General features: G+C 34.1%; 5 protein-coding genes and 2 pseudogenes across 7 annotated transcripts in view; 5 read left to right on the forward strand and 2 right to left on the reverse strand.

Annotated features, from left to right (window-relative positions):
- Positions 1 to 22,718: 22,718 nt before the first annotated feature.
- On the forward strand, positions 22,719 to 95,887 carry LOC126720827 (F-box/LRR-repeat protein 25-like). 2 transcript variants are annotated; one of them, XM_050423639.1, is made up of 5 exons: positions 22,719 to 22,857; positions 91,683 to 91,726; positions 92,133 to 93,002; positions 93,094 to 93,237; positions 95,383 to 95,887. In XM_050423639.1, exons 2-5 carry the CDS (start codon positions 91,697 to 91,699, stop codon positions 95,680 to 95,682), a joined length of 1,344 nt encoding a protein of 447 aa, XP_050279596.1. In that variant the 5' UTR covers positions 22,719 to 22,857; positions 91,683 to 91,696; the 3' UTR covers positions 95,683 to 95,887. The 2 variants fall into 2 exon arrangements, with proteins under 2 accessions (XP_050279596.1, XP_050279597.1); XM_050423640.1 differs by lacking the exons at positions 22,719 to 22,857; positions 93,094 to 93,237 and having other exon boundaries at positions 91,562 to 91,726.
- LOC126720825 (FBD-associated F-box protein At4g10400-like) lies at positions 22,765 to 26,893 on the forward strand. Its single transcript, XM_050423638.1, has 4 exons — positions 22,765 to 22,912; positions 23,228 to 24,097; positions 24,189 to 24,332; positions 26,407 to 26,893. Exons 1-4 carry the CDS (start codon positions 22,883 to 22,885, stop codon positions 26,704 to 26,706), a joined length of 1,344 nt encoding a protein of 447 aa, XP_050279595.1. The 5' UTR covers positions 22,765 to 22,882; the 3' UTR covers positions 26,707 to 26,893.
- Positions 29,083 to 98,740, reverse strand: LOC126720833 (uncharacterized). Of its 2 annotated transcripts, none has more exons than XM_050423648.1 (2): positions 98,364 to 98,740; positions 29,083 to 29,471 (listed from the first exon to the last, which is right to left on the reverse strand). In XM_050423648.1, exon 1 carries the CDS (start codon positions 98,706 to 98,708, stop codon positions 98,376 to 98,378), a length of 333 nt encoding a protein of 110 aa, XP_050279605.1. In that variant the 5' UTR covers positions 98,709 to 98,740; the 3' UTR covers positions 29,083 to 29,471; positions 98,364 to 98,375. The 2 variants fall into 2 exon arrangements, with proteins under 2 accessions (XP_050279605.1, XP_050279604.1); XM_050423647.1 differs by lacking the exon at positions 98,364 to 98,740 and adding an exon at positions 30,246 to 30,640 and having other exon boundaries at positions 29,294 to 29,471.
- LOC126720832 (glutathione S-transferase U19-like) lies at positions 63,395 to 65,765 on the forward strand (annotated as a pseudogene).
- LOC126720831 (glutathione S-transferase U19-like) lies at positions 86,541 to 89,134 on the forward strand (annotated as a pseudogene).
- Positions 98,741 to 123,485: 24,745 nt separating the features above from the next.
- Positions 123,486 to 126,572, forward strand: LOC126720830 (probable glutathione S-transferase parC). Its single transcript, XM_050423646.1, has 2 exons — positions 123,486 to 123,952; positions 126,000 to 126,572. The coding sequence occupies exons 1-2, from the start codon at positions 123,638 to 123,640 to the stop codon at positions 126,342 to 126,344; spliced, it is 660 nt and encodes a 219-aa protein (XP_050279603.1). The 5' UTR covers positions 123,486 to 123,637; the 3' UTR covers positions 126,345 to 126,572.
- Positions 126,573 to 142,012: 15,440 nt separating this feature from the next.
- Positions 142,013 to 144,179, reverse strand: part of LOC126720836 (ubiquitin carboxyl-terminal hydrolase 25) — a 16,513-nt gene continuing 14,346 nt past the window's right edge. The window contains exons 8-9 of the mRNA XM_050423649.1: positions 142,541 to 142,678; positions 142,013 to 142,441 (exon numbers count right to left, since the gene is read on the reverse strand). Of these exons, the coding sequence (XP_050279606.1) occupies positions 142,546 to 142,678 (133 nt within the window). The 3' untranslated portion in view covers positions 142,013 to 142,441; positions 142,541 to 142,545. The remainder of the gene's footprint in view (positions 142,442 to 142,540; positions 142,679 to 144,179) is intronic.

Genomic DNA, 144,179 nt, shown 5'->3' on the forward strand with positions numbered 1-144,179 from the left:
GGAACAATTATGCCTATTGGAAAGTAAGGATGAAAGCATTCTTGAAATCTATTGATGAGAGAGTTTGGAATTCTATTGAATACGGATGGGAGAAGCCCACTACTCCTGTTAGTGAGTGGCAAACTTCTCAGAAAGAAGCAACCGCTTTTTATAGCAAAGCCATGAATGCTATTTTTAATGCTGTTTCTATAAAGGAATTCAAAAGAATCTCTAATGTTGAGATTGCTCATACTGCTTGGAATATTCTCCAAACTGTGCATGAAGGCACAAAGACAGTTAAGATAAATAAGTTGCAGCAGTTAACAACTAGATTTGAAAGCATTAGGATGTTTGATGATGAAAGTTTTAATGAATTCTATACTAAGCTTAATGATATTGTTAATTCTACTTATAATTTGGGTGAAATCTATGATCAACCTAAGATTGTTAAGAAGATTCTTAGATCCTTGACTGAGGATTTTAGACCCAAAGTAACTGCCATCACTGAAAACGAGGATGTGGACTTTATCCCTATTGATGAACCTGTAGGATCTCTTCAGTCCTATGAGTTGGACCTACCTAAGACAAGCAAATCCAAATCAATGGCTCTTAAGTCTGTTGATAATGTTGATGTGAATGGATTTGATGATGAGCTCTTTGCTACAAATATTGCATATCTTGCCAAGAACTTTAGAAACTTTCTTAGGAACAATAACAGAAGGGCAAGAGGTAAAAACAATGTTGAACCTAGAAATTTTAGGAGGAATGACTCCACTAAGGTGAATAATACTGAAAAACCTAAAGAGAAAGTAGGTCACACTTCTAATAATTCTATGGTTCAACAATGTTTTGGTTGTCAAGGACATGATCATGTGAAATCAGAATGTCATACATTCTTGAGGTCAAAAGATAAGGCTATGGTTGTAACCCTTAGTGATGATGAAATTTCTGATAATGAGTTTGATATCGATGAGAATGGAAACTTCATTGCTTTCTTAGTTACTGCTGTAGTTGATGAAAGTGTTGCTGTTAATGAGAACCCTTCTGATGGGGAACTCTCTGAGGATGCTGATTTGCAAGAAGCATATAATAAGCTTTGCAAGGTTGCTGCAAAGGATGCCATGAACGTTGATTTAGGCTTATAGAAAATTGCTTTTCTTGAACTTGATAAGAAAATTTTGCTCTTGAAATTGTTTGATGCTAATGAATTGCTTGATAAGGTGAAGACTGAGAACATGTTGTTGCTTGATAAAGTTAAAAATTTGGAACTTGAATTATTTGTTGCTAGAGAACAAACAAATAGGACTGCTAGTTCCAAACTTAAACACATGCCGAGTATTCAGAAGTCTCCCTTAGACAAAATTGGTCTAGGTTTTAAAGATAGCATCGCTGTTTCTATGACTTATTCCACAAACTTTGTTTCTTCTTTTGAGCCTTTCGTGAGTGAGATTGTCAAACCAATAGAAGTTACAACTCCTAGGAAGATTAGGGTTGATCTCAAAGAGTCTAAACCTAAGACTTCTAACCCTCCTAAGGACAAGGTGCATGATAGACCTGCATAAGTTTGTCATTTTTGTGGAAAGTTTGGGTATATTCGTCCAAACTGTTTCAAGTTACAAGCTATTAAGCGAGCAAATAAGCAAAAAGTACTTATGCCTCAAGCACAAGATCCTATGGTACTTATTGGTGAATTGGTAAAGGTTTTAAACTTTTATTCCAATCCTGGAGTTGCTCAGCATTCTAATATAAATAATAACTCCAATGCAAGAGTTGCATCTAAAAAGTTTTAGATGCAAAAGGATCGATCTAATTGCGTCTTTCTGACATGGTCTTTGGGCTTCATCGTTCTACTCTTTGTGACCATTCTTCTTTGTTATTTTGTTTTCTTTGTTTTTCTAGGATTTGCATTGCATAACATTCATGCATTTCATTCTAGGTTGTTTTTGTTATTCTTTTCAAAAATTAAAAACAAAAAAAGGAGAAAAAGGGAAGAAAAATGTGTTTTGCATTCTTTTTTCTTGAATTTGAAATCAAGGTTGGCCATATTATCTTTACATAACATGTTTATGTACCTTGTTTACCTTAGATGAGCTTATTTTATTGCACTTTACTAGTTTGAGTTTTGTAGTGCATATTGTGTGGGAGATGTTTATAGTTTTTGATCACTTGTTCTTGATCTTGAAGTTACATGCCTTTGATTGTTGGACTTGAACTTATTGAGAAATGCATAAATAACCATCTCACCACTGTTTACTAGTCAATCATGAACACCTTAGTGCATATCATAAGATTTTGTGCTCGAGAAAGTGTAGCACATGCACAAAAAGAACATAAGGTGTAGCCTCCGTTTAATACTAAAATTGGTGTGTACATTATTGGACTATAATTAATTCAATCAAATAAAATTGATATTTACATTATCTTGACTATTTTAATAAGTTTCTAATCAAATAAAATTGGTGTGTACATTATGAGGCAAATCAAGAAACTTACATGATTGCAAGCTTGTTTTCTAGGAGATGTGAGAGTTATATGATGTAATTCTTTGGGTGATAGTCTCTTTCAAATTTATGTGATGAATTTTGTAGAAATTGTGATTGATTACTATTCACATATCACCTTACATGTATCTCAAGCTTTTGCTAGTTGCACACACTACACAAATTACTCTTTGCTAAACTTTGTACATTTTATTGTGTGTGATCTTGCTGTGGCCATCCAAGATTAAAAATTATTTGATTTTAATGCAACATGTGTTTAATGTTTGAGATTTGGGGACAATATGATTGAAAATCTTGTTTTGGAAGGTCTAGGTTAAGTTCAAGTGTTTTTGAAAAACCTTTTATCTCATACTCATGCATTTCATTCATAAAATACCATGCTTTGAGGAGTTTCTGCATAAATTTGCTTTGTTTTTCAAAAATTTGATTTTTCCAGATTTTTGATTGATCGAACCTGTTGCTCGATCAATGAAAATTGCGATTAAAATTTTGGTTTGAATCTACCTGGCTCGATCTATGCTTGATTGATGCTGGATCGATCAAATGTAATTTTCGATTGATTGAATTTGTTTTTCAATCAATCGAAAATCGTTCAAAGAGTTTTTTTAAAAATATGAGATTTTCACATGTTCTTCACTATTCAAAATTTTTCAAAAAGTTCTATCTCTCTCTCTTCAACCGATCCAGATTCATAGCCAATTTTTTCTCGTTTTCCCTCAAATCTTTCTCAAGGTTTTTGTCGTCTAGCACCAATAAGACCCTTTTACCCTTTCTTTTTTGGTTTAATCTCATTTTTCATGCATTTAAGGGACAATTTCAAACCTATGGGATTTTGGGGTTTTTGGTGTTTTCAATGATTTCTTTCAAAATTGATCAATGGGTTTTTATTGTTGGATGATATTAACATGATCTTCGTGGTTTAATTTGATCGATTTGATGAATTGGGAATAATTGGAATTTCTAGGGCTTGAAACTACTCGATTTGGGGATTTTGTTCAATTAAGCAAAAATTGATGAAAATGGCTTATGTTATTGATTAATTTTATCATTATATATTGTTATCTAACTTGTGTAATGATATTTTGGTCAATTTGTTGGGATTTTTGAGAGTGGGTTTTCAAAATTTGGGGTTTTTGATATAAACCCTATGTTCAAGCCAATTCTGTGATTTTTAAATTGTAATTGAACTATTTTCACTGCATTAGAGCATGCATCATGTGTTAATACTGTTCATGCATCATATAGATTGTTATTTTCTATATTGTTTTTTCTCTAACTGTGCCTGATGCAGTCTGCCCTTGGGTTTTCTTGTTTTTTCTTTGGTTCTTCTCTGTCTGTCCTATTCCAACCTTAGCATCATGACTAGGAAGATTAGAGCCAATAGGAAAACCACCTCCTCTTCTGCCCCTACCTTTGATAGTGAGAGGTTTTGGTTTGAGAAAAACCAAAAGGCCTATAAGAAGTTGAACATATATAGGTCTGTTTGGGTTGAGAGGAAAGTTGTTTTAGATGAGCTTGATGGGGAGATTCGGAGAAACTTTGAGTGTAGGGGTTGGCTTCCTTTGATGGATATTTCTCATCCCCCTTCGATTGCCTTGATCAGAGAGTTCTACTCGAACCTCTCGGTCCACTCTGATGATTCCAACACACAGTATGTGATGAGTTGGATAAGGGGTGAAGAGTACACCATTACTCCTTTAGTAGTGGCCTCTACTCTTGGGGTACCTTTGGTACATCATCCTGTCTATCCTTATGATGAGACCCCTCCACTTGATGACATTATATCATATCTTATTGGGTCTTCTATCTAGTGGGGTTCTGATCCTTGGATCACCTCTCACGAGTTGACCGAGATTTATTATCTCTTTTTTCAGATTTCTTGCCATTCTATTTAGCCCATCTCTCACTTGCACACCATTCCTATAGAGAGATGTGCATTTTTGTATGCCCTTGTGATGGATGCTCCATGAGTTTTCCTCATCTTTTCATTTGATCCTTGGTAGAGGTTCATAGGAGTAGTTTTACTGAGCATGGTTTGTTTTCCCCTGTTTTTATTCATAGGATTTTGTTGCATCTAGGTTTAGATGAGTTTCCTACTTCTGAGCCTGTACACATTATAGCTCCCATAGGTGCCACCTTCCTTCGACAAAGAGTTGCTCAGATGAGAGCTAGCTTTAAATGCTCTAGAGTAGAGTCTTCCTCTGGTGCACCTCCTCCTCCTCCTCCTTCTTCAGGCGATCCTACAGCTGAGTATGTCAATCCCACAGCCGCAGTTGATCCTCCACCGACTTCTTCTTTCGATGATGCTTCTTTGCGGAGTATGCTGGAGACTGTCATGATCGTTTAGGCAGCTTTGGGACAGATTTTGGTGGATGTGCTCACTGAGCTTCAGGCGTTGCGTGCTGATTTGGCGAGTTCTAGATGTTCTCCATCACCTCCTTTTGATGATGAGTCTTGATTGCCCTTTGGCAATTCGTCACAAAAAGGGGGAGTACATATGGATGGGGATATGGGGAGATTTTGTTTTCTTTGGAGCTTTGGAGCTTTAGATTGTATCTAGGTGCTTCATGATGTACTTATGTTTTTGGCTAATGTTGTATTCCTTTATTTTTATGAGATGTATATGTTAGGGGGAGACATTATGTTTATGTTTTTATTTCTGTTTCTTGTTTTACATTGTGCTACATTGATTATTGATTTATATTCATGAGGTTATTCATGATATATATCTTTTATTTTATGTTATGTAAAATCAAGAATTTTTATTTTGTTTTTACTTGTATTTTCCACACATACGTTTATGTGTTTGTTAAGTGTTACAGGAATATACAAGTTGATTCAGTCGTGCTGTTGTCTACACTTTCAATTGATGGATAGTAGTTAGGTTGAATTGTTGTTGGTTGGGCTGTTTTGTAACTTTGAGCATTTTTGTTTTGGTATGTGTTTTGTCACGGATTGTAAAAGGGGGAGTTTGTTAGGTTCTAAGGAATTAGAAACTAATGTATTAGAACTTTAATGTGTAATGTTGGCAAACCATGATCAAAACATTTAATATAGATTTAGGCTGCTCAAAGTGTGTTTTTGTGTAAAGTTGGAATCGAGTGTATTGCGGGATTTATTATGTAAATTTGTAAAGCTCGATCGATCGAAAATTAGACTCAATCGATCGAAGGTTGTGTAGATTTTTTTTTTTTTTGTGCAGAATTTTCCAACTCAAGTCCAAGCTCATATGACGTGTAGGGTTTTATGTTTTGCCTTAAGTATAAAAGGAAAAACCCTAGCCACGTTTTATAGTTGTTGTTTATGTTGTGTGTATGAATCTCTTGTGAGATCTAGAGGTGTTTGTCTTCATACATACTTAGGGTTATCAAGAATCAAGATTCATGTCAAGAGCTTGATGATCATTTAGTTGTTGTAAAAAGAGCTTAAAGAAACACAAGTGGGAGTACTTGTGGTTGTTGTGGATTCAGGAAAGAAGTAGTCCGTGGACTTGGAGCTGTCATGTGGTCGTGGTAGTAAGTTTCCTATACGAGATAGCAATAGGATGTTAGTGGTCTACGTCGCTACTGTGTAAACTTCAATTCTTTCATAGTGGATCTATTTTACCTTGAGGATAGCTAGGTTAAATCTTCCCCAAGTTTTTTACCGGTTTGGTTTTCCTGGGTTATCATATCGTTGTGTTATTTATTTTCCGCATTATTTCAATGATATGATTTACTTGTGTTAACCTAGATCTGAATAATTTGACTAAGTAATCACTTGACTAAATAACTAGGTTAAACAACTTATGTTTTAAGGGGTCTAAAAACGTATAGACTAGAATAGGCTTGGCCAAAGTGTAATAGTGGTAGCAATATTAGCATAGTTTTGGAATTGTGTTGGTTTACAGTTCCTAGAATTTGAATTTGGGCTTGTGTCATCAATGTACGTGAATAGCTTGTTAGAGACATTTTGGTGTGACTACTAACTTCAGATTAAAATGACATGCATTGTATCACATTTATGGTAATAAAATAAGACAAGACACTTTGATGTGTATGCTAAATGTTGGAATTTTCTAGATCATAGGTCATGTCAAAGAAATGATATTTGATAGATTTAATTAGACAAGATGTCCACAGGTCGAGTCGGATCAGGTTTAGAGCTGACCCATACTCAATCCAATTGAGTAGGGGTGATTGAGAATTGGATCCGTACTTGATCGAAAATACGAGTCAAACCCGACATTTCGGGTCATAGTTTGGGTGGGTCATAATCATCGGTTTGGCGAGTCGGGGCTACAAATTAGGCAACAAAATGAATCAAACAAGTGATCAATAGAACACAAATCAGATAAACAAAATAAAAATGTGTTAGGGTTTCATTTTTTAAAGTTTGGGTTTTAATTTTTTAAGTTCAAGATTGATGAGTGATAAATCAAATCTATGATCAAACAAATTAAACCAATAACTATAAATCTTTGAGTTTTAAGTGATTTGAATAAATGATAAACTCATATCTCAAAATAGAGAAAAAGAAATATGAAAAATGAAGAAAATATACTGAAACTCAACTCAATTTGACCGCTTGTGGAAAGAAAGTGAGGTAGCAATATGGTGATGACAGAGGCTGTTGGAGACTGGAGAGAGCTTGAAAAGTGAAAAGTAAAAAATAAAGAGAGGAAGAGAGAGAGATTCAGATTTTTTATATTTAGTTTTGAGTTGATGTTTTTATTTTGTGTGCAAGTCTCATACTAATTGCAAGACAATTGTATACAACTTGCCTAGAAACTAATGAGAGATAAAATATATATTGAATATATATTGAAGATAGGTGGTAGATTTTCTACCAATGAGAAGAAGACATGTGAGGGGATAGAGAAATTTAAAACACATTTAAATATACTTCGGTCGGGTCAATTTATGCTAGTCCCTAATCCTTTAACCCACCACCTAAACCCTAGTTTCAGTTTTCAAAGAAAGAAGATTCGTATCCAACCAACTAGGCCAATTGGATCCGCCCATTGGGCTTTGATTCGGTCAGATTCGACCAGTTTGGTCGGGTCTCAGGCCCATTGGACAACCCTAACCCTAGTAAATATTTGACCAACTTTTAATTGAATTTTTGAATTCTAAAAAAACCATAAAAAAATGTTGAGATTAAAAAAAATTCCTATTTGATGAGTAATGTATGATATACTGAGTCTTCTTGCAAAAATACAAAAAATACAAAAAATAATAAGATTTTTTTTTCACAATCAATTAGCAAAATTTGGACTAAAGGGCTAATGATTAATAGCATATCACGTTAATTAGGTAAAAACATCCAAATTTTGAAAGAGGAGGTTCTTTTTCAAAATACCCCCATACTTCAGGGGTGTGCTTGCACTTTATCAAAAAAAAAATTGAAAAAAATAAAAGACTTTACTTTTGTCCTATTTTTTAGGGGGTACATGACCAAATTTTGCCCACTTAACCCTGAAAAACACATCCTATGCAAACTATTACGTAAAATGCATTTTTTAAATCTTATTTGGGCAAATATGTATTAGTGTTGCTGATGTGTATTTCAGTTTTTTTTTTTTTTTTTTTTTTTTTTTTTTTTTTTTTTTTTTTTTTTTTTTAGTATTTTTCAAGTGGATAGTGGTTGTTGTTTGTGAAAAAAGAGAAATATTTTTAAAATTTGATATTTTAATGAAATAAAGTTTACAATTAATAAAAGTCAAAGTAGGCTAACCCAATGAAATTTGAGTCCAATTGGAGCAAGGATTCAAAGGAAATTTGAGTCCACTTGGGATTTTCTCCAAATGGGAATTCAACTTGTAATAGGATTCCTTGACCTATTTAAAGGCTCTTTAGGGAAAAATTCAAAGGGGAGCTACCGTAGAATGTAATTTAGGTTTTCTTAAAATTTCTTTACAATTTTTAAAGTTTTATTTGTATTATGGCTTGCTAAGGTAAGAGGTGAAACCCAACTGTTTATTAGTATATTCTTAACAATTATTTATTGGTTTTAATGCTTATATTATTATGTTTTTGATTGATTTATTCATCTAGAAAAGTATTTAGTTCTGTATAATTCTTTGATTTATTGCAGTGGATAAGAATGATCAAAACAATAAATGAGGGACCATTTTATTATATTAAGAGCATTTCCAACGATGTAGCCAAAACCAAAATACTCTTTACAATAGAGAGTGAAACCAAAAATCAATGCTCCAATAGTCTCTCTAAACCTTAAAAAGTTTTTTGCTAATGAACAATACCTCTCCAAACCTTATGGGTTACTATTCATTAGCAATAGAATTTTTCTCATTAAAAAAATTCTAGAACTGATTATTATATTAGTTTTTTTTTTTTTTTCTCTTTCTTCTTCATTTCTTTTTGCTCACTCTCTCAAACGTCTCCAAACTTAAGGAGACACAATCAAAACAAAGAGAAAAATACAATCTTTCATATAAAATAAAACTAATCAAACTAGAATCACTTTTAGAAAAGTTTTGACACAACTTTTATAGGAAATGGAAAAAGTTGTCAAAATATTAATTGTTTTTTTTTTTTCTTTTTCCATAAAAAATTTCTTTAAATGGATTATTAACCATTACCTTAAGGGCATTCATTAGTATTTCCCTATATATATATATATATATATATATATATAGATTTGTTCCACATATCTATTGAATCCAAACTCATTTCAAACTCATCTATTTATTTATTTTATTTACTTAAAAAAAGAACTTAACATTATTTAGAGAACATCAAGATTTATATATAATAATAAAAATTTACTTTGATACATCAAAAGTTATTTTATCTATTTTAACACGTCATTTTACAATACACCCTACATTAGATCTTCTATTCTTTTACCACTTTATTTAAATATTCATTTTAATTCTTTTTATTCTTTCTTTTTTGTTTAGAGAGAGAGAGAGAGAGAGTGTGTGTGTTTGGGTAATGTACTAGTGCAACCTGACAAAAGAGAGAGAAACGTGTGAATAAAAAATTGCTAAAATAAAAATTGCACATTTGGCCTTACAGTGCTATTGTTAGAATTGTACAGTAGCAAATGTCAAATTTATTTGGAATTTGACACATTTCATGAGGTATGGTTTTTGGTGTTTTGTGTGACAAATGCTAAAAATTTGGTATTTGGTTTAAATACTACTAATGCTCAAAGTACTATTACATCACATTCAAACCTTAGAGCCACTGTATTTAGTCCTTAGGCATGGCAAATATCGAGTAATATTAATCTATAAATATTTGTTGAACATTCTATGATTATGTCTACCATTTATATTAGCATTTGTAATATTTAATCCATCTAATAATAATAAGGAAAAAAAAAAGCAAAATTCAATACCTAAGTTTCACCGAAATTCATTTTAGGGTTCTAACTTTACTTTTATTCAATTAAGTCCTCTAAGTTTGAAATCTATTCAATTTACGTCTTCCATCAGTTGCTGTTGGATGATTGCCGATAGTGAACATTTTTTTTTTGTTGGTCCTTTTAATTAAAAAAATATGATAATATGATAAAAATATTTTTCTAAAAAAACAAAACACATATAAGAAAAAATAAAAAATAAAAAATTACCTTTAGCTGTTACACAGATTCAAGAACATTGGTTCACAATTTTCAATTCAATTCAATGGGCTCCAATATCACTGTTTTAAGGTCAGTTTGAGTCAAGCCAAACTGTTGAAGGATTATCCAAGGCTCAAACCCCTACCCCAACACAAATACTTCAAGCTTAAACATCTTAGCCCAATCCGGTTAGATCTCAATTACCCCCACAAACAATTGAGTCAACAACCAATATTCTAACCATTTGTTTACCTAGAGACATCCCTAGCTAGATCATTATCAAGCCCACCATTTAACTTGACACATAGCCTATTCCCTCATCCTCGTAACAGTTTGGATCCAAACCCATTTCCTAGTCCACCATATAATCCATACCTAAATACATGAGATATCCACTCTTAAAGTCTACCAAGCATGAACCCATGATCGAACTACATTATGGAAACTATGGTTACCATCCAAATCCAACTGAGGAAGACATCCATTTCATAATCCAACCTTGATGACTTGCATAATTGAGTGTAATTTATCACTTCTTAACTTTAAACTTTAGTCTAATTTTATTTATTTTGTTGATTTTAGACTTGATTTTTGTTATTTAAATTTTATTCCAGATTTGAAGAAAATAAAGATTTACTCAAATAAAAGAGATGTGAAGCAGCTAGAGAGAATATTTTTGGCCTTGGAAGTTGGCAAGAAAAAGAGAATGAGGCGCTTAAAAAAAAAAGAAGGGCTGAAAAGAAGGAGGCGCTGAACCACAAATAAAAAGAAGAGGGCTGAAAAACGTTTTGGGCTGAAAAAGTATTTGGGCTGAAAAAGTGTTTTGGGCTGAAAAAATAGGGCAACACCTCAAAAAGAAAAGAAAAAAACGTAGGGCTACAAGAAGACAACAAAAAGGAGGCGCTAAATGAAGCAGAAAGGAGGCGCTTAGCAAGAAAAGGAGGGCTGAACAGAAACCAAAAAAGTGGGGCTGAACAGAAACAAGAAAGAGGGCTGAAACAGAAGAAAAGAAAAAAAGAGGGCTGAACAGAGAACAAAAGAAAAGAGTGTTGAAGCAGAAAGGAGGGCTGAAGCAGAAAAGACACTGAAAAAGATTTTTTTGCGTTCATTTTTTCCTTCAAATCTTCTCAAAAAAATTATGGTGAATTCGTTTATGTTGAATTTAATTTTTAGCATGAACTAAACTTTCTTTATTCTAGGAAAACGATGTAATCTAGTTTCGAACTATGCTTACTTTTCTATGTTAATTTGAACAAATTCTCTTCATGTTTGTCTGATTTATTCTAAGCTTATTGCTTCTAATTAACTGGCCATTAATTAGATGAATTTAATCTTGTGATTTGCTGTCGAAAGAGGGAATTATAAGATAGATCTTGCATATTTCAGCATAGGTAAATATAGAGATCGAAAGACTTGTATGAACATATGTAGTGTTAAAATCGTTGGTCTTAATGCTTTCTTACTTTATTAAATTGCATACTCTTGTGTAAATTGATGAACAAGAATGTTTCCAATTGATTGTCGAAAGAGGCTTTTGGAAGAGTTTGGAGATTGCTAACAAACAGAGAGAATTAAATTCAATTAGCTAGATGAGTAAAGCATAGTGAGGTATTAGGTGAAATCAATTTCCTAGAAGTTTCTTTCTCATTAAGTTGATTTTCAAGAAACATCTTTCTTTTCCTCTGCGTATCTTTTATTTAAATTGATTTTATTTTGAATTCCAATTACAAAAAACCTTAGTGACTTCTCTAGATAAAATCGAGATTAGCATAATTTTGGAATTTGTCAAAAGTAAGTTACCAATCCCTGAGGATGATACTCTTCTCATCACTTTACTATAAAAGTACGATACTGTGCACTTGCAGTTTTGCACCATTCAAACCTCCCAACAACAAAGACCCACAAATCATGGTTATTGCTCTCATGCTATTTCTAAAAAGCATGAGGAGGAAGTCAACCCTATTCCTTGAATATTTCTGGTACCTTTGTAAAGGGCAGAGTGAAGAAAGAAAGAAAACCCTTAAAAGTTCTTGTAGGATTATCAGTCCTTGTAAGATGTTCATCAGTGTCTCTTATGTCTAATGTAAAAAAGCTGTTGAATATTTCTAGTGCCTTTGTAAAGGGCAGAGTGAAGAAAGAAAGAAAACCCTTAAAAGTTCTTGTAGGATTATCAGTCCTTGTAAGATGTTTATCAGTGTCTCTTATGTCTAATGTAAAAAAGCTGTTGAATCTAATAATATCTCTTAGCTTGTTGTATCTTGTGTTGTGCTCTATCCCATATTTTCATGTTATCTTTTTATATCTTCTTAGTAATCTATGTTATTAACCAGTTTCCATAATCTTCTTACATCCTCTTTCTCTCGTTTCTTGGTCTTTCCTCTCAATAGTAATAGTAATAGTTGGTATCAGAGCCAGTGATTTGTTTCTCCCTTCTTTGATTAGTATACTTTGATTATTTTCTTAATTAGTATGCTTTGTGATTTACAGTTGCCACAATACGTGGATCCTCTGTATTAATCACATCAAAATACTGGATTTGATAATCAAGTAGAACACTAAGGAGTTTGCTTTTAAAATCCTTAAAGAACCTTGTTTTCCATAGTTACCTTGTGGACGTTTTAGCCTGGAGTTGGCGTTTTAGTCCTATTAGGTCTTTGGTAAATAAGTCTTTCTAGAAGAAACTATCATGGCAAGTTCATCTTCAGAAGTTACTGATACCACTAAACCTGCCTTTGATCTTTCCCTTCGTAAATCCACTGCAAACAAGTTAGATTATTTGTATGAAATCTCCCATGTACCTGAAGATAGTAAGATCCCTATTACTAACTTTCCTATTGTAAATCCTCATACTGTGTTTGATAAACCCCAAGCTTCTTTCAAAAAATGCATAAAAAAGTTTTTAGGTCCTTCCCAACCTTCTACTATAAAAGAATATGTCCAAGCTTCTAAGTTTGACCAGTATAATATTCCAGCAAGTGAAACAGAAAATTTCATTACCCTTGCCCTTCCCAGAGAATTTGTAATTCCATGGCAGAAACAAGGATAAACACACCTTCATTTTGGTGCTGTAAGGTTGGCACTAACTTTCCATGGAAGAAAGGGACTCCCTGTAGTATCTAAAATTTCACTCCTTGATTCTAGATTCTTGGAATATCAAAATGCTGTCATAGGAACAGTCTAGACCACTTTAAATGCGGGAACAATTTTTGTCACACTTTTTCCTAACTTCAATATGTCTCTCAAAGATCCTCACCTCTGTGATACTCTCAAAGTACAAGTCCAGATTACAGGAGCCTCTCAAGTGCAAGACACATTTGCTGCTACACTTCACTACCAGCTTGCTTATGGACTTCAGAATCATGCTTTTCACATGGCAATTCCAAAAATAGCCCAATCCAATGATGCTTTATATTCAAGTTGATCCAGAAATGACACCTATGTGTACGTTTGTTCCAAGACAACTCAACAAAGACTAGATGACTTCTCTCTTTCCAAAATCATGGATTACGAAATATGAGATGCTTCATCAAGTGACTAAACCGATCCAGTCAAATGATCCTCTTTTTATCAGAAAAGAAAATGGTGAAGTTGAGACATGATTCTTGACAGCTTCACCAAAAAAGAAAGATGTAATGGTCTTTCCAACTCAAATTTCTATGCTCCAATCGGTGTCCTATGTTTGTGAAGATCGTCTTAAAATTAAGGCATTTCGAGAAGATGGAAAGCCCTGTTACGAAGGAAAATCACCTTCCAGTCACATATGGTGGGATATTTGTGATTGTGCTGATTGCCAAGAAGAAGGAGTTTTTGAAGAAGATTATTCTAGAAGAAGGAAAAAATCTTCTCAGCAAATACTCAAAGAAAGATATGAAGCAGGAGATCCAGAAGTTGACCTCCTTGGAAAACCCTTTGGAAAGTTGACCTCCTTGGAAAACCCTCTAGAACCAGAAAGCAAAAAACCCTTCCTTCCCCACCATGTGCAGAAAATCATGATCAAAATCTGAAACCTCCATTGATTCCATACTACCAGAAAATCCTTCCCCAAATATCAAAATACCAATCTTTTTCTACCAACCAAACTTAAACACAGAACCCTTTACCTTGTTATACGTTTGATCATACTTCAACTTCCTACTCACAGAATTTTCCTCCTGTTGAAAGTTTTGATCATCCCCAAACCAACACAAAACATGTTTGGAAAAATCAAAAATCATGTTGGAAGCAATCCAGATGGAACCAAGAAATAGGTCTTTTCGGCAGAAGTAGCTTTAAACTGGCAAGCAGAAAATGATGTGGCACAAAACCAAGTCCTTTCAAAGATTCTTGATAATCAACAAAAGATGGCTGAGGTTGTTACTCATACCTTCTCATCCTCAAATTCTCTTATTGAAGATTTGAAGAAGAAAATCAAGATGGTTGAATAGGAGTTAGCAACAATTGCTTCCTCAATTAAAGACTTGTCTGTCTCTTTTCCTTTTATTGGACAAAAAGAAAAAGAAAGAAAACAGTTGTTACTACAACTTCAATCCATGGAAGGTTCACAGAAGGAAGCCACTCAGATTCTTCTGATGCATGTTCTTAAGCCTTACCAACCTCGACAATCACTATATAAAGACCTATCCATGCCCTTGACCTCACCATTTTCACCAACTTCTCCTTACCAAAACCTACAACCACTAGTCATGACACATCCTAATCATAACCCTTTTAAACCAAGTGGAATTTTCCCTAGCATAACATATTCAGTTCCACCTCAACCAGAACCACAGGTTAACCCACAAAATGAATCTTCTCCTATGAAAAAGGACAAAGAACCAGTATACCAACCCCCATATCCAACTGTACCAGATATGAATATGTTGGCTGTGGATCCTGACCCCCCAAACCCAATTTCATCATTTCTCAAAACCCTCACCCTTGAAGATTCAAGAGAACCTTTTATGCTCCCAATAATTGAGGATTCTGATCTAGACTTATCTAACCTTGGTCTAGAAGAAGTGTTTATGAAAAATAATAAGCCAAAGGTAGAAGAAGAAGATCTTGAGGAAGAGGATGGATCTGTAATCTTTTTTGCTAATTTTTTCAATTGCTGGACTACTTTTGTGTGAACAAAAATGTTACATAAATAATTTACATTCAGAGTACAATGAGCTCCAAATGCCACTGTTTCTCAAATTATAGCCAAATTTGTTGCAAGGATCACAAGGAAGGGCCTAGAGACTACTAAACCACATACAAGGAGACCTTTTCAGCTTTCATTAGTAGATGGAGAGCAAAGGCTACCAAATGACTATAAAACCTAATGAAGAAGAACAAATTCTTATGATTGTAAATAATCTTCTACCCAATTATCAGGCATATATTTGCCCATTACTTTGCCTCACTCTAAAGCATTACTTGCAGTTAACACACAAGTGGAGGATGTCATTAGTAGTGATATACTAAATAATGAAGAAGCTCTTAAATTCTAAAGGTTCCGCAACTACTAAACCACATTCAAGCTCCTGAAGTATTCAACATCAACAAATTACCACAACTATACAAGATCATTTTATCTAGTTCACTGAGGATTTCCATGAGCTTTATATGCCTCAAAGAAAGGTCTTTCAAAAACTTAAGGATTAAGACTTGAAAATGTGGACTGAATTGACTGAAGTAGACTGAATGGACAAAATGAGATATAATTGGGTTGATTTGGACCGAATGAATCAAAGTAGACTATAATGGACTGAATGGACCAAATTGGACCCAAATGGATCGAAATGCTACCTTGATATGGCTCAACAAGAGCATAACAACAATAAATTTTACATTTCAACTTTTAGATATTGTATATAGATAACTCTAAAAAGTCTGCCTCTTAGTTGTATGAAGTCTAGTATAACAAGCCTTTATATGTGACCCAAATAGTGTTTAGTAAAACACAACCAACTTCAAATAAAACGCTGAAGAAAAATCTAATTTCCCAATTGATCAAGAGTCAATCAAGATTATAGAATCTTCTTCTATCTTATTATTTTGTGATGCTATTCTCAATCAATCGAGAGTGTTTTGAGCCTTGATCAAAGGTTAGTTAAGATTACAAAAATTGTCTTCTCTTAAGCTGAATCTTGAACACTTAATCTTGTACTTGTTATTCAACATGACAACGCAAACAGTACTTTCACATCATGGAATTTACCACTACTAAAACCTAACATTAACTTTGGAAGATATGAGGACAAGAAATTCGGAATACATCTACATAGAGCTTGCTAAGCAATATTGGTACAATACTATGGTTACAATATTACTCAAAGGGACCTAAAGACTACGAACATGATACACATGAGACATTTTTAGCTTTCATTGGTAGATGGAGGGCAGACTATCCAAATGACTGTAAGAACTGGTGAAAAAGAACAAATTCAGATGATTATAAAGAATCTTCTGCCCAGTTATCACAATCATCTATTTTCCCATTATTGTCCAAAAAAAATTAAAAAAAAAAAAAATTTAATAGCAATGGGCATGCAAGTGGAGGATTCCATCAACAGTGGTATGCTTAAAAATTAAGAAGCTCCTAAATCCAAAAGGATGCAAACTAGTGGTTCCAATAGCAAGTTCCTTGAAGTTTCCAATATCAACAAACCGCCACCATATAAGAGCAATTATAATCTAGCTCACGGAGAAGATCCTAGTTTTCTGTGTTTCTCTCTTTAGCTATTGAGCATCATGTACATATTAAAGTTGTCAAAATTCATAAGTTGGGGTTGGTAGGTTTGTGTTCTTTTGATGCAGGACCATGGTTTTGTACGATTTATTTCCTAGTTTCGAAAAATGCCCAAGAGCTTTCCTGCTCCATGCGACTCAATTCTTGGTTTTGTACATTTTGATCTTCAGTCAATCAGTCAACTTCCAATTAACTTTTTGGCAGCCTTTTAGATCTTCGTTTTGTGCATTGTTGGTACTGTTGGAATTTTACTGAAGACTTCTTTCCAATGAAATCAAGTTTGCATGATTTGAACTTCTGTGCAGATGCTTTTAGAAGCAGGCAATCTTCCCACTTTCAGCCATTTGGATTGTGACCTTCCCAATCCCGGTTTTGCTCAAATTAGGTGTCTATGGAAAGCTTGCAATGTCAATTTTTTTGACCTTATGTATTTTGTTTCTTTTGGCTTCCTATTTGATTAGTTACAGGCACATGGAAGTGGTACCTAAAACCATTTTCAAGAAAAAATCCCGCATTCCACTTCTTTGTGAGTTCAAGCATATATTGTGAAATTTCATAACCGACCCCTCAAATCAAAGCTTGTGCAATACTCTTCCCAACATCTTCTCATTTGCCCATCTGTGCATAGCCATCAGCCTCTTGCTAGCATAGGGTACAAGGTCTCGAACAAATTCTTTTGAGACCGACTGTTTCTTTGGGGCCGACAGCTCCTTTGAGGCCATTGGCCTTTATTGTCAGTACAATTCCTTTTCCTTGATGGGCTCTGTCGTTCAAGAATCTTGATCTTATTACGAAAATACCCTTATTACAAGTGAAACCCAAATGATGTTTCAAATCATTTATGATGGTGGATTCTAGTTAACTCAACTAATAAGTCTCTGATAGTTAAATAAAAAATTTGGAGTTCAATTCCCATCTATATCAAAAACCGATTCATGTCTTGGTCTAATAATAAAGAACTATCATCAAGAGCGAACGCCATAGGTTGAAACTTTCTAAAAAAAAAAAAGTCATCTATGAAATTGATTAATTCCCTTTAGTAGCTTGAGGTTTTAACTTTTATAAACCAATAAATTGCCAACATTAACCACATAATTTCTCAATGGCCACACATCAAACTCTCTCTCTCTCTCTCTCTCTCTCTCTCTCTCTCTCTCTCTCTCTCAACCAAAATCAAAAGTGAAAATTAGATCACAACTTTACTTAATTAATTATATATAGCCTTATCTAAGATAAAAGTCAATATCAATTTTAAAATAATAATAAATTTTCATTTCTTTTTACTAAATTCTATACTTGAACCATGATATTTGATTTTTTTTATATGAAATTAATCAATTTATATTAATTTGATTAGTATTAAATAATTTATTTAATTGGTATGTAGATATAAGAAGCCTCACATTAATTTATTGTTTTAGATTTCAAATTTTATATGGAGTGGGTCTATTCTTCTAGTTGGTATGGGTATTTACAAATGGATAAAGCTTGGGTCCAGTGTCTGAACCTGTTGAAATTGTGACACATGTCCACTTTTAACCACATGTCATAATCTCAATAAGCCCATGCATGGATGTACTAGAACCGTGGATCTCTAAAAACGATTAATATCATTGCATAATGTACTTCAGAAGTGAAATGAAAACATGCTTTTCCACTTGATTCTTAGCATCATGCACTAGAGCTTTTTACCACTGCTTGAATAGCAAGGCAAGGTTTGACATGTTGGCTTTCTTAGCTGGGAATTTCCAGACTAAGTCAAGATCATTGAAGCTGAATTTTTGAGCAACTTATATATTTTGTTACTAGCTATTTTTGATAACACTGTTGTCTGTTAGTCGTCATCAGCTCCCACCTATGGCCAGTTTTTTTTTTTTTTTTTTTTTTTTTTTTTTTTTTTTTTTTTTTTTTTTTTTTAAATCATTCTGCTATGACTAGTAGAGTTTTGACGATCCAGTTTTTGAAATAAAGTGATGTAGGACATGCAGTTTCTTTATGATGGTCACTGTTGATGCAATTTTTTTTGGTAAACACCCGACCCAGTTCTTATCCTTTAGACTTTAGAGACTTTTATTTTTGGGTACAAGGCATTCTTTAGATACCCGACCCAGTCATGCATATTTTAATTTCATTCTTCACAAAGATCCATACTTTTCCTTAAAAAATTAAAAATATAAATCTGTACCTTTCATTTTTAGAAACTCTCCTCTCTCTCGTTATTCAATCTAGATTCTGGAGCTATAGCCATAACCTTGTAATATTGTTATTATTATTTTTGTTAGGACATATGTGAATCATGTTAGGAACATATGTCAATATAGAATTGGCTAATCCTTTGACAAAAACTTTACTTGTAATTGGGTAGATCTAGGATGTGTTTAATACTTCATGGAACAAGGTTTCAAGTTCAAGTGTTAAAACCATGCAAGTCTGTCCAAGAATCAAGTGAAGAAGTGTTGGATTTTAAATCTCAACAGCTAGTATTTATCGAAGTTTAAAAAACTGTTTAAGCCCAATGCTCGACAACCCTATCTATCAAGATTTAAGAAAATCAGATTTTCAGTTCTGATTTTCATTCAATCTGTGTATAGATGTTTGGGTTTTCTTTTCTCACAACCCTAAACATATATAGGGATTGTTTTAAGGGCCGTCACAGCTGATGCAAATGAGTGCAACTTGATGCAAAGGTTTTTCACAAGCATATTGTGAACCGGAGACATATGCCCTAGCTCATCTTTCTTTTCAAGAAGCTGCTATGTTTGTACACCGTAGGGTTTTGTAATCATATGCTTCTTGATCTTCATTGTTGATGAAGTGAAGAACTTTGTAGCCAACATCTTCTTCAAGTTGGTGAGTTAGTCACGTATTGGGAGCCATGCATCATTGGTTAATCATGTACTGGGATCCATGCAAAAGGGTAGCGTTCATATATTGAAGAGTTTAGAGGTTCTGAAGCGGTAGAAGGTTTTTACTATAAGTTCATTTACGGAGATTGTAGAGTTTAGGGACAAAGATTTTGTACTAGATTTGAAACTTCTCTTTATTATAGTGGATTGCTTTTTGAAAGGTTTCCCTCCAAGTTTTTTACTGTGAAACTAGTTTGTTTCATTAATTTTCCTAGGTTATCATATCTTGTCTTATTTGCTTTTCCGCTGTGCATGATATTGACATGATATTGATGTTAGTTTGTTTTAACAAGGTTATTCATAATAAATTTAATTAACAACTTGGGTTTAAAACTTGTTAATTCTATCAATCAGGGTCTAAATTTCCCAACATCTTTAATCTTCTTTTATGTAATCTCCAATTGTATCTAAGCACACTCTATAATCTGGTCCTATCCGTTTGTTGGTTTTAAGATTGAGCTGTTCTACATAATAATAATAATAAAAAAAAAAAGACTTTCATAGTTGATGCTGTGATCATATTGACAGTGATGTAAGCATTTTTTTATTTTTTTTAACTTTCATAGTTCATGCTGTGATCATATTGATAGCGATGTAAGCATGTAGCCTCAATCTGTTTGCTTGTATTAAGATTATGTTAGTCAAATAAATTCTTTGTGATTTATAGACCAACTAATCACAGACCCATGTAATGCGTAAAAATATATAATTCTTATCTATAATTTATTCTTTAAATTTTATTGTAGATAATTTGTTCTCCTTAGAAATTTAACAATTTTTAAAAGTAATTACTATCTCTCTATTTTTACAAATATATAACTTTATTATTTTTGGTGTTTTTGACTTATATATATATATATATATATATATATAAAGTAGTCCATATTCTTCTAACTATTTATGCATTATATATTCTTAATTTCTTTCGATACAACTAAAATTTTTAAGTTCAAGATTTATCACATAATTACAATTGATATTACTCCAATAATTGATAGACACATTCAAATATATAGTCACGTAAATTATGTTTTGATATAAACTCAAATTCTTAGTTTCAAACTAAGTATTAAGAGGGAGAGAGAGGACTTGTGATGGGAAACTCAAAAAACACAACACTAAAAAGTATCAACCCAAAGTAGAGATATTAAAATATATAAAAATTCATCAACCTAAAGTAGAGTTATAAAAAAGAATGAAAAATTGAGAGAGAGCGACCACATAATCACATTTTTCAAGAGAGAATATGAAAAAGAATAGCAAATTTATATAATAAAAGATGATGTGAAGAATATTTAAAATGAAAAGTATAGTTGTATACACTAAATTATCTAAGTCATTTTATGTAATAGAATAACATTACATCATTATATACTAAATACTTATAATAATTTGGATTACATCTAACAATCAAAGAAAAAAAAAACAAAAAATATAGTTCAACATAAAAGTTCATCAACTTAAATTAGAGATGCAAGATTAAATTAAAAATCCACCAAACGAAGAAACACACACATATAGAGGGAGAGAAAGAATAATCACCTTCTGTGGAAAAAATATGGATTGAGCTAAGAGTTTATATGGATTGACCTCTCTCTAATGAAACCTAACACCTTTGATGGACCTCCAACACATGCTGGCTCTTATAGTCTCACCACATTGGTGATGTTCAGATCAGTTTTGTTCATGTGTTCTTCTCAACTGCTGCAGTCCTAGCTTAGAAAATTGAAGTTTGAAAGCTGTAAAAATTCCAAGGTGGAAGAACAAGTTGTGCAGCTTGCACTTGAGATAAGAAAAAAAGAAGAGAGTAGTAACACTTGAGTTAAATCATAGAGTTGAAAAGATGGGAAAGTGTTAAACTCTGCCAAGAATACGAAGAAACGTGAGGATGGTTCATTGTTGAATTCAATCAATGGGTTTTAATTTCCGGAGGAGGAGACAAGAAAGAAAGAAATAGAATAGGAGAATGGTTGAATTATCAATGAGTTGGATTTAATGTGGAAACGTTAGCCAATGGTGGGCGAAGAAGAGTCTAAAATCCATATGTAAAACATTTCAACTTTCATTGAAATGGACGGAATGAAACAAAGTAGACCGAATGGACCAAATTAGACCAAAATGATAGAAATGGACCGAACGAACTGAAGTGAACCGAATTGACAAGATGAACCGAATTAGTCTGAAATCCAATGGTGGGCGAAGAAGAGTCTAAAATCCATATGCAAAACATTTCAACTTTAATTGAAATGGACCGAATGAAACAAAGTAGACTGAATGGACCAAATTAGACCAAAATGATAGAAATGGACCGAACGAACTGAAGTAAACCGAATTGACAAGATGAACCGAAGTAGTCTGAAATCCTACACTGGTGTGGCTCTCCAAGGAAAAAGCATTTTATATCAAATGATACCATATCATTCGTATCAAAATCCAATAAACGAAAAGCATGCATACAAAAATAAATATCCACTAAAACATATCTTTCAATTGTTAGTGGGGTAGTTATTTTTTGTAAACATGTCTTTCACTTATTATATTTTGATATTACTGACATTGTATTAATTGATAGTAAATACCTTTTCTTCAACAAAAACGTATCAACAATAAATAATACATTTCAGCTTTTAAATATTATATAAATATAGATAATAATAGTAATAATTTTATATTGTACTCTAGCCCCGTCAATCAAATAAATTCTTTATGATTTAAGTACTATGGGAAATTGGGGGTTCAATTGTCTCTCCATTTACCTTGAAGTAGAAATGTACCATTTCTTAGTTTAGAATTTTTTTTTTAATATTATTCTTATTTCAGATTTAATTTTTATAAATATCTAAAGATATAAGTGGTGACATGGCATCTAAATTTCCAATCAACCTAGTTCCAGAAGGTTTTTTTTTTTCTTCATATCTTTAGACTTTAGCAGGTTAAAAGAAAGTGAATATTGGTAAATAATAAATAAAAAGAAAGAAAGAAAACGGCGTCGTTTCGTTTCCTTTAAGTCTCTGTTTCTTTATGTTCTCTCTCTTTCCAGCAAACCTCTCCAAAAAAAAAAAAAAAACAATGTAATGGGTTTTTTTTTTCCTCACAAAGGTTTTTTGGGTTTCCAGCAAAAAAATCTCTCCAGCTCTCTGTCATTGAATAACCTTTTTTTTTTCTTTCCCTGATTTTGTTTGCAGCTCTGTATTCAAACTATATTCATTTAAATGGAGAAGACAGTTCAACCTTCCAATAAGGTATAAATGAAATCTTTCAAAGAACTTTCCTTTTTCAAGTTTTTCATTTTAATGTAGAAGTTGTAAACTTTATAGGGATTCTTAGGCTCAGTGACCCTTTTTAATCTGTCCACTCTAGTGTGGTATATTAGTTTGAACAAACTGTAATTCTAAAATTGAACCCATTTGCTGAGCATTTGCTTTATTGAAATTTTCTGGTTGAGTTGAACCCATTAGCTGATTATTTGCTTTATTGAAATTTAAGTTGAACCCATTAGCTGAGTATTTGCTTTATTGAAATTTTCTTGTGTGTATTTTGTGTTTGAAATGTTTAAGTGCAAGAGGAACCATGTGGGTTTGGAGGATAGGATAAGTCGGTTCCCAGATGAAATACTAGTCTCTATTCTGTCTTTCTTGACTTTTGAAGAAGCAGTCAGAACTAGTGTTCTTTCGCACCGATGGAAACATCTGTGGCCATTCTTCACTGGTAGTTTGGACTTTGATGATCCGGATACAATGTGGGACATTGCGGACGAAAAGAAACAATTGAAAGTCGAAAGGAATAATTTTGCGAAAAGGGTGAACCGTATTCTAAAATTACATCAAGGCTCAAATATAGACCAGTTCAGAGTATGTTTTGAGTTTAATAGATATTCTAAACATCGCATTGATGGATGGATTGACTTTGCAATGTCAAAGAGAGTTAAGAGGCTTGAATTGGACTTTACACCAACATGGGTATGCAAGAGTCAAATGCGTTATACATTTCCACATGAACGGTTTACAAAACTCGAAAGTTCTGTTGGAGTATCTTTCATCGAGTCCCTGATGTCCCTCACTCTAATGAACGTACATGTAACTGGCAAGCTTCTTGAGCACTTGCTATCCAATTGTCCCTTGCTTGAAAGATTACATGTCTCTGATTCTGATGATCTAGTGACTTTGAAGGTTTGTGGTTCATCACTGCGGTTGAAGTACTTACACATAATACGTTGTTTAGAATTTAAAAGTATTGAGATTTTTGCACCAAATCTTGAGTCTTTGGGCCTCGTTGGTAGACAAACCGAGATGCATGTTAATCATGCACCTTGTCTGCTAGATGTATGTATAGGGGGAAGCAAACCTGTGAATTTTGCAATTTGCCCTCTTTCAAGCTACCTTTCTCAGCTACAGAGTTTGATACTTCACATTTGCATTTATCCAATTGTAAGTACTTTAACATACTTTTTCAATATCTTGCATTTATGTTTATATGGTTTTACAAAATGTTCTCTCATTTCTCGATTGTTTAATTCAGGAAAAATTGGAATTCTTAAAATTTCAACCATTAACCAATCTTAGAAACCTCAAATGGAGAGTTACTGCATCTGATGGAGAGAGCCTTGTCTATTTAATATCAATGGTAGAAGCAGCACCTTTCTTACAGAAATTTACTTTGGAGGTGACCACTCTTACTTCATAGCTTGCCACTTGAGCGTAGTTATAACTTTCATTCTTTAATTTAGGTGATGCCATTTGCATATTTGGCTTATGGTTTTCCATCTTTTTTTATCCATTGAAAAGATATCTCTTGAATTTGACTTGTCATTTGCCATGAGCATTTATATTATTTTTATGAGTTCTATTAGAATCATCATCTTCACTCTTCAAGGTTTAGCAATTTCTTCCATAAGTGAATTTTCAACTTTTCTACAGCCCCCTAACCTTGCTCTGACATTCTCTCTAATGGTTCCAAATATGGCTTATGTAATTTTCCCTTCATGTAATTTGATAATCATTATTTGTAGTTTGATTGTGATATATAAAAAAAGGAAAACATTAGTGAAAGCTTAATCTCCTAATACATTCATGTAGAGCAGCAAGTTGATGTGTTTTTAGTGAAACTTTATAATTAAATGAAACCTAGAAATGATTTTGTATCAGTGGTGATCAGTCTAGTAATGTCATTAGTTCTATTAAATTTTTGGAGTTATTATTATTATTATTATTATTCTAAGTTATCTCTTTGTATCCAGTGTCCAATGTCATCATTGTGCCTAATTTAATTATCAATATACCTTTTTTTAGAGTTTTTTCCTTTTTCTAATTTGTACAAATTAATTTCTTTTGTTTTCTAGCATGATTTAAACGCATAAAGCCGTTACTTCTATATTTACAAGCCTCAAAAATTGAGTTGTGAAGCATTCTAGGCTTGCTTAAAGCCCAAAGCACCAAAGGGAAAGTGCTTCTTAAGTGCTCGTTTGGTTATGTGGTTTCTAGCTGCACTTTTTCAAAGTGTAACTTTTGAACTTTTTTTTTTTTCTAGATATAGTTTTTTAAAACAATCCCATTTTCAGAAAGCTCGGGGGAAATTTTTTTAGCAAACTGGCTTACTAGTGAGCCTACATATTAAGTGCACCTAATGCAAATTGGCTTGCTTTTTTCTGACATTGCAAGGCATAAATCAATTCCTAAACTTATATGCTCAACTTAGCAAGTGGTTAAAACCTAAAGGCTATAACACTACCCAAAACCCACAAACCTGTTGTCTAAAAGTCACTAAATAGGTGATATTTTATTTCTGGGTATATTTTAAATTATTCATGTCTTTTGTTTTTATTATTGCTATCATGGTTGTGAATCAAACCCAGGGAATGTATTAGTTTATTATTTTTTAAATTATGATGTAGAAATATTAAATTTTGAAGTTGCCTATATATAGGATATGAAACTCTTAACCATCAAGTTTTGTGAAATTGTATTTTGATGTAATCTTTTGAGATAGTTGATTTGAAATATTAGAATTTTTTATTTTTTTTTTATACATCAAAAAAAGCTTACATGAGTTAGGACACATGTAAGCTTCATAATGTGCTACCTAACACAGTTTGAAGGAATTCCTCCAAACTTTGTCCTTTGTCTTTTCAGATTTTTTATAATTTTTTGATGCATTATGAGTCTTATGAGTTATGACTCCTAAAATCAGGGTTAAGCCTCCTATTTTCTTACAAGACTTCTGAGTCAATGTTGACTGACTTTTTACTTGGCTTGACTTGTATCTTTATTTTACTTAGTAAAAGTTTGAGTTTTGAATCACTCACTTCTCTCTCTCTCTCTCTCATGCGCTGACACACACACACTTGGGAACTATACTAAAATGTTGTGTTGCACATGCAAAACCCTTGTAATATATGAGATGTAGCAATTCATAGTGGGTGGAGAAAGGCGGGGTAGGTCTTAGTTCAAATATTATCTTCATTATTTTATGTTAGTTCAACTCAATTAAGGTGGATTCACAATTAGTTTGATGTATTTTATGTGAACCATTTTATCACTTCCAAAATGACATACGGAGTGTACTTGTTGCAGCAAGTCATAGTTTCTCGTGCTGTAATCATATAGCTAACTTTTTTAATCGGGATCAAGAAGCATACTTGCCTAAAGTTCTTTACCAGTAAATTTGGTTTATAATAGTTAGTTTATCTTGCAACTTATCATGCACAATATGATTCTTATTTTCTTTTCCTTAATTGCAGTTGTTATGGAGTAAACCCCTGATAGAAAGAGAATTTAGGAAGGTGATGAAATATCCAAATGAGCATCTCAAGGAGGTGGAAATAATGGGGTTTGTGGGGCGTGCAATAGACATGGAGCTTACCGTTTACTTACTTGAAAGTGCCATCAAACTTGAGAAGATTGTTATTAATCCTCGATCTCCAGCTCTTGTGGGAACCCCTTGGGAGTTTGAGACGACTGAGAAAAATGAAGGAGCTATAGAATGTGCCAACCAACTCAAGAAAAATCTACCTCAAGGAGCTGAATTACTTATACTTTAATCATTGTCATTAATATTAGCTTAAGTGGTGTTGTTTGCTAGGTACCAGTTGATATATATAGAGAGAGAGACTACAAATTAATTGTTAAAATGTGATGATTGTCTTTTTACTGTTATCATTGTAAGTACTTAATGATGGGCAATATGAATTGCAATAGCTAATGCTGACAATCTCCATTTTAATTTAACATTGCGTTTTTTTTTTTTTTTTTACTTGAAACTGTTATTTAACCTTTCAAATTGAAGTCAATTACTGATTTAGATTTTATACATTTAGCTTGTAATATAGCAAAACGATTAATAGACCATCTATGATCTCTATATTATATATATCACTGAGAAACATATAAAATTATCAGATGATGAAAATTTGGGGCCCCACTGAAGGCGTAGTCTATAGGGAAAGCCGGGAATAACAACAACAATAATTGTTGTGTGATTAAGCGAGGGCTTGAATTGATTGGCAAAGAGAAGGGGGCAGAATTGGAGCAGAGGTGGAGATGGCTCTTATTTGGTAATTAACTCGAGAAATGGGACAAAGTTGATCCTATATATGCAGCGAGTTGTTCTAAGAATACAACAACTGAAGTGTCGGTTCATCATAGGTCAAAATAGAACAATAAAATACTAAACCGGTATCCATCACAACTTTGGCAAAAATGTTGTAGCATTTTGTTATGTACCTAGACTTTCTCATATATGACTACAAGGTAATTGCTCATACTTGTTACCTATTTACTCTTGTTTGTGGCAATTTGATAAAGTGGCTCCTTCTTTGTAGCTAGTTTGACATGGTGTTAATTTTTCATGAATTGATGGTGTGGAGTTTGCTAGGTAAAATTTTCTTTTTGAAAACTTATCTTACTATAATTTATTTCAAAAATTTGTAGTGCATGGCATGTCATGTCATTTTAAATAACATAAATGACATGACATTAGATACACCTTTAGATTTATAATTTTTAATCAGAACCATGAAATGAATCCATTAAAATAGAAGATGATACTAATCTGGTCCAATCACTAGAAATATGTACATTATCATGGACATCCGAGCCTCTCTTCCAAGCTTTGTTAATGGGCTGCCCAGAAAATTCCTATTAATGCAAACTTTTTAACCCCTAACTTTGCAAGTAGGCTTGTTAACACCTCTTGGTTCTTTTTGCTGACTCCTAGTGGTGTGTTCTTCTCTTTTACATTCGCTTGCCAAAAACAAAATGTCAATTTTGCAAGTAGGAGTAACTTGAACTGTGTCAACAGCCTGGTTCTCATTCCTGACTCCTAAGGACTCTGACAATCCTTTGAAGGATATATGCTTCTCACTTTCATCTTAGGTGTGTAAGCCATATTTTCAACTAAACCCTTCATTCACTAATGAGACATTGCAAAGCAGAAGGAGAACTCTACTATTATTGCAGCTTGGCAGCATGTTTCTCTTCGAGGCAACAAAATACACAGTAATTTGCTTCATGCAATTAATGGATTACTCATGACCTGAGCACTAGAGCACCAGAGACAAGGACAATAAACTGTTACAAACTCAATGTTACATCCCACCGAAAAGCTGAAATTTTTTTGACCTGGACAAAGAAACAGAAACAAGGACAACAGCGACAGCAACAACAACAAAAAGGCAACTGCCAGCACTATGAGATTAGAAGACAATTTCTATACTAATACTGATTATTGATGGTTGATGCACCTTGTTGCTGAGACGTTGCAAACTTTTATAATCATAATTGAGTAATCAAGGTCAACAAAAGCAAGGCAAAATGTGAAACCGAAACCTAAGAATAAGAAGTTATACATACAAGTCCTCTATTCAGGGCACTGCAGCCACTGCTTATGATGTAGGTGAGCAAAATCAGCCTAATTGGGGATTCAAAGCGGTTAGTGGTTAGTGGCAGTGGTATCATTAAGATTCTAACCAAAATTATTGTAGGATATAATTGAAACATAGGATATTAATAGGGCTAGAGTAAACCATATTGGAAAAAGGGAAAGCCGGACATATTTTATAAGAGGAAAAGATGATTTAAACTCAATTGCAATGTTGCAAGACTTGACCAGTCCTTTTCCTATAAGCATAGCCGCTATCTAGCCAGTCATAGTCGAAATTTCTAAAGCCTTCATTCATGCAGAAGGCATGACAAAGCCTCCATATTCTTTCCAGATGCATAGACAGCTAAAAGACAGGCCACCAATAGAGATCACTTCATAAGCAGTAAAGAGTTCTCAACTCCTCAATAGTTCCCAATATTCTCTCATATGCAACTTTCAATAGAACCAACAATAGCACTCCCACCAAAGAAAGAACTAGTCAGCCTTGTTTTCACTGTTTATAAGATCCAATACCCAACAAATCCCAGATAAAGCATTGAAAAACTCTATGTACAACTTCATTAACTCAACTTTTGACCAAACAATTAATGTGCAAATTGCATCACCTAAATTAAAGAATGAAAATAACAACTAAGCTCAAACAAAATAACAACAGCAAAGCAGTAGACAAAACAATAAGGCAGTAACCAAAACAAAATTAAAAAAAAGGCAATCCAAAAATATTAACAACCATAGCCAACAAGTCAAAAGCTAAAAATCTATCACTGCCTACTCAATATCAAGATCAGTAGTCTAACATCCATAGTTTACTTAAAATAGCTAAGATATCTCCAGATCATTGAACATCAGTATTACAAGCTAAAGTAATTACAAAAGAGCTTCCATTTTCAAACTCCAAGTGAAAGTTGCTCCAATATTTTCCACCTACAGCACCAAGGGGGAAAAATCAATAATAAACAAGCCATTTAACAGAAGTCAAATTTCTAAGATCTAAAAGACAAAGTACTAAAACTCAACAAATAATAAATGAGACATATAAAACCATACAAAAAAACTAAAATCAGAATTTTAAGCCACCTAACCAAACCAATATGAGAATTATCAACACAAGCACCACATTAGACATGACAAACTTTTAATGGTTAAATGTGCCGACAACATGAAATGGCATCAACTTAATCCAAGGTCTATAAATCCATAAAGACAACATGAATGATGTTGTTAGAATTATGTGATCAAATGATTAAATCCATTATCTAAGATAATCGGTAATTTAACATGGTATTAAAGTAAGAAGTCTAAAATTCGATCCTTGTCACCTCTATTCTACCTCCTATTTAAAAAACCACGTATTGGGTCTCACCCATTAAAAAGGAGTTTGAGTCCACACATGAGAGGGAGAGTTAAAATTACATGGTTAAATGATCAAATCCACCGTCTAAACCAGAATCCATAATTAACATATAGCTCACTATTCTAAGTAGAGAATCCCAAGGATCCACAATAACATTTTACATCTCTATCTTAAACAAGGCACATAAGCATATGAACAAGTACACCATTTTATACAGAAACACAACACCAAGAACAGTTTCACATTGGTCTCCATAACAATATTGCCATTGGGAAAAACTCAGTTACTTAAAAACCCAACAAAATGACAACATTTATATCACAGTATTAACTTCAAAACCATGCCTTTTTTTTTTTTTTCAGTTACTGAGTTTGAGCATGTAGGCTTTAGCGACCTCCAATAATTCTCTCCTCTCAGCCATGGAAAGACCCTGGTGGAGGAGCTCCACAGAACCCTTAAATTCGTACTCCTCATGGAGCTTTGAGAGTGCCTTAGCTTCCTGCATGTTGGTAATAGGCAAAACAAGTTCAAGCTTCAATGTCTCTGCCATCTCAGCAGCTGCGGCTTCAGCTTGCGCCGTTTTGGCTTCTTGATCCACAAGTTCCTGATGAATAGCCCCAAAATCTGCCAAGAACGCACTGTGGAGCTTCACTTCCTCTGGATTCTCCATTTCCTTTGGATTTTCCGCCATTTGTAAGTAGGAAGAGAAAATGGTGCCTTTTTGTTTTTTTAAGGAGTTTCTACTTTCTAGTGCGTCTAATCGAAAACACCTAGTCGTTTGACGTTCGGTCCACTTCGGTCTCTTTTTTCTAATTCGGTTCACTTCGTTCTTATTCGGTCCATTCTTTTCAATTCGGTCCATTTTGGCTCAAATCAGTCCATTTCAGTGCATTTGGATCCTATTCGGTCCGTTTCAGTGCATTTCCTTCATATATTTGGGTTGAAATTACATATTTTAAATCTAAATTTATTAAAAAATTTATATAGATCTCAAACTCGTTTCAAATTCTACTAAATTTTAGCAATTTAATATCAAATTTGTTCCACATATTTAACGAATCCAAACTTATTTCAAACTCATCTATTTATTTATTTTATATTGCTTAAAAATAGACAACTTAACATTACTTAGAGCACTAGCATAAGGATTTCTAAAAAAAAAAGGAATCTATTTTGACAAATTAAAAAGTTATTTTATTTATTTTAACACATCATTTTATGAGTCTTTTGGCTGAATATTGCAGAAAATAGAGTTTATTTGGGATATAGGTACTGTTCAAAGTTATTTGGCAAATTGAGGAAAGAGATTGAATTTCAGCAATGGTGTTGCCGAAATTCTAACAAAAAGTTTGATAGAGGAAATACAAGTGAAGTGATGGGAGGATTTGAATTTCGATAATCCCATTGCCGAAATTCTTGCTGCCCAGCTGCCAGTTGAAGTGCCCGCATGAGGAGTGGAGGAAACTAATTGTGTCAACCAAGTTGCTGAAATTCTAGGGTAGTGAGGAGAGAGAAAATAAGAATTGTGGCAACCAAGTTGCTAAAAATAGGAAGGGGAAAAAAAAAATAGAGAGAGAAACCAATTGTGGCAACCAAGTTTTCGAAATTCTAGTCGAGTGAGGAGAGAGAAAATAAGAATTGTGGCAACCAAATTGCCGAAAATGGGAAAAGAGAGAGAGAGAGAGAGAGAAACCAATTGTGGCAACCAAGTTGCCGAAGTTGTGGGGAAAAAAGTTAATAGTAATTTAGGCAATGAAATTGCCGAAAATGAGGGGGGGGGGGGGGAAAGGATGATTTAGGCTAAAAATAGAAGGGGAAAAAAATTGTGGCAATGGAATTACCTAAATGGGAGGAAAAAAAAAATAGCAGCAATTGATTTATGACAATGTTGTTGCCAAAAAAAAAAAAAAAAAGGTGGCAATTGATTTGTGGCAATGGAGTTGCCGAAAATTGGAGAGAGAAAAATTCCCTGGATTCTTATTCTAAAAAGTACCCATATTCTTATTCTATTAATGTGTCAGTAGATATTTTGACTGAAGCAGTTTGGTTTGTGTTTATGTGATGTTCTTTCATTTCGAATGGTAAAAGTATTTTTTGCATGATTTGCCCTATGAAACAAATAATAAATCTAGATTCAAAGTACGTTGATTCTTATTCTAAAAAAATGTACATAGATTCTTACAATATGAAATGAAAGAAAAAAATGATTGATGTGCACGCTGAAACAAAAAAAAAAAAAAAAAAGTACATAGATTCTTATAAAAGGAAAAAAATGATTGATGTGCATGTTGTAAACAAACAAAAAAAAAAACAAAGAAAGTACATAGATTCTTACAATATGAAATGGAAGAAAAAAAATGATTGATATGCACACTGTAAACAAAAAAAAAAAAAAATTTGAGATTTTTGCAGAGATTCTTTGTAGTGAATATATGTTTATAGTTAAGTAATTTATTTGTATCACAGTGTCCCATCTTGGTTTGTGTTGTGTTGTATTTGATCAATTGCATATCTAATTATATAGTTTAAAATCTAAGAATTTAACTTATATGAAACTTACATCCTATTTAAGCAGCACTAATGTTACTGAAGTTTCCACGGTTATTATTTTCTACTCTTTTTCCCCTAAAAATTCCATCAACCTTCTTCTCCATTCTTATTCCCCTTAGAGCATTCACATCAGCTCATCTAAAAGATTCCGTCTATTTTACACCAAAAACCTACTTTTTCTATTTTACACCATCACTTTTACAAAACACCCACATCAGTTCATCTATTCTATCACCTCTCTTATTTAAATAATCAATTTTCTCAATTATTTTATTATTTCTCTCACCAAACCCATTTTACCCGTTTTTATACACTCTCTCTCTCTCTCTCTACCATATTTTCTGATTTCTTGCTCTCTCTCTTCTATCTCTCCATACCCACTCTCTCCCTCTCGGTCTATCTCTCTATACTCATCTCTCTCCCTCTCGGTCACAAACCAATCCACATCATCTCGGTCACAAGCACCGATCCACAGCTCCGATCACAAGCATCGATCCACAGCAGCACCGATCCACAGCTTCGATCACAACTCCGATCATAAGCATCGATCCACAGTTGCACCGATTCACAGCTCCGATCCACAGCTGCACTGATCCATAGCTCCGATCACAAGCACCGATCCACAGCTCAGTTCTCCCTAGCTCCGATCCACAAGCACCGATCTCCCTAGCTCCGATCAGGCCCTGATCAGGCAAGACCCATACCCACGAGCTCCGATCGTTCCGATAAGCACCGATCTGTCTCTTTCTTGTTTTTCCATTTGGGTTTGTTTGTGTGTGGGTGTGTTTGTGTATCTCTTTTTTTTTTAGCAAGTGTATCTTTGTGTTGATTTTTCTGTGAGGATGTGTTTGTGTGCATCTGAGGAAAAGAAGATGAGGAGTTGAGGTCGTTGTGCACGAAGAAGAGAGAGAAAAATTGGTGCGAACGGAAATTAATAAAAAACTAAATACACATGCTACAGTGCCTGTGTAAATTTACACGGGTACTGTAGCTCGTTGAAAATTTTAGATGATTATACACGATTTTAAATGGACTGATGTAGTGTGTTTTTTGGTTCAAAATGTGTAAAAGTGGCCAAAATGTGTATTTTACACATTTATACAAGAGTTGATGTGAATGCTCTTATAATTCTACCAACTATTTTCAATTCATGCATGCCATACACTCTACAAACAACTACAAGGAACAACACTTGCAAATATCTATCCATTCTTTATCTCTTACAATGTGAGTTACATCTCTTAAGTAGTTACTTTTCTTTTTATAATATTCATGTTGATATGTTTTAGGGACATAACTAAGCATGAAAATCTTGTTTTGTTAAATTATTTGTTCATGCAAATCTTGTTTTTGTATTATGTGTTTTGCAACATGAACTGATTTGTATAATGTGTTTTAAATTATTTGTCCATGAATTCTTGCCTAAAATTTCATATAGCAAAAATATATTTCAAGATTGACATAAATTTTCCTTAAAGAAATACTTACTTTGTTAGCCTATAAAATACACATGCTATAAGAAACCCCCCCCCCCCCCCCAAAAAAAAAGGTTAGTATATGCTCATAAACCTTAATATCTAAGTTTTAGGTATAATAATAATAAGAAAATTGTATGATATTAGAAATATTTATGTATTATCGCATGGATGCATGAGAACATTATATAATTTGTCTTGTTTTAGAAGAAGTAAAATGAAGAGCTGCATAAAATAATTAACGTAACCATAACAGATCCTTCTAAATGTTTATGTTATGCTAAGTTACTTAAGAAAAGGGAAACAAAAAATAATTTTAACTACTATGATGGATAGTAATAAATTATCAGTGAACCAATCCTCTTAAATATAATTCTCTCAACTCTAGCTATTTAAACATTGAATATTTTTAATGGATTACTTTCTTTTATTGCATTTTAATGGTTATGTAGTGTTAATATATTAATACTATTGTTATGTTTTAGTGTAGATGGCAGAAAAGTTGTTCATTTTTCTCAACCATTTCGGTAGAATAATTAAACATGGCGAAAATGGGATTTATTACGACAGGTCACCTCCTTCTATGCTTCCATTAAGCCAGGGTGTTACATTTGAAGATCTATGTGATAAAGTAGCATCCACGCTTCATATAAACAGAGAAGGTTCAAAACTTACTATTTGGTATAGATTTCCTTTTCAATGTTATCCACATCCTGTGATTTACCTACAAGTTTTGGTAAAAGATGATAATGGTGTCAATGCAATATTCGATATGTTAGGCTGCCAATATGGATTTGTAGGTGCAAAGTTGCATGTGGGTGTAGAGCCCATAAGAAGCCACCGAGATGTTTTTCCCATTTGATATGCCAACAAAGGACCAAGTGCATCGTTTAGTTATTCACATGGTAGGCACTTTCATGATCCATATGCCACTCACACTGGTCATTATTCTGAAAATGCAGTTCATTCCCCAATCAACATTGGTGGTACTGACTATCATGCTCCATATACCCATGTTGCAACTAAGGACCAACATGTTCCTTATCGACCAATGAACACCGGTGATGCTGACTATGATTATCCAACTGAGCATGTTGCATAAGAGACTACTTGTTTTGAGTTTGAAGCTCAGTAAGACCAAACCACCACTCAGAGAGCTACTAATGATCCTAATGATACACACCGCATAGCTGTTACTACTGAAAATGCAGTTCATATATTATCAGAAAGGATGCGGGCCATGGATAGTGATGACCAACTTGATAACAATGAGGTCCTTGATGATGTTGGAGATGAACAGGAGCCTCTCAATGAACCTAATCATGAAATCAGTCCAGCAATGGAATTCCATCAACCTTCATCACTAAGCTTTTCACAGAACACGTGGGATAATATGATTGATCCAACCCCACCATTTGAAAAGCCCACTTAAAGTATTTGGGAATGTTGGTCTGTAAGGTGCAAACATTGTTCTTAACATCTTCGAGCATGCTTCTGGGCTACACATGGGTTGTTTGAGGTTAGGAAATACAATGGTCCACACACATGTACAGAGTCCATGCTCACACAAGATCACGAGCAATTAGACACCCATGTTATTGAGAAAGAGTTGAGGGATGTTGTCAAAAATGATCCAACTATAATGATTTCTTCGCTTCAACAGACTCTTTACAATAAATACCAATACTGGCCTTCTTATTTTAAGGTGTGGGAGGCGAAAGAAAAGGCAATTGGTAAAGCATTTGGTAATTGGGACAAATCTTATCAATTATTGCCAAAATGGTTGAAAGCTTTGACTGATTCAAACCCGAGCAACAAGGTTATTTGAAGAACAATACCTGCTACTATGCCAGGCTATGCGATATTCGAGAGAGTGTTCTGAGCTTTTGGTCCATCAATTGAAGGTTTTCAACATTGTAAGCAAGTGGTAGGCGGGTAACACGGTATAGTCTACATTGATGCAAATATGGGGTGATACACTCGCCTAACTGCCGGGAGGGGGGGGGGGGGGTTGCAAACGGTTGGGGTAACACTCGTAAGGTGGGAATCTAAAATTTTTTTAAAAAAATGTACAATGTTATATTGCTAATGTTGAAATTATTTGCATGTAAATGGAATAATTGTAGATATTATTAAGACATTAATAAATTTTGATCTCGCAACATACATTGCCTTCCATTGCATCATTAGAGATGTCATATTGTTATTGGGTTAGCAGAGAAGGATCGAATGGCCTAGGCTCCATTTCAAATATATCCTACATTAAATGCTACAATGAGTTAAACCATGCAACATCCATTACCTCTATATTAGTAGGAAATTGTCTATAAATCAAACTAAATTAACCATTTTTTTTTTTTTTTTTTTTTGGATTGAGATAACCTCTATGAATATCTTCTAAAAAAAATATAATCATAATAAAAAAAAAAGAACAATAATAAAATTAATAATAAAATTAATATACAGTGACTACTACAGTTTTTTATGCTAAATATTAAATATAACTTACAATGCTTGTAGTTCATAATAAAATTGAAAGAAACTCATATAATAATAATAACAATAAATAATATTAAATAATTTCAAAATTGACAAAACACATACATAAATTTAATTAGAGTCGAGATGCTTACCACAATCATGATACCAACTAAAAGAGTGAGAATTATAGAATGATAGTTGCAACAACAACAACAACAACAACAACAATCAAAAAAAAAAAAAAAAAAAAAAAACCACAATCAGATAATAATAAATAAACACAAAATAACAACAATATTGAAAAGTTTATGTGAATCAGTTTGGCCCTTAAAAGAGTTCAAGATATTGTATTTATAATGATATCGACAAGATTCTTGAGATTTGCTATACAAGGCAATATTTTGCAATGAGTGAAAATAAAGTATTCCTAACATATAAGCATAATCTTTTTTTTTTTTTTTGAGAAGCACCTAAGTCATAGGCTGATTATAAGTTATCAACTACAAAATAATCAAATTTTGTATGGTGACTACTACAATTTATTATGGTAAATTTCAAATATAACTAAAAATGCTTGTAGTCCTAACCATAAAAAATTCATTAATCTAAAATTTGAATAACAACAACAACAACAATAATCATAATCATAATCATAGTCATAATATTTTACAATGTATTAGCTTCTAATATTTACAACGCATATATTTATACAATAATAAATCTATTAATTTCTAGAGCGGTAAGTTAATAAGCAAACTCATATTAACCTAAAACTTATAGTCCTTAAATGTGCACACTGATGTAAAGCAAAAGAGTAATATAGCATTGAACAATCGGAGGGAAGTGAAGCAATATGAAAAACATAGGAGATGCAATGTTTTAGTGATGATGCCTGCCTTTTTATAACGAGGAGAGGAATGAAAAGACAAAAAAGAATTCATTGCATAGATTCATATTAGTAGAGTAGGTTTTATAGGGTTCATTGGAAATGATCAAAGAATATATTCCAAAGTACATGGAGAATAGAATCAGGAGTAAAAGGTGAGGTGATTGACCCTTTTTTTTTTTATTATTATCCAGACAATTCTCTCTCTCTCTCCTCCAATTTTCGGCAACTCCACTGCCATAATATTTTTTTTCCCACAAATCAATTGCTACAATTTTTTTTCTTTAATTTTCAGCAACTTCATTACCTAAATTACTATTAAATTTTTGCCACAATTCTTTTTTTTTTTTTTTTCCTTTTTTCCTCCCATCTTCAGCAACTTGGTTGTCACAATTCTTATTTTCTCTCTCCTCACCCCTTCAATTTCAGCAACTTGGTTGCCACAATTGGTTTCTCTTTTTTTTTTCTCCCATTTTTGGCAACTTGGTTGCCACAATTCTTATTTTCTCTCTCCTCACTCCCCTAGAATTTCGGCAACTTGGTTGCCACAATTGGTTTCTCTCTCTCTTTTTTTTTCCTCCCATTTTCGGCAACTTGGTTGCCACAATTCTTATTTTCTCTCTCCTCACTCCCCTAGAATTTTGGCAACTTGGTTGCCACAATTGGTTTCCTTTCAGCCACTCCTCATGCGGGCACTTCACCTAGCAACGGGGTAGCAAATTCGGACAGCAAGAATTTCGGCAACAGGATTACCGAAATTCAAATCCTCCCATCACATCACTTGTGTTTCCTCTCTCATACTTTTTGTTAGAATTTCGGCAACACCATTGCTGAAATTCACTCTCTTTACTCAATTTGCCAAATAACTTTGAACAGTACCTATATCCCAAATAAACTCCATTTTTTGCAATATTCAGCCAAAAGACTCTCTTTTTACAATACACCAGATATTAGATCTTCTATTCTCTAACCACTTTATTTAAATATTCATTTTAATTATTTTTTTTATTCTTTTTTTTTTGTTCAGAGAGAGAGAGAGAGTAATATAATAATGCAACCTGACAGAAGAGAGAGAAAAGTGTGAATAAAAAATTGCTAAAATAAAAATAGCACATTTGGCCGTACAGTGCTATTGTTATAAATTTACTCTTAACAAATGTCAAATTTATTTGACATTTGACACATCTCATGAGGTATGATTTTTGGCGTTTTGTGTGCCAAATGCTAAAAATTTTGCATTTGGTTTAACTATTACTAATGCCCTAAAGTACTATTACATCACATTCAAACCTTAGAGCCACTGTATTTAGTCTTTAAGCATGGCAAATATCGAGTAATATTAATCTATAAATATTTATCGAACATTCTATGATTATGTCTACTACTTATATTAGCATTTGTAATATTTAAACCATTTAATAATAATAAGGCAAAAATGCAAAACTCACTCTCTAAGTTTCACCGGAATTCATTTTAGGGTTTCAACTTTACTTTTATTCAATTAAGTTCTCTAAGTTTCAAATATATTCAATTTATGTATTCCATCAATTGTTGTTGGATAATTGTTGTTAGTGAACATTATTTATACGGTTTTTTAAATTTAAAAATATGATAAAATAATAAAATATTTTTCGAAAAAAAAAACATATATAAGAAAAAATAAAAATAAAAAATTGCCTTCAGCTGTTACATAGATTCAAGAACATTGATTCACTATTTTTCAATTCAATTCAATGGGCTCCAACATCACTATTTTAAGGTCAGTTTAAGTCAAGCCCAATTGTTGAAGGATTAATCCAAGGCTCAAACCCCTACCCCAACACAAATACTTCAAGCTTAAACATCTTAGCCCAATGCGGTTAGATCACCATTAGCCCCACAAACAATTGAGTCAACAAACCAATATTCTAACCCTTTGTTTACCTAGAGACATCCCTAGCTAGATCATCATCAAGCCCACCATTTAACTTGACCCATAGCCTATTCCCTAATCCTCGTAACACTTTGGATCCAAACCCATTTCCTAGTCCACCATATAATCCATACCCAAATATATGAGATATCCACTCTTAAAATCTACCAAGCATAATCTATGGTTGAACTGCCTTATGGAAATTATTGTTACCATCCAAATCCAACTGAGGAAGACATCCATTTCATATCCAACCTCCAAATAACAAAGACCCACAAATCATGGTTATTGCTCTCATACTATTTCTGAAAAGCATGAGGAGGAAGTCAACCCTATTCCTTGCAATCTCTATATGACATTGCAAAGAAGCTAACAGAAAGAATGGAGAACATGGAACAAATTGTGAAAATGCCCAAAGATTTAATAAGGATTTAGACCAATAAAGTCTATCCCTATTCTCAAATGCTTGTGTGCTCCAAACTCCAACGTTCAAAATACATTTTCTGTGTAAGTATGATGGAAGGGATTGTCAAACAACCCATTTGAAGATGTATGAGAGCTCTTAGCTACTAGGGGCCAATGAAGAGTTGCTAGGCAATATCACCATAATACTGAGGTTAGTATTACTTAAAGGGGCCTAGAGACTACTAAACCACATACGAAGGAGACCTTTTCAGCTTTCATTAGTAGATGGAGAGCAAAGGCTGCCCAAATGACTATAAGACCTAATGAAGAAGAACAAATTCCGATGATTGTAAATAATCTTCTACCCAATTATCCAGCATATATTTGCCTATTACTTTGCCTCACTCTAAAGCATTACTCGCAGTTAGCACAAAAGTGGAGGATGTTATCAGCAATGATATACTTTATAATGAAGAAGCTCTTAAATTCTAAAGGTTCCAACAAGAAGTCTCCTGAAGTATTCAACATCAACAAATTACCACAACCATACGAGATCATTTTATCTAATTCACCGAGGATTTCCATGAGCTTTATATGCCTCCAAGAAAGGTCTTTTAGAAACCTAAGGGTTAAGACTTGAAAATGTGGACTGAATTGACCAAAGTTGACTGAATTGACAAAATGGCATATAATTGGGTCGATTTGGACCAAAGATCAAATTAGTCTATAGTGGACCGAATGGACCAAATTGGACCTAAATGGACCAAAATGCTACCTTGATGTCACTTAATAAGAGCATAACAACAATAAATGTCACGTTTCAACTTTTAGATATTATATAGATAATTCTTAAAAACCTACCTCTCAATTGTATGAAATCTGGTACAACAAGCCTTTATATGTGAGCCAAATATATAATGTTTAGTAAAACACAACTGACATCAAATAAAGCTCAAGAAAAAACTAATTTCTCGATCAATCAAGAGTCAATCAAGATTATAGAATCTTCTTCTATCTTATTATTTTGAGATGCTATTCTAGATCAATCGAGAGTGTGTCAAGCCTCGATCAAAGGTTAGGTGAGATTATAAAAACTGCCTTCTCTTAAGCTGAATCTTGGACACTTAATCTTGTACTTATGATTCGACATTACAATGCAAACAGTATTTTCCCATCATGGAATTTGCCATTACTAAAACCTAAAATTGACTTTGGAAGATTTGTGGACAAGAAATTAGGAATACATCTATATAGAGCTTGCTAAGCAATATTGCTAGAATACAAAGGTTACAATATTACTCAAAGGGACCTAAACACTACCGAACAAGATACACATGAGACATTTTTAGCTTTCATTGGTAGATGAAGGGCAGACTACCCAAATGACTTTAAGAACTAGTGAAAAAGAACAAATTCAGATGATTATAAAGAACCTTCTGCCCAGTTATCACAATCATCTATTTTCCCATTATTGTCCAAAATAAATATAAAAATAAAAAATTAATAGCGGTGGGCATGCAAGTGGAGGATTCCATCAACAGTGTTACGCTTAAAAATTAAGAAGCTCCTAAATCCAAAAGGTTGCAAACTAGTGGTTCCAATAGCAAGTTCCTTGAAGTTTCCAATATCAACAAACCACCGACATATAAGAGCACTTATAATCTAGCTCACGGAGAAGATCCTAGTTTTCTGTGTATCTCTCTTTAGCTTCTGAGCATCATGTACATATTAAAGTTTTCTGAATTCATAAGTTGGGGTTTTTGTGTTCTTTTGATGCAGGACCATGGTTTTGTATGATATATTTCCTAATTTCAAAAAATGCCCAAGAGCTTTCCAACTCCATGCGACTCAATTCTTTGTTTTGTACATTTTGACCTTCAATCAATCAGTTAACTTCCAATTAAATTTTTGGCAGCCTTTTAGATCTTCGTTCTGTGCATTGTTGGTACTGTTGGAAATTTACTGAAGACTTCTTTCCAATGAAATCAAGTTTGCATGATTTGAACTGCTATGCTGTTAAGGATAAGGTTGACAACCCAAATGATAGTGCCCTGTAGCTGTGAATATGTGGCTGTGTAAATTCAAATTGAAACCAAAACCGTGTAGCAGCTGTAGTGAGATAATTTAGTTCTTGATTTGAATTGTAACAAAGTATTAGATTGAGATATGATAAGATAGGATAGGGTAGAGTTATTTATATTTTGAACTTCCTTTGTATTTGAATTTGTATAGTTGTATAACTCTATAAATGATAAGTTCCAAATCAGATTGGATTGGGTTTTGCAAAATCATATCAGATAGCTATTGTCTTTACATGGTATCAGAGCAGTAGCAGCAAGTGTATCAACCAGTGCTATAAATTGGTGAAAATAATAAGCAATTGAGGAATTGCCTTTCTTTATAGTGTCGAGCTAATAGTGGATTTGCATTGTTCGAGCCCTTGACTGAGAGGTAAACATTCTCTCTAAGGCTTGCCACACATCCCTTGATGTGTTGAAGTTGACCACATGAGCCAAAATACACTCAAAGAGGGAGGATATCATGGCACTAAGAATCATCTGGTCTTGTAAATACCAGTGAATAAAGTCCAGATTTTCACGCTGCGCCATCTGCTTCAGATCTCCCTTCTCTTAGTCGGCTCTCTGCCTCCCCACATCCAAATTTGCCTTCTCATCCAATGACTACTCGCTCCAAAAATCACATCTCCAAGCCTAAGTCCTTCACTGATGGGACTATGAGATATCCTCTGCCTCATGCTCTTCTTGCAGATGATGTTGATGTGGCTTTCTCTACTGAACCAACTTGCTACACCTCGGCAATGAAGGACCCTAAATGGCGTGTTGCAATGAATCTCGAGTTTGATGCATTACTCAAGAATCAAGCTTGGGATCTTGTTCCTTCTTATCTTGCTTGGAATATAATTGGATGCAAGTGGGTGTTCTGGATTAAGAGGCATGCCGATGGCTCAATTGAAAGATACAAAGTCCGTCTCGTTGCTAAGGGCTTCCATCAAGTTCTTGGTGTTGATTATGGTGAGACTTTTAGCCCTGTGATCATACCCACTATGGTACACACCGTCTTGTCACTTGCTGTGTCTAAAGGATGGGTTTTACGTCAATTTGATGTTCAAAATGCTTTTTTACATGGCCATTTGTATAAGGATGTTTACATGTCTCAACCTCCGAGGTTTTCTCATCCTCAATTCCCTGATCATGTCTGCAAATTGAAAAAGGCACTCTATAGGTTAAAGCAATCTCCTCGGGCATGGTTTTCTCGCCCCATTTCTCAATTACATGCATTGGGTTTTTGTGGTTCACGGTCTGATTCATCTCTGTTTATTTATCATAGTGCCGCTGTCACTATTTATTTTCTAATATATGTGGATGATTTAATTGTTACTGCATCTCAACCTTCGGTCATTGATGATATGCTTCATCACTTGCAACTTGATTTTGCCATAAAAGATTTGGGCAATTTGAATTTCTTTCTTGGTGTTGAAGTCTTGCCTAATTCTACTAGATTGTTGATATCTCAGAAACGCTACATTCTAGACCTTTTGAGCAAAATAAGGATGCTAGAAGCAAAGCCCCTTAGTTCTCCAATGGCCTCCTCCACTAATCTCTTTGCCTTTAAAGGGGATCCTCTCCCTAATGCTACCTTGTACAGAAGCACTATTGGAGCCTTGCAATATTTGTCTCTCACTCGCCTTGACATTAATTTTACTGTCAACAAACTTTCTAAGTTTATGCATCGTCCAACTACCATTCATTGGCACGCTGTTAAGCAACTTCTGCGTTACCTCAAGCAAACCATTCACTTTGGTTTATAGTTGAAGCGGTCAAAAACTCACTCTCTTCAAGTTTTCTCTGACGCAGATTGGGCTGAAGGCCGCGATGATCAACATTCAACTGGGGGCGCTTTTGTGTATTTCTTAGTGACAATCTAATTTCTTGGGGCTATAGAAAACAAATGACCGTTGCTCAGTCTAGTACAGAGGCGGAATATAAAGCGCTTGCTAATGCTGCTGCAGAAACTAAGTGGTTGTGTGCTCTTCTTTTTGAGCTTGGCGCCCCTGTTACCTGTCACTTGTTTTCCAGTGTTATGGTGTGACAACATTGGTGCAACTTATTTGTCATCAAATCCAGTTTTCCATGCTCGTACCAAGCATGTTGAGATTGATTTCCATTTTGTTCGAGATATGGTTGTTGATGGTTCTCTTGTGGTTCATTTTCTGTCTAGCAAAGATCAGTTAGCTGATGTCTTTACAAAGCCTCTTTCTTCATCTCGGTCTGCTCTGCTTCAGAACAATCTCAACGTCCTTCCAGCACAATTGAGCTTGTGGGGGAGTGTTGAGGATAAGGTTGACAGCCCATATGATAGTACCGTGTAGCTGTTAATATGTGGCTGTGTAAATTCAAATTGAAACCAGAACCGTGTAGCAGCTGTAGTGAGATAATTCAGTTCTTGATTTGAATTGTAACAGAGTATTAGATTGAGATATGATAAGATAGGATAGGGTAGAGTTATTTATATTTTGAACTTCCTTTGTATTTGAATTTGTATAGTTGTATAACTCTATAAATGATAAGTACCAAATCAAATTGGATTGGGTTTTGCAAAATCATATCAGATAGCTGTTGTCTTTACATGTGCTAATGGCTTTCAGAAGCAGGCAATCTTCCCACTTTCAGCCATTTGGATCGTGACCTTCCCAATCCCGGTTTTGCTAAAATTAGGTGTCTATGGAAAGCTTGCAATGTCAATTTTTTTGACCATCTATTTTGTTTCTTTTGGAATCCTATTTGATTAGTTACAAGCACATGGAAGTGGTACCTTAAACCATTTTCAAGAAAAAAATCCCACTCTCCACTTCTTTGTGAGTTCAAGCATCTATTGTGAAATTTCATAACCGATCCCTCAAATCAAAGCTTGTGCAATACTCTTCCCAACGTCTTCTCATTTGCCCAAATCCAACAACGTTTGACCCTAATTTGACCATGGTCAAACTAGGGTCGAACTTATCTAACACTAGTTTAAAATGATGAAATATTGGCTAAATTAACCACTTGTTTTTAAGATATCTTGCTTGATTTAAAGCTAATTTTGATGCATGAATAATCAAAATATATGGAATTTCACCCTTTGCAAGATAAACTCATATTTACTTTGACCAGATGGTCTAGTGTTTAAATAAACCAGATCAAAGTTAATATTTTTTAGTACTTTCATGAAATTTTGTGATTTCATATCTAACAAGTGTGAAATTTTTTGTCTAACTTGATCTCAAGAGTCTTATAATTTAACTGATGCCTCCAAATATTTCAAATAAAACGTCTAGGTTTCAAATCCTTATCAAAGTGTTTGTCCAACTTGATTTCTACCAACTTTGAGTACCGCCAAAGGTAAAACAATAATTTTTGAGGTACTAATGTTGCATTTGAATCAATAATTAAAGGAATAATTAAAGGACAAAATATATTGTCGAGTCTGTCTACTCTAAATTACATTCATTTTGACTGGCATTAGCTTTTCTCTTAAAGGTGCTATTGGCCAATTGCCGCATAAGACTATTAAGGGAAAAAAAAAAAAAAAAGATTTTATGAGGGATAATGCTCATATATGTATATGCTGATGTACTTGACTTCTCAAAATTCCCTTAAATACTGTTAACAAAATGATGCTTCACCCTCCTCTCCATCACATGTTTAATTTGATTGATAGTGAAGCAGCTGAGATAAAGCATACAATCAATGGCAATAATTATTACCACAACTAAAACTGTGTTTTCGTGTCAAATATAGACCAGGCTTGTGTAACTCTTCCCTCACTAAGACACTGTCCTTTTGTTGTCTTGAAACCGATGTCACTTGGACCCTTCTCTGTTCCTCTCTATTAAGACTCTCACTCTTTTTCTTTTTTTCTTTTTTTCTTTTTTTTTTTGTGTGTGTCTAAATTCCGACATCAGTACTATAATCCATACCCCTTGATCAGACATGAATGTTTTCCTTCCTCATGGTACAAAATATGAATTTCATTGTATCTTTTCTCATCATACTTCCAGTCTCCCTTCCTCATTCAGACTTTGCCTTGAGAAAACTTGAAGGTAATCTCTCTCTCTCTCTCTCTCCGAAGGAACTGACAAGCTCTTTCCTGATGACACCAATCCCGACCCTCAGAGTGACGGAGATGCTGATCAGGTTGAGCAAGAAAAATCCGTTAAGGTCGCCACCCATCATCTTGAGAGGGATCAAGTTGTGGAGGAGAGGAATGAAGGGACCCCTGCTGCTTAGTTGTAGTTTTTCTTTTAACTTGTAAATTATTTACTTTTGTTCACTTTCAAGAATTGTATTTCTTCCGTTGGCTCTTAATGTAAGACATTTGCCTTTTTGTGGGCTTCTATTTATTATCTCTATTTATCCGTCGCTTATGTCTGTTTATTCGCATAGTGCTTTCCGTTACCAATTTCTGAACCATGACTCTATCCGTTCATGTGTGGATGTGTGATTTCAAATCAATCCAGGGAGCGGATCCGTCCATCTTATGGACAGCTAATTTTAAATCACCTTCAAGGATGAACCTGTCCTTTAATGGACTTGTGGTTTTAACTTAACGAGTAGTTGAACCCGTCCACCTTATGGACTTAATAATTTTCGAATCATCCTTTTGGATGAACCCATCCTCTTAAGGACTGTTTACTTTAATTCAACGCATGTTTAAATCTGTCCACTTTATGGACCTCATAATTTTCAAATCACCAATTTGGATGAACCCGTCCTCTTATGGATTTGTTACTTTAATTCAACGCATGGTTGAATCCGTCCACCTTATGGACTTAATAATTTTCGAATCATCCTTTTGGATGAACCCATCCTCTTATGGGCTTGTTACTTCAATTCAATGCGTGGTTGAATCTGTCCACCTTATGGACTTAATTATTTTCGAATCATCCTTTTGGATGAACTCGTCCTCTTATGGACTTGTTACTTCAATTCAACGCGTGGTTGAATCCGTCCACCTGGCCTTATGGACTTAGTAATTTTCGAATCACCCTCTTGGATGAACCCGGCCTCTTATGGACTTTAAATGTAGAAAATGTAGATAGCGTACACATGGTATTTCTGAATAACTCCTCTTATTATGTGATAAAATATGCATAGAAATTGTTCTTAAAAATAATAATAAGAAGAAGAAGTTGTCGTTCGGGCTTAAAAATGCTATAAATAATAAAAATTAACTAAAAGGAAGTAAACTGGAAATGAGGAGTGTTTTTTTTTTTGCGTCACTGTCTACTGGTAGTACTTCTTCAGGTGCTCCGTGTTCCATAGGTGATGCAACTTTTGCCTATCCAATGTCTTTAAGTGGTATGTTCCCTTTCTATGCCATGATGCAATCCTGTACGGCCCTTCCCAATTAGGTCCTAGCTTTCCCTGGGAGGCATCCTTTGTGGTGCCTGTTACCTTTCTCAAGACAAGATCTCCAAACTGGAAGTCCCTGTGTCTGACTTTGGAGTTGTACTGCTTGGCCATGAGGTTCTAGTATCGTGCTAACCTTTGCTTAGTCATTGCTCTGACTTTGTCCACCAGATCAAGCTGTAGGCACATAGCTTCGTCATTCTTGCTCTCGTTATGGTTCCCTACTCTATAGCTTGTAAGTCCTACGTCAGTAGGGATGACCACCTCGCTTCCGTATGCTAGTCGAAATGGTGTCTATCCTGTAGGCGTTCTTGCTGTCGTCCTGCATGCCCATAAAACACTTGGTAGTTCATCTAGCCATATACCCTTCGCCCCCTCGAGTCGAATGTTGGGGCATTTTAATATTAAAAAATTAAAATGAATAAATGTTACAACTTAAATGTAAAATGTGGGAGTAAATATGGAAGATGAGGAGTTGTGAAAATGTTTAATCCCACATTGAAAAGAAGAAAGACTATTTTATTCTTTTTAATTGTGGTGATTAATGGGCTAACATGAATTGTCTCAGATATTGGGCTAGATACGTGCGCAAGGGGGAGGTGAAGAGTGGAGGTATCAGTGCCTCAATCCAAATAGTATTGTGTATTTCCTTTCTTTACATCAATAATTTTCAAAAGTATTATTCAGTTTCTCTTTGTGTGTTATTTCCATTATTATTGTGTTTGCACCAACACCGAGTCTTGATGATTTTAAGCAAGGATCAGTTCGTGGAGGAAATAGATATATTATCACTTTTATTGATGATTTCTCAAAATATACAACTATTTATTTGTTGAAAAATAAAAGTAATGCTTTTGAAAAATTTCAAGATTTTTTAAAAGAAGTTGAAAATCAATTCCGTAGAAAAATAAAAAGAATAAGAAGTGATAGAGGCCGTGAGTATGAATCAAGTGCATTCAACTCATTTGTTCAGTCTTTGGGAATTATCCATGAAACTACTGCACCATATTCACCTGCTTCTAATGGTGTGGCTAAAAGAAAAAATAGAACTTTAATTTTGTTAACAAATGCCATGTTAATTGAATCTGGTGCACTTTTACATTTTTGGGGTGAAGCTATTTTAACTGCATTTCATGTTTTGAATAGGGTGCCACATAAAAAGTCACACACTACACCTTTTGAGATGTGGAAAGGACATAAGCCAAATTTGGGATATTTGAGAGTATGGGGTTGTCTTGCTTATGTAAGGCTTACTGACTCTAAAATGCCTAAATTAGGTATAAGAGCTACTGCCTGTGCTTTTCTTGGTTATGCGATTAATAATGCAGCCTATAGATTTTTTGATCTTAAAAACAAAATAATTTTTGAATCTGGTGATGCAATTTTTCATGAAGAAAATTTTCCTTTTAAATTGAAAAATAGTGGGGGTGAAGAAAATATTTTGTCAGAACCTAGTTCTTTTACTTCACATTTACAAAATCAAGAAAATTTTGAAATGGAACCTAGGAGGAGTAAAAGAGCTAGAGTTGAAAAGGATTTTGGTCCTGATTATTATGTTTTTAACATTGAGGAAAATTCCCAAAATTTAAAAGAGGCTTTAACATCACCTGATGCTATATTTTGGAAAGAGGTTGTAAATGATGAGATGGAATCTCTAATTTCTAATAGAACTTGGAAATTAGTAGATCTTCCACCGGGTTGTAAGACCATAGGTTGTAAATGGGTCCTTAGAAAAAAGTTGAAACCGGATGGATCAATAGATAATTTTAAAGCTAGACTTGTTGCAAAAGGCTTTAAACAAAAAGCTGATCTTGATTTCTTTGATACATTTTCTCCCGTAACAAGAATTACATCTATTAGATTGTTAATTGCTATTGCTGCAATTTTTGATTTGAAAATTCATCAAATGGATGTAAAAACTGCTTTTCTAAATGGGGGCCTAAAGGAAGAGATTTATATGGACCAACCCGAAGGCTTTGTAGAGCTTGGACAAGAAAGCAAGGTATGTAAGCTAACTAAATCCCTATATGGCTTAAAACAAGCACCTAAGTAGTGGCATGAAAAGTTTGATTCCTACATGATTGAGAATGGTCATAAATCAAATGAATGTGATAAATGTATTTATTCTAAATCATGGAATAATTTATATGTTATTATTAGCCTCTATGTGGATGATATATTGATTTTTGGCTCAAATATGCATGTTATAAATGAAACAAAAAATATGCTTAAAAGCCATTTTGATATGAAAGATCTTGGTGAGGCTAATTTTATTTTGGGCATGAAAATTACAAAAACATGTGATGGAATATTTCTTGATCAATCACATTATGTTGAGAAAATATTGAGAAAATATAATTTTCATGATCATAAAAGTGTAGCTACTCCTTTTGATTCTAGTGTTCATTTATTTCCTGTGAATAATGATGATGAGATTTTTAATCAAAAGGATTATGCTAGTATCATTGGTAGTTTGCATTATGCTACTGATTGTACTAGACTTGACATTGCATATGCAGTAGGAGTGCGTAGTAGATTTACTAGCAAGCCTAGTAAAGATCATTGGCTAGCTATTGAGCGAGTCATGAGATATTTAATTGGTACCAAAAACTATGGCTTATTTTATAAAAAGTACCCTGCTGTGATTGAAGCTTTTAGTGATACCGATTGGAATACTTTGTCAGGTGATTCTCTCTCTACCATTAGTTATATTTTTACCTTAGGTAGTGGTGCTATTTGTTGGAAATCTAAAAAGCAAATAATAATTGCTAATTTAACAATGGAAGCTGAATTAATAGCATTAGCTTCAGCTAGTGAAGAGGCAAATGGGCTTAGAGATTTGTTATATGAAATTCCACTTTGGGAAAAGCCAATTCCACCTATATTAATTCATTGTGATAGCACTGCCGCAATTGGTGGAATTAGAAACTGTTACTACAACGGTAAATCCAGACATATAAGAAGAAAGCACAATACCATGCGATCTTATTTGAGTAGTGGCATCATAACTGTGGATTATATTAAATCTAATGATAATCTTGCAGATCCATTTACCAAGGCCTTGGCAAAAGATAGAGTCTGGAATACATCAAGGGGGATGGGACTAAAGTCCATAGAATCATAAGCCATGTATGAGGATACCCAACCCAAGGACCAGAGATCCTGAGAATTGGGTTCAATGGGAAAAACTAATCATACGATGGTTGTAAGAAATGCATTATTTATTTATTTTTTAATTATTTATTCTGTAAATAATTTTTTAATTGTTCATCCCTATGATGTAAGTGCATTTATCCTGTAATGTGGAGAGGTTGAGTAAAATACTCTTAATGAAATTTGTAGCTCGTATGAGTGGGGTGTCAGAATTATAGGAGCACCCTTGACAAAATTTCACCTATGTGAGTGTGAGAGTGGGGCCGCTCCCTATGAGATTTGGACTTAATCTCAAATACACTCATGAAACTGGGATCAGCACATGGCCGTAAAGTGCTAGCTATAAAAGCTCATGTCAACACCTGGGTTGTTATGTGTAAGCAATGACGCTTAATTTCCCTAAAGCAGTCCTAGTTCAAGTCGGAGACCACTACGACTCTGGAGTTGAGATCGCTGTTTTACTAAGTGAAGGTTCAATGCAGAGCACACCTTCATGATACATAGTGACCCATCTTTGCCTGGTAATCTCTCTTTAACTAAAATTTAATATTAAAATGAGTGGGGGATTGTTGGGGCATTTTAATATTAAATAATTAAAATGAATAAATGTTACAACTTAAATGTAAAATGTGAGAGTAAATATGGAAGATGAGGAGTTGTGAAAATGTTTAATCCCATATTGAAAAGGAGAGAGACTATTTTATTCTTTTTAACTGTGGTGATTAATGGGCTAACATGAATTGTCTCAGATATTGGGCTAGATACGTGCGCAAGGAGGAGGTGAAGAGTAAAGGTATCAAAAATGGAAATGAATCAGCCCCTTGGATCCTCCTACTTGACAGCCCATTCAGAATAATTATCATATCCGTTGGTGAGTAAATGGCCTAAATTAATACTTCATTTTTATTATGGACAATGAAGAGCCATTAACCCACTTAATGGACTATCTGTTTGGGCCAATTCATTCTTCAAAAACTCCTTATCTCACCATTAATTGAGTAACTCCAGCCCATCAGATTAATATCGAACAATTAATCTTGTAACACCCACTACATCAGAATAATGGACCTAATTAATTAGAATAAATTGGGTAGTAATTTCGTGAGGCCCATTGAGCCTATAAATAGACTCATTCAGACCCAATCCAAGTTACTGCAATATACAATACACACACAAAAAATAGTGAGGTTCTTGGCAAGGAAGGGTGTTCTTTCTGGTGGAGCTTTGGGCTTGAACACTTTGTGCAAAGGTTGTTCTAGCCATACGAAACTTGTTGGGTTGTTGTATCCTAGGGGAGACAAGTTAGAGAAGGTCTGCATCGATTACAAAATTTAGCCAACCAAGGACTTGAATCTCCTTAAAGAGAGCGAGTGTCGCGCCTCAGTCCAAATAGTGTTGTGTATTTCCTTTCTTTACATCAATAATTTTCAAAAGTATTATTTAGTTTCTCTTTGTGTGTTATTTCCATTATTATTGTGTTTGCACCAACACCGAGTCTTGATAATTTTAGGCAAGGATCAGTTCGTGACCTCAACTTGTCCATTGGCCTGAGGGTGGGCGGGTGACAAGTAGTGGTTCTTCACCTTTAGCTGCGAGCAAAAGTCTCTAAAGTCATTGGAGGCTTGCAGTCATTGGTTCGCAATCAGTCTTCCCAATATGTGCTCAATGATTTGAATTGGGTATGCCACGTTACTTTCTGAGCATCTTTTGCTTGAACCGTGCTTGATGGTGAAATTAACACCTGATTTTGCTAACTTTTCAGGCACATCGAATGGAAATTGCTAATGCTGCCAAAAGAACTATAGAGGAAATGATCAGGAGCCTCAAACTTGAAAATCGTCAGTACGATCCTCACTTCTTTGCAAGTCAAGAAGGAAATACTAAAGGTGGCTCCTCTAGAGGTGGATCAAGGAGATCCTCACACAGGCGGATTCGGAGTCCTAATGATGCATGATATGTGTTTTTGTTTTTCCTGCAAAACAAAAGGAAGTGTTCCTTAAACAATCTTGTATTATTTTCCATGTTTAACTCTTGGTCCTTGGCATCACCTCGGATCATGCATAAACTTTAACTAAGACAAGTTTAGAATTCACCTAATGAGATCTTGTAGTACTATCTTGCTTGGCTTTGTTGGAATTTGCACTTACTTAGATGAGGTAGAACCAAATGTCCCTAGTTTAGAAATGAATGCATGATTTTTTTGAAATCTTGGGTTTTTTTTTTTTTTAAACGAAAAGATGATGATGGTGGTCCCCTGTTTTTTTTTTTTTTTAAATGAATGAGGCATGGTCGAATGCCCCTAGTTTGCAGATAGATGCATGACTTTTTGAAAACCTTGATATTTGAGGAAAAGATGATGTTTTTTAAAAAAAAAAAAAAAAATGGATAAGGCATGGCCAAATGCCCCTAGTTCAGAAATCAATGTGAATTTTGAAAAATGTTATTGTGTAGGGATCTCAATTTGAGTAAAATAAGATCAAAATCACAAAACTGGGCAAAATAAGGATTGTTGGGATGATGGGCCAATGGGCTCTGTTGGAGTGCCTATTGGCACATCTAAAATGAAGATTGATAGTGATTGTTGAGTAGATGAAAGACCCATGTCCACCTCCTGCAAAAGATTCTTTCCATGAGCTTGTTAGTAATCAGTTATTATAAAAATGTTTTAGGCCAATGCCCCTAGTTTAGACATGCTTGCATAGAAAATTGATGATATGCTTAACGCAAAATAGATGCTCCTAGCCTAGATTTACACAAGGAAATGTTTTGATTTTGAGTCTTTGAAAAAAAAAAGTTTTTTGAGTGATTTTGATCGAGCCCTTTGAAAAGGCTGCCTACGTATCTCTCTCATAGAGGATCAAGTCTAAACGTAGTTTGAATAAAAGTTTTTTGAAAAATGATATATATATATATATATATATATATTTTGGAAAATTTTGAAATGAAGACTTCTCTTTTGGTAATTGGGACCAGGCCTTTGAACAAGCTACCTACATACCTCTCTCATAGAGGATTAGGTCCAGACATAGTTCGAAAAAAAAAATTTTGAAAAAAATGAAGTTTTGAAAAATGAATTTTCTAAAATGAGTCTTTTTTTCTCTCTCTTTTTTTTTTTGTGAAAAGAAAGCAATTTAATTAGAATGATATTTTTTTGAAATTTTATCTTTTCCAAATGAACCAAAGGTGATCCTTTGAACAACCTCTTTGACCAATCATAATGCTCAATTGTTAACTCGATCTCATTGGTTAAAAAGGATTCGAAATCATTAAAAACATGTAATCAAATTTGCTTCTTCATTCTAAAATATTTTTAGATTAAGTCTTAAAAGACAATCAAAGGAATGAAATGCTTGGGAATCACACATATTGGTAATAAGCAAGAAAGGGAAAAATCCTAAGTTTGAAGATTTGAAAATTTTTGAGAATTTGGAAATTTGTTCACTTGAGAGTCATTTTCTGTTGGGAGCAAACAAAGTGAGTGTTTGGGGCTTAGAAAAAAATTTTGGTTACTTGAGAATTTGTGAAAATTTTCTTTTAAGGATATTTGCCAGTAGGGCTTGATAATCTTGAGCAATTTTTCTTCTTAATCCAAGAGAAAATATCATCAAAGCTAAATGTGTGCTTTAAATCAACAGGATTTCAAGGAGGGCTTTATTCAAAGGTTGTAATGTAGGCCGGGTTTAGGTTATTGAAAGGAAGGATATAAAAGGCTTAAAAACACTTATGATGTTTCCCCAAGTATGCAATAATTTAAATTCAAGCATTGGAAGATTTTTCCACGCCTTTTATCATTGACTCTTGTACTAAAATCCTTGTCATGTTCTTCATCTTCTCATTGGTCTTCATTGATGCCTTTCATTTGGTCTTGATCTTTTTAGCTTGATGACTTCCTTTTTTTGGTCTTCTTAGCATCCTATCTCGTGGTCAAATTACTCACTCTCATATTTGTTTTTGTTTTTTTTTTCAATTTTTGAAAGATTTATTTTTTTTGAAATTTTTTTCTTTTACCTTAATTTTTGCCTAGACCACCCTTTCAAGTTTTTAGCCTAGCAAGCTCTCTCACTCTCTTTTTTCTTTTTTTTTGCCTAGACCACCTTTTCAGGTTTTCAGCCTAGCGAGCTTTTCCTTTTTTTTCTTTTTTTCCTTTTTTTTTTTTTGGCTCTAATTTTTGCCTAGACTGCCCTTTCAAGTTTTCAACCTAGCGAGCTTCTCCTTTTTTCTTTTTCTTTTTTGAAATGTTTTTTTTTTTTTTTTTGGAACTTTATTGGCTTTCACTCAATTGCATTTTTTCAATTTGACACCCTTCTATCTTTCCTGGATGATTGTCCATGATATCCTCTTATCCTTTCTAATGCACTTTCATTTTTCTTGACTTGACTGTACACACTTTTTTGATGAAATGTGTCTTATTTTTTATTTTCCTCATCTTCCTCAATTTGATTAAATTTCTTCTCTTGATGAATCTTTATATTTTCTCATCCCTCTCAACTTGAATGATCTTTCATGGAATTTCATATCTCGTGTCTTTTGATGAATCAGTATTCTCTCACAACTTGATGAAAATTCTTGAATTCACTTTTTTTTTTTTTTTTTTTCGGTTGAAGTCTTTTCTAACTTGATAGCCTTCTCTTTTTTCTCACAGTTTGATGCTTTCTCAAAATCTTATCCCTTCTTGATGGATTTCCTTTCTACCTAGCTTTGATGAACTCTCTTTTCTGAACTTGATGAATCTTCCTCTTTTGAACTTGTCATATTGTTCACATTGTCTCCATTGAGAACCTTACCAAGTGGTGTTGAATCCATAAGGTCAATACTTCCTCATCTTGAGATTTAAGCATGCATACTTAATTTCCCCACCCAAGGTTTAAGTTTGTAAAGTTGTGATTTACAACTATGTTTTATGTTGGCTTTATTCCATGACAAAAAGTGTTGTAATTGCTTTAATTTTGTTCCTTGTATTTTGTGGGATTTTATTGTATTGGGTTTAGTATTAAGTTAGTGAAGACTCAAGCTAAAATGAAGAATCAATGGATTTCGTGAGAAGCTAACCCACAAAAGAGCCATGTGAGAAGCATATGTTGGAAGCTGAAGAGTCATACCAGGCTATCGTTTTCGCGAGTGTCTCGTGGGCAACAAATTGGCTTCTCTTAATATCAGGTATTTGAAAACATAGCATTGGTAAAGAGAACTTCTTACCAAAATTCAATTTCACTTCAACAATACACTTTCCATGAACTGTGGATGCCCACAAGCACCTATAGTTCTATGGAAGACTCCTCATAAGTCTTGAATTGTGCCTTGTAGTTGCACACATGCAACATTGCACATGAATCAAAACACCAATCGAAAGGATTTGTAATTACAACCATATGAAATATAGTGATCTTTATTATATACATCACTCACCATAGCAATAATGTCCTTGATGAAAATTGCTTCATTGACATTTTCATTTTCATCCTTCTTATTCTTTAAGAATTTACATTCTCAAAAGTAATGGTCTTTCTTTCCACAAAGGAAACATGACATACTCTACTTGTCATCGTTGGGATTCTTGGAATTGTTCTTTTAAAACCATTCATACTCTTATTCACATTCAAGTGTTTAATGGTCTTAGTAGAACTTCCAATTTTAACATTGTTCACATTCACTTTAGAATCGGTGTTAGTTACACCTCTAACTCGACATTCTTCTTCAATTCAATGATGTTCTCTGAATTGATCTAAAGTGAGATATTCTGACAAGTTATTTAATGTTTTCACATAGTTTAGAAAATCACTTAGGAAAATGTTCACATACTCTATCACTTTAAGAGTTTAAATTCCCATCCTTTAGATTTTCTACTTCACTTTATAACATTTAAACATGTCAAAAGTTCATTCTTATTTCTCAATTCAAATAAATTCACAACGCATGCAAATATTCTAACAAAAAAACTCATCAATCAATTTGAAATTCAAATTGCCTATGAACAAGAAATCTGTACCTTCAATGCTCAAACTATGAACATGGCTTTTATTGCATTCACAATGTCAAAGAATCATCACCTTGTCTTGCCAACAAAGAAACTTGTTTCTTTAAGCCTTGTTCCATTGAATCTTCATTATGATCAATTCATCATTTGAAGAACTCTTCAAATCCAAGCCAATTGCTCTTTCTACTGTGTAAATTGCTTCCATTAAAGCGATCCAATTTCAATGTTCAAACTATGAACATGGCTTTTATTGCATTCACAATGTGAAAGAATCATCACCTTGTCTTGCCAACAAAGAAACTTGTTTCTTTAAGCCTTGTTCCATTGAATCTTCATTATGATTGATTCATCATTTGAAGAACTCTTCAAATCAAGCCAATTGCTCTTTCTACCGTGTAAAATTGCTTCCATTAAAGTGATCCAATTTCACCAAACCATGATTCAACATGTTTAAAGTTGTACCATCATTTACTCCTTGTCTTGTAGCAAATATTGTCTAAGATTGTTGGAGATTTTACCAAATTAAGGAGTAATTATGAAAGAACAAATGAACATATCAAGTGAATAGAAATTAGTAATTGACTTGGAGGCACAATTGAATGTTATTCTTAGATAATATTTGTCCCCATACGCAAGTTGCTAAAGGGTTTCTACAAACTTGTCCTCAGGATACAACCAAGTTTATTGGGTTCTACAAATAGCAATTTTGGAGAATACCCACAGGATTTCTTGTGTTTCTTTGTAACTTACTACTTCAAGTGAACATCAACCTCTATTTATACCCATAAGGTTATAACCCCTCAAAAGCTACATATGAAGAGTTAAAATTTTTCATAAAACCATTCACAAGGCTTGAAACCTCTTCAACCTTTTTGAACAGTCACCAAAAAATTCTGCAAAAAATTCAGTTTTCCGAGTTTCGATCGATCAAGAGGTCCTTTCAATCGATCGTCTCTTTTCGACCGATCAAGCAGGAATCAAATAGCGATTGAACCATTTAGAAACTCTATGATTATTTTCTTACTATTTTGATCGATCGAGCCAAAGTTTCGACAAATCGAAAATGCCGAATTTCGAATTTTCACTTAGAAAATTCCAAAACTTGAATTTTCACTTTAACAACTTAATGAAACAATATTCTCCAAACTCAAACATCATTATTATTACAACCTATCTATGTATATATATATATATACAACACTCTCCTCTTGCAAGCCAGTTTTCAAAGGTGAGTTCTATTCATGGGTTTGTAACATTTGATATCAGAGCCAACCACCATGTCGAGTAATCGAATGTAGCTCATTGAGTATGGAATCAAAGGAGTTGCGACCTTGTGGTCGGATCCCAGAGAGGGTGACCTAGAGGCTAGATTAAAATAACTGATAGGTGAGTGAAGCCACCAAAAAAGAAAGGGCTACCATCGGGTCAATATTGCTAGAGTGAGCCATCATGGACGTCGGCTACGAAGCATGGTTATATGTTATGATCCTAGTAACCCACATGGATTAAATGTAAGTTTGACCATGTGTTTCTAAACTCTTAGGCACCCTCCCCTTGCAGGCCGATTTTTAAGGGTGAGTTCTACTCATGGGTTTGTAACATGCTATATATTAGTGTGGCTTTGGATGGCTGTGTAATTTCCATGTTGCAATGTTTAAGAAAGGCAAAAATCAAAACTACTAGGGTTTTGGAATTCGGATATCAATCATGTCCATCTTTTGTGCATCAATATTCTTTTGTATAGGATGCTACAAGAATGGTAGACTTATTTATGTGTTTGTTTGAGTCTAAAATAATTTTTTTGTGCTAAATCTCATCATACTTCAATTTAATTTTGTGATAAGAAAATGCAACAATTTCGAATTAGGATGAATAAAAAGTGTTAAGTTTTAGGAGGAAAAAAATAGAAAAGTTTATGAGAATGCGCTCAGGTAGCATGTGCTTAGAAGTTAGTATTAATATATTAAAGTCTCAAATTAATGATCCACAAGCCTTGACTTAAAAAAAAAAAAAAAAAAAAAAAAAAAAAAAAACCTGTTAGTTAAAACAATGGGGAGGAAGAGATGTGAACCCAAAATGTCTCTGTCAGATACATTAAGAAATACCAATCGAGCTTAAAAACTCTTGGTGTGTATATATATATATCCATCCCTGAAAGCCTAAAACGTGAATGCTTGGATTTTACCCCAAAGATATGCTTTTATTTCAACCAAAAAAAAAAAAATGTAGAAGTGCATAACATGGGCATCAATATTTGCCAATAATTAATATTACATTAAGTATCAAAGATCAAGATTTAGGGGGATATGTTTGAACAGACTCCTACTATTTTAACTGTATTGTGCAACTATAGATGACCCCTCAAAAAGGAAAATTTTAGAACAACTTTCTTTTCTTTGGTTAAATGATTGAAATAATGGTGTCGTTTATCTTGCCACTTACACTTTTGTAGGTAATTTTTTTTTTAATTAATGTGGTGGAAACTTCTAGTGCATAATTACTTAAACCAATAGAATTTTTTATCCTATCAAGGGTCTTAAATTTAAGTATTAATTTCAAATTTGTGTGCTTTTTTTTTTTTTTTTTTTTTTGAGAAACTTTCAAATTTGTGTGCTTGCTATAACAGGAAGTTTGCCAAATGAGAGGATAACTAAATAAAGATTAATCAACTATAATAGTATAAACAAAAATAGTTAAAAGTAAAACCAATAAAATGGACCAAACATGTAATTTTAAGTAATAGTTAATGTGAAATTTCCAGGTCTATTACAACTTTTCATGACATATTTGGCTGATGTTACAAATATGGACTTTGGACTTTGGATTGTTCACCCATACTTGCGGTTTAGAATCTTGATGTTAAAATTGATAGAAGATGAATTTTCTCTTTAGAATCATGTCTATCCTCTTTGAAACTTCAACTATTTCATGTCCTTTAATTTGTTTCACCCACATGATTCCTGGCATTAAAACTCAGAATAAAAAACTATGGTCGACACCATAAATTCGTCTGCTTTGACAATAAGATCCTAATCACTCACCAAATACAATTATTCTTACAAATCAATAACCATTTGAGCCAGAAATCAAAACTAAAAATCATTTGCATTCAAAGACGCAGAAATCAAGAATGAAACAAAATTCCACCCCTACATAATGCAATATGGAAAAGAGAAGTAGAGACAAACCAACTCTAAAGAACAAAATGTGCAAGAGTTTGTTAACAAAGGATTGAGACAATTGAAGAGACTCCCAAAGATCCAAAAGAGAAGACAATGGAGCTTAAATAGAAAAAGTCTATGAACACAAAATTTTAATTTCACAACTTCTTGCTATAACTGTGATGTGTCAGACTGTGATTGATGAAGAAAAAATAGTATGACTATGAGTAAATGATGGTTAACCACTCACAGTCTGCAACATTTAAATTATGACAAAAAAATTGTGAAACAATTCGTGGTCATAGAACTAGTCACTTAAATAAGTTACCATTAATGTAGCCTTATTTTTGGTTGAGGATTGTGATTGGATATTTGGATGAAAGAAACGAACAGAATTCATACGTACATGCTCACGTTCCAAATTTTATTCTTTCTCTCTGTTGAAACTAAAAAATTACTTTATAAAAAAAGTGTTGCACCTACACGGTAGCTAGGATTAAATAATAGCATAGGTTAAAAAAAGTGTGGTCATGTATGGTCGGCATCTAGCCAATACTACAAAATAGATATATATATATATATATATATATATAATATGAGCCACGTTCATAGCCTGCTGCCTAGCACAAAAGCAAAAGATAGAAACTAATCAAGTAAAACAAAAAAACAAAAAAACAAAAAACCAAAAAAAAAAAAAAAAAAAAAAAAAAAACTGAAAAGTAAATGGGAAGTGGCAACACCATAAAGTAAGGAGCAAGATTTCATGAAAGTGGGCCTGAAAACTGGAAAAGGCGGGATGTCACAAACCAAAAAGAGGGAGTTTAAGGCTGTGTTTGGTTGCCGTAAAACGTTTTCCGGAAAATATGTGGTAAGGAGCAAGATTTCATGAAAGTGGGCCTGAAAACTGGAAAAGGCGGGATGTCACAAACCAAAAAGAGGGAGTTTAAGGCTGTGTTTGGTTGCCGTAAAACGTTTTCCGGAAAATACATATTTTCCGGAAATGTTAATTTCTGGAAAAGGAAAATATTTGTGTGTGTTTGGTTGCATTTCAAAAAATTTTCCGGAAAACATTTTCTAGTGTTTGGAAAAGAAGAAAGGAAAACACAAATCCAGGGGCAAAACCAAACCCAGAAAACCCAAATCCAGATCGCGCGATCGCGATCTCGCCGGTGGATCGCGATCTCGCCGGTGGATCGCGATCTCGCCGGTGGATCGCGATCTCACCGGCGCGATCTCGCGAAGGCGAGATCGCGATCAACATCGCGAGATCGCGATCAACGTCGCGATCTCGCGACGGCGCGATCTCGCGTTCGCGAGATCGCGATCGACGCTTCGCGAGATCGCGCCGTCGATCGCGATCTCGATCCGGCGCGATCTCGCGAAGGCGAGATCGCGATCAACGTCGCGATCTCGCAATGGCGCGATCTCGCGAACGACGCTTCGCGAGATCGCGCCGTCGGACTGGTCTTAGGATTGGAGATCGCGCCGTTACTAGTCTTCTCCCTCGCGCGCACGCGCTCTCTCTCTCTCTCTCTCTTTTCCGGAAATCCTTTGAAGTGAAAATAGAGCCGGTAATTGATTTCCGTGGTCAAAGGCGTTTTTTTTCGGTCAACGGATTTCAATTTCCGAAAAATAGAATTTTCCGGACCAACCAAACACACCTATTTTCCGGAAAATCATTTCCGGAATGCGTTTGAAGTCGATTCAAACGCAGCCTAAAAAGCAACGGAACAAATAAAAAGAGCAAAAGGTTGAATAGTGGGTCACGGCTCAACATAAAATTAGGAATTGTGAAGAGAAAAAGTGACGCAACTCCTCCCTGATCTGATCAGTTGAGAGAAAAATAAGGGAACAGCTTCTTTGGAATCTCTCTATAAATAGAGAGAGAGGCACGCACAAGAAAAAAAAAAGTAGGAAGAAAAAAAGAAAGAAGAAAAAAGAGAGCAAGTGCACACACACACGGCAAAGACATAGAGAAAAGACAAAAAAAAGAGGCACAGACAGAGAGAGCAACATCAAGCAGAGAAGAAATACGCAGCATAAGTTTGTATATGAGATTTCACATCAGTCCCTTTCTTCTCTAAATCTCTTTCTGCCTCATTCTCAAATTTGAATTTTTGTTTGGGAAAACAAATAGGGCTGGGTTTCACGAGGAGTTCCTAACTCCATACATGAAGCTTTATACAAGAGTCTCTAACTCTTAAATCCTATTTGAAAATTACCAAATAAAAATTCTCTCAAATTGTGATGCAATGTCCTTTCTTTTAATTGGAGTCTTCGACTCTACCCCATTATTGGAGTCCTCGACTCTACCCCATCAATAGAGTCCTTGACTTTACCATATCAATGGAGTCATTGATTCTACCATTATTGGAGTCCTTGACTCTACCCCATCAATGGAGTCCTTAACTCTACCATTTTAATGGAGTTCTTGACTCCACCATCAAATAAATAGAGGCATTAACTCTACCAAATTAATTGTGACTAATTCTTTGGGATTATTAATTCTTTAAACAAGATTAGAGTTAATAATTCTTAAAATAAAATGGCCATAAAAAATTGATTTAAGGAGATTTTCTAATTCCCAATGTTCATAAAAAAATAATAATTGCTTCAAAGGAGTTTTCTTTCCATTAATTAAATTTGGAAACTTCAATCAAAATATTATGAAAGAAATGGAAAATTACTTGGAACTTTAACTTCTCAAAAAGAGAATTCTTGATTCAATTTCCATGAAAACATGGTCTTTGACTTATCCTTGAAATTAAAACCAATTATCTCACCCAAAAGTAAAATTAAGTCGATGCTTAATTAAATACAAAGTATTTGACTTAAATGTCCATCATTTAAATTGGGCAAAATCAATTTGAGGATTTTGAATCTAAAATCTCAAAATTAAGAACTACAAAATGGTTTGATCCCCGCCAAGGGTACGTAGGCAACCTAAATAAATTAGGTGCAGCCATAAATAAATAAAAAAAAACATATCCTCTTAAACATAAAATAAAAAATAAAAATAAGTTCATGTGTAATGACGACATGGTTGGAATCAAAAAGTCTTCCCTTGAAACAAGGGATTATAATTAAGAGATACATTATCTTGAATGGGCACTACTCATATCAATAAAACTCATAAACCAAAAGGCCTATAAGTGAAATTATATTTGACGAATTTGACAATATTTGTTAAACATAATTTAACAATATTTGTTAAACATAATTTGACGACATTTGTTAAACATAAGTTAACATCGTTCGTTAAACATAATCTAACAATTATTATTAAACATTGGTTAACAATTTTCGTCAGCACTCTCGATTGTTTTTTAAAAAAATTTTGAAGCCATAATTACGTTAATGTCATAATGCCTAATTAAAATTGGGTTGATTGAGTTCACCAAAATTTGTGTTGTACCTCGTTCGTATTTTGGATACCTGTATAACCATCAAACCATCAAAGACAATTGAAGTGACTAATTCCTAGAAATTGAGGGGTGTTAAAGACAAAAAAAATTGTTAAAATTATCATTTTTACAAGGTACTTGATGTTAAGAAAATATCTTTTACAGAAAGGTTGACTAGAAATTTTTTTTGTAAAAACACTAGCCCCTTGGTTCTAATGAAATTATTTTAACCTTTTTTTTATTTCAGATATTCTTCTCATTAATATTTGTTTCGTTTTTTTACTTCTTTCCAATTTTTGTTGTTTCTGTCTCTAATGGACAAAATGAGAGTACAAAGACAGGTCTGAAGTGCCTGAAAGGCCTGTGGCAATTATATCTAACCATGCACGTGTCCCATATTAATTCTCTACTTTTGTTAGACTAAAGGCATAGTTTGGAGGATTCTGACTAGGGTTGAGCTGGGTATGGTTGTAACTTACATAAACCGATACAAGTACCCATCATTGCATAAGTTCAAAAAATTAAAATACTTAGTATTTTTAAAAAAAAAATTAATTTTGGTACTAAATATTATAATAACTAAAACATTTTCCTTATGACCAGAGATATTCTAGTCTATTAAGTAGTATAATAAGTATATTTATATTAAGTAAATTTTACGGCATTCTTATCCTCAGTCGTGAAAGAAGGAAGAAAGCACTAGCAGTAAGTCATATTTTAGTGAAAGACGCCTGACCAACCCCTTGACTATAAACTGATGCCCTCTTCCAAGTCTCTTTGCACTCTCTCACACTTATTTTTGAATTTCTCTCATTTGCTTCAACACCCAGAGTTCTGTGACAATGGCGGGCGAGGTGGTTCTGTTGGATTGCTGGCCTAGCATGTTTGGGATGAGGGTCAGGATTGCTCTGGCTGAGAAGGGTATCAAGTATGAGTACAAGGAACAGGACTTGAAGAACAAGAGCCCTCTGCTTTTAGAGATGAACCCCATTAACAAGCAGATCCCAGTTCTCATCCACAACGGGAAGCCTGTGTGTGAGTCCCTCATCATTGTTCGGTACATAGACGAGGTCTGGAATGATAAGTCTCCATTATTGCCCTCTGATCCTTACCAGAGAGCTCAAGCCAGGTTCTGGGCTGATTTTGTTGACAAGAAGGTACCTTTTGTACAATTTCTTTTCGTTGTGTTTTTCTTTTTCTCGGTTTTCATTGGTGTCTGAGTCTTATACATTTGACCTTTTTATTTTTGTTTGTTTTATTTTAGTTTTTTATTGTTCAGTTAATACTTAATACTGCGTGAAATATTTTATGTTTATGTTTCTGAGGTTGGATTCGCTAGATTTCTTTTAAAAAATGTTATGTTGGAATGTTTATAGATTCTATTATAATTTACTAATTCGTAGGTCATGTCAAGGCAGTGATTCAATTAGACATGGAAGATGACTGTATAAAATATTTGACCAAAGAACTTGCTAATTCTATGAAACTATATAAAATATTGTGATTAAAAAAAAACTTGTGAATTTGGACTTAATCTTAAAACTCCTAGAGTTTTATCATTTGATAAGTAGTCTAAGATACTGGGTCTTGTTCTTTATCCATTAAGTTGTTCACCAAGGATTTCATATATTTGAGGAAGATTAAATAACAACCTAAAATATAAAATTCAGAAAATTACATGAAATTTTTTTCAAAAAAAAAATTAAAATTAACAGTGGATAAAAGGCAACCCCGTACTCTGTCCTGCATCATCTTGAGAATTCACGAAAAAAAAAAACTCAAATATGATTTCCTACTGAAATTAAGGTACTTTTTTTGAGTTATGGAGCTTTTATATTGGCCTTCAATTCAAATTGAAATCTATTATTCCTTTGCTCCTGGAATTCACACTTAATTTCAAGTTTTTTTTTTTTCCAATCCTAGGAGATCCTAGAGATCAAAGCAGAGTGTCGGCAGCAGTGAATTAACTTAAACGCCCAAGTGATTACTAAGATGTCTTCCAGAAAAAGGGAAAAAAATTGAAAGAAATAAGAGCAGGGAGAAAAAGAAGGAAAGAAAATTTGATGGTTTATATTTGCTTTTCATTGACCATGTTCAATTCATGTAGTTGTTGGGTACCAAATTCAAACTTTATTCTTTCCGCTCTTAGCATTAGTCATGTTCGAGACCCATCGGTTTTTTTGTAAGTCACTAATTAAAAATTTCATTAAAATAAAAAGTCACTAATTAAAATAAAATTTAGGAGTCAGTCCAGTAGTCTCTCTCTATCATACAACCAAGAACATATTTTATGGGCCTTTCCCACTTGCTAATGTCTAGAGGAATATTCAGTTTGCCCAGTATACTTGATTTGAAATTCATTACTGTCATTGTTCATCCTAGTAATACAATGTGTGGAAAATTCAGGTCTATGGAGCTTCAAGGAAGGTATGGAGCACAAAAGGAGAAGAGCAAGAGGCAGGCAAGAAGGAATTCTTTGAAATCTTAAAAGCCATTGGAGGTGGAGCTTGGTGACAAGCCTTACTTTGGGGGTGAAACATTTGGGTATGTGGACCTTTCTTTTATCACTTTCTACAGCTGGTTCCAAGCCTATGAGGTCTTTGGCAATATCAACATAGAGGCGGAGTGCCCCAAGATTATCGCATGGGCTAAGAGATGCCTGCAGAAGGAGAGTGTGGCCAAGACTCTACCTGACCAGAAGAAGGTTTATGAGTTTGTTGCTCAGATGAGGAAAAGGTTTGTGTCGGAGTAGAGTAATGATTAGGCCCCAATCTAGAAGTGCTAGCATATTATGGTTTTGGATGGTTTTGTAATAGCGTTCGTTATTTGTACTGTTTAAGTTTGGATTTGTTTCATTAGTGTCCGTTTAGCTTGTAAGACACTTTGATGTGTCAGCTAAGCTTTTCTAAAGGGCGTGTATTGTACTGTTTAACTTGTAAGACACTTTGATGTGTCTGCTGAGCCTTAGATCTAAAGGGCTTGTACCGAATAATGAATAAGAAAGACACTTTGTTGTGTGAGCTAAATTTTAGATCACACTTCTTCAAACTATCCCTTTATGCCATCTAGTGTATACAAAAGTTTTGGTACCAACAATATGAGGAAACAAAACTTTTTAGTTTTTACAATATTTTTCACAGCTCTTAACGTAGGATGTCGTGGATGGGATAATTGCAAAAGTAACATAAGTGATGGTTTCATTTGGAAGCATCGTGTGTTCCAATAACAAGTTGTTATCTTAGCAAGTTTTGAAAAAAATTGTGAAAAAAAAATAATAATAAAATAAAATTCTATGACCAAGTTAAGAACAAGAAAGAATTAAAATTAACCAACCCACTCAAAATCAATAAAAGAAAAAGGAAACAAGAAGACGTAATAATAAAATTGATAGACAACCTACCTAATCATTTAAAAGACAAAAAAAACTATTTTTTAAAATTGAAAGATTCTATAGACATATTTATTGCTTGTATTAAGTGTAGGAAATATGGAAAGCATATTACAGAATGTGGAAAAAGAGAAAAAGATAAGAAAGAAAAATATAAGAAAGATAAGTTGTCAATTTTACACATTTTTTCAAAAACACATCACATCAATCCATCTAAAACACTGTAGATTTACATTTTTGCTACAATAACCATGTAAATATACACAGTTACTTTAGCTTTGCATCCTAATATTTAATTAATTTCCTATTATCTAATCTCTCTCTTCCTTTCTTCTTCTTTTCACGATCTCTTTCAAATAAACCCAATCACCACCACCCCCACAAGTCACAACTCAAATCATCCATCACAAAATCTAATTGAAGTTGCCGCTAGAGCACCAGAATTAGCAACTCCGTCAAGATTGTCCTCCGATGAAGTTGCCACTGTTGAGTAAACACATGGAAAGATACAGTTTTGTATCTCATACAAAAACACGAAGCAGAATATAAACGGATCTACTTCATTTATGTGAGATAACATGCAACATTTGATTTTAGAAACAAAGAATAAGAAGGCGTACCTTGATGCAGCGAAATTCAAAAACAAATGAAGATTGAACTTGAGAAAACTTTTAACCTTCACTCTAATTCCACAATGTGCCCAAGATGTGTGGTCTCTCAATCAGTTCTATACTTATTTTTTCAAGAAGTGTCTTGAGAAAAACTCTCAAAGTGTCTCTTTTTAAATCATACGTATATATTTTTTCTACACTTGGCAGTTACTTTATTTAATAACTCTTATTAAATAAATAACTAATTATCTAATTGGATTAGCCTTTTGAGCCAGCCCAATTGAGCCTTAGTGTATGGCTTGGAGTAGGACCAAAAGGAACAAATAAAACTCTAGCTCCAATGGACTTTGGACTTATCTATCAACTCTTGACAAGCCCAAAATTACCATTAATTATATTTAATACTACTATATAAATATAATTGCACTCTAGACCTTATCAATAAATTATATCTCAAGTCTTTATTAAACATTTAACCCCTTCATGAAAATATACACAGTAATACAAAGTCATAATATATAATTATCACTTTGAAGATTACTACATCTTGATCCTTGAGTACCCGATTTAATCCTTTAAGTTATTCATATATATTTTATGAAATCTAATTTCATAAAATATAAACTTTAGTAATTCTTTACTAAATTGGTTAGGCATAACACTCCGAATAACCAAATTCATTAAATTTATCTCAAGAGAATTTTTATATCTCTATAAAAAGACTATGAATTTCATCTTAAGAATATGTGTTCCTTCAACATTACGTGTGGTTGCCTAACATACTGAGATTTTGACTGTTTGTTTAGATCTCACTCCTAATATATTAAAGCAACTCACATTTCATGATTGGATTCATTATTCCCATAGAATTGAGAGTTTATGTAAATGAAAGTCGTGAGATTTATTATTCATTTGACAGTCGTTAATAGAATAAAAAATCTCACAGCGATCCAGTTCAATATGTCTTATACACTTAAAACATATTAACATATCAATTAGAAGTCTTCACTTACCATTTCTAAATAGTTCTCTCCCAAGTAGGAGTCTCTTTCTCTCGTCTAGCAAGTCGAGTACCTCTCTCCCTCTCACGCTGTCAGGGTTTTCTTTAGGGTTCATCCTTCTTTCCCTCTAACGCCGCCATGGAGCAAGCGGTGATAGAAGGCCTTCTCAACCTTTGTTTAACAAAGGAGGAGGAAAAGGAAATAACTATCACAACGAGCTATAGATCAAGCATGTTAGAAGAGTGTTCCTTGAGTATCTTCAGCAAACTCTTGTTGAATAGACAACAAAACCAATGTGCACTGAAAAATACTCTGAGATCGGCAAGGAAAATGGGATCAAATTTACAGATTATGGACGTCGGAAATAATGTTCTGCAGTTAAAGTTCAACTCAGAATACCAACTCAAATGGGTCGAGAAAAATGGACCTTGGAACTTCAACAAAAACCTCTTGTTACTAAGCAGATGGAGAAGAGGTCTTACGGCATCCAATATCGATTTCTCACACTCTCCATTCTAGGTTTATGAGGATTAAAGTCGATCTTCCGTTGGAAAAACCTCTTTGACGTGGGGGGAAGATAACTAACACAGAAGGAGGAAAATTTGGGTAACCTTCAAATATGAAAGGCTCCCAACTTTTTGCTCCCTATGTGGCAAAATGGGGCATGACAACAAACATTGCCCAAAAAATTCAGATTGGTGCAACACTCCTAGGCAATACGGAGAATGGTTAAGAGCAAATGGGAATTACGAAAATAAGGTCCAGTGACGAAAATGGCAGAGATAGAAATGAAGAAAACGTCCAAACAACGGCAAGAAACTCTCATGCGTCAGTGATGGAAGGGGGTGAGGGAAGTTCTGGAAACAATGGGAAGCAAACACTAAGCGAAAAGGGGAGCCCTTCGGTGTTATGGATAAAGACAAGGGAGCTGATAATGCATTATCCTTTGTGGGCCAGCATCCACATGTTGAAAAGGAGATGATGGAGGTCTCTAGCCCAATGAAACCAAAGGCAAGCCCAACAAACATCAAGACAATCTTGGAGGACAACTTAAGCCCAACGGGAGAAGGAAATGGCAAGGCAAAACGCCATTGGAAAAAAATAGCAAGAGAAAAAGGTAAAAATAAAAGCCCAACTTCTGAAGTTCAAACTCAAACTTTGGGGGCTAAACGGGTGGGAAAAATAATCTTAACAGAAGAAGAAGCTCCAGCACAAAAAAACATTGCTCTGAAACTACCAAACTCCTAAATGAGATGGAAGATAGAACGACGATGTCTGCTAGGTAGCACTGCCGAGAGCCATGAATCCCATAAGTTGGAACTGCCGGGGACTGGGGAATCCCAGGTCAGTCAAGGCGCTACATGATCTTGTGCGGCGTTGGAACCCCAAGATTGTCTTCCTTATGGAGACAAAATCAAGGAAGAATCGCATGGAAAGAATAAAGAATAGAATTGGTTTTGTAAATGGTTTGATAGTACCTAGTGTTGGCAGAAGTGGGGGAATTCTCTTCTCTAGACAAGGGAAATTAATTTGGAGGTTAAAAGCTACACAAGATTCCACATTGACGTAATAATCTCAGAGCCCAACAGTAATTACAAATGTAGATTAACAGGTTTCTACGACCATCTAGAGACACATAAAAGGTATGAATCCTAGCACCTTCTTGCTTTCCTTAATAATCAATTCCAACTACCCTAGCTATGCTTCGGTGATTTTAATGAAATCCTTTCAATGGATGAGAAATTTGGGGGAGAAAATCGCACCCAGCAACAGATGGATGGTTTTAGGGGAATAGTAAATTATTGTGGTTTCCATGACTTGGGATATTCTAGTCCGGACTATACATGGAGCAATATGCAAAAGGGGGAGAATAGAATTTGCCTCATATTAGATAGGGCGTTGGCTACCTCTGAGTGGTCAACCAAATTCAGAGGGATGAAAATGTACCATTTAGTGGATTCAACTTCAGACCATTGTGCATTACTAGTCACAAACTCCAAAACTAGGCACCGGCCAAGGGTTAGACGCTTCCACTTTGAAGCTTAGTGGACTAAAAGAGAGGATTGCAAGGCCATTTTTGAGGCCTCTTGGGGATTCAGAGTGGACCTTAGCACACCGGAAGGTATATCAGAAAATCTCAGAAACTGTGTTGCTCAACTTTCCAGATGGAATTCTACAGTCTATGGGAAAATTCCAAAGAAAATCCAGGAAAAAGAAAAGTCCTGAATGCCCTAGCCATGCAAGAAAAGGATGAGGATGTGAGTCTGGAGATTAACAGGCTAAGGGGAGAGATTAATGATCTCCTTGATGATGAGGAATTTTATTGGGGACAACGGGCAAAAGCCCACTGGCTTAAAGAGGGTGACAGAAACACTAAGTTTTTCCATGCACAAGCTTCAGAAATGAGAAAACAGAATACTATTGTGGGCATTTGGGATGAGTAGGGAAGATGGTGTGATGACGAAGAAAGCATTGCCCAAGCTGCCATGTCTTATTTTGACAACATATACAGCTCCTCCCACCCAAGCCATATTGAGGAAGTAATTGAAGCAATCTCTTCTAAGGTGATAGATGACATGAATGAAAGCCTAACAAGGGAATTAACCAATGAAGAAGTGGTAGTTGCACTAAAACAAATCCACCCTAACAAGGCTCCAGGACAAGACGGCATGTCCGCCATATTTTTTTAGAAATATTGGAGTATTGTTGGTAACAATGTTACAAATATGGCCCTAAATGTCCTCAACCATAACATTCCCATACCAGAGCTCAACAAAACCAATATCTCCCTAATTCCGAAAATAAATAACCCTAAAAGAATGATTAACTTTCACCCCATTAGCCTATGCAATGTAGTTTATAAGCTCATTTCTAAAATTCTTGCCAACCATCTAAGAGCTCTCCTACCCCACATTATATCAAAGAATCAAAATGCCTTCACCTCTGATAGGCTCATCACAGATAATGTGCTAGTGGCTTTCGAGTTGATGCATTATTTAGATCACAAAACATTAGGGAAAGAGGGCTTTATGGCCGTCAAACTTGACATGAGTAAGGCGTTCAATAGGGTTGAATGGGGTTTCATATCTAAGGTTATGGAAAAAATGGGGTTTTGCAATAGATGGATAAACTTGGTCATGCAATGCATCACATCGGTATCATACTCTGTCCTCATCAACAGTGTTGCTCAAAAGAACATCTATCCTTCGAGAGGTCTCCGCCAAGGTGACCCACTCATTCACCAGATAGTGAACATTTTTTTTTTTTTTGGTCTTTTTAATTAAAAAAATATGATAAAATGATAAAAATATTTTTCTTAAAAAACAAAACACATATAAGAAAAAATAAAAATTCACCTTTAGCTGTTACACAAATTCAAGAACATTGGTTCACAATTTTCAATTCAATTCAATGGGCTCCAACATCACTGTTTTAAGGTCAATTTGAGTCAAGCCAAACTGTTGAAGGATTAATCCAAGGCTCAAACCCCTACCCCAACACAAATACTTCAAGCTTAAACATCTTAGCCCAATCCAATTAGATCTCAATTACCCCCATAAACAATTGAGTCAACAACCAATATTCTAACCATTTGTTTACCTAGAGACATCCCTAGCTAGATCATTATCAAGCCCACCATTTAACTTGACACATAGCCTATTCCCTCATCCTCGTAACAGTTTGGATCCAAACCCATTTCCTAGTCCACCATATAATCCATACCCAAATACATGAGATATCCACTCTTAAAGTCTACCAAGCATGAACACATGATCAAACTGCATTATGGAAACTATGGTTACCATCCAAATCCAATTGAGGAAGACATCCATTTCATAATCCAACCTCCCAACAACAAAGACCCACAAATCATGGTTATTGCTCTCATGCTATTTCTGAAAAGCATGAGGAGGAAGTCAACCCTATTCCTTGAATATTTCTGGTGCCTTTGTAAAGGGAAAAGTGAAGAAAGAAATAAAACCCTTAAAAGTTCTTGTAGGATTATCAGTCTTTGTAAGATGTTCATCAGTGTCTCTTATGTTTAATGTAACACAGCTGTTGAATCTAATAATATCTCTTAGCTTGTTGTATCTTGTGCAGTGCTCTATCCCATATTTTCATGTTATCTTTTTATATCTTCTTAGTAATCTATGTTATTAACCAGTTTCCATAATCTTCTTACATCCTCTTTCTCTCGTTTCTTGGTCTTTCTCTCAATAGTAATAGTAATAGTTGGTATCAGAGCCAGTGATTTGTTTCTCCCTCCTTTGATTAGTATACTTTGATTATTGTCCTGATTAGTATGCTCTGTGATTTACAGTTGCCACAATACGTGGATCATCTGTATTAATCACATCAAAACACTAGATTTGATAATCAAGTAGAACACTAAGGAATTTGCTTTTAAAATCCTTAAAGAACCTTGTTTTCCATACTTACCTTGTGGACGTTTCAGCCTAGAGTTGGCGTTTTAGTCCTATTAGGTCTTTGGTAAATAGGTCTTTCTAGAAGAAACTATCATGGCAAATTCATCTTTAGAAGTTACTAATACCACTAAACCTGCCTTTGATCTTTCCCTTCGTAAATCCACTGCAAACAGGTTAGATTATTTATATGAAATCTCCCATGTACCTGAAGATAGTAAGATCCCTATTACTAACTTTCCTATTGTAAATCCTTATACTGTGTTTGATAAACTCCAAGCTTCTTTCAAAAAATCCATAAAAAAGCTTTTAGGTCCTTCCCAACCTTCTACTGTAAAAGAATATGTCCAAGCTTCCAAGTTTGACCAGTATAATATTCCAGCAAGTGAAACAGAAAATTTCATTACCCTTGCCCTTCCCAGAGAATTTGTAATTCCATGGCAAAAACAAGGATACACACACCTTCATTTTGGTGCAGTAAGGTTGGCGCTAACTTTCCATGGAAGAAAGGGACTCCCTGTAGTATCTAAAATTTCACTCCTTGATTCTAGATTCTTGGAATATCAAAATGTTGTCATAGGAACAGTCCAAACCACTTTAAATACAGGAACAGTTTTTGTCACACTTTTTCCTAACTTCAATATGTCTCTCAAAGATCCTCACCTCTGTGATGCTCTCAAAGTACAAGTCCAAATTACAGGAGCCTCTCAAGTGCAAGACACATTTGTTGCTACACTTCATTACCAGCTTGCTTATAGACTTCAGAATCATGCTTTTCACATGGCGATTCCAAAAATAGCCAAATCCAATGATGCTTTATATTCAAGTTGATCCAGAAATGACACCTATATGTACGTTTGTTCCAAGGCAACTCAACAGAGACTAGATGACTTCTCTCTTTCCAAAATCATGGATTACGAAATATGAGATGCTTCATCAAGCGACTAAACTGATCTAGTCAAATGATCCTCTTTTTATCAAAAAAGCAAATGGCGAAGTTGAGACATGATTCTTGTCAGCTTCATCAAAGAAGAAAGATGTAACGGTCTTTCCAACTCAAATTGCTATGCTCCAACTGGTGTCCTATGTTTGTGAAGATGGTCTTAAAATTAAGGCATTTCGAGAAGATGGAAAGCCCTGTTACGAAGGAAAATCACCTTCTAGTCACATATGGTGGGATATTTGTGATTGTGTTGATTGCCAAGAAGAAGGAGTTTTGGAAGAAGATTATTCTAGAAGAAAGAAAAAATCTTCCCAGCAAATACTAAAAGAAAGATATGAAGCAGGAGATCCAGAAGTTGACCTCCTTGGAAAACCCTTCAGAAAGTTTGATTATTACGTTCTTTATCCTAGAACCAGAAAGCAAAAAACCCTTCCTTCCCCACCATGTGCAAAAAATCATGATCAAAATCTGAAACCTCCATTGATTCCGTACTACCAGAAAGTCCTTCCCCAAATATCAAAATACCAATCTTTTTCTACCAACCAAACTCAAACATAGAACCCTTTACCCTTGTTATATGTTTGATCATACTTCAACTTCCTACTCACAGAATTTTCCTCCTCTTGAAAGTTTTGAATCAACACAAAACATGTTTGGAAAATCAAAAATCATGTTGGAACCAATCCAAATGGAACCAAGAAACAAGTCTCTTTGGCAGAAGCAGCTTTAAACTGGCAAGCAGCCAATGATGTGGCACAAAACCAAGTCCTTTCAAAGATTCTTGATGATCAACAAAAGATGGCTGAGGTTGTTACTCATACCTTCTGATCCTCAAATTCTCTTATTGAAGATTTGAAGAAGAAAATAATTTACATTCAGAGTACAATGAGCTCCAGATGCCACTGTTTCCCAGATTATTGCCAAATTTGTTGCAAGGATCACAGGGAAAGGCCTAGAGACTACTAAACCACATACAAGGAGACCTTTTCAGCTTTCATTAGTAGATGGAGAGCAAAGGCTACCAAATGACTATAAGACCTAATGAAGAAGAACAAATTCTGATGATTGTAAATAATCTTCTACCCAATTATCAAGCATATATTTGCCCATTACTTTGCCTCACTCTAAAGCATTACTAGCAGTTAGCACACAAGTGGAGGATGTTATCAATAGTGATATACTAAATAATGAAGAAGCTCTTAAATTCTAAAGGTTCGAACAAGAAGTCTCCTGAAGTATTCAACATCAACAAATTACCACAACTATACAAGATCATTTTTTCTAGTTCACCAAGGATTTCCATGAGCTTTATATGCCTCAAAGAAAGGTCTTTCAGAAACTTAAGGATTAAGACTTGAAAATGTGGACTGAATTGACTAAAGTAGATTGAATGGACAAAATGAGATATAATTGGGTTGATTTGGACCGAATGAATCAAAGTAGACTATAATGGACTAAATGGACCAAATTGGACCTAAATGGATCGAAATGCTACCTTGATATGGCTCAACAAGAGCATAACAACAATAAATTTCACATTTCAACTTTTAGATATTATATATAGATAACTCTAAAAAGTTTGCCTCTTAGTTGTATGAAGTCTAGTATAACAAGCCTTTATATGTGACCCAAATAGTGTTTAGTAAAACACAACCAACTTCAAATAAAACGCTCAAGAAAAATCTAATTTCCCAATCGATCAAGAGTCAATCAAGATTATAGAATCTTCTTCTATCTTATTATTTTGTGATGCTATTCTTGATCAATCGAGAGTGTTTTGAGCCTCGATCAAAGGTTAGTTGAGATTACAAAAATTGTCTTCTCTTAAGCTGAATCTTGAACACTTAATCTTGTACTTGTTATTCAACATGACAACGCAAACAGTATTTTCACATCATGGAATTTTCCACTACTAAAACCTAACATTAACTTTGGAAGATATGAGGGCAAGAAATTAGGAATACATCTACATAGAGCTTGCTAAGCAATATTGGTACAATACTATGGTTATAATATTACTCAAAGGGACCTAAAGACTACGAACAAGATACACATGAGACATTTATAGCTTTCATTGGTAGATGGAGGGCAGACTATCCAAATGACTGTAAGAACTGGTGAAAAAGAAAAAATTCAGATGATTATAAAGAATCTTTCTCCCAGTTATCACAATCATCTATTTTCCCATTATTGTCCAAAAATAAATTAAAAAATTAAAAAAAAAAAAATTAATAGCAGTGGGCATGCAAGTGGAGGATTCCATCAACAGTGGTATGCTTAAAAATTAACAAGCTCCTAAATCCAAAAGGATGCAAACTAGTGGTTCCAATAGCCAGTTCCTTGAAGTTTCCAATATCAACAAACCACCGCCATTTAAGAGCACTTAGATCCTAGTTTTCTGTGTATCTCTCTTTAGCTATTGAGCATCATGTACATATTAAAGTTGTCAAAATTCATAAGTTGGGGTTGGTATGTTTGTGTTCTTTTGATGCAGGACCATGGTTTTGTACGATATATTTCCTAGGTTCGAAAAATGCCCAAGAGCTTTCCTACTCCATGCGACTCAATTCTTGGTTTTGTACATTTTGATCTTCAGTCAATCAGTTAACTTCCAATTAAATTTTTGACAGCCATTTAGATCTTCGTTTTGTGCATTGTTGGTACTGTTGGAATTTTACTGAAGACTTCTTTCCAATGAAATCAAGTTTGCATGATTTGAACTTCTGTGCAGACGACTTTTAGAAGCAGGCAATCTTCCCACTTTCAGCCATTTGGATCGTGACCTTCCCAATCCCGGTTTTGCTCAAATTAGGTGTCTATGGAAAGCTTGCCATGTCAATTTTTTTGACCTTATCTATTTTGTTTCTTTTGGCTTCCTATTTGATTAGTTACAAGCACATGAAAGTGGTACCTTAAACCATTTTCAAGAAAAAATCCCACTTTCCACTTCTTTGTGAGTTCAAGCATATATTGTGAAATTTCATAACCGACCCCTCAAATCAAAGCTTGTGCAATACTCTTCCCAACATCTTCTCATTTGCCCGTCTGCACATAGCCATCAGCCTCTTGCTAGTGTAGGGTACGAGGTCTCGAACAAATTCTTTTGAGACCGACTGTTTCTTTGGGGCCGACAGTTACTTTGAGGCCATCGGCTTTTATTTTTGGTACAATTCCTTTTCCTTGATGGGCTCTGTCGTTCAAGAATCTTGATCTTATTACGAAAATACCCTTATTACAAGTGAAACCCAAATGATGTTTCAAATCATCTACGATGGTGGGTTCTAGTTAGCTCAACTAATAAAGTCTCTAATGGTTAAATAAGAATTTTGGAGTTTAATTCCCACCTACACCAAAAACCGATTGATGTCTTGGTCTAATAATAAATAGCTATCATCAGGAACAAACGTCATAGGTTGAAACTTTCTATATAAAAAAGTCATTTATGAGATTGATTAAGTCCCTTTAGTAGCTTAAGGTTTTAACTTTTATAAACCAATAAATTGCCAACATTAACCACATAATTTCTCAATGGCCACACATCAAACTCTCTCTCTCTCTCAACCAAAATTAAAAGTGAAAATTAGATCACAACTTTACTTAATTATGTATAGCCTTATCTAAGATAAAAGTCAATATCTATTTTAAAATAATAATAAATTTTCATTTCTTTTTACTAAATTCTATACTTGAACCGTGATATTTGATTTTTTTATATGAAATTAATCAATTTATATTATTTTGATTAGTATTAAATAATTTATTTAATTGGTATGTAGATATAAAAAGCCTCATATTAATTTATTGTTTTAGATTTCAAATTTTATATGGAGTGGGTCTATTCTTCTAGTTGGTATGGATATTTACAAATGGATAAAGCTTGGGTCCAGTGTCTGGACCCGTTGAAATTGTAACGCATGTCCACTTTTAACCACATGTCACAATCTCAATAAGCCCATGCATGGATGTACTAGAACCGCAGATCTCTAAAAATGATTAATATCGTTGCATAATATTCCGCAGAAGTGAAATGAAAACATGCTTTTCTACTTGATTCTTAGCATCATGCACTAGAGCTTTTTGCCACTGATTGAATAGCAAGGCAAGGTTTGACATGTTGGCTTTCTTAGCTGGGAATTTCCAGACTAAGTCAAGAACATTGAAGCTGAATTTTCGAGCAACTTATATATTTTGTTACTAGCTATTTTTGATGACACTGTTGTCTGTTAGTCGTCATCAGCTCCCAACTATGGCCAGTTTTTTTTTAATCCTTCTGCTATGACTAGTAGAGTTTTGACGATCCAGTTTTTGAAATAAAGTGATGAAGGCGTTGTAGGACATGCAATTTCCTTATGATGGTCACTGTTGAGGCAATTTTTTTTGGTAAACACCCGACCCAGCTCTTATCCTTTAGAGACTTTTATTTTTAGGTGCAAGGCATTCTTTAGATACCCGACCCAGTCATGCATATTTTAATTTCATTCTTCACAAAGATCCACACTTTTCCTTAAAAAATTAAAAATATAAATCTGTACCTTTCACTTTTAGAAACTCTCCTCTCTCTCGTTATTAAATCTAGATTTTGGAGCTATAGCCATGCCCTTGTAATACTTGTTATACTTGAAATTGCTTGGGACTTTTTTTATTGTCTTTCTTTCTCTCCCTCTCTTTCTGTTTACGTTAGTCGTGTCTATAGCACCTAAGCGTAAATCCACTCCTGCCCGAAACCCTCTTCATTCCGAAGCTTCTTCATCATTTGATCCTACTCTATCTCATATTCGATTCCATAATGATGATGCCTTTAAGGCATTTTCGGAAAACTTTTCTAGACAAGGCATTCATTCGGAATGCCAAGTCATTTTGTCGGACTTTGCCGATACCGACCTTCCCTTTGTCATTCACAGTAGGGGATGGGAGTCACTGTGTGACGTCCCAGTCATCTATCCTTTCATGCTTATCCAGGAGTTTTACTCCAACATGCACGGGATTGATTGTTTAGTATCTCTTTTCTTTACTCGCATTCGACGTACACGCATTCCTATCACACCGCAACTTGTTGCGGATGTGCTTCGGGTCCCTAGGATAGAGTTTCCTGACTATCCTAGTTGTGAGCGTCTAAGGACTGTGTCTAAGGATGAGCTCATGTCTGCTTTTTGTGAGCGCCCTTCTACTTGGGGTGAGCATCTGTTTTCACCATGTCGACATTTTGCTAAAGGTCCTAGATTCATGAACATGGTGATGACCTTTGTTTTGCATCCACTCTTTCACTATAACTCCATTACAGAGCCTCGTGCTCGATTTTTGTTATCTCTTCTTGAGCAACTTACTATAGATTTCCATTCTCATTTCATTCTGTCTATTATAGATGTTCATCTAGATTCGGCGTTCCGTGATAAGCTCATCTTTCCTTCCACTATCACGAGGATCTTACGCCATTTTTCTGTTCCTTTTTCCTCTTCCGACCATTTCACCGTCATGTGTGCCATAGATTACGCTACCGTTAAACTTAGCAAGGCCCAGCTTCGGTCGCGGCAGTCGGATTCAGCAGCTCCTCCCTCCCATTCAGCTCCATCTCGTTCTGCTCCATCCACATCCGCTCCTCCCTCTTCTTCGGGCAATGTGACTTTAGGAGACATCATGGCGCTGCTGCAGTACATGGATGCTCGCCTAGATACACTCTCTACGGAGTTGTATCAGGTGAATGTTCGTGTCAGTCGTATTGCACGGCGACTGGCGTCCATAGGTGGTTTTGCTCCTAAGGCTACTCCTTCACCACCTTCTCCCGTGGCATCTGATTCTAAGGATGAGGATGATGTTGATGGTGATGATGATGATGCTTCGGATGATGCTGATGGAGATACTAGCTCTACCAATGAGATGTCTACTTGACACTCTTACCCTTTGTCACTCATGACAAAAAAGGGAAATAGTTTTGATATGAGAGTAGTCAGTCTTAGGGGGAGAGTTAGTATAGGACCATTTTTTGTTAAAGGGAGTGTTGATACATTTTGAGAGATGTAGTGAGGATAGTATGTATCTTTTCTTTTCTTTCTTTTTAGATACATTACTCTTGTACATGAGGTCTTGTGACCATTTATAGACATACATTGTACTCATCTCTTTCTTTATATTGATATATGTTTTTCTTTCACCTACCCGTTTATGTGTTGTTCTTTTCTCCTTTAATACACATGTTTCTTATATTTGTATACAATCTATTATTTCTGTTTCACACAAAGATGCCTTGATGAGTTTTGTTTTAAAGTGTTTCAGAAATACAGGTTGTCAAAGTCTACTTGCCATAAACTCTCTTCTTGCAAAGTTTTTCAAGAGTTTGTGTTAGGATAGATTTTATTGTATTTAACAAGTGAATATAAGTTTAGTGATTTATGATTTCTCTCATATGTTCATTTGTTTGTTGTGATTTTGTCACGGATTGCCAAAGGGGGAGATTGTTAGGACATATGTGTTTCACATGTTAAGAACATATGTCATGACTTTATGTAATTGGCTTATCCTTTGACAAAACACACTTTACTTGTATTTGGGTAGATTTAGGATGTGTTTAAATACTTCAAGAAACCATGTTTCAAGATCAAGTGTTATAGCCTTCAAGTCTGTCCAAGAAAACAAGTTGATAGTGCAAATTCATTAAAGCTTGACAGCTGTATCTATCGAGTTTAAGAAAGCTGTTTAAGGTTCGGTGTGCTCGACACCTGCTCGACACCTCCTATCTGTCGAGGTTTAAGATTTTCAGAATTCAAATCTGATTTTCTTAGGATCCGTGAATATGTCTTTAGGCCTTCTTTTCTCCTAATTCTAAATATATAAAAGGATTGTTTTAAGGGCCGTCAAACAGTTCACAAGTTGCACAAGGTTTGAGTAAACTCTGTTCAAGCAAATTGTGACCGGAGACGAAGTTCTTGCCCTAGTTCATCTCTTTCTCTTGAAGAAATTGTTGTGTATGTGCACTGTAGGGTTTTGTGACCAAGCATCTTCTTGATCTTCATCGTGTGGATGATCTGAAGAATTTTGGAACCAACAACCTTCTTAGTTGGTGATTGAAGTCGCGTATTGGGATCCGCGCAATTAGTTAGTCACGTACTTGGGAGTTGTGCATCTGAAAGGGGAACTGTCACTACAAAACAAGTCCAATTAGATATTGGGGTAAAGGTTCAACTGTAGGTTGGTAAGGTACCTGGGATTCCTTTACTTGTAACCGATTGTTGTGATAATAGTGGAGTTTCGGGAGTGGTGACCTGAAAATCACCCGGTAGGGTTTTTGCCGTTAGGTTTTCCCCATTCATAAACAAATCACCGTGTTATTTATTTTCCGCTGCGTTATTAGTTTATTGGTGATTTGTTTATGCTACCACGTGTTTACATGATAAATTGATTAATTAATAACTTGGCTAATTAATTAATTAATTTCTATCACAAGGGGTCATTCAGTGGGTGCAAAATTTAAACAATATCTTCTAAAATTGACCCACATCAGTCAAGTTATTGTTGTGTTAATATACACAATTGCTATAGTAATTGTATATTTACACGGTTACTATAGCCGTGTATACCGCTTTTTTATTTATTTATTTTCTCTCAACTCTGCTCTCTTCAATCTCTCTCTTCCTCAATCTCTTCAACATGAAGAAGAAAAGGAAGACCCAACCACCAATAACCACTAGCAACACCACAACCAAGCACCACCAACACTGCCACTATAGCCCAAAATCAACCCAAACCCACCAAAAAACTCATCCCAAACCCAACTCAAAACCAATCCAAACCAAAATGAAATCAGAAGATTCAAAACCAAACCCAATAGAAAAATTGTTGGAGATGCAACTGATATGACCTCAGAGTTGTCGTCATCGTCGTCGGATCTCCTCGCCTCCATGTGTGAGAGTGGCATGGATTTGGTATATGAGAGAAGCAAAGAGTTGAGGAAGGAGATGAAGAGACATGAATAGAGAGAGACTTGAGATAAGAGATATATTTTAATGGAGAGAATATTAATAAAAGAATAAAAATTATTATTTAAATAAAATAATGTGTATAACAAATGGTGTAATGTAGGTATTTTGAAAAATGATTGTGAAAAATAAAAAATAAAAGTAAATTTTTATTAGATTTTTTTTTTTTTGGGGTTAAATTTTAGATGTATGTGAATGGAACTTGACCACTGAGCTTTTATGAATTAATATACATTTCGATTTCTCAAACAAAACAATAACTAAAGACAAGGCCATTTGGTACATGTGTTTAAATATATGTTTTCAGTTTGTAAACAAAATTACACGAATTTTCACACATTTTTTACATATTTTAAAAAAATACAAACAATGTTATTAAAACAACATTTCCAAACGACCCTTGGAAGCGAGGACAACGAAATTTCTAGAAATAGAAAAAGGTCACGTCTATTTTGTTTGTTTGTTTGTTTTTTTTTTTTTTTTTTTTGGTTTTTAAAGTAAAGTAAAAGAGATGTAGACCAACAGACTCAACACCCAATGAAAGGTCAGAAATGAGACAGATACTGAGGGACTCAACAGTCAACACGCAATGAAAAGTGAGAAATGCAAAAGTGATAAATTATATGACGAAAGCAATGACATCGTCCAGAGTGCGAAAGAGTCCAGGAATATAGGCTGCAGAGCTTGGTGCGCTATTTATTTGCTTTTGTAATATGGGTCGTGTTAACGGGCACCTTACGGTGCTTGTTAATACCCAGCTTTTTTGCATTCTTTTACATAGCTTTACGTATCGTTTTATCATATGTGGGTCAGCTTTATAGGCAAAAGGAAAAATGAACAAAGAGACCAAAATACCCTTTTTCACGTCTCTCACCAACTCAAGCCTAGTCAAGCATCTCACACAAGAAAATTTGAAAACTCATGCGTCTTTCGCAGGAAAACAACACCAAACATCTTACAGAAAAGAAAAAACTGAAATCACAATCCTCTCACAGGAAACAACCAACATAAAAAAATATTTAAAAAAAAAAAACTAAAATCACAATCCTCAGGAAACAACAAAGTATCAGTAGATCCAAAAAAAAAAAAAAAAAAAAAAAAAAAAAAAAAACCTATCTCACAAGAAACAATTAACATCAATACATCCAAAAAAAAAAAAAAACCATCTCACAGAAAAACAACAACATCAGTACATCCAAAAAAAAAAACCCATAAGAACATATGGGAGAACATAAAATTTTTTTGAGGGAGACGAACTAGGTCAATGAAGGGGAAATCAAGGAGGAGATGAATTGAGTTAGAAAAGAAAGCTGTGAAAAAAAAAATAGAAGACAAGGAAGTTGAGCCAAGAGTTTCGTATGGGAGAACATAAAAATTTTAAAAGATGAGAAAGGATAAGCAGAAAGAAGGAGAAGCATAAAGGATGAGAGAAGATAAGTGTAAGGGTGATGGGATACGTGTGGTTGAGAAAAAAAGGAGAAGTAAAAGTAATTAACATTAGTATCAACCATATTTTCCTTGTCCACTAAATTTTCATCATCCACCACTAGCAATTCCTTTTCACTTAATGATGCTTCACGACACCAACGTGGTGGTAAATACAAGGATGGAATTTGGTAATAATCTTTATGAAGGAATACACTAAGTACATGACGACAAAGTATACCCCAAAATTCAAAATTCTTGCAACTACAATATGTCATCTTACCATCCCATAATACTTTGTGCCTTTGACTAGTTTCATCTTTATAATATTGTAGCACAAATTCAATACCATTTTCTTGAAGCACCAAATATTGTGTTGCTCTCCTAAATTCCTCTTGAAAAATCTTGAAAGCATAGGGTGTCAAAACACTATGTACTTGGTCTTCTAATGGTGACAATGATCTTAAAGAAGAACCTCTATATGTCTCCAACATCGTATCATGTGATTGTGTTTGCTTAATATCTTCAATGGCAAGATCAACCTAAAATTACAATAGTAAAATAAATTAAAAACTTTTGTATGACACATGAAGACTAGAAATATTTACAAAAAAAAATTATACAACAAAAGAAATCAATGGTAAATAATGACTTACTTGTTTGATGAGTTGGATCAAGTTTGTGTGAGAACTAACAAATCATTTAATAAATGCATTTATACTTTCCAATCTTCCGGTTGTTGTCATTCCACCAAAAAAATGCCCACGAAGGTAACATGGTACCCAAAAGTGCTTGATTTAATATAAACCAATTACATGTTTGTTAGAGAGCATGTCATATTTTGTCATAACTTGAAGCCACTGATTGTCAAAATCTTCACATGACTCTAACTTGTATAACTGATAGAAGTCCATGCACCAATTTGAATATTGATTACGAAGAATTGATGTAAACCAACCGCTAAATTTAGTGGTAATATGCCATATACAAAAGGCATGCTTTGTAGCCGGCAATTCTTTTGATATTGTCACTGTAATCCATGGATCTTGGTCCGTCAAAATTGTCTTGGGTTGATTCCTCATTAAGCATGCAAAAGTCTACTAATCAAATACAAATTTACTAACGCATGAAAATATTTCAAAGGATATACGTAATTATTCTACTAATTAATCAAATAAAATTTAAAAAATAATTATACAAATTTATAAGACAAAGAATGTACCTTCATTAGCTATCGAAAGGCACTTGTTGTTTCATTTCGAAAAAGTGCACAACCAAAGAGAATTGTTTTTCCATGATTATTGACACCAACAAAAATACCAAAAGGCATATAATAAGCATTCACCTTATAAGAGCATTTGCAGCAGTGTAGCTATAATGCTATAATGCTATATTATAACTACACTAATACTAAAATGATGCTCCAGCAGTGGAGCTAAATCTATTTTTTTTAGCTCCACTGCTACAGTGCACATCTATCTTTAGATGTGCACTGTTCATGAGAGCTAAACAAAAAAAATATTATTTTACTCCCAGTTCGATTAAAATATTATTATTATTATTTTTTTTTCTCAGAACTCTCACAATCTCTCAACTCCCTCTCTCAATTTCAGACCTCTCACGCCGCCGCCCCCTTAACCCACGCCGTCGACCTACGCCGCCACAGACCCAACTCCGACCACGGCAACCCCCACCACCACCACCACATCTTCTCCCATCTCTGTCTTTCCTCTCTTCTTTGTCTCTATCTCTCCAGCAACCACCACATGAGAAAGAGGAGCTCAGCCACCCACCACCTCACCACCACACACACCCCAACAAATCCACCATGAACCACCACCAACAACAACAAAGCAACCCCAAAACCCATTAAACCCACACCACCATCAACACAACCAAAATCAAAACCAACACCATCAACCCACTACCACCAATCACCAAACCCATCTCAAAAAAAAAAAAAAAAAAAACCCCACCGATGAGCAAACCCACCACCACCACCACCACCGATCTACACGGACCTAGACCCATTCCACAGACCAAATCCACGGACCCAAACGAACGAACCTAAACCACAGCACCTCTATGGACCCACCATGCTCAGCCACCGCCGATCTACACGGAGTAAGGACACCTCCACGGACCCACCATGCTCAGCCATTGTTGATCTACACAGAGCAAGGTGGGTCCATGCTCAGCCATCGTTGATCTACACAGAGCAAGGTTTGAGAGAGCTAATATGAGAGAGGGAGAAAGATAGAGCTGATTTGAGAGAGGGAGAAAAAGAGAGAGTTGAGACCGGTGACTGAAGAGAGAGAGAGAGATGATAGAACTGAGGAAATAGGGATTTTTTTTTTAATATTTATTGAGAGGGTGAGAAAAAAAATATTAATTTTTTTTTTAATGTATTCTTAGACTCACTGTTCACCGTTGGTAAATTTTTTGAGTAGCGATTGCAGTGGTGGTGGAAGAGTTGGTGGCGGTAGTGGTGGCGGTTGCGGTAGCGGTGGCGGTTGTGGGTGGCGGTTGCGGTAGCGGTGGCGGTTGCGGGTGGCGGTAGCGATGGTAGCGGCGGTAGCGGTAGCGGTGGTGGTTGCGAGTGGTTGTAATTGTTGTTTATTGTAGTAAATATATTATTTTATTGTAGTGGATATATTATTTTATTGTGATGTTTATATTATTTTATTGTGTTGAAAGCTAAAATAGATCCACTGCTGCAGCATGTGTGTAGGTAAAATAGATAAAGTAACTTTTGGTGGAGCTTTTGGTGGAGCTAAAAAGCTAAATTTTTAGCTCCACAGCTGTGGATGCTCTAAGTAGTATCAAAAACAACCACATCTCCTTATTTTTGGTACCAATCAAAACAATGAGAAGGTGACCAAAAAATATGTTCCAATCTATTTTCTTCATCGGTTGTAAATGCATATTGGAATCTAGAGTTCTCTTCTTTAGCAACTTTGTAAAATTGTATAAGATCCATGGCATCATTATTTGCATTCTTCCTTCTCATTTTCACATAAAGATTACAAATATCCCTTTGAAAAAATGGAAGTTGTCCATGTTTCAAATGCCTCTCAAGTTCCATAACACGCATTACCTCTCTAATTGAAAGTTCAGCTTTTTTCAATAAGAAAATGCGGTTTTCATCATCTATAGTGATAACTCGATTGGTTGGAAGAAATCACACTTATGAAGGGGAGAACAAATCATGATTGTGGTCTACAACAAACTTATTGACATGCCATTCTCGAGGAAAAATATCAAATGACTTTTGCAAAATGATACTTAAATGAGCATTACATCCACATTTTAAAAACTTCCTATTTCTTTGCTCCTTAGATGGATCCACTATTTTTAGTGGTTGTTTACCTTGTCGTTGACAAAAGAAATCACATCTTACTATTTCTCCTTTTTTTTCTCAGTACGACCTTTCCGAATTGTAAAACCATATCGATTTGCATAATTTTTATAGAAAATGAAAGTTTCTTCTTCACTAGAAAAATGAAAGTTTCTGGTCCTTGTGCTCTGAATTGAGATCGTTTTTGTATGTCTTGGATAAGGTTTTTGTAAAGTGGGTGCCTAGGCAATGTAATGCAGCAGCCCACACTTTAGCAGAATGGTCTATTTCTTGTAATTTCTTTGGTCCTTTTGATTTTGGGAATTACCCTGCTTATTTCTCTTCCATCATTTTGGAAGAGTCTTGGAGGGCCTTATAGGTTTGTTTTTTCCTTCTTTAATAAAGTTTCTGGTTCATATGAAAAAAAAAAAAAAAAAAAAAAAAAAAAAAAAGAAAAAAAAAAGAAAAAAGTAGAGAAATGTGATAAGAGGGAAATTTTGTGCAAAGAAAAAAGAACCAATGTGATAAGAGGGAAATTTTGTGCAAAGAAAAAAGAACCTTCAGTAGTGCCAGCCGTGTCCCATATTAAGAGGGCAAATCTGTTCAAATTTTCCTTACAATGTCATGTCATGTTTTTGCACTAATTTACTCAAATTTTTTATTTATGTGGGACCCAAGAAGGAGAACTCCGGTGCTTGTTAACATTCTCCTTGAAATATTAGTGAAAAAAAAAAAAAAAAAAAAACCCTGGCTCTCTCTTCCAAGTCTCTTTGCATTCTCTTTCACACTTATCTTTGCATTTCTCTCTCATTTGCTTCAACACCTAGAGTTCTGTGACAATGGCGAACGAGGTGGTTCTGTTGGATTTCTGGCCTAGCGTGTTTGGGATGAGGGTCAGGATTGCTCTGGCTGAGAAGGGTATCAAGTATGAGTACAAGGAAGAGGACTTGAAGAACAAGAGCCCTCTGCTTTTAGAGATGAACCCCATTAACAAGCAGATCCCAGTTCTCATCCACAACGGGAAGCCTATGTGTGAGTCCCTCATCATTGTTCAGTACATAGACGAGGTCTGGAATGATAAGTCTCCATTGCTTCCCTCTGATCCTTACCAGAGAGCTCAAGCCAGGTTCTGGGCCGATTTTGTTGATAAGAAGGTACCTTTTTCTGCAATTTCTTTTCATTGTCCTTTTCTTTTTGCTATTTTAATTTCTTTCCATTTTGGGTTTAAGAAATATGTCTTAGCTTTAGCATTATTCTTAAGCAGTTAAATATTTATATTTCTCGAATAAATAAATTAATCCCCAAATATTATGTATTTATTTTTCTTAGGAAGCTCAAATATTATTATTAAAAAAAAAAAAAAAAAAAGAGTATATGATTCAAAGTTAATTTTTAATTTCTCGGTTTTCATGGGTGTCTCATACATTTAACCCTTTTTGTTGTTTTATTTTAGTTTTTTAATGTTCAGTTAATACTTAATACTAGTTGAAATATTTTAGTTTATGTTTATGAGGTTGGATTCGCTTGATTTCTTTTTTTAAAATGTTATTTGGAATGTTTAAATTCTATTATAATTTACTAGTTCTTTTTTTTTTTTAATTATACTAAAAAGATAATGATAATAATTTACTAGTTCGTAGGTCATGTCAAGGAAATGATTTAATTAGACATGCAAGATGACCCTAGAAAATATTTTACCAAAGAACTGCGAATTCTATGAAACTACATAAAATATTGTGATTAAAAAAAGAAGTTGTGAATTTGGACTAAATCTTAAAACTCCTTGAGTTTTATATTTGATGAGTAGACTAAGATACTGAGTCTTGGTCTTCTATCCCTTAAGGTGTTTGCCAAGGATTTCAGGTATACGAGGAAGATTAAGGCCCTGTTTGGTAGACTATCTAAACAACATATTTTCAGTTTTTAAACAACATTACACACTTTTTCATCCACACATATTTTAAAAAACTACAAATAACATTACTCAAACTCCTCTACCAAAAGGGCCTTAAATTTGCTTCAAGATACTGAAGTAGCCCATGTTTCATTACTAGAGTAGTTCTCCTTTTGAATTCAAGGAACCATTTATGGATTTAGGAGTGTCATTTTTGAAGTGTAACAAGAAGTATTAAGAAATTCAAATTGAACATAAAACTAATATTCAGTCTCTTACATCTGCTCCTGCAGTTCACACTCAATTTCAAGTTTTTGTTTCCAATCCTAGGAGATCCTAGAGATCAAAGCAGAGTGTAAGCAGTGAATTAAGTTAAACGCCTAAGTGATTACTAAGATGTATTTCAAAAAAAGAAAAAAAAAATGAAAGAAATAAGAGCAGGGAGAAAAAGAAGGAAAGAAAATTTGATGGTTAATATTTGCATTTCACTGACCATGTTCAATTTATGTAGTTGTTGGGTACCAAATTCTAACCTTATTTCTGCCCTCTCTTAGCATTAGTCATGTTCAAGACCCATTGGTTTTTTTGTAAGTCACTAATTTAAATTTTCATTAAAAAAAAGTCACTAATTAAAATAAAATTTAGGAGTCAGTCCTGTAGTCTCTCTCTATCATACAATCAAAAACATATTTATGGGCCTTTCCCACTTGCTAATGTCTAGAGGAATATTCAGTTTGCCAAGTAGACTTGATTTGAAATTCATTACTGTCATTGTTCATCCTAGTAATACAATGTGTGGAAAATTCAGGTTTATGGAGCTTCAAGGAAGGTATGCAGCACAAAAGGAGAAGAGCAAGAGGCAGGCAAGAAGGAATTCTTTGAAATCTTAAAGACATTGGAGGTGGAGCTTGGTAACAAGCCTTACTTCGGGGGTGAAACATTTGGGTATGTGGACCTTTCTTTTATCACTTTCTACAGCTGGTTCCATGCCTGTGAGGTCTTAGGCAATATCAACATAGAGGCGGAGTGCCCCATGATTATCGCGTGGGCTAAGAGGTGCCTGCAGAAGGAGAGTGTGGCCAAGACTCTTCCTGACCAGAAAAGGTTTATGAGTTTGTTTCTCAGATGAGGAAAAGGTTTGTTTCAGAGTAGAGCAATGATTAGGCCCCAATCTAGAAGTGCAAGCATATTATGGTTTTGGATGATTTTGTAATAGCGTTCGTTATTTGTACTGTTTTAAGTTTGGATTTGTTTCATTAGTGTCCGTTTAGCTTGTAAGACACTTTGATGTGTCTGCTGAGCTTTTCTAAAGGGCATGTATTGTACTGTTTAACTTGTAAGGCACTTTGATGTTTCTGCTGAGCCTTAGATCTAATGGGCTTGTACCGAATCATGAATAAGAGAGACACTTTGTTGAGTGAGCTAAATTTTAGATCAAACTTATTCAAACTCTACCTTGCCATCTAGTGTATTCAAAAGTTTTGGTACCAACAATCACAGGAAACAAAACTTTTTAGTTTTTATAATATTTTTCGCAGCTCTTAACATAGGATCTTGTGATTGGGATAATTGCAAAAGTGGCATAAGTGATGGTTTTATGTAGAAGCAATGTGTGTTGTAATAACAAGTTGTTACCTTAGCAAGTTTTGAAAAAAAATTGTCCATGACCAAGTTAAGAACAAGAAAGAATTAAAATTAACCAACCCACTCAAAATCAATAAAAGAAAAAGGAAACAAAAAGACATAATAATAAAATTGATAGACAACCTACCTAATCATTTAAAAGACAAAAAAGAATATTTACTAAAATCGAAAGATTCTATAAACATACCTATTACTTGTATTAAGTGTAAGAAATATGGACACCATGTTACAGAATGTGGAAAAAGAGAAAGAGCTATGAAAGAAAAAGATAAGAAAGAAAAGACAAAAATGAGACAAGATGGAACAAACATAAAACCAGTAACCCTACAAGACTTAATGACATAAGCAAAAATAGTAAAACAAGAAATTAAAGAAGATAATTCTACAGACATAGATGAACAAAATATTGCAGAAATAATAAATTTGAAAGAATTTTCTAAACCCATGATAGACCCCCCCTTCATTAGAAAAAGATGCTCACAATAGACAGAATTTCTTGAGTCTAATTGACAGTAATTTTTCAAAAGTGGCATACAAAAATCACTTTAGTAATTAATAAAGAGTTTTCTTTGACAGAAATTGCTTTAACAGACTCAGGTGTTGACATGAATTGTATACAAGAAGAACTAATACCTTTAAAGTATTATGAAAAATCATCTGAAAGATTGACTCAGGCTAATGGAGAAAAGCTCATAATTAATTATAAAATACCTAATGTTCACATATGTAACGATGGAATATGTTTTGAAATTGTTTTTGTTTCAATTAAAGACCTTTCTTCTAAAATTATTTTAGGAAATCCCTTTATGGCTTTACTTTTTCCCTTCTTAACAATGTGTTAGGAAAAGACATACTTTTTAAATTCATTTCACCACCAATCCCAAAAGAAATCTATTAACTCGATAATACTTCCATAATAAAAGAAATTGACAAAGAAAGAATTTACAGGAAAAACATACATTTGTTATCTTTAAAGTTAGAAATAATATATGAAAGAATTGCTGATCAATTGATAGATCTTATATTCATGAACAAAGGGCTACTACCTTGGGGAACCCAAAAAGAAGAACCATGAAGGAAAGTAGTTAGGAAAACTTTCAAACTAGCAGGGATGGAATCGGCTCACTCTGGAAAAATGACAAGGAAAAGGCAACCAAAAAGCTGAGTCTGAAAAAGGTGAGGTTTAGAAGCCTTGAAGAAAGAGAAATTAGAGGTCAGCTCTCTAGGGACACCCCATAATGAAAAGTCAACAAGAGGCTTTTGGGAAAAAAGCATCAAAAGAAGAAAACTGTGAGAAACAAGGAAGGGACCAACTACCAAAGTTGCTGGCACAACATTGGCTCTAGTACCCAAGGGAGCAAAGGAGGGGAATCAATGATACCCCGAAACCTTAAGATGATACTATAAAAAGGGGGAAGCAGCCAACAGCAAAGGGGCATTCAGTAACAATGAATTAGAATAGAATCATTGAGAAAATTTTGTAAATAAACCCAAAGAAAGTAACAAAAGAAAGGAAAATACCGCCTGGTATCCTCAAACCGCCACTGTAGGACATACTTGGATTCAAAGGGATTCAAATTTTACAAGTCTTAAAGGCTTAGAGAGCCATCTAAGTTAGTGATTTTTGAGCTTATTTGGACAATGTAATATGTCTTAGTGAGCATATTGTAATACACAATTAAGAAAAGTAATGAAATATCTTGCATTGTCTTAAGGATCCTTAACGTTTATTCTGTCTTTTGTTTATCACATTGCTCCTTAACTGTTTCTTACTGTTCCATATATATATATATATATATATATTTCTTGCTTGTTAGTATGTATGTATTGTAGGATTCTTGCTCTGTGCACCACTTGGTTTATAATCAGTCCATTTAACTGCGGTAAACCAAGCCCAGTCCCTTAAAACAACAACTAAAAGGCCCAAGTTCCTTACTTCTACTTGGGCCTAGACACCGTCCAAAAAAGGACCCTCACAATATCTAAAGATACAAGTGGTGACATGGCATCTAAATTTCCAATCAACCTAGTTCAAGAAGGTTTTTTTTTTTTTTTTTTCTTCGTATCTTTAGACTTTAGCAGGTTAAAAGAAAGTGAATATTGATAAATAATAAATAAATAAATAAAAAGAAAGAAAACGGCGTCGTTTCGTTTCCTTTTAGTCTCTGTTTCTTTATCTTTTCTCTCTTTCAAGCAAACCTCTCCAAAAAAAAAAAAAAATCCCAAAGGTTTTTTGGGTTTCCAGCAAAAAAATCTCTCCAGCTCTCTGTCATTGAATAACCTTTTTTTTTTTTTTCTTTCCCTGATTTTGTTTGCAGCTCTGTATTCAAACTATATTCATTTAAATGGAGAAGACAGTTCAACCTTCCAATAAGGTATAAATGAAATCTTTCAAAGAACTTTCCTTTTTCAAGTTTTTCATTTTAATGTAGAAGTTGTAAACTTTATAGGGATTCTTAGGCTCAGTGACCCCTTTTAATCTGTCCACTCTAGTGGGGTATATTAGTTTGAACAAACTGTAATTCTAAAATTGAACCCATTAGCCGAGCATTTGCTTTATTGAAATTTTCTGGTTGAGTTGAACACATTAGCTGATTATTTTGCTTTATTGAAATTTAAGTTGAACCCATTAGCTGAGTATTTGCTTTATTGAAACTTTCTTGTGTGAGTTGAACCCATTTGCTGATTATTTGCTTTATTAAAATTTAAGTTGAACCCATTAGCTTAGTATTTGCTTTATTGAAATTTTCTTGTGTGTATTTTGTGTTTGAAATGTTTAAGTGCAAGAGGAACCATGTGGGTTTGGAGGATAGGATAAGTCGGTTCCCAGATGAAATACTAGTCTCTATTCTGTCTTTCTTGACTTTTGAAGAAGCAGTCAGAACGAGTGTTCTTTCGCACCGATGGAAACATCTGTGGCCATTCTTCTCTGGTAGTTTGGACTTTGATGATCCGGATACAATGTGGGACATTGCGGACAAAAAGAAACAATTGAAAGTCGAAAGGAATAATTTTGCAAAAAGGGTGAACCGTATTCTAAAATTACATCAAGGCTCAAATATAGACCAGTTCAGAGTTTGTTTTGAGTTTAATAGATATTCTAAACATCGCGTTGATGGATGGATTGACTTTGCAATGTCAAAGAGAGTTAAGAGGCTTGAATTGGACTTTACACCAACATGGGTATGCAAGAGTCAAATGCGTTATACATTTCCACATGAATGGTTTACAAAACTCGAAAGTTCTGTTGGAGTATCTTGCATCAAGTCCCTGATGTCCCTTACTCTAATGAATGTACGTGTAACTGGCAAGCTTCTTGAGCACTTGCTATCCAATTGTCCCTTGCTTGAAAGATTACATGTCTCTGATTCTGATGATCTAGTGACTGTGAAGGTTTGTGGTTCATCACTGCGGTTGAAGTACTTACACATAATACGTTGTTTAGAATTTAAAAGTATTGAGATTTTTGCACCAAATCTTGAGTCTTTGGGCCTCATTGGTAGACAAACCGAGATGCATGTTAATCATGCACCTTGTCTTCTAGATGTATGTATAGGGGGAAGCAAACCTGTGACTTCTGCAATTTGCCCTCTTTCAAGCTACCTTTCTCAGCTACAGAGTTTGATACTTCACATTTGCATTTATCCAAATGTAAGTACTTTAACATACTTTTTCAATCTCTTGCATTTATGTTTATATGGTTTTACACAATGTTATCTCATTTCTCGATTGTTTAATTCTGGAAAAATTGGAATTCTTAAAATTTCAACCATTAACCAATCTTAGACACCTCAAATGGAGAGTTACTGCATCTGATGGAGAGAGCCTTGTCTATTTAATATCAATGGTAGAAGCAGCACCTTTCTTACAGAAATTTACTTTGGAGGTGACCACTCTTACTTCATAGCTTGCCACTTGAGCTTAGTGATAACTTTCATTCTTTAATTTAGGTGATGCTATTTGCATATTTGGCTTATGGTTTTCCATCTTTATTTATCTATTGAAAAGATATCTCTTGAACTTGACTTGTCATTTGCCATGAGCATTTATATTATTTTTATGAGTTCTATTAGAATCATCATCTTCACCCTTCAAGGTTTAGCAATTTCTTCCATAAGTGAATTTTTAACTTTTCTACAGCCCCCTAACCTTGCTCTGACATTCTCTCTAATGGTTCCAAATATGGCTTATGTAATTTTCCCTTCGTGTAATTTGATAATCATTATTTGTAGTTTGATTGTGATATATAAAACAAGGAAAACATTAGTGAAAGCTTAATCTCCTAGGACATGCATGTAGAGCAGCAAGTTGATGTGTTTTTAGTGAAACTTTATAATTAAATGAAACCTAGAAATGATTTTGTATCAGTGGTGATCAGTCTAGTAATGTCACTAGTACTATTGAATTTTTGGAGTTTTTATTTTTATTTTTTTTTTTTATTATTATTATTATTATAAATGATTACAGCAACCATTCTAAGTTATCTCTTTGGTATCCAGTGTCCAATGTCATCATTGTGCCTAATTTAATTATTGATTTACATTTTTTAGTGTTTTTTCTTTTTTCTAATTTGTACAACTTAATTTCTTTTGTTTTCTAGGATGATTTAAATGCATAAAGCCATTACTTCTATATTTACAAGCCTCAAAAATTGAGTTGTGAAGCATTCTAGGCTTGCTTAAAGCCCAAAGCGCCAAAGGGTGCTTCTTAAGAGTTCGTTTGGTTATGCAGTTTCTAGCTGCACTTTTTCAAAGTGTAAATTTTTTTTTTTTTTTTTTTTCCTAGATATAGTTTTTTAAAACAATCCCATTTTCAGACAGCTCGGGGAAAAAAATTTAGCAAACTGGCTTACTAGTGAGCCTACATATTAAGTGCACCTAATGCAAATTGGCTTTGCTTTTTTCTGATTTTGCAAGGCATAAATCAATTCCTAAACTTATATGCTCAACTTAGCAAGAGGTTAAAACCTAAAGGCTAAAACGCTACCCAAATCCCACAAACCTGTTGTCTAAAAGTCACTAAATAGGTGATATTTTATTTCTGGGTATATTTTGATTTATTCATGTCTTTTGTTTTTATTATTGCTATCATGGTTGTGAATCAAACACAGGGAATTTATTAGTTTATTATTTTTTAAATTATGATGTAGAAATATTAAAAATTGAAGTTACTTATATATAGGATATGAAACTCTTAACCAACAAGTTTTGTGAAATTGTATATTGATGTAATCTTTTGAGATAGTTGATTTGAAATATTAGATTTTTTTTTTTTTTTTTTTTTTTTTTTTTTTTATACATCAAAAAAAGCTTACATGACTTAGGAGTTAGGACACATGTAAGCTTCATAAGGTGCTACCTAACACAGTTTGAAGGAATTCCTCCAAACTGGGTTGCAGCCAAACTTTGTCCTTTGTCTATTCAGGTTTTTTATAATTTTTTGATGCATTATGAGTCTTATGACTCCAAAAGTCAGGGTTAAGCCTCCTATTTTCTTACAAGACTTCTGAGTCAATGTTGACTGACTTTTTACTTGGCTTGACTTGTATCTTTATTTTACTTAGTAAAAGTTTGAGTTTTGAATCACTCACGTCTCTCTCTCTCTCTCTCATGCGCTGACACACACACACTTGGGAACTTTACTAAAATGTTGTGTTGCACATGCAAAACCCTTGTAATATATGAGATGTAGCAATTCATAGTGGGTGGAGAAAGGTGGGGTGGGGTAGGTCTTAGTTCAAATATTATCTTCATTATTTTATGTTAGTTCAACTCAATTAAGGTGGATTCACAATTAGTTCGATGTATTTTATGCGAACCATTTTATCATTTCCAAAATGACATACGGAGCGTACTTGTTGCAGCAAGTCATAGTTTTCTAGTGCTGTAATCATATAGCTAACTTTTTTAATCGGGATCAAGAAGCATACTTGTCTAAAGTTCTTTACCAGTAAATTTGGTTTATAATAGTTAGTTTATCTTGCAACTTGTCATGCACAATATGATTCTTATTTTCTTTTCCTTAATTGCAGTTGTTATGGAGTAAACCCCTGATAGAAAGAGAATTTAGGAAGGTGATGAAATATCCAAATGAGCACCTCAAGGAGCTGGAAATAATGGGGTTTGTGGGGCGTGCAATAGACATGGAGCTTACCGTTTACTTACTTGAAAGTGCCATCAAACTTGAGAAGATTGTTATTAATCCTCGATCTCCAGCTCTTGTGGGAACCCCTTGGGAGTTTGAGACGACTGAGAAAAATGAAGGAGCTATAGAATGTGCCAACCAACTCAAGAAAAATCTACCTCAAGGAGCTGAATTACTTATACTTTAATCATTGTCATTAATATTAGCTTAAGTGGTGTTGTTTGCTAGGTACCAGTTGATATATATAGAGAGAGACTACAAATTAATTGTTAAAATGTGATGATTGTCTTTTTACTGTTTTAATTGTAACTACTTAATGATGGGCAATATGAATTGCAATAGCTAATGCTGACAATCTCCATTTTAATGTAGCATTGCGTTTTTTATTGTTATTTTTTATTTTTTATTTTTTACTTGGAACTGTTATTTAACCTTTCAAATTGAAGTCAATTACTGATTTAGATTATATACATTTAGCTTGTGATATAGCAAAACGATTAATAGACCATCTATGATCTCTATATTATATATATCACTGAGAAACATATATGCCAAAAATTATCAGATGATGAAAATTTGGGGCCCCACTGAAGGCGTAGTCTATTGGGAAAGCCGGGAATAACAACAACAATAATTGTTGTGTGATTAAGCAGGGGCAGAATTGGAGCAGAGGGGGAGATGGCTCTTATTTGGTAATTAACTCAAGAGAAATGGGACAAAGTTGATCCTATATATGCAGTGAGTTGTTCTAAATAATTGTGGTGTGATTAAGCGAGGGCTTGAATTGATTGGCAAAGAGAAGGGGGCAGAATTGGAGCAGAGGTGATGATGGCTCTTATTTGGTAATTAATTCGAAGAGAAATGGGACAGCGTTGATCATATATATGCAGCGAGTTGTTCTAAGAACACAATAATTGAAGTGTCGGTTCATCATAGGTCAAAATAGAACAATAAAATACTAAACCGGGACCCATCACAACTTTTGACAAAAATGTTGTAGCATTTTGTTATGTACCTGACTTTCTCATATATGACTACAAGGTAATTGTTCATACTTGTTACTTATTTACTCCTGTTTGTGGCAATTTGATAAAGCGGCTCCTTCTTTGTAGCTAGTTTGACATGGTGTTAATTTTTCATGAATTGATGGTGTGGAGTTTGCTAGGTAAAATTTTCTTTTTGAAAACTTATCTTACTAGAATTTATTTCAAAGATTTGATAGTGTACGGCATGTCATGTCATTTTAAATAACATAAATGACATGACACTAGATACACCTTTAGATTTATAATATTTAATCAAAACCATGAAATGAATCCATTAAAATAGAAGATGATCCTAATCTGGTCCAATCACTAGCAATATGTACATTATCATGGACATCCGAGCCTCTCTTCCAAGCTTTGTTAATGGGCTGCCCAGAAAATTCCTATTGATGCAAACTTTGTAACCCCTAACTTTGCAAGTAGGCTTGTTAACACCTCTTGGTTCTTTTTGCTGACTCCTAGTGGTGTGTTCTTCTCTTTTACATTCGCTTGCCAAAAACAAAATGTCAATTTTGCAAGTAGGAGTAACTTGAACTGTGTCAACAGCCTGGTTCCCATTCCTGAATCCTAAGGACTATGACAATCCTTTGAAGGATATATGCTTCTCACTTTCATCTTAGGTGTGTAAGCCATATTTTCAACTAAAACCCTTCATTCACTAAGGAGACATTGCAAAGCAGAAGAAGAACTCTACTATTATTGCAGCTTGGCAGCATGTCTCTCTTCTAGGCAACAAAATACACAGTAATTTGCTTCATGCAATTAATGGATTACTCATGACCTGAGCACTAGAGCACCAGAGACAAGGACAATAAACTGTTACAAACTCAATGTTACATCCCACCGAAAAGCTGAAATTTTTTTGACCTGGACAAAGAAACAGAAACAAGGACAACAGCGACAGCAACAACAACAACAAAAAGGCAACTGCCAGCACTATGAGATTAGAAGACAATTTCTATACTAATACTGATTATTGATGGTTGATGCACCTTGTTGCTGAGACGTTGCAAACTTTTATAATCATAATTGAGTAATCAAGGTCAACAAAAGCAAGGCAATATGTGAAACCTAAGAATGAGAAGTTATATATACAAGTCCTCTATTCAGGGCACTGCAGCCACTGCTTATGATGTAGGTGAGCAAAATCAGCCTAATTGGGGATTCAAAGCGGTTAGTAGTTAGTGGCAGTGGTATCATTAAGATTCTAACCAAAATTATTGTAGGATATAATTGAAAACGATAGTTCAGAAACATAGGATATTAATAGGGCTAGAATAAACCATATTGGAAAAAGGGAAAGCCGGACATATTTTATAAGAGGAAAAGATGATTTAACAAAGTTGCAAGACTTGACCAGTCCTTTTCCTATAAGCATAGCCGCTATCTGGCCAGTCATAGTCGAAATTTCTAAATCCTTCATTCATGCAGGAGGCATGACAAAGCCTCCATATTCTTTCCAGATGCATAGACAGCTAAAAGACAGGCCACCAATAGAGATCACTTCATAAGCAGTAAAGAGTTCTCAACTCCTCAATATTTCCCAATATTCTCTCATATGCAACTTTCAACAGAATCAGCAATAGCACTCCCACCAAAAAAAGAACTAGTCAGCCTTGTTTTCACTGTTTATAAGATCCAATACCCAACAAATCCCAGATAAAGCATTGAAAAACTCTATGTACAACTTCAATAACTCAACTTTTGACCAAACAATTAATGTGCAAATCCATAACAATATTGCCATTGGGAAAAACTCAGTTACTTAAAAACCCAACAAAATGACTACATTTATATCACAGTACTAACTACAAAACCATACTTTTTTTTTTTTTTAGTTACTGAGTTTGAGCATGTAGGCTTTAGCGACCTCCAATAATTCTCTCCTCTCAGCCATGGAAAGACCCTGGTGGAGGAGCTCCACAGAACCCTTAAATTCGTACTCCTCATGGAGCTTTGAGAGTGCCTTAGCTTCCTGCATGTTGGTAATAGGCAAAACAAGTTCAAGCTTCAATGTCTCTGCCATCTCAGCAGCTGCGGCTTCAGCTTGCGCCGTTTTGGCTTCTTGATCCATAAGTTCCTGATGAATAGCCCCAAAATCTGCCAAGAACGCACTGTGGAGCTTCACTTCCTCTGGATTCTCCATTTCCTTTGGATTTTCCGCCATTTGTAAGTAGGAAGAGAAAAATGGTGCCTTTTGGTTTTTTTTTTTTAAGGAGTTTCTACTTTCTAGTGCGTCTAATCGAAAACACCTAGTCGTTTGACGTTCGGTCCACTTCGGTCTATTTTTTCTAATTCGGTTCACTTCGTTCTTATTCAGTCCAATCTTTTCAATTCGGTCCATTTCGGCTCAAATCAGTCCATTTCAGTGCATTTGGATCCTACTCGGTCCTTTTCAGTGCATTTCATTCATATATTTGGGTTGAAATTACATATTTTAAATCTAAATTTATTAAAAAATTTATATAGATCTCAAACTCGTTTCAAATTCTACTAAATTTTAGCAATTTAATATCAAATTTGTTCCACATATTTAATGAATCCAAACTCATTTCAAACTCATCTATTTATTTATTTTATATTACTTAAAAATAGACAACTTAACATTACTTAGAGCACTAGCATAAGGATTTCTAAAAAAGAAAAATCTATTTTGACAAATTAAAAAGTCATTTTATCTATTTTAACGCATCATTTTAGGAGTCTTTTGGCTGAATATTATAGAAAATGAAGTTTATTTGGGATATAGGTATTGTTCAAAGTTATTTGGCAAATTGAGGAAAGAGATTGAATTTCAGCAACGGTGTTGCCGAAATTCTAACAAAAAGTTTGAGAGAGGAAACACAAGTGAAGTGATGGTAGGATTTGAATTTCGATAATCCCGTTGCCGAAATTCTTGCTGCCCAGCTGCCAGTTGAAGTGCCCGCATGAGGATTGGAGGAAACCAATTGTGGCAACCAAGTTGCCGAAATTCTAGGGTAGTGAGGAGAGAGAAAATAAGAATTGTGGCAACCAAGTTGCTGAAAATGGGAGGGGGAAAAAAACAGAGAGAGAAACCAATTGTGGCAACCAAGTTTTCGAAATTCTAACGGAGTGAGGAGAGAGAAAATAAGAATTGTGGCAACCAAATTGCCGAAAATGGGAGGAAAAAAAAAAAAGAGAGAAACCAATTGTGGCAACCAAGTTGCCGAAATTGTGGGGAAAAAAATTTAATAGTAATTTAAGCAATGAAATTGCCGAAAATGAGGGGAAAAAAAAGGATGATTTAGGCTGAAAATTGAAGGGAAAAAAAATATTTGGCAATGGAATTGCCAAAATGGGAGGGAAAAAAAATAGCAGCAATTGATTTGTGCCAATATTGTTGCGAAAAAAAAAAAAAAAAAAAAAAAAAAAAAGTTGGCAATTGATTTGTGGCAGACATGGCAAAACGGGCGGGTCGGGTTCGGGTTCGGGTCGGGTTCGGGTTCGGGTCGGGTCAAACGGGTCACAGGTCAAAAACGGGCCATTTTAAGCGGGTTGAAAACGGGTTCGGGTCAATCGGGTTGCAGGTCGGGTCGGGTTGACCCGTATTTTTCACATGAAATTTTTTATTTTTTATTTCTTTTATTTTTTATTTTTTTTTTATAAAGAAAACAATATGTATTTGCCATTTGGATAGTTATGCAACATATTACTTGATGTAAAATGTATTATTTTGAATTCACTACTTATATCAAGAATAAACTCAGTTAAACTTATTAATACTTATTCAATAATTTTAAAATTATACAAATCCTAACATTGCTATCTAAACAAAACAACACAAAGTTTTATTTTTACACAATATCAACATTCCAAAAAAAAAAAAAATTACAAATGACTTATTGGATAACTCATTTGATAAAAAATAAAAACATATAAGAAAGTTACAATTTTAAAAATTAATTTTATAATCTATTATCAATTGTGGTTGACATTCTATTTCAATTTGAGATATATATTAAAGTTTGATTGCTTACTTATTTATACCTAGTCTCTTTTATGAAGATCATATCATTGTTAAGCAGCACACACTCTAAGAAATATCATAATTTATTTTGAAAAGCCGTTTATTTTGAACATAAATTGTTAAAAAATAGATCTAAGCATTCATAATTTATGCTAATTTGATACTTTGGCTTCACTATTTTCACACTTGTGAATGTACTTTACTATTTGATATCTAAAAATCTTTACTCATTACAGAATGCTCAACCATTTATTTTTCAATTAATTTGCATGCAGTTATGTAAATGTATCAATTGTTTCCTTAAAGTTCACAATAAACAATTAAACCAATATTGTCTCAATTTCACCATTTTTTTTTTACCAAAAAAAAAAGTTTTAAAAAAATGGTTCGGGTTCGGGTCGGGTCGCAGGTCAGGTCAGGTTGACCTGCAAAAAACACGGGTCGGGTCACGAGTCAACCCGTTTTTGTTTCGGGTCAAAAAAATCGGGTTCGGGTCGGGTCGGGTCAAAAAATTCTGACCCATTTTGCCATGTCTAGGCAACGGAGTTGCCGAAAATTGGAGAGAGAAAAATTCCCTGGATTCTTATTCTAAAAAGTACCCATATTCTTATTCTATTAGTGTGTGTCAATAGTTATTTTGACTGAAGCAATTTGGTTTGTGTTTATGTGATGTTCTTTCATTCATTTCGAGTAGTAAAAGTACTTTTTGCATGATTTGCCCTATGAAACAAATAATAAATCTAGATTCAAAGTACATTGATTCTTATTGTAAAAAAAAGTGCATAGATTCTTACAATACGAAATGAAAGAAAAAAAATGATTGATGTGCACGCTGAAAAAAAAAAAAAAAAAAAAAAAACAAAAAAAAAAAAAAAAAAACAAAACAAAACAAAACAAAAAAAAAACAAAAACAAAACAAAAACAAAAACAAAAACAAAAACAAAACAAAACAAACAAACAAAAAAAACAAAAACAAAGAAAGTACATAGATTCTTATAGAAGAAAAAAAAATGATCGATGTGCACGCTATAAACAAACAAAAAATAAATAAATAAAGAAAGTACATAAATTCTTACAATATAAAATGGAAGAAAAAAATTATTGATGTGCACACTATAAACCAAAAAAAAAAACAAAGAAACTGAGATTTTTGCAGAGATTCTTTGTAGTGAATATATGTTTATAGTTAAGTAATTTATTTGTATCAAAGTGTCCCATCTTGGTCTGTGTTGTGTTGTATTTGGTCAATTGTGTATCTAATTATATAGTTTAAAATCTAAAAATTTAACTTATATGAAACTTCCATCCTATTTAAACAGAACTAATGTTACTGAAGTTTCCACGGTTATTATTTTCTACTCTTTTTCCCCTAAAAATTCCATCAACCTTCTTCTCCACTCTTATTTCCCTCATAATTCTACCAACCATTTTCAATTCATGCGTGCCATACATTTTACAAACAACTATAAGGAACAACACTTGCAAATATCTATCCATTCTTTATCTCTTACAATGTGAGTTACATCTCTTAAGTAGTTACTTTTCTTTTTATTATATTCATGTTGATATGTGAAAGTTCAAAAACGTGTACAAAAACACTTTTGAACGTTTAGACCCCCAAAAATAACTTAACCAACTCAAGCAATATGTCAAACAACTAGTGTGCGGAAACTTAACACATGCTATAATATGAAATTGGTAAAACAACTATCTAAGCCAATACAAAATAAAACCACAGCAGATAATGTAAAGGCAGAGATAGAGAGGAAGGAAGATGCAAACACACAGATAACACCCGATGTGTTATCGAAGAGGAAACCGAAGACCTCGGCGAAAAACCTCTCCGCCGCCCTCCAAGCGGTAATCAATCCACTAGAAAATACAGTTGGGATACAAGGACAGCAATAGACCCTCCAAGCCTAATCTACCCAATGCACCTAAGCCCTCCAAGCTTCTTGCTCCAACGAGGTTGCGCCGAACCTTTTTCTTTTCTAGCTTCCCGGATTCCGCTACTACACCGTAGCATCAACCAATGAAGATTGGCTCCTTCCTAACTGTTTCCCAGAACTCCAAACGACTGTCTCACAGAGATGATAATGGTGAGAACCAGGTTTGGTATAATGCCACTCAAGGATTTGACAATGGAGAGGAAGAGAGTGAGGGAATTTGATGAGACTCTAAGGTAGAGATTGTGGGTGAAACAATCTGGTTTTTCTTTAGGGTTTCTCTCTCAAAATTCTCTCTGGAAGCTCTCTTTCAATCGTGGGTTAAAAGGATATTTATACTGGAGTGAAGAGGAATGTGAAACGTCAGGTTTTTCCAAAACAGGGGTGGCTCGCGGCTTGACCTCGCGGCTTGACCAAGTCGCGAGATCTAGTCGCGAGTTAACCGTATGACCAGTTGTCCTGTTTTGTCCTGTAGTGCTCCAGCTAGCATGACTGTTCATCTTCCAGCATGCTTGGCACGTGTGCAGCTTCTGGCGGCTTGCAGCCGCGAGTCCACCCGCGAGTCCCAGCCGCGACACTCTGTTTTCTTGCACACTCTTGAGCAATCTTCACTCTATCTCACTCACTACCCTTACAACAATCCCACCTAAATACAGGGTTACTAAATGCTGAATTACAAGCAAATTTGGCACGGAATAAAGCCAATTAGATGGTTGAATAAATTCAACCTTACAATCTCCCCCTTTGGCTATTCCGTGACAAAACCCTAAAACAGACTCTAAACTTAACATGTGAGTTGGGAACAGTTGAACAAAACTCACTCACACCTAACTCTCTCTAGAAGCTGTGAAGCACTTGAATCATATGAACATAAACTCCTGAAACACAACAATACACCATGATCATTGTAAGCAGAAAATTATAAATGCATATGAAACAGGCAATATGAGATCAAGCAAAGATGGAGTTAATAAACAAAACATGGCTTGATCAACCAAGTGAACACCAGAAGGTAGTGATCACAGTGCTCATTCACACTTGGAATGAACACAAGGACATACAAGTTAACAAGCACAAGGCAAGACACTTGTATGCTCAACACTCAACCAATGCATAGCACACATGGCATATGCATCTAGGAACAATCCTACAAGGGCACAAGAGTGACAGTACATAAACCAAAATGCAGAACATTTAGATTAAAGTACTGTTTTCAACATAGCATAAAGGCTGCACTTAAGCAAGGTACATACCATAAAGCCTACAAACTATGCATAAAACAATAACCCTGAAAGCTTACAAAAGCACATGGGTACAAACCACAGAATATCCTGAATAACATCATCAAACATATATTAAAGTTTAAACTAAGAGTATATGAAAAGAGTTAGGAACATCTATACACCAAAACACAGTGTATTAAAACCATAAAAACACTAAAATACCCAAATCATAAACATATATAAACACATTACTCCCCCTCAACTAATTACTCCCCCTTAAGAGCTGCTTTTCTGCTTCTTAATCATCAATGAACTTCTCCCCCTTTTTTACAGGAATTGCCAAAGGGTCACTGGTCATGCTGAGTTGTGAAGCTGTCAAGTTTAGCAGTCAAGACATCAATCTGGTCTTGCATGGCCCTCATCCTGTCAGAATGCTCAGTTTGGACTGCCCTGATCCCATCAAGCCTTTCCAGAATGATCTGGAAAGCATCTGGAGGTGTGTTTGCAGAAGTTGAAGCTCTGTGTCTTTTGCCACTTCTCCTAGGTGTTGAAGTTGATGCAAGGCCTGCTGCCTCTGCTTCAGTCTCCATTTGAGCAGCCTCTCCTTCATCACCTTCATCTTCTTCCCCTGGAAGCCTAACACTTATCCTCTTGCAGGTAAGCTTGTTGATTGCAGAGGGTGTAGACATGGGACTGATGTCTTGAGGGATTGGAACACCCTTATTCCTAAAAATCCTCATAAGCAAACTTGGAAAGATCAATTTAGGCCTAGAGGTTGTTCTAGTCTCATCCACAATGGTGTCATAAATGTGGGAACTTATGTCTATGAAGTTCTTTTCTTTGAGATCCATCAGAAAGACTGCTCTAGCACAGTTGATTGTAGTCAATTTCCTAATGGGATAGAGGTTAAACATCATAATTATTGTAAGGCACCTCATGTCCACTGGAAAGGCAGTGGTATTCAAACATTTCCCTTCTCTCTGCCCACCTATCCTTTGTTGAATTGTTTCAATAGACACACTCCTATCCTTGTAATTGATAAATTCTTCATCATCTAATCCTTCAAGCCCTAATGCATCATCTATGACATGAGCATCCAAGACAAACTCTTTACCCCTCACCCAGCAACTCAATTCATTATCCTTTATCACAGCATTTGAGTAGAATTCCCTAATTAAGGGTTCACACACAACAGGGAAACCACTCAGAAGCTTTTCCCATCCTCTTCCTTCAAAACAGCTGGGAATAAAAGTTTGCCTTAAGTCCTCCAAATCCACAAATCTTTCTTGAATGATTCCTGCATTCAAGAAGTTATCCTTGTATCTCTCAAAGTGGTGAACTGACCTAAACAATCTAGAATCCATCTTTAGTCTTTTGTCAGCCTTCTTTGCAGTAGATTTCTTCATCTGAGGTGAGGGAGCCATCTGTGAACAATCAGAAAAGGCCACAACAACATATAGCAATATATGTGCATAACCAGTCAGAACCATGTAGTTAACCGAGAGAGATATCAACCATACAAATGAACTTCAAAAACTTAAACAACAAGCTATTTAGTTCAAACATGTGGATAAACCAAGCCTAGGATAGGAAACGCATGAACAACATGGTGAAACTATCCTGAAGGCAGATAAATGACATTGAGGCAGATAATGGAAAAATGATGTGACACACAAACAATATATTGAGCCTAACAAAAGCTACCCACAGATAGACACACTAGAACATGCAGCTCTAGCACAGTAAAACTCACAGCCTCAAAAAGAACCAATAGAAACAACTCAACAGCTCACAGTTCAGATTGAAATAAAAGAGACACTTAGCTAAGCACAAGATGAAGAGCAATAAGAGTATGACTATCATTAACACATACTATAGCAACAGCATCCACAAGCAAAGCAAGAACAAAGAGCAGAAACCGAAACAAAAACCCATTTTAAAAACACAATCATATGCGACAAATCAAAGGGTAAAAGCACAAAATCAAGTAGAAAAGAGTGTAAATCAGAAAACCCATACCTGTAACTTGACGATTTTGAGCTACAAGAGTGCAACACTAGAGATTGGAAAAGGGAGCACGGAGTGTTTGGGAGGGAGAGAGTTTAGAGAGAAGATGAACAGTCACAAAAATTCGAGGGAAAAACTGAAAAAGTTTAAAAACTGCTCCTGTTTCTGCAAAACACGCGATTTTCGCGACTGGATTAAGTCGCCACACAGTCGCCAGCGCAAGCCGCCAAAGCACTCAAGAACAAAATTTTGAAAAAATTTTCTAAGTGTTTTTCGCGACTGGAAGGTCTACCCGCGAGTGAGTCGCGAGCTGAGCCGCGAAAATCTCTGAGTGATCCTCGCGACTGGACCTTCCATTCGCGAACAAGTCGCCAAACATGACCAGCGAAGATGCGACTGAGGCTCGCGACTTGACATACCCGCGACTGAGCCGCCAAAACAGGGCAAAACTGAACTTTTGAAATTTTCAGATTTTTCCAACAAAACACTTTCCAAAAACACCTAAAACACTCAAAAATCTTTTTGTGCTTGAATTAACAAAGATTGAGCATGTGAAAAACACATTTTATCAAGTACAATCACACAAATGAATATGGCATTTATTGAACATAAACTTGTATGTTGTGTGTGGATATCAACAATGAGATAGTCCTTTGTCTAATGTGAAGCTTCAATGATCAATTCAACCAAGGCATACACGATTAGCACTAGATCATGTGACCAATCTCAATTATAGAAATATGAATATATGACCTCCCACACATCTTGATAACATAACTTGGAGCTTTTCATTTGACTCCACTAACAATCATAACATTTGATCTTTTTGATCTATTGAGGCAATCATCTCTCATTGTGAGAGGGATAGATAACATTTTTCTTTGAAGAACAGGCCTTTGGCCTTTTTGAATGAAATTTCACTTTTAATATAAGGTCGCTTACCCTTTTTCCCAGTCAAATACTAGAATGTGCGACAGGCTTTTGCAGCTCAATATCTCTTTTCATTTGGAGATTTACATTTGGTGAGCTCTTTTTAGCAAAACAAAAAATAAAAAGTGGGAAGATATATAGCCACAAGTCTATGCATGTCTCAAGATCAACATAATCATTCACTAATCATTCATGACAAGTTTGAAGATCTATTTACAACAATCACACAGATTTCAAGATTTTTCCCACAGTGATAAGAGTGCATGAAAACAAGCAATGCTCGAAAATGCACAAAACCATTAGCACAAAGGTACAAGGCAAAACAAGTTTTGAGACAAAACTCAACAAAGTCAATCAAGCTTTTTGATTTTCTAATTTTTATGTGATTTTTGGATTTTTGACACAAGAAACAAAAAGAATGATAAAACAAAATTAGGAAATATTCACAAGAGAATAATCAAACAACCAAGAACAAACACAACAAGCATACCAAACAAACATAGTCACAAAGCATAGGAAGTATTAATGCATGGACATGTTGTAATGCTTATGCATGAGTACCCCTTTTCACTCCAAACGACTGTCTCACAGAGATGATAATGGTGAGAACCAGGTTTGGTATAATGCCTCTCAAGGATTTGACAATGGAGAGGAAGAGAGTAAGGGAATTTGATGAGACTCTAAGGTAGAGATTGTGGGTGAAACAATCTGGTTTTTCTTTAGGGTTTCTCTCTCAAAATTCTCTCTGGAAGCTCTCTTTCAATCGTGGGTTAAAAGGGTATTTATACTGGAGTGAAGAGGAATGTGAAACGTCAGGTTTTTCCAAAACAAGGGTGGCTCGCGGCTTGACCTCGCGGCTTGACCAAGTCGCGAGATCCAGTCGCGAGTTAACCGTATGGCCAGTTGTCCTGTTTTGTCCTGTAGTGCTCCAGCTAGCATGACTGTTCATCTTCCAGCATGCTTGGCACGTGTGCAGTTTCTGGCGGCTTGCAGCCGCGAGTCCACCCGCGAGTCCCAGCCGCGACACTCTGTTTTCTTGCACACTCTTGAGCAATCTTCACTCTATCTCACTCACTACCCTTACAACAATCCCACCTAAATACAGGGTTACTAAATGCTGAATTACAAGCAAATTTGGCACGGAATAAAGCCAATTAGATGGTTGAATAAATTCAACCTTACAATATGCTTTAGGGACATAGCTAAGCGTGAAAATCTTGTTTTTGTTAAATTATTTGTTCATGCAAATCTTGTTTTTGTATTATGTGTTTTGCAACATGAACTGATTTGTATGATATGTTTTAAATTATTTGTCCATGAATTCTTGTCTAAAATTTCATATAGCAAAAATATATTTCAAGATTGACATAAATTTTCCTTCAAGAAATACTTAGTTTGTTAGCCTATAATATATAGATATGCTATAAGAACCCCCCCCCCCCCCCAAAAAAAAGGTTAGTATATGCTCATAAACCTTAATATCTAAGTTTTAGGTATAATAATAATAATAAAAATTGTACGATATTAGAAATATTTATCTATTATCGTATGGATGCACAAGAACATTATATAATTTGTTTTGTTTTAGAAGAAGTAAAATGAAGAGCTACATAAAATAATTAACATAACCATAACAGATCCATCTAAATGTTTATGTTATGCTAAGTTACTTAAGAAAAGGGAAACAAAAAATAATTTTAACTCTTGTGATGGACAGTAATAAATTATTGAAAGTTCAATTAGTGTATAAAATACTATGAACGTTTAGATCCCCAATTTACAAATTACCAATTCAAGCTTAATATCAAACAATTAATAGGTGGAATATGAACATAAACTTAATACAGAATTGATAAGCAATCTAAATCAAATAAAATCACGTCCACAGCAGAAATTAAATGGAAAAGATTAAGGGAAGAGAGATGCAAACACAAAGACAACACTCAATGTGTTATCGAAGAGGAAACCGAAGCCCTCGGCGTAAAACCTCTCCATCACCATCCAAGCGGTAAACAATCCACTAAAGAATATGGTTGGGATACATGAACAGCAAAAAACCCTCCAAGCCTAATCTACCCAATATACCTAAACCCTCCAAGCTCCTACTTCAACGAGGTTACGCCGAACCTATTTCTTCTTTAGCTTACCGGATTTTGCTACTTGACCATAGCATCAACCAATATAAAATTGGTCCCTTCTTAACTGCTTCCCAAACACCAAATGGCCTTCTCACAGATATGGGTATAGTGAGAAAAAGTTTTGGTAATGTACCTCTCAAGGATTTGACAATGGAAAGGAAGAGAGTAGAAAAATTTGAAGAGTCTCTATGTGAAGATTGTGGATGAATCAATCTTGTTTTTCTCTAAGTTTTGTCTCTCAATATTCTCTCTAGAAGCTCTCTGGATATCGTGGGTATAAGGGTATATATATAGTAGGGTGAGAAGGAATGTGAAAAGTCAGTTTTTCCCAAACAAGGTGGTCTGGTGACTTGACCTCGCAACTAGGCTGAGTCGCGAGTTCAAGCCGCGAGCTAACGGCCTGGCCAGCCTAGGACTTTGGTCCTGTAGTGCAACAACTGGCATGACTCTTCAGCTCCCCTGCATGCTCCGCATGTGTGCCAATTTTGGCGGCTTGCTAGTCGCGAGTCACTCGCGAGTCCAGCCGCAAGTCTCTGCATCCTTACACAATCTTAAGCATTTCTTCATACTCTCTCACTCACTACCCTTACATGATTCCTACCTAAATACAAGGTTACTAATTGCTAAAATACAAGCAAATTTTGAACGGAATAAAGCCAACAAGATGGTTGATAAAATTCAACCTTACAATTATCAGTGAACCAATCCTCTTTAATATAATTCTCTCAACTCTAGCTATTTAAACATTGAATATTTTTAATGGATTACCTTCTTTTATTGCATTTTAATGGTTATGTAGTGTAAATGTATTAATACTATTGTTATGTTTTAGTGTAGATGGCAGAAAAGTTGTTCATTTTTCTTAACCATTCTAGTAGAATAATTAAACATGACGAAAATGGGATTTATTATGATGGGCCACCTCCTTCTATGCTTCCATTAAGCTGGGGTGTTACATTTGAAGATCTATGTGATAGAATAGCATTCACGCTTCATATATACAGAAAAGGTTCAAAACTTGCTATTTGGTATAGATTTCCTTTTCAATGTCATCCACATCCTGTGATTTACCTACAAGTTTTGGTAGAAGATGATAATGGTTTCAATGCAATATTCGATATGTTAGGCTGCCAATATGGATTTGCACATGGGTGTAGAGCTCATAAAAAGCCACCGAGATGTTTTTCCATTCAATATGCCAACGAAGGACCGAGTGCATCGTTTAGTTATTCACATGGCAGGCACTTTCATGATCCAAATGCCACTCATACTGGTCATTATTCTGAAAATGTGGCTCATTCCCCAATCAACATTGGTGGTGTTGACTATCATGCTCCATATACCCATGTTGCAACTGAGGACCAACAAGTTCCTTATCGGCCAATGAACACCCAATGATGTTGATTATGATAATCCAATTGAGCATGTCGCACAAGAGACTACTTGTTTTGAGTTTGAAACTCAGTATGACCAAACCACCACTCAGAGAATTGCTAATGATCCCAATGATACACATCGCATAGTTGCTACTACTGAAAATGCAATCCATATATTATCAGAAAGGATGCGGGCCATAGATAGTGATGACCAACTTGATAACAACGAGGTCCTTGATGATGTTGGAGATGAATAGGAGCCTCTCAATGAACCTAATCATGAAAACAGTCCAGCAATGGAATTCCATCAACCTTCATCACTAAGCTTTTCACAGAACACGTGCGATAATATGATTGATCCAACCCCACCATTTGAAAAGCCCACTTAGAGTATTTGGGACCCTACCCAAGGGTTGTATGTGGGCTTGCTTTTTGCTAATAAGGATGAACTACAAGGTGCTGTTAAACACTATCACATCAAGAAGAACCAAACATTTAGTGTAAAAGAGTCAGATCTAGCATGTTGGTCTGTAAGGTGCAAACATTGTTCTTGGCATCTTCGAGCATGCTTCCGAGCTACACATGGATTGTTTGAGGTTAGGAAATACAATGGTCCACACACATGTACAGAGTCCACGCTCACACAAGATCACGAGCAATTAAATAACCATGTTATTAAGAAAGAGTTAAGGGATGTTGTCAAAAATGATCCAACCATAAAGATTTCTTCACTTCAATAGACTCTTTACAATAAGTACCAATACTGGCATTCTTATTTTAAGGTGTGGGAGGAGAAAAAAAAAAGGCAATTGGTAGAGCGTTTAGTGATTGGGACAAATCTTACCAATTATTGCCAAAATGGTTGAAAGCTTTGACTGATTCAAACTCGAGCAGCAGGGTTATTTGGAGAACAATACCTGCTACTGTGCTAGGCTGTGCGATATTCGAGAGAGTGTTCTAGGCTTTTGGTCCATCAATTGAAGGTTTTCAACATTGTAGGTCAGTGGTAGGCAAGTAACACGGTATAGTCTACATTGATGCAAATATGGGGTGATACACTCGCCTAACTGCTAGGAGGGGGGGGGGTGCAAATGGTTGGGGTTGCACTCATAAGGTGGAAACCTAAAATTTTTTAAAAAATGTACAATGTTATATTGCTAATGTTGAAATTATTTGCATGTAAATTAAATAATTTTAGATATTATTAAAACATTAATAAATTTTGATCTCGCAACGTACATTGCCTTCCATTGCATCATTAGAGATGTGATATTGTTGTTAGGTTAGCAGAGAGGAATCGAATGGCCCGAGCTCCATTTCAAATATATCCTACATTAAATGCTACAATGAGTTAAACCATGCAACATCCATTACCTCTATATTAGTAGGAAATTGTCTATAAATCAAACTAAATTAACCATTTTTTTGTTTTGGACTGAGATAACCTTTATGAATATCTTCTAAAAAAAATATAATCCTAAATAAAAACAAAAGAATAATAATAAAAAATAATAAAAATAATATATAGTGACTACTACAGTTTTTTATGCTAAATATTAAATATAACTTACAATGCTTGTAGTTCATAATAAAATTGAAAGAAACTCAAATAAAGGGTTTAAAAAGCAACTCAAATTGAAAGAAACTCATATAATAATAATAATAATAATGATAATAACAATAAATAATATTAAGTAATTTCAAAATTAACAAAACACATACATAAATTTAATTAGAGAGTCGAGATGCTTACCATAATTGTGATACCAACAAAAAGAGTGAGAATTATAGAATGATACTTGCAACAACAACAACAACAACCAAAAAAAAAAAAAAACCACAATCAAATAATAATAAATAAACACAAAATAACAACAATATTGAAAATTTTATGTTAATCAGTTTGGTCCTTAAAAGAGTTCAAGATATTGTATTTATAATGATATCAACAAGATACTTGAGATTTGCTATACAAGGCAATATTTTGCAATGAGTGAAAATAAAGTATTCCTAACATAAAAGCATAATCTTTTTTTTTTTTTTTTTTTTTTTGAGAAGCACCTAAGTCATAGGCTGATTATAAGTTATCAACTACAAAATAATCAAATTTTGTATGGTGACTACTACAATTTATTATGGTAAATTTCAAATATAACTAAAAATGCTTGTAGTCCTAACCATAAAAAATTCATTAATCTAAAATTTGAATAATAACAACAACAACAACAACAACAACAACAACAATAATCATAATCATAATCATAATCATAGTCATAATATTTTACAATGTATTAGCGTCTAATATTTACAAAGCATATATTTATACAATAATAAATCTATTAATTTCTAGAGCGGTAAGTTAATAAGCAAACTCATATTAACCTAAAACTTATAGTCCTTAACTGTGCACACTGAAGTAAAGCAGAAGAGTAATATAGCATTGAACAATCGGAGGGAAGTGAAGCAATATGAAAAACATAGGAGATGCAATGTTTTAGTGATGGTGCCTGCCTTTTTATAACGAGGAGAGGAAAGAAAAGACAAAAAATAATCCATCAGATAGATTCATATTAGTAGAGTAGGTTTTATAGGGTTCATTGGAAATGATCAAAGAATATATTCCAAAGTACATGGAGAATAGAATCAGGAGTAAAAGGTGAGATGATTGACTCTTTTTCTTTTTTTCTTTTTTTTTTTCCAGACAATTCTCTCTCTCTCCTCCAATTTTTAGCAACTCCATTGCCATAATATTTTTTTTCCCACATCAATTGGAACAATTTTTTTTTTCTTCCATTTCTGCAACAACATTGTCACAAATCAATTGCTACAATTTTTTTTCTTTAATTTTTGGCAACTTCATTGCCTAAATTACTATTAAATTTCTGTCACAATTCTTTTTTTTTTTTCCCTTTTTTTCCTCCCATTTTCAGCAACTTGGTTGCCACAATTCTTATTTTCTCTCTCCTCACCCCTTCAATTTCGGCAACTTGGTTGCCACAATTGGTTTCTTTTTTTTTCCTCCCATTTTTGGCAACTTGGTTGCCACAATTCTTATTTTCTCTCTCCTCACTCCTCTAGAATTTTGGCAACTTGGTTGCCACAATTGGTTTCCCTCTCTCTTTTTTTTTTCCTCCCATTTTCGGCAACTTGGTTGCCATAATTCTTATTTTCTCTCTCCTCACTCCCCTAGAATTTTGGCAACTTGGTTGCCACAATTGGTTTCCTTTCAGCCACTCCTGATGCGGGCACTTCACCCAGCAGCAGGGCAGCAAATTCGAGCAGCAAGAATTTCGGCAACAGGATTACCGAAATTCAAATCCTCCCATCACATCACTTGTGTTTCCTCTCCCATACTTTTTGTTAGAATTTCGGCAACACCATTGCCAAAATCCACTCTCTTTACTCAATTTGCCAAATAACTTTGAACAATACCTATATCCCAAATAAACTCCATTTTCTACAATATTCAGCCAAAAGACTCTCTTTTGAAAATACACCAGATATTAGATCTTCTATTCTCTAACCACTTTATTTAAATATTCATTTTAATTATTTTTTTATTCTTTCTTTTTTGTTCAAAGAGAGAGAGAGAGAAATGTAATAATGCAACCTGACAGAAGAGAGAGAAAAGTGTGAATAAAAAATTGCTAAAATAAAAATAGCACATTTGGCCGTACAATGCTATTGTTATAAATTTACTCTTAAAAAATGTCAAATTTATTTGACATTTGACACATCTCATGAGGTATGGTTTTTGGCATTTTGTGTGTCAAATGCTAAAATTTTTGCATTTGGTTTAAATATTACTAATGCTCTAAAGTACTATAACATCACATTCAAACCTTAGAGCCACTGTATTTAGTCTTTAGGCATGGCAAATATCGAGTAATATTAATCTATAAATATTTATCAAACATTCTATGATTATGTCTACTACTTATATTAGCATTTGTAATATTTAAACCATCTAATAATAATAAGGCAAAAATGCAAAACTCACTCTCTAAGTTTCACCGGAATTCATTTTAGGGTTTCAACTTTACTTTTATTCAATTAAGTTCTCTAAGTTTCAAATATATTCAATTTATGTCTTCCATCAATTGTTGTTGGATAATTGTTGTTAGTGAACATTATTTTTACGGTTTTTTAAATTTAAAGATATGATAAAATAATAAAAATATTTTTCTAAAAAACAAAACACATATAAGAAAAAATAAAAATAAAAAATTTGCCTTTAGCAGTTACACAGATTCAATAACATTGATTCACTATTTTTCAATTCAATTCAATGGGCTCCAACATCACTATTTTAAGGTCAGTTTGAGTTAAGCCCAACTGTTGAAGGATTAATCCAAGGCTCAAACCCCTACGCCAACACAAATACTTCAAGCTTAAACATCTTAGCCCAATCCAGATAGATCTCCATTACCCCCACAAACAATTAAGTCAACAAACCAATCTTCTAACCATTTGTTTACCTAGAGACATCCCTAGCTAGATCATCATCAAGCCCACCATTTAACTTGACACATAGCCTATTCCCTAATGCTCGCAACACTTTGGATCCAAACCCATTTCCTAGTCCACCATATAATCCATACCCAAATATATGAGATATCCACTCTTAAAATCTACCAAGCATAATCTATGATTGAACTGCCTTATGGAAACTATGGTTACCATCCAAATCCAACTGAGGAAGACATCCATTTCATATCCAACCTCCCAATAACAAAGACCCACAAATCATGGTTATTACTCTCATACTATTTCTGAAAAGCATGAGGAGGAAGTCAACCCTATTCCTAGCCAATCTCTATATGACATTGGAAAGAAGATAACAGAAAGAATCGAGAACATGGTACAAATGGTGAAAATGCCCAAAGATTTAATAAGGATTTAGACCAACAAAGTCTATCCCTATTCTCAAATGCTCGTGTGCTCCAAACTCCAATGTTCAAAATACATTTTTTGTGTAAGTATGACGGAAGGGATTGTCAAACAACCCATTTGAAGATGTATGAGAGCTCTTCATCTACTAGGGGCCAATGAAGAGTTGCTAGGCAATATCACCATAATACTAAGGTGAAAATTACTCGAAGGGGCCTAAAGACTACTAAACCACATACAAAGGAGACCTTTTCAGCTTTCATTAGTAGATGGAGAGCAAAGGCTGCCCAAATGACTATATGACCTAATGAAGAAGAACGAATTCCAATGATTGTAAATAATCTTCTACCCAATTATCCAGCATATATTTGCCCATTACTTTGCCTCACTCTATAGCATTACTCGCAGTTAGCATAGAAGTGGAGGGTGTCATCAGCAATGACATACTTTATAATGAAGAAACTCTTAAATTCTAAAGGTTCCAACAAGAAGTCTCCTGAAGTATTCAACATCAACAAATTACCACAACCATACGAGATCATTTTATCTAGTTCATCGAGGATTTTCGTGAGCTTTATATGCCTCCAAGAAAGGTCTTTTAGAAACTTAAGGATTAAGACTTGAAAATGTGGACTGAATTGACCGAAGTTGACTAAATTGACAAAATGGGATATAATTGGGTCGATTTGGACCAAATGGATCAAAGTAGACTATAGTGGACCGAATGGACCAAATTGGACCTAATTGGACCGAAATGCTACCTTGATGTCACTTAATAAGAGTATAACAACAATAAATGTCACGTTTCAACTTTTAGATATTATATATAGATAATTCTTAAAAACCTACCTCTCAATTGTATGAAATCTGGTACAAGAAGCCTTTATATGTGACCCAAATATATAATGTTTAGTAAAACACAACCGACTTCAAATAACACTCAAGAAAAAACTAATTTCTCCATCAATCAAGAGTCAATCAAGATTATAGAATATTCTTCTATCTTATTATTTTGAGATGCTATTCTAGATCAATCGAGAGTGTGTCGAGCCTCGATCAAAGGTTAGGTGAGATTACAAAACCTGCCTTCTCTTAAGCTGAATCTTGGACACTTAGTCTTGTACTTGTGATTCGAAATTACAACGCAAATAGTATTTTCCCATCATGGAATTTGCCATTACTAAAACCTAACATTAACTTTGGAAGATTTGTGGACAAGAAATTAGGAATACATCTATATAGAACTTGCTAAGCAATATTGCTATCATACAAAGGTTACAATATTACTCAAAGGGACCTAAACACTACCGAACAAGATACACATGAGACATTTTTAGCTTTCATTGGTAGATGGAGGGCAGACTACACAAATGACTTTAAGAACTAGTGAAAAAGAACAAATTCAGATGATTATAAAGAACCTTCTGCCCAGTTATCACAATCATCTATTTTCCCATTATTGTCCAAAATAAATATAAAAATAAAAAATTAATAGCAGTGGACATGCAAGTGGAGGATTCCATCAACAGTGGTACGCTTAAAAATTAAGAAGCTCGTAAATCCAAAAGGTTGCAAACTAGTGGTTCCAATAGCAAGTTTCTTGAAGTTTCCAATATCAACAAACCACCGACATATAAGAGCACTTATAATCTAGCTCACAGAGAAGATCCTAGTTTTCTGTGTATCTCTCTTTAGCTTTTGAGCATCATGTAAATATTAAAGTTGTCTGAATTCATATGTTGGGGTTGGTAGGTTTGTGTTCTTTTGATGCAGGACCATGGTTTTGTATGATATATTCCTAATTTCTAAAAATGCCCAAGAGCTTTCCAGCTCCATGCGACTCAATTCTTGGTTTTGTACATTTTGACCTTCAATCAATCAGTTGACTTCCAATTAAATTTTTGGCAGCCTTTTAGATCTTCGTTTTGTGCATTGTTGGTACTGTTGGAAATTTACTGAAGACTTCTTTCCAATGAAATCAAGTTTGCATGATTTGAACTTCTGTGCTGTTAAGGATAAGGTTGACAACCTAAATGATAGTGCCGTGTAGCTGTGAATATGTGGCTGTGTAAATTCAAATTGAAACCAGAACCATGTAGCAGCTGTAGTGAGATAATTCAGTTCTTGATTTGAATTGTAACAAAGTATTAGATTGAGATATGATAAGATAGGATAGGGTAGAGTTATTTATATTTTGAACTTCCTTTGTATTTGAATTTGTATAGTTGTATAACTCTATAAATGATAAGTCCCAAATCAGATTGGATTGGGTTTTGCAAAATCATATCAGATAGCTATTGTCTTTACATGGTATCAGAGCAGTAGCAGCAAGTGTATCAACCAGTGTTGTAAATTGGTGAAAATAATCAACAATTGAGGAATTGCCTTTCTTTAAAGGGGTGAGCCAATAGTGGATTTGCATTGTTCGAGCCCTTGACAGAGAGGTAAACATTCTCTCTAAGGCTTGCCACACATCCCTTGATGTGTTGAAGTTGACCACATGAGCCAAAATACGCTCAGAGAGGGAGGATATCATGGCACTGAGAATCATCTGGTCTTGTAAATACCAATGACCGAAGTCTGGATTTTGGATGACTTGTATGTCTCCATCAGCTTCAACAGTGAGAGATTGAGGTGGAGCTGGAGTGCTTCCATCGAGATAGCCATAGAGATATTGCCCCTTGAGATATGGAACAATTTGAGCTTTCCATAATAGGTAGTTCTCGTGTTAATTTGATGGTAATGAGGTGATGAATGGGAGTGAGTGTGGTGGGAGAAGGTGTAGTCGTTGTGTTTAGGGTAGAGGTAGCAGATGTTGGTAGTGTTTTTTTATTTTTTTTGGGAATTGTGAATGGATATTGTTGAATCATATGTGATGTATATTATTTAATTGTTTTTAATACTTATAGCATTATGTATTGTGATGTTGATTATTGTTTTTGTGGTGAGTTGTTGTGTTAGAGCAAGCGGGTGGCTTGCATAGAGTCATAAGGTGGTTTAAATTCATATTGGGAGTGTTTTTTTTTTTTTTTTTTTTTGGGAATTGTGAATGGATATTGTTGAATCATATGTGATGGATATTATTTAATTGTTTTCAATACTTGTAGCATTATATATCGAGATGTTAATTATTGTTTTTGTAGTGGGTTGTTGTGTTGGAGCAAACGAGTGGCTTGCATAGAGTTATAAGGTGATTTAAATTCATATTGGAAGTGTTTTTTTATTTTTTTGGAAATTGTGAATGGATATTGTTGAATTATATGTGATGGATATTATTTAATTGTTTTCAATACTTGTAAGCATTACATATAGTTTTGTTGAAAATTGTTATTGTGATGGGTTGTTGTGTTGGAGCAAGCAAGTGGCTTGCATGGTGATATAAGGTGGTTCAATATTATATTGGGAGTGTTTCTTATTTCTTGGAATTGTGGATGGAGTTGTTGAGTTACTTTTGTATGATTATATTAACGTTTTTTTCAATACTTTTAAATGTTTTATATTGTGATGTTGATGATTGGTATTGTGGTGGGTTGTTGTGTTGGAGCAAGTGAGTGACTTGCATGGTGATATTAGGTGATTCAATATTATATTGGGAGTATTTTTTATTTCTTGGAATTGTGAATGGAGTTGTTGAGTTACTTTTGTATGATTATATTAACGTTTTTTCAATAGTTGTAAACGTTTTATATTGTGATGTTGATGGTATTGTGGTGGGTTGTTGTGTTGAAGCAAGTGGGTGGCTTGCATATAAGGTGGTATAAATTAATATTGGGAGAGCTTATAGACTTAGATGTTAGAATACATTATGCATGAGTTGTCTAAAGGAATATTCTTAACTTTTTGAGAAGCAAGGGCTATGATGACACTCTTACCGATGGGGGTTGGTTCATTTTCAAGTTAAAACACTTATTGATTAGTACTTTATTTTAGCAATTGACCCACACTACATGGTGTGACTACTTTTTTTAATGCATTATTTGAAACTAATTGTATTATATTACACTTGAAAATCTATATTTGCTTTCTACAATTTTACATTAGGAGTTGTGATTTAATTCATTGGCACGACTACTCTTAATGCATTATTAGACATATTTCTTATAACATAGTTAATGTTTTTACTTTATAATTTTAATGTAGTATTGTTTTTATATTTGTGCGGATTTCTTATTGGTGGCTTTTAGGGCATTTACTTTTGACATTACTTGAAGACATTTGAGGACATCTTCTGTTGGTTCTAATTATATTATGCTACACTTTTTTTATTGTTATAAAACATATTGTGTTATTGTATGTGTTGCAAACAATTATTGCATGGAAGGAGTTTGAATTGGATACTTGTTTTATTTTTTATTTGTGGAATGTATGAATCGTTTTTCTATAAATGTGTTGTTGAAATAAATGTGTTATCGAAATGTGAGATTTTAATAATGTAATGATAGGTTACAGGTTAATATCAAAGCCATGAAAAAAATAAAAACAGAAAATAAGTTTTAGTGACGATTTTTTTTTTTTTTTTTTTTTTGAGAGAGAGAGTTTCAATCTATGACGTCCTCTCCTGATGATAGCTCTTTATCATCAAACCAAGACACCAATCAGTTTTTGGTATAGGCAGGGATTGAACCCCAAATCTCTTATTTAACCATCAGAGATTTTACCAGTTTAGCTAACTGGAACCCACTAGTGACGAATTTTTCTGTCACCAAATATAGCAACAAAAAATTTTGTTAATGATGAAATATTTCGTCGCTAAATGTAGTAGAATTTTGTAAGAAATAGTTTTAGTGACAAAAATTTTCATCGCTATATGTATCTAGATTTTGTTAAAAATAGTTTTAGTGACAAACATGTTCATCAATATATGTACCCAAAAATAGTTTTAGTGACGAAATTGTTCATCACTAAATATGATGTAATAAACTAAAGTGTTTTTGGCAACGAAATATTTTCGTCATTGAATAGTGTTTTTAGTGAGGAGAACATTTAGTGATGAAACATTTTCGTCGCTAAAAGTTTTTTTTTTCTAAACAAATTGGACTTTTAGTGATGAAATTTTTTGTCGCCAAGACTTTTAGCGACGGGGTTTCGGCAACGAAATGAGTTTTGTCGCTAATTAGTAGATTTCGTCGCTAAAGGTCCTTAGCGACAAAAAACTGGACTTTTAGTGACGAATATTTTCGTCACTGAAAATACATTTTGTCATTTCTTTGGTTGAAATCGATGTTTAGAACTCCTCTTTGTTAATTATTGGCTGGAGCCTTCCTTCCTTTCGAGGTCAGACTTATGACTCACCATTTTTGCATTTTCAAGCTACAACAAAACTGTTTACAAATATTATATAAATCAAGAGATTTAGGATAATTCATCCATAAGAATGATTACTAAAAAATAATATAGATGAGTGGAAGAAAAATTTTCCCTTGAATAAGAAAGTTGATTCTCCCTCCATCCTTTACTTCTTGGATGGCTTCCATAAGTTGGAACGATTTTGTCATGTGATTTGGAGCATCTCCAGCAACTCAACGAGCTAAGGATAGACACTTTTTTTTTTCCAGTTCAACTTCACAATGCTCTTCTTGCGCAGCAAAGCACCATACGATTTCTCTTGGGAACAGCAAGTTAAGGTGAGAAACACCATCTCTTTGCTGGTTGCATCTTTGGAGGAACCATTTCTCTTGTTTCAGCTACTTGACTCCCTAGTGGAGTCACTAACATGTCATGGTTGTTTTGCTACAAGGGCCAAAAATGAATGATTAGCCCAAATTTCCCCTTGGATTCTTTAGAAGTGATTATTTATGGAGAATCAAGTCAAAAATTTCGAATGTATAATGAACAAAAGGCTAATGGTGCTTTAACAATAGAGAAATCAAAATGCCATAACCGAAATACAAGAAAATGCAGAAAAAGTACACAGGTCCGAAACTTTGACCCACAATTAGCAAGAAAAGAAAATTGAGAGAGGTTGTGAGGAAGACAGGGAAGGTTCCCCTGTACCCATATTTACACTCCTAAACTTCAGAATTGTGAGAATGTTTGCAAGCTGAATAGGCTTTTGGTCTTAAGTTTCAGCTCTTTGGGGGAAAATGTAGTTGGTTCATTTTGAATCAGATTTGGGCATTTTGTATTGAGTTTGAGGTGTTCTAAGTGATTAGTTTTTGGTCAATAGAAGAGGCTTTGAACCCCAAGGTCTCAATCAAAGAGGTTATGGTCAGATTTGCTTTAATTGGGTAAGAGAGTTGGTTTGCTTTTTGCATAATTTGGGAAATGGACTGGCATAAATTCATGGGCTGATGTTTCTTAATCATGGTAGGCCCATCAAGTCTGCATTTGGTTGTTGCAACAGACAAGGTTAGCCACTTAGGGTAAGCTATATGTTTTAGGCCAAAAAATGGTAGAGCAAAAAAGTTCGGCCGCAGTCAACCAAAGCGTAAAGGTTCTTTTAAGGTGGAAATTTTGGGTACAAGACCTCCTCCATCAGCCAGAGGTGCTACCAGTGTCCCTTGTCCACTTGGTAGCTCGCATGGGTTGTAGCACGCATAGGCGGGGCTCATGCAAAAGGTCCAAAATGAACCGACCCATACCCTCCAAACCGCACTCCTTCAATTTCCCCAAATATGAAGCATGGGCTTGGGCCTTGCTTAAAAGAATAAAACAATATAATACATGAATTGGGCCCATAAGGAAGTTGGGCTCTGTTGATCATTTTTGTAGAATATGTGTCGCAAAAATGGGTATCAACAATATCAAATCCCAAAGGTAACAAAACCAATCTAATTTCATCAAAATTCTTTTATATGCACATGAGCTTTAGGAAAGTGTTGATATTGATATCAACCATATACAATTGAGTGATAATTTGGTCTATCTATTCACTAAATCATTAACAATTGCAATATCTAAAAGGATAAGATACAACATTAGCATGCATTTTTCTCAAAAACACATCACATCAGTCCATCTAAAACAATGTAAATTTACATTTTTGCTACAGTAACCGTTTACTGTAGCTTTATATCCTAATATTTAATTAATTGCCTATTTTTTGATCTCTCTCTTTCTCTCTTCTTCTTTTCACCGTCTCTCTCAAATAAACCCAATCACCACCACCACCACCACAAGTCACAACAAAACCTAATTGAAGTTGCCGCTAGAACACCAGAATTGACAACTCCATCAAGATTGTCCTCTGATGAAGTTGCCGCTTCCTCTCTAGATTTTCAAACTAAAAGAAAGCACGAGGTTGACGTGAAATTTCTCCAGAGAAGCTTCAAGATTATTTTTGGATAGCAATGCTGTGATTTTTTTTTTCTTTTTTCTTTTTGGTGGATCTATGATGTTTGGTTGGTGAGAAAGTGTGGAAAATTGAAATAGTGTTTTTTTTTTTATTTGTTTTGTGATTATTTTCTAATTGTTTGGTTGGTGAGAAAGTGTTGTTAATTTGGTTGGCAAGAAAGTGGAAGAAAGTGAAGTTTTTTTTTTTTTTTGTGGATATTTAGTAGATTTTTTTATTAATAGATAAAATTTGTTTAGTTATTTCCCATGGATATTTGTATAAATTCATTAGTTACATTTTTGGAACGTGATGGAATGTAATTAATGAACCAAAAATGGTAATGTTACATTACAATAATGTGATTCAATGAATCTAAGATTGCATTAATCTAACATTACAATGCAATGTCACTTCAGGCTAAGCAAATGCCGTCTTAAAGATTCTGTATATTATCTCAATTATCTTACTTCAATTGATATTCCTATTCTTCTCAAAAAAATAAAAAATGTCAATCCTATAATTTTATAATAAATCGAAAATTTTAATTTAACTTAGGTCATATGAGATAACTAATGTTATGTGGTACCATATTTGTCATGTCACCCCGCTAAATATTCTGATGTAACTTACTATGTCACCAAAAATAATAGGTTAGGTGTAGGTTCTAGTTAGTTCATTTAGTCACATTCGGATCCTATATTCCTGTAGGCCCGAGCCTAGCTGGTAGGGTGTCACTATGATCACGTTTAGGTAGAAAATGCCAACTCAGGTCGCCCTCTACCTATTTTTTTATTCATTAAAAAAAATAAAATATTTTATTGTAGAATAAGAAATTTGTGGTTCAAACTTTACCTAAGCCAAAAATCAATCGGTACATTAATATCATGATAAAGAAAATCAATTGGTACATTAGTACCATGATAAAGAGTAATTATAATGTAAGATATATTATATGCTCAAAGCTCAAAATCCTATTTTATATATAATCTTAAAGAAACGGTCTATCTCTTTGTCTCTTATCATCTTATGATTTATGATCTTATCAACGCTAGTCTCAAATAGGACAAAAGAGAAGTCTTCCACTTTCTTTCTTTTTTTCCTTTTTAAATATTTTTTTCCCTTTATTTAGGTGATTTTCAATAATTAATATATTGCAGGTGTTGGGGAAGGATCGTCTGACTGCCTACGACGAAACTCCACTATTTTATATATATATATATATATATATATATATATATAGAGTCTATAGACACACATAATCACACCATTTGATTCATTATTCCACTTATCTATTCCCCCATTAGCTAGCTTCAGTCTTTCTGACAATGGCGCACGAGGTAGTTCTACTGGATTTCTGGCCAAGCATGTTTGGAATGAGGGTGAGGGTTGCGCTGGCTGAGAAGGGTATCAAGTATGAGTACAAGGAGGAGGACTTGAGGAACAAGAGCCCTCTGCTTCTGAAGATGAACCCCATTCACAAGAAGATCCCAGTTCTCATCCACAATGGCAAACCAGTATGTGAGTCTCTGTTCATCGTTCAGTACATTGACGAGGTGTGGAAAGACAAGAATCCATTTTTGCCCTCTGATCCTTACCACAAAGCTCGTTCCAGATTCTGGGCTGATTTTATTGAGCAGAAGGTCCGTTTACCTTACCTATAGTGTAGGCTATATGCAATTTCTTTCTTCTTTTTTTCTGTTCTTTTTCACTGAGAAAAAATTTCCCACAAAAGTTATTTTATATATATATATATATATATATGTATAAAATAACTATTACCTAAAATATTCATGTTAATGCTCTAATGATAAGTTTATTTATTATTACCTACTATTACCTAAAATATTCATATTAATGCTCTAATGATAAGTTTATTTATTAGAATTACCTACTATTACCTAAAATATTCATGTTAATGCTTTAATGATAAGTTTATTTATTATTACCTACTATTACCTAAAATATTCATGTTAATGCTCTAGTGATAAGTTTATTTATTAGAACTGAATAGTTTATGGGTCTTGTGATGTCAAAAGACATGTGAAAGTTTATCTATGGATTTGCTATTTTGATTTGGGTTTTGGGGTTTGGTTGAATGGATGTCTTCAAATCCGGTGCATGTAGTTTGGATTTAAATTTTGGTGGGTGACCTTTCAGATTTGTGGTGGCCGTGTGGCTTAGGTTGGAGGTGGTGGCAACCATGGGTTGTTGCTGCACAAGGTCGGAGGTTGTGGCAGCCGTGGGTTGTTACTGCACTGGATCAGAGGTGGTGGCAGCTGTGGTTGGTTGCTGCACAATTTTTTTTTTTTTTTTTTTTTTTTTTTTTTTTTTTGCTGCACTGGGCTAGAGATGGTGGCAGCCATGGATTGTAGCTGATGTTACTGTTTTTAGGTGGTAGAAAATAGGGAAGAGAGAATGAGAGTTGATGCTAAACTATCCTTTAGTAGTGATGGAGTTGCTGATGCTGGTGAAAACTTATGGGTTTTGCAGGTGGCTAGGTTTTTTGAGAGAAAGGGACGACAGAGAAGAGAGTTAGAAGAGATAATGGCATTTAGCTAGACAAAGTTGTCTTTTAGGGACTAGGATGATTAGTTCTAAGAAGTTTTGCATCTAGTTGTCATTAGCTCAAACTTAAGGTATCTAGAATTTACCATAAATAATAAAAAGTAATTTAAGTTACATAACTAATGGACATTGTGTAAGACAAAGTTTGTATTTAAAAATATCCAAGATTATATTATAAAATAAATAATAAAAACATTTTAAATTTTTTTTTAACTTTGAATAATTAAGTTTTATTCAAACATATTTAGGGTCCGATCTGCTTATTTTGTTGAAACTAAAAACTTTTTATTGAAAATATTGTAAATAAAGGTAAATAAATTATGCCATACAGTTGTAATACATTGAGTCAAATATATGGTGCAAAATACTAGTATGATCTAAATTTATTATTAAAAAACAAATACTTGGATAAATTATTAAACAATATACAATAAATAGTGAAACTTCTTTGAATTCCTTAAAACAATTTTAATTGGAGTTATATTTTTTAAACTTAGCAATATTGTTCAATTTAGAGCGGCTAAATATTGTTATTTTACTATACTTATGTTACACCACATGACATAAGCCGAAAAAGCAAAAGAAAAAAATTAAAAAAATTGGAGAGGATATCCACTTGATATAACCACAACATATATCAGATAATTTTTATAATAGGGTTTTAACATTAAATTTTTTTTAATGATTTGAGTCCATCTTTCATTAGCAAACAAGAAAAAATATATATAAAGGGAAGATAAAAAAAAACTTCATAGTTGAAACCTATTCTAACCACAGAGATTAACTAATATTCTATGGATAATATTTTCCTACAAACCAATTTAGAAGAATCCCATCTAATTCACAATGTAGCGATTTATACGACTATCATGTATTATTTAAACAAGTCACATAACTTATTAAAAAATTAGGCAACTAAAAATACATGTCAACAATCTTTCAACCTATACGTAGCGAATTTTTGGAAAATTCCTCCAAATTGGTTTAATTTGGAGGTTAACTTTTTCCATATTCGGCATTCTTGTTCTACTATGAGCTCTAGAGGTAATGACAATACAAACCATTCGTATTCTACATCCCTGTTTTACGAAAGTGCTAATACAATGTGAGTGCAAGATGCAGGTGTATGACACTGCAAGGAAGATATGGGCCACCAAAGGAGAGGAGCAAGAGGTAGCGAAGAAGGAATTCATTGAAACTTTCAAGATATTAGAGGGAGAGCTTGGTGAAAAGCCTTTCTTTGGGGGTGAAACATTTGGCTTTGTTGACATTGCTCTAATCACTTTCTACAGTTGGTTTTATACCTATGAGACCTTCGGCAATTTTAGCATAGAGGCTGAGTGCCCCAAGATTATTGCATGGGCTAAGAGGTGCATGCAGAAGGAGAGTGTTGCGAATTCTCTTCCTGACCAAAAGAAGATTTATGAGTTTACTGTTTGGATGAAAAAATATTTTGGCATGGACTAGGATAGGTTTGGCCAAGTGCAATAGTGGTAGCAATATTACCATAGTTTTGGAATTGTGTTGGTTTACAGTTTCCAGTATTTGAATTGGGGCTTGTGTCATCAATGTACGTGAACTGCTTGTTAGAGACACTTTGGTGTGACTACTACTGAACTTCAGATTAAAATGGCATGCATTGTATCACATTTATGGTAATAAAATAAGACAAGACACTTTGATGTGCCCGCTAAATGTTGGAATTTTCTAGATCATAGGTCATGTCAAAGAAATGATATTTGATAGATTTAATTAGACAAGATGTCCACAGGTCGAGTCGGATCGCGTATAAAGCTGACCCATACTCAATCTAATTGAGTATGGGTGATTGAGAATTAGATCCGTACGATCGAAAATATGAGTCAAACCCGATGTCTTGGGTCATAGGTTGGGCGGGTCGTAATCATTGGTTTGGCGAGTTTGGGCTACAAATTAGACAACAAAATGAATCAAACAAGTGATCAATAGAACACAAATCAGATAAATAAAATAAAAATGTGTTAGGGTTTCATTTTTTAAAGTTTGGGTTTTAATTTTTAAAGTTCGAGATTGATGAGTGATAAATCAAATCTATGATCAAACAAATTAAACCAATAACTATAAATCTTTGAGTTTTAAGTGATTTGAACAAATGATAAAGTCATATCTAAAAATAGAGAAAAAGAAATATGAAAAAGGAAGAAAATATACTGAAACTCAACTCAATTTGACCGTGGTGTAAAGAAAGTGAGGTAGCGATATGGTAATGACAGAGGCTACTGGAGACTAGAGAGAGCTTGAAAAGAGAAAAGTAAAGAGAGGAAGAGAGAGAGAGATTCGGATTTTCTATATTTAGTTTGAATTGATGTTTTTATTTTGTGTGCAAGTCTCATACTAATTGCAAGACAATTGTATACAACTTGCCTAGAAACTTATGAGAGATAAATATATATATATATATATATATATATGTATATTTTTTTTTTTTTTTTTTTTTGAAGATAGGTGGTAGATTTTCTGCCAATGAGAACAAGACATATGAGGGGATAGAGAAATTTAAAACACATTTCAATATACTTCGGTCGGGTCAATTTATGCTAGTCCCTAATCCTTTAACCCACCACCTAAACCCTAGTTTCAATTTTCAAAGAAAGAAGATTCGTATCCAACCAACTTGGCCAATTGGATCCGCCCACTGGGCTTCGATTCGATCAGATTTGACCAGTTTGGTCGGGTCTCAGGTCCACTGGACAACCCTAACCCTAGTAAATATTTGACCAACTTTTAATAGAATTTTCGAATCCTAAAAAAACCGTAAAAAAATGTTGAGATTAAAAAAAAAATCCTATTTGATGAGTAATGTATGGTATACCGAGTCTTCTTGCAAAAAAAAATACATTAGTGGTTACATGACCAAAATCCTATTTTACATAACCCTATACTTTAAGGGTGTGCTTGCACTTTATCAAAAAAAATTGAAAAAAATAAAAGACTTTACTTTTGTCCTATTTTTTAGGAAGTACATGACCAAACTTTGCCCACTTAACCCTGAAAAACACAACTTATGCAACTATTATGTAAAATGCATTTTTTTTTTTTTATCTTATTTGGGCAAAAATGTATTAGTGTTGTTGATGTGCATTTTAGTTTTTATATATATATATATATATATATATAGTATTTTCAAGTGGATAGTGGTTGTTGTTTGTGAAAAAAGAGAAATATTTTTAAAAATTGATATTTTAATGAAATAAATTTTAGGATAAATAATCTTAATATGATGTGGGTATTTTGAAAAGTAATTAACTAAAATTTAAAAAAAAAATTATACTAAAATAAATAATAATTTTTGTACGAGTGGATTGATAATAGCTTAATTTTGCATATTTATATCATTATTAGAAAGCATTATCATACTTATTTTGTTGGTTTTTGAATAATGTTGAATAATTAATTTTGTATTTAATTGAATTTTAATACGTGAAATTGTTTTTTGTAGGAGAATGGAATTAAATAAGTGGATTTGTGCAAAAAAGAAGGCTAATAGACTTTATATTTACAAGGGCCATAATAAAAGTCAAAATAAGCTAACCCAATGAAATTTGAGTCCAATTGGAGTAAGGAATCAAATGAAATTTACACCAAATCCAAGTCCAATTCGGATTAGGATTCCAGCTTGTGCAGCAATTAGTATTTTAGGCATAACTTTTGGCTTAAATGTCCAATCGAGATGATTCAAGTTGGACTGTAAGTTTAACTGAAAGGGCTACAACTCTGTAGTTTGCCAAAAGTCAGAATTCTAAATTTAAATAGGCCAAAAATGTCAGTTAAGTGAAGCCTGAAAACTTGGGATTTTCTCCAAACGGGAATTCAACTTTAATAGGATTCCTTGACCTATTTAAAGCCTCTTTAGGGCAAAATTCAAAGGGGAGCTACCATAGAATGTAATTTAGGTTTTCTTAAAATTTCTTTACAGCTTTTAAAGTTTTATTTGTATTATGGCTTGCTAAGGTAAGAGTGAAAAGTAGGCCTATCCACGGGTCGATTCGGGTCGGGTTTGTGCCCAACCCGAAATTGACCCAATCACTTCAGGTCTTTGATACTTGGACCCGCCGCCGACCCGCCAAAGGTAGCAGTTTGGGTGGTTGGATGTCATCGGTTTCTGGTCAGGTCTCAGTTGGCATTGGAATGTGCGAATCGTCGCCAGAATTTGCAAAAATCAGCCAAATTTTGCCAAAATCTGCCGGTTTTTGTTGGATCTAACCAGATCTCGAAGAGACCTTGGTGGATCTTAACGAGATTAGGCCGGATCTTGAAGAGATCTGGACAGATCTCAACGAGATTAGGCCGGATCTTGAAGAGATCTGGACAGATCTCAACAAGATCAGGCTAGATCTCAAAGAGATCAGGCCAGATCTCGGAAGATCTCAAAGAGATTAGGCCAGATCTCGACGAGATCTCACTGGATCTCGACAGATTGGACAAAATCAGACCGGCGAACCCTCTAATTGATGGAGAACAACAAATTTTGGTGTATTTTCAGGTCAGGTCGGTTGAAAATCGGGTTTTCATGCTCAAACCCGTCAACTGACCCGCCAGTCTTGGGTTTTGGGGGTGGAGATCCGCCATCGACCATCGCCAGCATCGAGTCGGACGGTTCTAGGGCCGGATCGGCCAGGTTAGGCGGGTTGATCAGGTTCCGGGTCTGGTTGGACACCCCTAGGTGAAACCCAACGGTTTATTGGTATATTCTTAACAATTATTTATTGGTTTTAATGCTTATATTATTATGTTTTTGATTGATTTATTCATCTAGAAAAGTGTTTAGTTCTGTATAATTCTTTGATTTATTGTAGTGGATAAGAATGATCAAAACAATAAATGAGGGACCATTTTATTATATTAAGAGCATTTCCAACGATGTAGCCAAAACCAAAATACTCTTTACAATAAAGAGTGAAACCAAAAATCAATGCTCCAATAGTCTCTCTAAACCTTAAAAAGTTTTTTGCTAATGAACAATACACCTCCAAACCTGATAGGTTACTATTCATTAGCAATAGAATTTTTCTCATTAAAAAAATTCTCTAGAACTAATTATTATATTAGTTTTTTTTCCCCCTCTTTCTTCCTCATTTCTTTTTGCTCTCTCTCAAACGTCTCCAAACTCAAGGAGACACAATCAAAACAAAGAGAAAAATACAATCTTTCATATAAAATAAAACTAATCAAACTAAAACCACTTTTAGAAAAGTTTTGACACCACTTTTATAGGAAATAGAAAAAGCTGTCAAAATATTAATTGCTTTTTTTTCTTTTTAATTCCATGAAAACTTTATTTAAATCGATTATTAACTATTACCCTAAGGGCATTCGTTAGTATCTCTTTCTCTCTCTCTCTCTCTCTCTCTCTCTCTCTCTCTCTCTCTCTCTCTCTCTCTCTCTCTCTCTCTCTCTCTCTCTCTCTATATATATATATATATATATATAGATTTGTTCCACATATCTATTGAACCCAAACTCATTTCAAACTCATCTATTTATTTATTTTATTTTACTTAAAAAGAAAACTTAACATTATTTAGAGAACATCAAGATTTCTATATAATTTTTTTAAAAAAAAAGTTTTTTTTTTTTGAGAAAGAAAAAAAAAAAGTTATTTTATCTATTTTAATACATCATTTTACAATACACCCAATATTAGATCTTCTATTCTTTTACCACTTTATTTAAATATTCATTTTAATTCTTTCTTTTTTGTTCAGAGAGAGAGAGAGAGAGAGAGTATTTGAGTAATGTAATAGTGCAACCTGACAAAAGAGAGAGAAACGTATGAATAAAAAATTGCTAAAATAAAAATTGCACATTTGGCCTTACAGTGCTATTTTTAGAATTGTACAATAGCAAATGTCAAATTTATTTGGCATTTGACACATTTCATGAGGTATGGTTTTTGGTTTTTTGTGTGCCAAATGCTAAAACTTTGGCATTTGGTTTAAATAATACTAATGCTCTAAGTACTTTTATGTCACATTCAAACCTTAGAGCCACTGTATTTAGTCCTTAGGCATGGCAAATATCGAGTAATATTAATCTATAAATATTTGTCGAACATTCTATGACTATGTCTACCATTTATTTTACCATTTGTAATATTTAAACCATCTAATAATAATAAGGCAAAAATGCAAAATTCACTCCCTAAGTTTCACCGGAATTTATTTTAGGTTTCTAACTTTACTTTTATTCAATTAAGTCCTCTAAGTTTAATTTACGTCTTCCATCAGTTGTTGTTGGATAATTGCCGATAATGAACATTTTTTTTTTCTTTTTTTGGTCTTTTTAATTAAAAAATATGTTAAAATGATAAAAATATTTTTCTAAAAATCCAAAACACATATAAGAAAAAATAAATATAAAAAATTGCCTTTAGCTGTTACACATATTCAAGAACATTGGTTCACAATTTTCAATTCAATTCAATGGGCTCCAACATCACTGTTTTAAGGTTAGTTTAAGTCAAGCCCAACTGCTGAAGGTTTAATCCAAGGCTCAAACCCCTACCCCAACACAAATACTTCAAGCTTAAACATCTTAGCCCAATTTGGTTAGATCTCAATTACCCCCGCAAACAATTGAGTCAACAAACCAATATTCTAACCATTTGTTTACCTAGAGACATCCCTAGCTAGATCATTATCAAGCCCACCATTTAACTTGACACATAGCCAATTCCCTCATCCTCGTAACAGTTTGGATCCAAACCCATATCCTAGTCCACCATATAATCCATGCCCATATACATGAGATATCCACTCTTAAAGTCTACCAAGCATGAACCCATGATCGAACTGCCTTATGGAAACTATAGTTACCATCCAAATCCAACTGAGGAAGACATCCATTTCATAATCCAACCTCCCAACAACAAAGACCCACAAATCATGGTTATTGCTCTCATGCTATTTCTGAAAAGCATGAGGAGGAAGTCAACCCTATTCCTTGCCAATCTCTATATGACATTGAAAAGAAGCTAATAGAAAGAATGGAGAATATGGAACAAATGGTGAGAAGGCCCAAAGATTTAATAAGGATTTAGACCAACAAAGTCTATCCCTATTCTCAAATGCTCGTGTGCTCCAAACTCCAATGTTCAAAATACATTTTCTGTATAAGTTTGACAGTAGGGATTGTCAAACAACCCATTTGAAGATGTTTGTGAGAGCTCTTCAGCCACTAGGGGCCAATGAAGAGTTGCTAGGCAATATCACCATACTACTGAGTTTAATATTACTCGAAGGGCCTAGAGACTACTAAACCACATACAAAGGAGACCTTTTCAGCTTTCATTAGTAGATGGAGAGCAAAGGCTACCAAATGACTATAAGACCTAATGAAGAAGAACAAATTCTGATGATTGTAAATAATCTTCTACCCAATTATCAAGCATATATTTGCCCATTACTTTGCCTCACTCTAAAGCATTACTTGCAGTTAGCACACAAGTGGAGGATGTCATCAGCAGTGATATACTAAATAATGAAGAAGCTCTAAAATTCTAAAGGTTCCAGTAAGAAGTCTCCTGAAGTATTCAACATCAGCAAATTACCACAACCATACAAGATCATTTTATCTAGTTCACCGAGGATTTCCATGAGCTTTATATGCCTCAAAGAAAGGTCTTTCAGAAACTTAAGGATTAAGACTTGAAAATGTGGATTGAATTGACCGAAGTAAACTGAATGGACAAAATGAGATATAATTGGGTTGATTTGGATCGAATGGATCAAAGTAGACTATAATGGACCGAATGGACCAAATTGGACCTAAATAGACCGAAATGCTAATTTGATATGACTCAACAAGAGCATAACAATAATAAATGTCACATTTCATCTTTTAAATATTATATATAGATAACTCTAAAAAGTCTACCTCTCAGTTGTATGAAGTCTAGTATAACAAGCCTTTATATGCGATCCAAATAGTGTTTAGTAAAACACAACCAACTTCAAATAAAACGCTCAAGAAAAATCTAATTTCCCAATCGATCAAGAGTCAATCAAGATTATAGAATCTTCTTCTATCTTATTATTTTGAGATGCTATTCTCAATCAATCGAGAGTGTGTCAAGCCTCGATCAAAGGTTAGTTGAGATTAGAAAAATTGCCTTCTCTTAAGCTGAATCTTGAACACTTAATCTTGTACTTGTTATTCAACATGACAACGCAAATAGTATTCTCACATCATGGAATTTTCCACTACTAAAACCTAACATTAACTTTGGAAGATATGAGGACAAGAAATTAGGAATACATCTACGTAGAGCTTGCTAAGCAATATTGGTACAATACTATGGTTACAATATTACTCAAAGGGACCTAGAGACTACTGAACAAGATACACATGAGACATTTTTAGCTTTCATTGGTAGATGGAGGGCAGACTACCCAAATGACTGTAAGAACTAGTGAAAAAGAACAAATTCAAATGATTATAAAGAACCTTCTGCCCAGTTATCACAATCATCTATTTTCCCATTATTGTCCAAAAATTAAAATTAAAATTGAACTGGACCGCTGTGAAATTTATTATTTTACTAATGACTATCAAATGAATAATAAATCTCACGACTTCTATTTACATCAACTCTCAATCCTGAGAGAATAATGAACTTGATCATGAAGTATGGGTTGCTTTGATATATCAGGAGTGGGATCTAAAGTCACGATCAAAATCTCAGTATGTTGGGCAACGACATTTAATGTTGAGGGAATATATATTCTCAAGATGGACTTCATAATCTTTTAACGGGGATATAAAATATTCTCTTAAGATAAGTTTAATGGATTTGGTTATTTAGAGTGTTAAGCCTAACCACTTTAGTAAGAAATTACTAAAGTGTATATTTATGAAATTGGATTTCATAAATATATGATGAATAACTTAAAAGATTAAACCAGATACTCAAGGATTAAGATGTAGTGATTTTCAAAGTGGTAATAAATATTCATGACTTTGTATTACTACGAATATTTTAATAAAGGGGTTGAATGTATAATAAAGTCTTGGGATATAATTTATTAATAAGGCCTAGAGTGCAATTATATTTATATAGTGGTATATATTAAATATAATTAATAGTAATTTTGGGCTTGTCAAGAGTTGTTAGAAAAGCCCAAAACCCATTGGAACTAGTGTCTTATTTGTCCCTTTTAGTCCCACTCCAAGCCACATACTAAAGCCCAATTGGAATGACCCAAAAGGCTAGCCCAATTAGAAAATCAATTAAATATAAGGAAAGAAACATACAGAATTTAGTACATGGTTTTATGAATGTATGAATGATGTGTATGTGAGTGTAAGCCACTCTCTTATTCTCCCTTGAACACATACATATAAACTGATTGAGAGATCACACTTCTTGGGCACAAGTGAAATTGAAGTGAAGATTAAAAATGTTCCCAAGTACTTCTAATCTTTGGTTTTGAATTTCACCGCACCAAGGTACACTCTCTTATTCTTAAATTCTGAAATTTACATAATACATGTTATCAATTGCAAATGAAGTAGATTCGTTAATTTTCTGCTGCGTATGTTTTGTATATGATACAAACTATGTTTTTCCAACACTTTATATGCCTCAAAGAAGGTCTTTTAGAAACTTAAGGATTAAAAATTGAAAATGTTGACAGAATTGACTGAAGTGGATTGAATGGACAAAATGAGATATAATTGGGTTGATTTGGACCGAATGGATCAAAATAGACTATAGCGGATTGAATGAACCAAATTAGACCTAAATGGACCGAAATGCTACCTTGATATGGCTCAATAAGAGCAAAACAACAATAAATGTCACATTTCAACTTTTAGATATTATATATAGATCTCTAAAAAGTACTTCTCAGTTGTATGCTCTTAGTTGTATGAAGTCTAGTATAACAAGTCTTTATATGTGACCCAAATAGTGTATAGTAAAACACAACCAACATCAAATAAAACGCTCAAGAAAAATCTAATTTTCCAATCAATCAAGAGTCAATCAAGATTATAGAATCTTCTTCTATCTTATTATTTTGAGATGCTATTCTCAATCAATCAAGAGTGTGTCGAGCCTCAATCAAAGGTTAGTTGAGATTACAAAAATTGCCTTCTCTTAAGCTGAATCTTGAACACTTAATCTTGTACTTGTTATTCAACATGACAATGCAAACAGTATTTTCACATCATGGAATTTTCCACTACTAAAACCTAACATTAACTTTGGAAGATTTGAGGACAAGAAATTAGGAATACATCTACATAGAGCTTGCTAAGCAATATTGGTACAATACTATGGTTACAATATTACTCAAAGGGACCTAAAGACTACCGAACAAGATACACATGAGACATTTTTAGCTTTCATTGGTAGATGGAGGGCAGACTACCTAAATGAATGTAAGAACTAGTGAAAAAAAAAATCAGATGATTATAAAGAACCTTCTACCCAGTTATCACAATCATCTATTTTCCCATTATTGTCCAAAAATCAAATAATAATAATAATATTAATAGCAGTGGGTGGGCATGCAAGTGGAGGATTCCATCAACAGTGGTATGCTTAAAAATAAAGAAAATCCTAAATCCAAAAGGATGCAAACTAGTGGTTCCAATAGCAAGTTCCTTGAAGTTTCCAATATCAACAAACCACCGCCATATAAGAGCAATTATAATCTAGTTCACGGAGAAGATCCTAGTTTTCTGTGTCTCTCTCTTTAGCTTTTTGAGTATCATGTACATATTAAAGTTGTCTGAATTCATAATTTGGGTTGGTAGGTTTGTGTTCTTTTGATGCAGGACCATGGTTTTGTATGATATATTTCCTAGTTTTGAAAAATGCCCAAGAGCTTTCCTGCTCCATGCGACTCAATTCTTGGTTTTGTACATTTTGATCTTCAGTCAATCAGTTAACTTCAAATTAACTTTTTGGCAGCCATTTAGATCTTCGTTTTGGGCATTGTTGGTACTGTTGGAATTTTACTGAAGACTTCTTTCCAATGAAATCAAGTTTGCATGATTTGAACTTCTGTGCAGATGACTTTCAGAAGCAGGCAATCTTCCCACTTTCAGCCATTTGGATCGTGACCTTCTCAATTCCGATTTTGCTCAAATTAGGTGTCTATGGAAAGCTTGCAATGTCAATTTTTTTGACCTTATCTATTTTGTTTCTTTTGGCTTCCTATTTGATTAGTTACAAGCATATGGAAGTGGTACCTTAAACCATTTTCAAGAAAAAATCCCACTTTCAACTTCTTTGTGAGTTCAAGCATATATTGTGAAATTTCATAACCGACCCCTCAAATCAAAGCTTGTGCAATACTCTTCCCAACATCTTCTCATTTGCCCAAATCCAAGGACTTTTGACCCTAATTTGACCATGGTCATACTAAGGTCGAATTTATCTAACACTAGTTTAAAATGATGAAGTATTAGCTAAATTAACCACTTGTTTTTAAGATATCTTGCTAGATTTAAAGCTAATTTTGATGTATGAATAATCAAAATAAATGGAATTTCACCCTTTGCAAGATAAACTCATATTTACTTTGATCAGATGGTCTAGTGCTTAAATAAACCAGATCAAAGTTAATATTTTTTAGTACTTTGATGAAATTTGGTGATTTCATACCTATCCAGTGTGAAATTTTTTGGCTAACTTGATCTCAAGAGTTTTATAATTTAATTGATGCTTCCAAATATTTCAAATAAGATGTCTAGGTTTCAAACCCTTATCAAAGTATTTGTCCAACTTGATTTCTACCAACTTTGAGTGCCACCAAAGGTAAAACAATAATTTTTGAGGTACTAATGTTGCATTTGAATCAATAATTAAAGGAATAATTAAAGGACAAAATATATTGTCGAGTCTGTCTACTCAAAATTACATTCATTTTGACTAGCATTGGCTTTTCTCTTAAAGGTACTATTGGCCAATTGCCGCGTACGACTATTAAGGGAAAAAAAGTAAAAATAAAAAAGGATTTTATGAGGGATTATGCCCATATATGTATATGCTGATGTACTTGACTTCTCAAATTTCCCTTAAATACTGTTGACAAAATGATGCTTCACCCTCCTCTCCATCACATGTTTAATTTAATTGATAGTGAAGCAGCTGAGATAAAGCATACAATCAATGGCAATAATTATTACCACAACTAAAACTGTGTTTTCGTGTCAAATATAGACTAGGCTTGTGTAACTCTCCCCTCACTAAGAGACTGTCCTTTTGTTGTCTTGAAACCCATGTCACTTGGACGCTTCTCTGTTCCTCTCTATTGAGACTCTCACTCTCTGTTTTTTTTTCTTTTTTTTTTTGTCTAAATTCCGACATCAGTACTATAATCCATACCCCTTGATCAGACATGAATGTTTTCCTTCCTCGTGGTTCAAAATATGAATTTCATTGTATCTTTTCTCATCATACTTCTAGTCTCCCTTCCTCATTCAGACTTTGCCATGAGAAAACTTGAGGGTAATCTCTCTCTCTCTCTCTCTCTCTCTCTCTCTTATTGTGTCTCCTTGTATTTTTCTCTGGTTACTAACTGTGTATCATCTTTAGATGCTGAACTTAACAAAGTGAGAGAATCGGTAAGCATCAATGGTCTTTCTTTTCTTTTTTCTTTTTCTTTTTTCTTTTTATATTCTAATTTGTTTTCTATATGATCAATGTCTCTATCTTATTCTCTTCTTCCTTTTATTTTTTTCAGTCAATATTTCTTGAAGATGATCATGTCGAAAGGAAAGTGTTGCATGAAGTGCACTCAGGAACCAATCCTATCAGTAATTCCCTTCCACAGCAAAGGTGGAAACCGAAGTTAAGAGGCAGTCCACAACTCTTACGTAGTCCATAAATCTCTCTCTCTCTTATAATTTCTTATATATAAAAAAGCTTGATAGCTGGAATTATAGGATTACAAATGATTAGTTGTTTGCCAATAAAATGCTATGTCAGTGTGATGATTATTGTACTCCCCTTTATTCTTGAATGGTCAGAATTATCCTCATCATTTTTTCCATTATAATCATTAATAATTATTTACATGCACAAAAATAGTGAATGTAATCATTTTATAGCTTTTTCTTTTCTTTTTTGAGAATCCTTTCTGGCTATACAAGTCAACAATTGACCTTGGTTGGTTTAATTTAATTTGAATTTTAGGAGATTGCAAATAGTTTTTGGTGTTCTTCGTTTGGTATGAAATTATTACAATTTGACCTTGGTTGATTTAAATATTGGTGGTTTTTCCATTATCTTTTCAGGCTATACAAGTCAATAATTGACTTTGAGGTAGCATTTGGATGGCCGAATTTCTTAGTATCTCATATTGTATCTATCTTATACATTAATATTTTTATTAATTTTAATTTTCTTTTTTAAAATTAAACGTTGTATAAAATTACTATAATTCAGAATATAAGAATAAGAACGACTTCATCTGGATATGTAAATAAAGTGATTAAACTCATGAAATGTCATTTATCTAGATGCATATTACTCATGTATGAAAAGTGGTACTCCTTTTCTAATTATATTCAATAAATTATAAAGTGGTACTCCTTTTATCAAAAACAAAAATCATATTCAATAAAAAGCTTGGAGAAATTTTGATATAAATGATACTTTAAGGATTTTTTTTTTTTTTTTTTTTGAGAAGAATATAAGGATCATTTTGTTTGTGAGATAATTGGGAAAAAAAATAATATCCTTGACAGCTTGAACCAATTACAGAAAAGGAAATAATAAAATTATAGGGATATAGGCCATTCGTTGTATACCATCTAGAACACATCCCATCCAATGATCTTATCATTTCTTTTTCTTTTTTTGAGAATCATGATCTTATCATTTCAGCAAGTGTACGTTCATTCACACACATTACAATTTGCATGTTCACTCCTCACGGTAAAATGTATCACGCTTCATTTGACAATGCTTTTAATAATACTTTTTCAAAGCAACATTTTACTTTCTTCTTTTCATAACTTTAAACTATTTATCAGAAAATCTTTTCTATAATTTCTCCTATAAGCAATTACTGCAAATGCCGCGTAGCTAGAGATGATGATGGTGCAATCAATCTGGTTATAGTAGTGGAGATGATAGGCATGCATTAATCCACAGCAATTAAAAGCAAGTTGTAATAAGTAAAAGGGAAAATGAAGAATGGGTAGAAGCAGTGTTGTTGGAGAAAGAGTTGTTGATTAGGTTGGGGAAATGTTAGCAGCCATGGTCACAATATAACGCTAAGAAGATTGAGAATGATGAGCATAATCATTAGAGGATTGTTTGTGGTAGGCAATGGTGCTAGTAGAGATGGTAATGGTTAAGTGTAGAAGTACAAAATAGTAATGTTGCATTAGCTTAATTGTGTTTCCATTAGTTCATGATTAATGATGATTAAATAATAATAATCATTATTATTATTATTAGTTAAATAAATAAAAAGTTAAAATTCCACATGTTAGGTTCATACTTATCAAAACTGATACATGAGAGAGTATTTAAATATTAGTTAAATAATTAATTTCACCAACTAAGAAACATGAACACTTCAAAATCTCCAATATGTCCGTGTTAGATAAAGATCTAACTCGTCAAGAACATTGTGCATGTCCTCAATGTTCTAGGAGGAAAAATATAATTTATTTAAAAAATTCTTTTGATTGTTTATATTTTTAAAGATTTTAATAGCTGTTATTTGTTTAGAAAACTTAAACATACCACATACCACATACCTAAAACTACAAATTTATTGCTTTATCTACACCGTATCATATTCTAAATTTTTAAGAACTGTTAGATTGATATGTCTCATTTCGGCTCTATACTTCTTAGCTTACCAGAATGCAATTACATTGTTGTCCACTTGCATTTTTGTTTTGAAATAATTATCAAGCAAAAAGATTAATTCTAGCTGAGGTGGAACACATGGTACAAACCACAGAGGAATATATAAAAAAAATAAAATAAAATAAAACCTTGATCTTGGTGAAGCAAAAGAAGGACAAAATGAAAATGTTAAAAAGAAAGGAGGATATCTAGACTTGACTTCACGTACAGATGCACTCTTTAATTGAGCATCTTTGCTAAACATGAAGTAAGATGACATCTCACTTATCATGCAACTATTTTAAAGAGTCCATGAAGTGTTGCCACGATATATAGAGATTGTTCTAGGTCCAATTTTACATATTAATTAATAGGAACAAGGTATAAAAAGGACCAATTATCAAAAGCATAATTGTACGATTCTGGAAATAAAAAAGAAAAAGTAAATCTCTCTTTTTATTGCTGTTTGCTTTTGGAAAAGTTTATGTCATTCAAAGATGCTTTTATTTGTGTTAAAGATAGGAATAGTCAGATTTCATCCCAAAAAGGAAAAAAAAAAAAAAAAAAGATAGGAATAGTCAGAGAGAGTCAAAACTTTTTGGGGATTGGTAAATGGTAATGGTTTCTATCAAATGAATAATGATAGAAACCCATCGAGTAATTTATGAAGCCATACCATTTGTCATACTTTAGAAGAGAGGGAGACTCGAGAGAAACTAATTCATGTTTTCAAATCATACCAGTTCATCAAGGCAAGAGGGGAAAAAATTCGCGTCGGCCAACCTTTTTATGAACGTAGAATTTAAAGCATAAATCATTGTGGTCAAGTCATACAAATAGTATAAAATAATGGGGTCATCGGTCAAGTGACATGTTTAATCATTGGCTTTTGGATAATAAATATTTTTAAAAATATTATAATAAATGAGATATGTAAGTTTTTTTTTTTAATGAGAAAATTTAAATTCTAAATATCGTCATTAAAAACACAATAAAAATTGTCAATTGAGCACGATAATGATAATTCAATAGTTAAAATGCCGACTGAGATACAAGATTGCTAATATTTTTCCCCTATATTTTAGCAACGGATGAGGATTGAAAATTTTACATTTTCACAAACATGTAGGAATATAAGTTAGTTCTGTCAGCTTATAAAATGACTTTATTTTTGAGATTTTTGGGTCAAATGGTGTATCACACGTGTTGCGATTTTAAATTTGATCTTAGGTCTAGTCTTTATCATCCACTTCTATAAGCACATTGATTTAAAGTGGCTTTTATAGGTTAGCATTTATGTGCTACTTGATATCCCAAACTGAGAGCTTGGAGGTGGTATCTCATGTATTAGCTATATGCAACATCTCTTACACTGTGGGTCCCATACAATATGAAAGAGATGATGTATGTAACCAAAACACAACATACATCGGTTCAATTTCTATGGATACGATAAGATTATCACAAGCCAAAAGACCCAATTATAATGCCATGGACAGGATCCATAAACAACTGGATCGTGTGGTTGCCGGGTCAAGCTTCCGAAGCAAAACATGTGCATTGACATCTATAAATTGCTTCAAACTCCGTCATCTGATTCTCAAACTCTTATCTTTGTGCATTGCATCCTTTAATGCCATACTCCTTGTACAGCTTGTTGGAGTTAGCATAAAGGCGCCCCACAAAATCTGTGGTCTGCACTAGGTAAGATGAGTTCAAACACTCAACAATATTCCGTACTAAGTATTAAATAACATACAAAAGTTAAATACAGTGTTTATATTTATATGAAAGATCATTCAGAGGTAAAACATCTAAGTGAGAATTACCTTCTGCTGATAAGAGACAAATGTCCATTTCCCCCATCTAGCAAGCATGTCAAAAACCATATCCAAGAATCTTTAAGCTCCTGCTCAACAACTGCATAGACTTAGATCTGCAACTACTAAGTCTCACTTGCAACCAGGCTTAAAAGGAACAATGACACATTTTAACCAATCACCACATAGCATAGTTGGAAAAGTATCTACGCATGTCTGTATACACGTACATTATCCAGCAGTTACCAACTTACCAGACCACAAATACATGCAAAAATACAGTACACACATCCATATTAAGATAGACTCTTCGTCTTTGTGATAAACAACCTACAAATAAACTCCATCAAATTTTCAGGGAGAAAGGCAAGGTGCAAGACGGTTGTCTTTTCCCTTTTGGGGTGTGAGGGAAATCAATAGGTGGGAAACCATTTCATAGTAAATGGACACAGTGTATATAACATATATCCATGACTAAACTATATTGCCACTTAATGGAAAAATTGTAATGCATCCATATAGAACGTAGATTAAATGCTGGAGATAGAGCCAAAAAGGATATTGTACAATACGAGTAAAATTTTTGTTTCTCTCTCTACCATAATCAACTGCACAGCCTCAAGGGACAAACAAAACTTTCGGCAAGATCTGAAATGAGAAATCAGCCCTTTCTTCCTAATTCGACTGATAGCACACCCACAGAATGTCACCATTGGCAAAGGAATGAATGAATGAAAAGATAACAACCTCCTGCTCTAGCGAGAACTTGCTCAGAGAGACTGTACAACATACCCTCTTTTGTTTTCTAGAGGATATCCCCGTCATTAATACCTCAATTAGTAATACAGATTAATACACCAAGCTCCATTTGTGGCTACATCATAAGCCTGCAAATATTATCGAAGATATAATTATCATGCCATCAACCAAATTTTGATATATGCCTCTGAAAATTTCTAAGATAAAAGGTAAAGTTCCTTGCATACCATGTTCAGTTTATCAAGGTCCGAGAAAATGCTTTTTTTCCTTCGCAAATTGATCTCAATTGTTCAATTAAGTCCTCTTTTAATGACTCTGGTATCTGTGAAGTAAAGGTTGGTCTGGCATCCGCAATTAACAACTTCCTGTTAAACGAACATCCAGATGAGTCATGAACTTTTAACAAAGGAAAAATAACTTCAGAAAAAATAAATAAATAAAAGAGAGAGAGAGAGAGCAGACAGACGATGCTGAAAGTATCTTATGCAATGGGTGTATGCAACACTCTCACATGTATCTAGCAAACCATAGAAATGGATTTACATGCATGTGAAAGTGATGTAGAATACACCCAATACATAAAATGCCACCTGTTTAATGGGACGTAATAATCCTCATTAGCCAAATAGCATTAAAATTGTAAAAGTAATCACTTTTAAATAGCATATCTAGAACATAAACCAAACTCTCTTTTTTTGCGTTTTAAGTGGTGAAAGTGCTGATGTGAACTTCAAGAGATGTTGAGCACAAAAGGTATAAAATATATAGAGAAGAGAAAGGAAAACAACAAGAGGTAAAACCCCTCAAGCATAAGCGAACCTAACAAAAAAAAAAAAACCCAAATCAAGCAAAACTGTGGCCAATGACCTGAAAGCACCTAATGATTTCTAGTACTTTAACAAAACATTTTTTGAGCCTTAAAAAAACTAAAATTCACTAAATGAAAAGAAAAATAATAAAATTCAGATGGTCCAAAAAGTCTAAGAAATCTGTCAATGTAGTTGAGCTTGAGATATTGCCCCAATCATGTAAGTGACACAGGACAAAACCAAAACAATGTAACAAGAAAATTAAAGAAAGAAAATAAAAGATAGGCAACCTAGGAGCCTGCACCAAGCAATAAAGAATAAACTTCTAACAGCCAGCACATAGGGTTGACTGGAGTAAGCATTAAACCATTGGAAAATTACACAGAAATTTTATTGATTATCAAACTTTTTATACTGGTCTCCACAGAAGTACAATACTATGCTTATATAGACTACTAAAAACCAAACTCTAATTTTAATTGACATAGGAAACCCTAGTTCTAATTGACTTGGGAAATTCCAATTATTGGAAAAAAAAAAAAAAAAAAAAAAAAAAAAAAAAAAAAAAACCTAGACTCTCTAGGAAATTAAATAAAAAATCATAATAACCTAATAAAAATATAATTGGCCAATAAAAAAAATACAATTGACTTCCAAAATTAATAAAACCAAATTAAAGTAAATATTTATTCGCACTTCACGCATCATTCTCCCCTAGTTGGAGAAAAATCAACCTTGAGCTTTGAAATGCTGAAGGATAAAAATCCTAAGACTGGAAACATGCTTTAATACTGGAATCACCTTTGAGAGCACTAAGAATAAAAAACCCTTATGTTCGATCACATCATAAAATTCGTCTGAAACTCAAGGTTCTACCCATTAGCTTCATATTTGCAAATCCGACTTTCTTGTTATCTACTAACCCTACTTGTTCAAAGAATTAGTCCATCTCATTTAACCCAAATGTTGAAAATCCAAGGTTCTTGATGACCATAGTTCACTAGAATAATAAATTTCAATAAGAATTGAAACAAAAAATGGACTTGGGCAGTAGACT

This window comes from Quercus robur, chromosome 4 (genome assembly GCF_932294415.1).
Source record: "Quercus robur chromosome 4, dhQueRobu3.1, whole genome shotgun sequence".
Classification (NCBI taxonomy): Eukaryota; Viridiplantae; Streptophyta; class Magnoliopsida; order Fagales; family Fagaceae; genus Quercus; species Quercus robur.

Bases quoted from the DNA above. Each gene is read 5' to 3' on its own strand.
- LOC126720833 (XM_050423648.1), bottom strand. From the start codon at position 98,708: ATGGCGGAAAATCCAAAGGAAATGGAGAATCCAGAGGAAGTGAAGCTC.
- LOC126720830 (XM_050423646.1), top strand. From the start codon at position 123,638: ATGGCGCACGAGGTAGTTCTACTGGATTTCTGGCCAAGCATGTTTGGA. The intron at 123,953-125,999 runs GTCCGTTTACCT...TGCAAGATGCAG, and splicing joins CTGATTTTATTGAGCAGAAG to GTGTATGACACTGCAAGGAA.
- LOC126720825 (XM_050423638.1), top strand. From the start codon at position 22,883: ATGGAGAAGACAGTTCAACCTTCCAATAAG. The intron at 22,913-23,227 runs GTATAAATGAAA...GAAATGTTTAAG, and splicing joins CAGTTCAACCTTCCAATAAG to TGCAAGAGGAACCATGTGGG. The intron at 24,098-24,188 runs GTAAGTACTTTA...TGTTTAATTCAG, and splicing joins ACATTTGCATTTATCCAATT to GAAAAATTGGAATTCTTAAA.
- LOC126720827 (XM_050423639.1), top strand. From the start codon at position 91,697: ATGGAGAAGACAGTTCAACCTTCCAATAAG. The intron at 93,003-93,093 runs GTAAGTACTTTA...TGTTTAATTCTG, and splicing joins ACATTTGCATTTATCCAAAT to GAAAAATTGGAATTCTTAAA. The intron at 93,238-95,382 runs GTGACCACTCTT...CCTTAATTGCAG, and splicing joins TACAGAAATTTACTTTGGAG to TTGTTATGGAGTAAACCCCT.